Raw genomic sequence first — 144179 nt, 5'->3', positions numbered from 1 at the left:
TTCATTCTTTTTAACACCATACGATTCTTTTCATCTTAGAAAAAACAAAGGTCCGACATCCTCCGTGTATTCTGTGCAAATCCATCCTTGGGCATTTTTCGAATTCTGTAGGATGCCATAGATATTTTACGATATGGGTACCGCTAATGTTATACTTTGAACTTCATTATAATTAAAACTTGTAACCCTTGAGATGAAAATAGATTAGCTACCTCATCGAAACCCGTAACTTCAAGCTGTCTTGGTACATCGCCTCTAAACGCCTTACACAGCTGGACAGGAAAGCGGCGTGAATGTGTAGCTAGAGAGGTGCTGCATGCCTGCTCTAAACTGGAAGCAGAGATTTCGATAGGGGCAAGGACCATTTTGTGTGTCTGTGTCTGTGTAAGAGAGAGAGAGAGAGAGAGAGAGAGAGAGAGAGGGGGGGGGGAATGTCCAGCTGGGCCGTGTTTGTGTATATTTACTGCACCTAGCTGTAGTATATATGACGGCCAAGGCTTGTGCTGTCCTCTGTGTGTGTGTGTGTGTGTGTGTGTGTGTGTGTGTGTGTGTGTGTGTGTGTGTGTGTGTGTGTGTGTGTGTGTTTTGAAACTAAAGCCAAAGTCGAGGAAACATTTTTTCACTCCATCTCTTGTTTATGCTGCCAAGTCATGTTACTTCTCTCCTCAAGTCAGGTTTTATAACTGAGTAGTAAATAAGTTAAGGAGATATATACCTGAGTTAAGTTCATGCTGCCCACCTGTATCCCGCATGCATCAAGGGCCAGGCACAGTACTACACTATCTATCTGTTGCCAGACGCCATAATCCCATAGCCATTTGACTTTTTGAGTTATTTGTTATATGGAATGCGGCACTAACCCTCCACCAACCCACCTGTTGACACGTAGGGAGCACGTATGGTTTGATTATATGGTTACCACCCAGCGTTGTAAATGGTTTCTTGGCTTACAGGAAACCATTAGGCTTGTCACTCAATGTAAAGCCACCTGTAAAGGAAAGAAAAGCAATAAGAAGTGACAGGAACGATGGGAGAATAGGAAGAGAGGAGGACAGGCACAGAAAAAGAACGATAAAGGCTAAGGAAGAAGTAGGCAGCACTACATCAAGTAAGCGGATGATCGTCGCCACCACCTACCACTACACGATCCTGTACAGTATTTTCACTGCTAGGTTATATATACAGGGTGGTACATACATAGCGCTCCTCTTCCACTAGGGCGATTTCTCGGTATGTTGCGGGGAAGGCCTAGTCAGCGTTATCAGTGTCTATTCTTCATAATTTATTCATTTCCTACTGCCACTGCCACACCCACGTCCGCACCAGCACACTTAGCTGTCCCCCGTAACACACGAGAGAGAGAGAGAGAGAGAGAGAGAGAGAGAGAGAGAGAGAGAGAGAGAGAGAGAGAGAGAGAGAGAGAGGATATGGAAACAGAGTCTATTGCATGAATTTATTCCGACGTTTCTGTATTACTCCGAAACGTTGGAATAAATTCATGCATTGGACTGTGTTGCCTTATCCTCCACACTCTCTCTCTGTATATGTTTGTCTATCTATCTATCCATCTATCTATCTATCTCTATCTACACACACACACACACACACACACACACACACACACACACACACACATATTTGAAGTCAATTTTGGAACTGGCGAGAAACGTATAAATGCTAAGCAACCTTACCGGTGTATAATTTTTTTTTATCTGATAGTTAATTTTGTTCTTTTTAACATGTTGGTAAAAATCACTTATTTTTTTTTATTATTATGAAACAGTAGTAATATTATTTAGATGCCAATCAAAAATAAAATTTATGTGTAAGTTACGATGGATACCAGGCATGATAAGATTAGCATATATAAATAACCTTTCCAGTTTTATTTAGCACATGGAGTTTAGGCCAGAACCTGCATACCTTTTATAACAAAATTCATAAGGAACACACATTTACATATTGTGAGACTGCAGGTGCTGAGAACGTATGTGTAAGAAAAATGTCAGCTGCTTTGCATCGATAAAGGCATTTTGCACAAACTTCCGTATGGTGAGCCCAGTACAATCTACCAATACATTAAAATAATCATTGCAATGCACATATTAACAAAGAGTAACATGCAATAACATAAATGAGGAACAGGACTTTATGTTACAGAAAATATCAGTTTCCATGAATAAGCTCACCCCTGCTTCAGAAATGCACCTTTACTGGCCACACACACCCGTACTTTTCACCACATGAGGGACAGTGGAAACACTACATATCACTCTACGTTAGCGGAGAAGTGCGGGCTCGTCCTTATATTTTACCAACATCCGTGGTCTTAGTACAAGTCTGAACTCAATGCACCTCTTCCTTCAATCCATATCCCCTCTAGCCCTATTCCTCACATAAACCCAAGTGTCTCTCTCGACTGACTTATCCCAATACGGTTTTCTTGGTTGCCATCTCCTCACAAACTTTCATAACAACTGTGGCACAGGTTGCTACATAAAATCGTCTACTGATAATGATTACTCAAACTGTAAACTAAATTACTTTATTATGACCAAGTATATCAGTATAGTTATTTGCTCCCCCAAAGCCACATCAGAACCCGGCGTATTTGACTCCATATCCACACAGCCGACCAACTTTAACCTCACCCTTACTACTGAAATGACCGTGTTTGGTGATTTTAATGTCCATAATACAGAATGGTTATTGGCATTCTGACAGGACTGGTGATACTGGTCTAGAATGCAGGCTGTTTGCAGGATTGTTTTATCTCACGCAAATGGTAAAACAACCGACCTGAATACCAGATAATCCTGCCCACAGTGCCTGTCTCTTGGACCCATTCCTGACATAGAACCCAGATCAATACAGGATAGAGGGACTCTCACCACCTGTATCCTCTGACCACAGTCTAACCGAGGTCTCATTAGTCAGTTGCCTCAAACTACCTCGTTCTGAACCAGTCAGTGTGGCCAGATGGCACTTTGATAAAGCAGACTGGGATGGACTTAGAAATTATCTAGCTGATAATAACAGGTGTCCGGCGGCAGAAGGGCGACTTAACTAAAAGTGACTTTTGAGATCATTTGACCTTAAAGTCAATGCATCTGTACCACCCTCTATGTGTACAAAGCATAAGCATATTATTTTGGTATCATTTGATCTGTATGATCAAAGAGAATAATTTCCTAACTAGAGAAATGGTATATTCATTTTTTTAATTCGTTGCCTAGCAACCCCCAAAATTTTCAATGCGCAAAAAATATTATAGTGTTGCTGTTACTGCATGCAAGTGAGGTACTAATGTACTGAAGACACTGATCACCCTCCTCCCCCCCAAAAAAAAAATGTCATAACTCACTTCCATGAAATTTGGCAAATTTTTTAAAAATGGAAAATTAAAAAATCGAACAAAAAAACGCTACATGGCACCCTTTATTTTTTTTTTTGCAAAGATAATAAACACAATGAAAACTCAAGACATAATGAACATATTGATATCAAAACTTGGTTGTTAATCGTATTTCTGACTTTGGCAAATATTCGAAAAAAAAAAAATCCAAACTTATCATCTGACCAAAATCACTGTAGCGTCATCAAAACTCAGCTTTATGACCAGAAACACTACAATGTTTAGGTTATTACACAATGATCATATAATAATAATGAATAATAGGACAATCTTTTCAATCTGACACGTACCTTAACCCGTCACGTCCCGAGGTTTTCCGGACCTCCAACATCCCCCAATCTCGAGGTATTTTCAAAATTTTTTTTTTTGGCTAAAACCTCCGCTTTTGGTGAGAAACATCAAAAATTCATAGAGAAATCGCTCACCTGAGGTTTAAAATACTCGATCCAGGTAGGAGTTCTTCCTTACCTGATTGGGTTTTCTAACAAACTGGCATCAAAGAAAGCGAGTTCTATGGGAGGGTAACTATTTCACACAACTCATAAACGGTATTTATTTATCTACTTGGTACGAATTTATATGTAGTATGAGAGTATATTGGTTTTCAAGCAGTAATATAGGCATTATAAGCATTGTTTCACTCACTAACTAATCACCATACCTGACCTTTTTTTGCCACATTACCTGATCATTATTTCTGACTGTTTCTTCTTCTAATGCTATGTAAACTTTGTCCTCCACATTGTCATCGATTGGGGAATCACTCTGGCCCTGAATATCTTTACTGGCCAGGTCACTGGTAACAGGTGAATTGCCGAGACAATGGCGTGAGGGGGGGAGGGGGGAGGTTATGCGGTGTAAGGCATTGTCCCTGCTTGGCATCTTGTAGAGAATAGAGGAAGGTGTCCCGTGTATACATATGAAAAATCACGCGCGAAAATTGAAAATTGTGCAAATTAGGGACCTTGCAATTGCACGACGTACCAGTACGTCGCCGGGACTGTCAAATGCAATATGTTGCAACGTACCCATACGTCGACGGGACGGGGTGGGTTAAACTAATGCAGAGTTGGTCGCCAGTGGAAGTGTGAAGTGGTTCAATTTAAGTAAACGCTTTACTTGACTCGTGCACATGGCTCACTACGTATGCAGTCTGGGCATAATAGTCCTTTAATGCCAAGAACTGATGAAAAATGTCATTAAAGTTCTCCACACCAACACGGGTAAAGCACTTATCCAGGCACGTGCTGCACAGGGGGTCCCCACTCGTCGCGCTTGTATGTTCTTTGTCGACTTGCTCACCAGTCTTTTACGCTTAGCAGCCATGTTTCCACTCAGAATGGTGCTGTTGCGCTTTCTCGTGACCTTCCGACATTCACCCTCACTTTCAGTATCACTAGACGACACAACTGTGGATTAATCCACGTAAAAGTAGCAGAAATTGGGGAGGTTTAAGATGCTGTCTTTTTACTCACCTGTGCACGGGGGCTGACTGCCCAAGGCGTGTGCAACGGGCCTCAGGATTGGCAGAGCCAGCTCCTGTAAACACAGGAGGATGAATGTCACCACGCTATTGGCTCCTCAACTCTCCCTTCTGCCGCAGAGTTCCGGAGTTAATACTGTTTTTGCTGACAAAAACACCTGACCTTGAGCTTTGATATAGAGGGAAATAAGGGCCGATTTCGCTTGGCTTTTCACACCACATAAAGAGGATGGTCCTGGACAGGATGAACTTCAAGTAAGTCGAGTAACGGTTTCGGGATATACCTTTGATTCGGCTCCCTTTTTATTTATTTATTTATTTATTTATTTACTTTCACATTTGTGGAGTTTATGCTGGCTGTGCCTGTTCGATTGTTTTCTTTTTATCCCTAGTTGTTTTAGCATTCTTTTTCTAACCGATAAATCTCATTTTCGGTTCTTAGGCTAAGTCTCCTTCTTAATGCTGAGTTGTAACAGCAGTTTGAAACTAAATTTTGATGCTAATCATGAAGAAGTGTTTTGGAAAGGATGAAGTGCCACAGTACTGTATTTTTACGCCGCCGTTCTGCATGAAATAAGCTTTAAAAGAACGAATAATTATCTGGTCCAGGTAAAGGTGAAGAAGTTATACCGGTACACTCAGTAGCCACTGATTCTGCTCACCATTTACCCCAAACAAGACTTTACATGAAACCAAACTCCGTATTCTCAGTCGCATCGGAGACTTCCCAGCACATTCACCTAAGCGATTTGTTTTTATATTACACCTGAACATTCTCTAGCTTTTTTTTTTTCTTTTTTATGCGAGGAAGAAGGAACCAAAGGCCATGAGCCCGCAGTAACAGTTCCCTCCAAGAGAAAAACAAAATACAATAGAGAGCCAAATTCAAGATCCAATCATTTTGAGATGCCTGGACACACTGCATTTGAAAGACTGGAGATCATAGGCAGCAGGAAATACAGATAGAGGGAGACAGTTCCAGAGCTGACCTGTTGCATAAATGAAAGACTGGGAGTAACGGTTAACTCTTGCATTAGAGAGTTGGACAGAAAAGGGATGAGAGTTTGCTGCCAGACGGGTGCTACGCGCCCGTCGTAGAGGTGGAGGAATGCAAGCAGACAGTTCAGAGGAGCAGTGACCATTAAAGTAGCGATAGAAAAGAGATAAAGATGCAACAGTGCGGCGAAGAGACAGAGGTTGAAGGGAGTCAGTAAGAGGAGGAGAGTTAATGAGACGAAAAGCCTTTGACTCCACCCTATTGAGAAGAGCTGTATGTGGGGAGCCTCCCCACACATGAGAGTTGTACTCCACACAGGGGCGGATAAAACCCCTGTATAGAGTCAACAATTGTGCAGGGGTAAAGAAAGAGCGGAGTTGGCTTAGCACACCCAATCTCTTGGAAGCAGATTTTACAAGAGATGTAATATGATCTTTCCAAGATAAGTCCCGAGTAAATGAAACCCCAAGCATGTTCAAGGATGATGCAGGATTAAGCTGAATATTATTAAACATTAATGGGTATACCTGTGGAAGATTTTGTCGGGTTGATAGGTGTAAGAACTGAGTCTTAGATGCATTAAAGACAACCATATTATTTTTACCCCAGTCAGAGATACGAGCCAAGTCAGACATTAGGTGTGCCATAGCCTCATCCCTTGTTTGTTGAAGTAACTGTTGAGATGGGCGTTGCGGGAACCGAATGGAAAGGTGAAGGGTGGAGTCATCAGCGTATGAGTGGATAGGGTTAGATGTACAGCTTAGAAGATCATTGATGAATAAAAGGAAGAGAGTTGGTGATAGGACAGAGCCCTGAGGAACACCACTGTTGATAGATCTAGGAGAAGAATGATGGCCGTCTACAACAGCGGCTATAGAACGACCAGAAAGGAAGCTAGCGATGAAGGCACAGATAGAAGGATAGAAACCGTAGGAGGGCAGTTTGGAAATTAAAGATTTATGCCAGACTCAATTGAAAGCCTTTGAGATGTCAAGTGCAATGGCAAAGCTTTCGCCAAAGTCCCGAAAGGAGGATGACCAGGAGTCTGAAAGGTAGGTGAGAAGATCGCCAGAGGAGCGTCCCTGACGGAACCCATACTGACGATCGGAAAGAAGGTTGTGATAGGAAAGATGCCTTAAAATTTTTCTATTAAGAATTGACTCGAAAACTTTTGAAATACAGGACGTTAAAGCAATTGGACGATAGTTGGAGGGTTGGGAGTGGTCACCCTTCTTTGGGACTGGCTGAATGAGAGCAAACTTCCAGCAAGAAGGAAAGGTACAAGTTGACAAACAAAGGCGAAAGAGTTTGCCTAGGCAGGATGTAAGCACAGAAGCACAGTTCTTGAGAACAACAGGAGGGACCCCATCAGGCCCATATGCCTTGTTAGTACTGAGGCCAGTGATGGCAGAAAATACATCAACTGAAGAAATTTTAATGTCAGCCATGAGGAAGTCAGAGGGGAGAAGTGATGGAGGAACAGCACCTGAATTGTCTAAGGTGGAATTGGAGGAGAAAGTCTGTGCGAAGAGATCTGCTTTATCAGTAGAAGAAATAGCTACAGAACCATCAGAGTAGAAAAGAGGAGGGAAGGATGATGAGGTAAAGTTGTTAGAAAGATTTTTGGCAAGGTGCCAGAAGGAGCGGGAAGAATTCGAGTTGGAGAGTTGAGAGCATTTAGTATGGATGAAATTATTTTTAGTAGAGCGAAGAACAGACTTAGCACGATTCCGGGCAGAAACGTAAAGATTATGTGATTCAGGGGTGGGTTGGCTCCGGTACCCTTTGTAGGCCTTCTCCTTGTTGCGGACAGCATTAGAACAAGCGTGATTAAACCAAGGCTTTCTTGCGTTAGTCAAAGGATATGAGAAAGGAATGTATGCTTCCATGCTCGAGAGAATAACCTCCGTAATGCGCAAGGCACACTCAGATGGCTCACGGCCATGGAAATAATAATCATTCCAGGGAAAATCAAAGAAGTACTGCCTGAGGGCCTCCCAGTTCACGGCTCCAAAATGCCACAGACGACGTTTCCCTGGAGGGTCCACAGGCCGTACCAGAGTGATAGGACAGGTTAAGGTAATAAGGTTGTGATCGGAGGAGCCCAACGGAGAGAAAAGATTAACAGAGTAAGCAGAAGGATTAGTTGTGAGGAAGAGGTCAAGTATGTTGGAGCTCTCTCCAAGGCGGTCAGGGATACGGGTAGGGTGCTGTACAAGCTGCTCTAGGTCATTAAGGATAGAAAAGATGTAGGCTTGTTCACCAGGTGGATCCGTGAAAGGAGAGGAGAGCCAAAGGTGGTGGTGAACATTGAAATCTCCAAGAATGGAGATTTCAGAGAAAGGAGAAATGGATAGAATGTGTTCCATCGTAGAAGTAAGATAGTCGAAGAATTTTTGATAGTCAGTAGAATTAGGGGATAAGTAAACAGCACAGATATATTTAGTCAGAGAATGACAGGAAAGCCGAAGCCAGAGTGTGGAGAATTCAGAAGAATCAAGTTCAGGAACACGAGAGCAAGATAAGTCGTTGCGTATGTATACACAACAGCCACCTTTGGCTTTGAAATGAGTATAGAGAAAGTAGGAGGATACAGAAAAGGGTTTGCTGTCAGTTGCCTCAGACAGCTGAGTCTCCGTCAGAAAAAGAAGGTGAGGTTTAGAGGAGGAGAGGTGGTGCTCAACAGAGCGAAAGTGAGATGAAAGGCCGCGAATGTTGCAGAAATGAAGAAGAAGAGAGTCAGACAGTGGTTCCAGGCACCTCGAGTCGTCACCGGGAGAGGGGCAGATGGCGGGGGCATTTATGGTCCCCCCCCCCCCTGGGGACTCCGAGGCTTGATTAATCGACGCCATTTTTGTTGAATTTTGAATAGGAAGTGTAGTGTGTACTGTGCATGTAGTTTGGTGAAGATAGTTAGAGAAATTTGTACTGGAGAGCATGCTGGCCTACTCTCTGTGTAACTGAGACACTGAAAAAGTTCAGCAAAGGGGGATGGTCAGGAACTAGTCCTGAGGGCTGATGAAACGGGAGCTCCAGCACTCCCTGTCATCAGCTTTCCATCCACCTCGGGAGTACTGCCCTGCTCGACTGGTGCTGCAGTCTACTGTTTATGTAATTTTAATATCAAAATAGTGTGCATCAGTAAAGTACAATAGGATATTTAAGTGCACAGAATAAATCGCTTCGTAGCACCACTTTCTGATTGATTTATTTTGGGTATTGCACCTAAAAAGTTTATTCTGTGCTGTTTATATAGTTTTTCTGTTGACATGCTTTCCTTTAGTGACATAAAAAAGGACACTGAGGTGCAAGGTGCAGGACAAATCGCTGAGGAAAAGGTGCCACGAGCCTACAGTGCCACTTGGAATACAGCCATAAGACCGATAGTTCGGTGTTGTAGTTGGAAGCCTTAGTACACTACAGGAGAAACAGTGTCATCTTGTTATGTAGTCAAGGAAGGCTATGACCTCCTGCAGCCAGAGTTAGCGAGAGACAGTGGTGCAATAGTTACCACATACAGCTCGCCACCTGAAGAACTTTATCTCTCTACTCCGGCTGGTCTGACTGTTAGGCACAATTCGTTTTCCCATTGCCCTTCACTTAGCAGCACATCTGTGAACCCGGGGTAGGATACTGAAACATATTTACGATGGATTCGCTGTCGTAACTTGGACCTGTTTATTCAGGAGGGGGAAGGATAGGAGCAGGATAGAAGAGGGCCAGGTCTTCCCATGTCCCTTTTTCCTTCTTCAGAAAACAAATCACAGCTATGAGAGACGGATTATAGTAGGTTATTTCTGTACTGTGCTAGGTGAATAAGGAAAACAGAGTGCATAATATCCCCATGTCTTCAGTTCTTGCTGCAGACACAAGTTAAGGCAGGGATTCGATCGTATTTTTGCTCAACTATCCCACCCCTGGTCAGAATACTGATTTTTGTGCTGCAGGTCTTGTTGTAGGGGAAGGTTTGGACTCAGTATAATTTATTGCCTGCCTGATAGACCCAGTTGCAGTCAGCAGGCGTTCAGATAAACCATTTTCTTCTCCCAGTGTCAGGGGCTGAGGGTAAACGGAAACTGTAGGCCATAAGTGTTTATTTTGTTCCGTGAGAGGTGCGTCCCCGGCCAAAGTAAATATCGGGCCCCACGGGACTTCCTACGATTATTGAACGTTATTAGTCTAGTTTTTCCCGGACATCCCGTAACTTCAATACCACTACGATATCAATTTGTCTTTTAGGTCACACTGGAAAACGTAGCAATGATGAAAAGATACATGTAGCACAGAAGCCAGTACTTAGTAATGTCCACAATAAATCTGTAAGGAAGACCTGCCATGAATTGACCTATATCAGCAAGAAGTAAGGTCACTATGTCCCTCCCTGAATGGATTTGGCACAATGGTAAATCTTGCACCAGTGAATCACAAAAATGAGATTCATTAGTTATGCAAATTATGTTTGCGAGCCCTGCATGTGAGATTCAGTCCTTAATTGGTGTGAGCATAAATACATCAGCACAGAATTAATATACTTTTGAGTTATGCTGAGGTTATAACGATAAGTAACGGCAATCACTAGGCAGAGTAAATGAAATGGATGATATTAGCACTCAAAGAAACTACAATCACAACCACAACATTGATTATCATATTCATCAGTAACATAACTAACACTACAACACCAGCTCTTGCAAATATGACCTTACTAATATATTTACCATGAATGATAGTTTGATCAGGGAGATGTTAAAGCGTCATGCATAAGCGAGGAGATTCTTTTATCAGTCTAGGTTAAAAATATATTAATGGTCACTACCGCCGTGGCTAAGTGAAGCGGTCAACGTCGCTGACTATGAAGCTGACCGTCCGTTAGATCCAGGGTTCGAATCCTGGTGTGGACAGTTTTGTGTCATTTTATTCAGGTGTCCGTCCGTCTTTTGGGTTGTTAAGTAAAATAAAGACCCATTGTACCGCCTAGGGGAAGTAACTTTGATAACCTGGATGATGCAGTGGCCCTGTATCCCAGGATTTTGAATGAAAAACCCGCCACGGGTTCAAAGGCCTATGTTACTGAGAGAAGCATCATAGCTGGGCGGCTCATGGCTTCTGCCCTCACCTTTACTTTTACCTTTCATGGTCACTGATCTTATGAACTCTCTCTCTCTGTTTGTATCCTTTCTCATAACGGCGGACACACAACACCCGTCTAATCATACACACTCTTCCCTGCCCATCATTTTAATGTGAGTTAACGGATGTTCTAATTTACATATATATAGACAGCTAATTATTCTGGAACTAACCTTGTGTATCATTTCTGTTTCTTATGGACTCCAGTCTTTTAAAAGTCGTGTCTCCAGGCATCTAAAAATGAACAGACCTCGATTTTCACTTAATTATTGCTTACTATTCTTAGGAATGACTAATTCTGGATAATCTGCCGTTGGTCTGTCTGTCTGTCTCTGATGAATCCTCACAACACACCATGCATCCAAATAAAACACCACACACACACACACACACACACACACACACACACACACACACACACACACACACACACACACACACACACACACACACACACACACACACACACACACACACACACACACCATTCGCGAACAATACAACCCACACACCACTTCAGTCTCACCACTCACACCACACTCACACCACTCACGAACACTACAAACTATTCACGCATGACCCACATACAACCCATACGCACATACACACTATCCTATCAACACCATACCCCACCCCCTCACACCACACACTACCCGACTCGCACCACACACTACCACATTCACACCACATACCACCTCACTAACACCACAACTATCCACAATACACACTATCCCGTTCACACCACACGCCATGCCAATCACACCACACACTACCACATCCACACCATGCACCATCTCATTCACACCACACACTGCCACATTCACACCACCCTTTCACACCACAGACCGTCCCACACACACATCACACACCACACCACTTACACCACACACCACCACATTCACACCACACACATTACCATGACCCACACCACAAACCACCCCACTCACACCACACACCACCCCACTCACACCACACACCACCACCACATACCACATTCACCCTGCAAAATCTGAAACATGCCGTAATTAATTTTGTTTATGTACCGAGTTAGCGATTTAGTGATATTGTGGTAATTCCGCTTTACTGTAGCGCATTATTTGTCCAGGATCATTGTCTGTATTAAGTGTGTGTTTATAGGTACACCCGAGGGAAGTTCCGCCTCATACACCTGTCTGCCAGTTCGGACCTTTTTAAGCGTGAGACAACCACTAGTGAAGCAGTAGCCAGACACACAAACGTCTCAAGTACTACTGTGTGGGAGGGGAGAGGTTAAGGAAGGAGGGAGGCTGGGGGAGCTGATAGTTCCTACCCCTCCCTCTTCCATCCCCATCCTTCTCACACAGTTACCAGATAGCTGAATGTTGGCTACTGCTTCGGTATCACTTGTCTCACATTTACTATTTCGAAGTGGTGAGCGAGAGTATAACGCGGAGCTTTCCTCGGCTGTACTTATCATTGCACTTCACACTGATACAAAGCTATAATTAAGTTACTTGTTGGTCAAATCTCCCTACGACCTCCTGGTGCACGCTCGTTCTTTCATATGAAGCAATTATTTCGTATGTTTTGCAGCACTGAACTAATCTGGGTACATTATTATTAGCATTACGTTTCCCCCCTGGAGTCCTGCTTGGTCCCCCTCCTCCCTTCTGATCCTGTGCCAGGCCCCATAACATTCTGGGTGCCTCTCTTGTCAGTAATATGCAGTCAAAGTTCAGGCAAAGACAGCTGCACTACACAAGCTTCACTACAACTAGAACATGTAACTCTATCAGCGGCTATCTAGGCTGTTGTTGATACTTCTAACTGCGATGGACATGACAGTGGCGAGAATCCAGTGAAAGAAGTGTTGAAAGCACAGATTACATGCCGTGGCCTCTGAGCAAACACGGCAAACAAAGCGCACTCGTATGAAAAGCAACAGGAATGAAAAACGAGATGAAAGAATGTGGGACAATGAAAGCGGTTTAGGCATCACGGGTGAATGTGTGTGTGTGTGGCCTGAATGTGACAAAAGTGAAAGTATGTGCTTTTGTGTGTGTGTGTTTGTGTGTGTGTGTGAGAGAGAGAGAGAGAGAGAGAGAGAGAGAGAGAGAGAGAGAGAGAGAGAGAGAGAGAGAGAGATGGGAAAACAGTAAGAAAGTGGCAAGGAATGTAGATTGAGGCTGTATCTTACAAACTGGGGGGAGCGAACCGTGGTGAGTGTGGCTGCAGGAGGGGAAAAGATTTAAGAAGTAGATAAAAAGTTTGGATTTCTGCTGAGAAAAATCTGAAAGTAGCATTTTTACACGAATGAACCTTATTTTTTTTCTTTTCGATTCACAAATAAATCTATCTATCTATCTATCTATCTATTGCCAGACGCCTCAATCCCGTTTGGGGTGGCCACAAACAAATCGCCTCCAAGTCGTCCTGTCCCCTGTCATTTCACCGCCCTGCTCCCAACTCACACCCCCCTCTCTCATATACCTCTCCACCCCATCCCTCCATCTCATCCTCGGCCTCCCCCTCCCTCTTCCCCCCTCCACCTCACTCACGTACACTCTCTTCGTCAGTCTTTCACCTCCATCCCCTCCACATGGCCAAACCACCTCAGTGTGTTCCTCATAACGCTTCCTATCACATCCACATCCACACCACAACGCTCCTTTATATCCTCATTCGTCAGCCTGTCTCTCCATGTGACTCCACAGGCTCCCCTTAAATAACTCATTTCCACTGCTCTCACTCTTGACTTGTGTCCTTCCAACAACCTCCAAGCTTCACTTCCATACGTTAGAGTTGGTATCACAATACTGTCATGTAGTAACTTTTTCACTTCCATGCTCACTTCCCTGTTTCTTATCACTGCTTTCAGAGAACCAGCAACCTTTCTTCCCTGCTTACCCTTTCAAGCACTTCACCCTCCAAACCTCCATCCTTACTCATCACATTACCCAAGTACTTAAACGTACTCACATTTTCCAATTCCTCACCATCCAACCTCGCTGTACATTCACTGACTTCACCTCTCTCAAAGACCATCACTTTACTCTTCCCTACATTCACCTTTAGATTCCGTTTCTTACACACTCTCCCAAACTTATCCACCAAGCCTTGCAGCTCCCCTTCGTCTTCACTCAACAACACAGTATCATCTGCAAACAACAGTACAGGGACTTTCCAAACACTATCCTCTCTCACCAGGGCCACTCCAACATCCACTATCCTACCTTGTACCTCTTTTATTTCCCCATCCATGTACAGATTGAACAACCATGAAGACATGACACATCCCTGTTTTAACCCAACTTTCAAAGAGAAAAATTCACTTAGTTCACCATCCACACGCACTACAGTCTTCGCATCATCGTACATACTCTTCACAGCATTCAACAACTTCCCATCTACTCCATATATTCTTAATACTTTCCACAATCCTTGTCTATCCACCCTGTCATATGCTTTCTCCAAATCCATGAAAGCCGCATACAACTTCTTTCCCTTCTCTAGAAACTTTTCCACTAAAGATCTAAGAATGAATATCTGGTCTACACAACTTCTTCCCTTCCTAAAGCCTCCCTGTTCTTCTCCAACTAATTTCTCTGTTCTTTCTCTAACTCTGTCAATAAGTATCCTACCATACACTTTTCCTATTATACTAAGAAGACAAATGCCTCTATGATTACCGCACACTTCTTTTTCCCCTTTTCCTTTGTACAAGGGAATAATTATACCTGACTTCCAATCCTCCGGGACTCTACCTTCCTCCCAGGCCAATCTGCACATCTTCCACATCCATTCTACTACTATCTCTCCCCCATGCTTCAGCATTTCATCACACACTCCATCAATTCCTGGGGCTTTCCCCGATTTAACTTTCTTCATTGCTACCACAACTTCTATCCTACTGATTTCTTCCTGTCTTCTCACCTCCCTCCTTCTCCCAGCCATTCCCCAGCCACTTATACTCGCATTACTTCCATCATCTATGTTCAACAATTCCTTAAAGTGTTCTCTCCATCTGCTCACTTTTTCTCCCTTCTCCACTAGTAATCTACCATTTTTATCTTTCACTCCCCTGCTAACTTCACTTCCACCCTGTCTTACTCTTTTCACCTCTTTCCAGAACATTTTCTTACAGTCCCTCCACTTTACACTCAAATTCCTTCCAAATTCCTCATCCACTCTCTTCTTACTCTCTCTTACTAATCTTTTCACCTCTCTCTTTCTTTCTACATATAACTCTCTCTTCCGCCTCTCAACTTCTTCCACGCCCCTATTTCTCATCCATTCATTGTATGCTTTTTTCTTTTGTGCCACAGCCTGTCTCACCTCTTCAGTCCACCACAAATAAATCGATGAAGAATATTAAAGAACATGAATCTTTAGTTAACGATTCTACAGAACTTTCCAAGATGTGTGGCCGTCAGTACATAAGCATCAGGTGTACTCAGTTCAGTTGTGTCACCCTCGTCAGTAAGGGAGCTATTGTATTATTGTTCATCGACGCTGTGGCTGAGTGGTTAGCGTTGCAGACGGAGAAGCTGTCAGTCCGTTAGCGCCAGGGTTCGAATCCTGTTGCGGGCAGCTGGCATCACTCGACTTAGGCGTCAGTCCTCCCTTTGTAATTTGGTGGGGGTAACATTTAGGGGAGCTAACTATGGTAACCTGGATGATGCAGTGGCCTTGTATCCCAGGCAATTTGGTGAATAACTCGTCACAGGCTCAAAGATCTGTGTTACGGCGGTGAGAACAGCAGCTAAGCAACTCATGGCGTCTGCTCCTACCTTTACCTTTATTTGTCCTCACCGTTTTTGTGTTCTACTCCTGTTCAAGTAATTCACACAAAAATATTTAAGTGTGTTCACCTTACGTTCTCCAGACTTAATTTTGTGAAACGCACTGAACAAAATGGGGAAAAAGGAAATATTTATAAACCTCAAACGGAAAACCCTATCTGAAAGAGAATAGCTTTTGAAATCAATCGTTTTATCATTACGCAAGTGTTAAGTACACTAATAAAGTGAAACCTTTTAAAAACGTTATTCTTCTTATAACTTACCTCTCTCCTGTTACAAGCGAGCGATGGGGGAGGCGGTGGCTCAATCGGTAGAGTGTGGCCCACAGTCCTACCGGAACCAGGTTCAAATCCCCGCTGGGACTAGGAACAGTTTATGGATTTGAGTTTCATAAAATCAGACTTTACTTATCTATCAGAAGACCCGCCGACATATCATAAAAACACCCCCTCTAATACCAATACACCAACCCTGTATGAGACAGCCATAGCATGTACTGAACATGGACAGTGGGTGTTAGCACCCAAGTGGTGACATGTAGAGCTGTATGGTATGTAGGAGTACTACTGGGCCTTGGGAGCAGGCTGTGCAGCCTATGCCCAGAGTCGGACACACACACACTAAATGTTAAGTTTGGAAATGAGCGACCCGACCCGACCCGACTGTCATGTTATGCAGAAGCTAATAACTTTACTTCTATGTGAGGTGGAGTTGAAATTCTTTCTGCATGTGATACACTTATTCAGTAAATTTTGTTATCCACTATACACTCATCCATAAGGCATAGGAACCCCTTGGAATCTCGAATTTTCCAAGGGAGTGTTCGGCTCTAATCGGTCAACGCCTCAATTTCGAAATCAAATTAAAAAGGACTCTCCGTCTATTACTGTGTTTTCTGGCATCAGCTCTAGCAGCTAAATATCGGAGATTCCGCCTGTAATTTTATATCGGAGGAAAATTGTGATAACATGGCGCTCGCTCGCTCGTCACGCGTTCACAAAGCTCTACTGGTGAACAATGTGAAGGACGGGGGGAGGGGGCAGTCAAAATATCTGGGAGTGGGTCATCGTGGGTGAAAGTCTGGAATCCACTGTATCTGGGTGTTGTGAATGAAGCGCTCGGGAAAAGATGGTAGAGAGGGGACCAGGAGAAATGCAATTACAAAGTAGGTAGAAAAATACTTGACCAGGGGGCAGGGCGGGAAATATAAGAGGAGGGGACTGGTGCTGAACAGAGAGGAGGGAAAAATGTCAACAGAGGGAGAGAAAAGAGAAAATGCGAGGGCAGTGTGCTGGAAAATATAGAGAGGCTTTGCAAAGACGGAAAACTGGGTGTGTGTGTATAGGTAGAGGGGGGAGGAGAACACACACACACACACACACACACACACACACACACACACACACACACACACACACACACACACACACACACACACACACACAAGGAAATCATGGACGCTGCATACCCAGTCCTTCGATGTGCCGATCTGAAAGACTGACAAAATAAACACTGCGACATACAAGCTAATATCTCGATGCAAAAGCCACATTCTCGTAAGGCAAGTATATGTGAAGGGGTAATATTCCAGGATACACTTGGTGGGTCGTATTACTACTACCACTATTATTATTATTATTATTATTATATCCATGGGGTGGCTAGGGTTTATTGCTCACATAATGCCACTCAGGGATGGGTGAGGCTTGTCACTCTCATCTTAAATGTCAGGACCAACTTGCCTAGCCCCGGGCTCCTACGCTTCTCATGGGGCAACGTAGGATTAGATGAAAGAATGAATGGAAATAATAATAATAATAATAATAATAATAATAATTATTATTATTATTATTATTAAATAAAGTTGTGGTCATCGAAAGAAATGAAGTCACTGATTGCGTACTGAGGCTGGATAGTGAGGAAATGGAAAACGTGAGTGCATTTAAGTACTTAGGCAGCGTGATGAGTAAGGATGGAAGTTTGGAGGATGAAGTGCTTGAAAGGGTATAGCAGAGAAGAAAGGTTGCTGGTTCTTTGAAAGCATTGATAAGTAATAGAGACGTGAGCATGGAAATAAAAAAATTGTTGCATGACCGTATTGTGATCCCCACTCCAACGTATGGAAGTGAAGCTTGAATCTCGGTGGAAGGACACAAGCCAAGAGTGAAAGCAGTGGATATGAGTTATTTAGAGGATCATGTGTAGTTACGTGGAGAGACAGAATGACAAACGAGGAAGTGGAGGAAGGTTGTGGTGTGAATGTGGATATGATAGAAAGCGTTAGGAGAAATACATCGTGGTAGTTAGGTCATGTGTACAGGATGGAGAATGAGAGACAAACAAGAAGAGCGTGTGTGAGTGAGGTGGAAGGGGGAGAGGGAGGGAGAGACCGAGGATGAGATGGAGGGACATAGCAGAGAGGGGCATAAACTGGGGGGAAAGCAGCTAAATGGCAGGGGACAAGGCGACATGGAGGCGATTTGTTTGTGGCCACCCCTTACGAAATCGAGGGTTCTGGCTACAGATAGAACAAATGGACCTCAGCTGTTGCACGTATTCATAACTGCTAATGCAAGCTGATATAAGTCCATACACCAATTTTGTCAAACATAATCTCTTTGACAAATCTAGTGTTCAAGCAATCTGTGACATGTACTAAAACTGCAAACACCCAAAAGTAATTAAAGTCAACTAAAGCGAGTGCTGGTGACCCTGGCGTCTGGTGCAGGGGCTATAAAAGCACCGTAAAATTTAGCCTGGCTATAAAACTCGCCTCCTGACCTGGTTTATGTGTAAGTGAAACGAAATTAGCCAAAGAAGGGCCGTGTACTGAGTGGATGTTTCAAAAGTTGCCACAGATTAGAATTAACTATCCTATTCTGCATCAAGAAGTATAAAGGAAAACTCAAATTTTGTCTATCTAGTCTCTCTCTCTCTCTCTCTCTCTCTCTCTCTCTCTCTCTCTCTCTCTCCTTGCAAAGACTGGCAATGTCTTTTATTTGATTATGACTATGTTGCCTGAAAGTCCATGTCAGATCAGTTACTAAACACTACAATGTCATTACTTATTCGTCATCTAAGGGAGAAAACTGCTTCATCTAATATTACGAGAAGAAGTGAGCACCAGACGAATCACTCTTATAGTCACTAACTGGCATTCGGCTTCCCTAATGTGATTCTTCCCTCGTGTGGCTAGTAGAGTACAGTCACAACAACATTGCCTCTCTGCAGGAACGGAGATCAATATATGTTCTTTTGTTTTACCTGTCTCTTTTTGACTAATCTTTCTTCGGGTTAAAATGCTCCACCTCAGAGTCAGTATGTGGATGCTGGCAAGGTGGGCTAGTGCATGGACCTGTCAAGAAGTAAGGATGGGACTACGTGAATCCCGTTGTCTCATGAATTTATGGACGGAACTGCAGATGCAAGACAGATATCACGCCACTCAGTCCAGATAACACACACACACACACACACACACACACACACACACACACACACACACACACACAAACTGAAAATATCCCCTTCGGTAAATGTAAAAATTGCACGCTACTCAAAACAAATGCATCCTCAGCACACACGATTAACTGCCTCAACCCGGAGCTAATTTACATGTGAGATCCGTAATTCTGGTTCCATTTTTTAAACTGGAGTGGTCATGTATAGCACTCACCTCTCTCTCTCTCTCTCTCTCTCTCTCTCTCTCTCATAGGCAATGCAAGGTTGTTTGGCAGTAGAAGTCATCGTGCTGAACAGAGTAACAGAAAGGCAATTCTTCTGCTAAATGGTTGCAGCCTCTTGATACGCCACATCCAGGCAGAGCAGTATTGTGTTTGTTTGGCTACAGTAGTCGTGTTAGCTACATTGGCGCGTGTTAGTTACAGTGGCTCGAATTCTCCTTGACACAGGGACGTTTGTAACTCTATAGCACTGCGTATTGTGTGTAGTTTGGCCATTGCAGTCGTGTTAGTTACAGTGGCGCGTATTAGTTACAGTGGCGTGAATTCTGTTTGACACAGGGGACGTTTGTAACTCCACAGCGCTGCGATTTACGTTGTCTAACACTCGTTAACATCCTCTTGTATGTTATTAACGCAAACAGTGTCAATGTTGGAAATACTTAATAGCAGACAAGATAACATGCATGTATAAAATGTAAAATCAGTAGCTAATAACGAGATGCTATGAAACCTCTTTTGTGAACAGAAATGTAGCTCTTGAATTATTAATTTTTCAGATGAGAATTACAGTGTTCTACAGACTCATATTTTAATGCACTAACTTATCTTTTCTTCTTTTGCAGGTACCACTGAAGAAGTAACGAAAGAATAGAAAAATAAGAATCACATCTGGAAGTCGAAAAAAAAAATATTACGAAGTTTGTCAAGCCACTTATGTGATATGTTGTAGTATTTTTTTTTTTAATACCAACGTGCTCCTTGCGTGCCGAAAGTTTTTGTTCATCGTGTCTTGTCAAAATATTTTATAAAAGAATGCCTTAATTGCCATAAAGATTCTCTGTGTAGAAAATACAATTAACTAAACGAAGGAGACCCTACACTGAAAAGCGTAATAATTATTCAATAGCTAACATCTCTAAAATGATAATAGATAAAATAATATTACTTGTTGGAATTCAGATAAAGTGATGTGAAAAGTTGAGTAATGTGAAAAATGGCGATGAAAAGTTGACTGATATCTTGAGTTATATGACTGCGTTAATGGTACAGAATCCAAGATGAGATTTAATAACCGAGATTCTGAGTGATCCATTTGCAATAAGATGGTATGAAGAGTAATGTGAATGGTGATGAAGTCTTCTCCATCAGGGCAGCAATGGAGAAATACACTGGGGCGGAAACAAAATCCTAACAAAGAATAATTAAACAAGGAATCCAGTGAGAGACTGAGAAGTGCAATGAACCTCTGTGTGGGAATGAAGGTGCAGGATTTGTAGCAATCATGTAGGTGGTGCTGTAAATATGTTGATCTGATTTGAAGTCCCATCCTTCGTATCTGCTCCAGCTGCAATAACTGGTGGTAAGCTGAACCCAGGAGCATATGGCCTCGGGTGACGATCATCGAGTGACCGAGTGATTGTGACAATGACGAGTATTGGAGTTCAAATTTCCTCTCGGGTAGTCCGACCCCTGGTGGCAGGCCAGGACTTCCCCACCACTCCTCTCCTTCCCCAGGACTCCTCTGCAGGATCCCACGAGGAATATATCCCACAGGAGCTCCAGCAATCGTACCCCAAAGTGCGGTACGCCAGACCCGACGTTACGGACACCAGAGGGCGGCACAGGGATGACAGCAACCTGGAGTGGGATGAGGTAGAGATGGCCGCCCCATACTATGCCACGGCACCGGACTTGGCCAGGCGGGAACTGTCGGGGTTCGAGTTAGATGCGGACTGGACCTTGGATGCTCCACAACCCTACCACGACCAGATCCATCTATCCTCACACTACGACCCTCTCTGTCCGGTGAGTACCTTTATAATATCACTGTAATGAGATTCTTAAGTCACAGTAAGTCTGTAATACTTTAACTGTAACTGATGCCATAACGAATAATACGATTGTTCTGTTCCCACCAGCAGCACAGGCATTTCCATGATCATCTCCTTCACTCAGCACAATCGGATATTCTTATTTTTCTTCTTTTTCTGCCTGATTTTGCTGGTACTCTCTCTGTTGTCACCTGTCAGCCTACGATACTTCTACCTATTGCCTGTGTTTGGATGTCTGCCAGTGAGAACAGTCCGGGTTAATGATCGCGGCTCACCTGTTCCGTCTGGTATATGGCATGCACCTTTCCATCAGTAAGTCACTGTGATGTGGAAGACGGGATAGGTGGATGGATTTGTGAGGTAAAGTTGGCAGGCAGGGACACAGCAAAAATGGTTGGCAGGATCATAATACGTAATTTGGAGATAAAAATATTGAGATCGCCTTTACTTCACTTAAGGCCAAGGGTATGAAATTGACTCTGTTGGTACTGACACACATGGCAAGCTACTTCAGTTTTAGTTAGATGGTTGTAACTTGGAATGGATCATTTTTAGGATGCCAGCGTAACATATTCTGACCTAGACATTAATCGGTGTTTTAGCTTACGAGTGTAATTGGAATAAAACAATACATTTCTAGTTGACTGTGACTTACTATTATTCGTACAACGTCACTGAATGGTTACAATAGTGGAGTCATTGAGTATATGTGTGTGTGTGTGTACAGGGAAAGCTTACTGAGAGGGATGATGAGAGACACGGGGAAAGTTGGTGGAGGGATATAGAAAGACAAGGATGGGGTGTCCTTTCCTTAATCCTTTCCCTTACTATTCCTTTCACTACTGGGACCCTCCAGCCAACCCCAGTTGTTATAGAAGCTGGATATTAGTATTATCCGATAATTTACACACACACACACACACACACACACACACACACACACACACACACACACACACACACACACACACACACAATGTATTAAAAAAACATCTGATTTGGGAGACTGTTGTGCGTTCGAATTTAGTCTGAAGATGATTTTATATGGGTAATTGGGAGGACTTCAATACAGCGAATATTTTAACTTTGTCATTACTAAATATTGACAGATAGAAGTTACTGACGTCTTTAAGCTTCTTACCGTCAGTGACTGGCTAAAACAAAGTTAAAATACTCATTTGACTGAAGAAAGATCAAAACATCACTGTAACTATACTAGACAAGGGAAGGCGGGAGTCTTGAACAAGCATTTTATTATTATAATTGTTATTATTTTTCGGTAAAGTTGAAACACATTTTTCCGACAAGAGCAAGTTCCATGAACCACAGACTTACTTTCTAACATAATATAGCTAGAAGATAAACTTAACAGAGTGCTTAGGAGTGTGCAAAACTCAGTTGCACTTGAAACTTATAATTTCCTTTGCGCATCTGAATCTGTACCAGAACTCTTGGATGGATTAGCCTACCAAAATGCAATAACCAGATGTGCCAATACACTGCATGTAGTCTGTAATTTGAACCTATAATTAATGTTAATCGGCAAAAATCTTCGTTCTCATACTGAATAATCTTACGGCAAATTCCTTCACTGTCAAGATCTCCATCAGTTTTGTTCAAGTATTACCGCTATTGCATTTATCGCATCCTGTTGTCATGGCAAACTTTGATAGCAATAGCGTTTTATCCAATAGCCTTAAGAGAAATTGTAGGTATTTGCATATGTGGTGTACTGTATATATAGGAGAGAAACTAGTTAATAATTTGACACAGCAGCAACTCAAATACTTCCTTGAGTTAGCTTCAGTGAGTCTGTATTTATGGTCAATGACAGGTTGTATGAACAGATTGATGGAGTAGCAGTGGGGATTCTGGGTTCCACATTGGCTAGTATATTTCTGTGCTTTTACACACACACACACACACACACACACACACAAAACCTATGTTAGAACGTGTAGCCATGATTCAGACGGTTTGAATAATGTGTGAAGAATTACCCAGCTTATATCACTAGACTTGATATTTGATAGCTGCCCTATCATGTACATTATCTTTCTTTGTTTCTGGATCGTCTCTCCTCTTCATCTCTTCTGTAAGAATTAAGGTCGAGATGATAGAGATAATGACAGTAATTAAAGTTTAATCTTTGTGTCTTTCGCTGGACTTGTCGCTCTGAGGGGGAATTTTTTTTTTCATGTCAATATTAAACTAGGAAAGAATTTTTAAAGAATTGTTTCCCGTCATGTACTTTGTAAATGTAAACGTATTTCCAGGTTTTAACACATATGTCTTGTGACTTAATTTCCATGTTGTGGTTTGTTGAAACGGAGGGTCTAAATCAAAATACAGTTCAGTACTGCACCTGTGTTTATAGCAAATATACTTCCAAGTTGGATCGAAACCGATGCAGTGCACAAAAAGAATAATTTCAGTATATATGCTTTATTATGCCATTAAACATATACAGTATGGCTATGCGAGGTTTATAATGCTAGCCTTTTCTGCCTGACCATGCTGCTGTTTGGTGCCTCATCCTGCCATGTCAACTGGTTACCTGATGGTGGGACAGGTGTTGGCCAAGGAACTGGGTGAGGGTGCGGGCGTTGCGGGACAGAGGGCGTGGAGTGTGGGAGGAAGGCAACAGAGCAGGAGCCTCCAGGACCTCCCCGCTGACATACAGGACCATATACTTCGCTGTCAGTGCTCCTGCGACCACCTGGGATATGGCAACTTCTCGGTTAGTCAAATACTGGACTCTTTATTACAGCAACTTCTTGTTCAGTCACACACCACACTCGTTATTGCGCCAGTTTCTCAGTTAGTCTCTCTCTCTCTCTCTCTCTCTCACACACACACACACACACACACACACACACACACACACACACACACACACACACACACACACACCACGCCCTTTCATTATTATGGCAGTTCTTGGGCGACCACACCTCATACTGCCCTCCTCTTTCCTGTAGTATTTTGTTATCTGAAAAAGCCCCTTATTATATACTGGAGTTAGCGAATGAATTCCAAAGAAAAGCTTGCCCATTATAATTTCATAATTTTAATGATAAAAAACTGTCTTGGCAAATATGCTATCATGAAACTGCGATCTTGATTTTTATTTACTGGAGATCATACTTTCCACTAAAGCTGTCGGTTCAATCATCCACCAGTCTTATTATGCAAACTATCACTCATGCGGTACATTCAGCAGGTAAATTTTATGTTCTCATCGCGTCACAAAGAATTCATGCATTTCCACCAACACTACCACTGTCTGTACCATTTAACCTTCATTTGGTATCTCCACGTTGTTCTATGACTTGGCAGGTACAAGCTCCATCTAAACCCCCCAAACCTCCATCACAACGTGTTTCACCTTCCCAGTAAAGACTGCTGCAGGTAAGTTAGAGACGTAGGTGAGGGTGATAAGTACAAGTCAAGCATCGAATACTTAGGCAAGGCTGTGGTAAATATTGCTTCGAACGATATGGAGTTTTGCTGAATCATTCGTCACAGAACACAAACATTATTTCAGTTAGACAAAAGAGGTTTCAAACATAGAACTAGGCATATTAATTAGACAATGCTCAATTTATAAATTTTCAGCATTTGCAAGGTTATGTGGGGTTAACGATGTGGTCAGAAGTCAGTGGTGCCTCCAAAAGAATGTATTATGTTTGGAAAAGAAGTCGTCAGACCGCACGAAATAGATGCATCGAGTTAAGGTGAAAACAGGAATGCTAAAGTACAGTATATCTATCTATCAATCTATTACTTATCCTTGCTCAGCTTCCCATTTCATACGTTCGGTGTATAGGATCTATTATCTATCTATCTATCTATCTATCTGTCTATCTCTCTGTCTAATACTTATCCCTTCCCAGCTTCCCATTACATACGTTCGGTGTATAGGATCCAGTAATTAAGGAAGACAAAGGAAATAATCTATACTTAAACGGCGCTAGAAAAATGGACAGATACACAACATTTACCTCCATGCAGTCCTCAAAAAATTCTAAGTTCCATTTCACAGGATAAGCATAACGAGTCTGTCTTTACCTCGAGAATTCAGTCAAAGGTAAGTTCACAACATCCCTCTTGTGCATTCGTTCTGTAAACATCTTCACATCAAGTCTGGCATACATTATTTTTTTTTGTTTACTCGAGCCTGTATCTCATATTTATATCTCTGTCTATCATTCTGTCTACCTCTCTATATCTATCTGTCTGTCTATCTACCTTTCTATATATACAGAGAGAGAGAGAGAGAGAGAGAGAGAGAGAGAGAGAGAGAGAGAGAGAGAGAGAGATTTAAATCAGTATATGCAACAATCTTCACCTTAATCTACCGAATCACGTTTGACTTTCAAATGCACTTACATAAACCTTTGCCTTCCTCCCAGACATATTCTTTCCACAAAAATATTCAGTTTCACACCCTCTTTGCTACTCTGCTTACTTATATATATTTTTTTTTTACGCAAGGAAGAAGGAACCAAAGGCCAGGAGCCCACAAACCGTTCCTTCCAAGAAAAAACAAAAACTGTACAAAAGATAGCCAAAATCAAGATCCGTTCATTTCGAGTTGCCCGGACACACTGCGTTTGAAAGACTGGAGATCATAAAAAGTAGGAAATACAGACAGATGGAGACAGTTCCACATTACTCATCATTTACCACATATACTCTGGTATATATGATTTTATAGTATGGTTACTTATCCATTTCCTCTGCTCTCACTCTTGACTTTGATACATGTCATATCAGCACTCTTGAGCCTTCGACAAATGTTCTCTGTACAGTATAATCTAGCAATTCCACATGCAGTCCTTTTAATACGGCATTCAATCCAGTAATTTCATTTCTTACCTCGTTTACGCTGTTTTCCACTTTTATATAAACAACACTATCTGTCTATCTATCTATCTATAGCCCGACGCCCTAATCCCGCAAAGGGTGGCCGCAGACAAAACGCCTCCAAGTCGCTCTGTCACCCACCATTTGACTACCCTCCCCCCAACTCACTTCCCCCTCCCTCATATACCTCTCAACTCCATCCCTCCACCTCATCCTCGGTCTACCCCTCCCTCTCCCTCCCTCCACCTCACCTACATACACCCTCTTAGTCAGTCGTTCATTCTCCATTCTCTCCACATGGCCAAACCACCTCAGTGTATTTCTCCTAATCTTCTCAACCACATCCACATCCACCCCACAACGTTCCTTCACTTCTTCATTCGTCAACCTGTCCCTCCATGTCACTCCACATGCTCCTTTCAAGTAACTCATTTCCACTGCTCTCACTCTTGACTTGTTCCCCTCTTGCAAGGTCCACGCCTCGCTTCCATACGTCAGGGTAGGGATCACAATACCATCATGCAGTGACTTCTTAACTTCCATACTCACCTCCCTATTTCTTATTACTGCTTTCAGTGAACCAGCAACCTTCCTTCCCTGCTGTACCTTTTCATGCACTTCATCCCCCAAAGTTCCATCCTTACAAACAACACAAAACATATATAACAAAATAATTCATGGACTTTAGCAGAGAAATATGCTTAATTAAATACCTAGGTATGAGACTACTCCCCCACTTTAACAGTACTGTGCGTCAGAGTAAATTTCTCAACTTCAATCCATATATTCAATGATTTACTGTGAGAAATTGCACTAAACTGTAACATACCAACCATATTCTTGCTAATAAAAATCCCAAATTGCTTCTCACTAAATACAGCGTCTAAATGAAGTCTCCAAAACACTGCTTAATTTTTACTAACTCTTAAGTCTGAGTAATGTCGACCCTGAAAAAATATATGTGTTGACAACCAAAATAAACTCATCCTTATTTGTGCCATTATAATACCCGTGAGAGCATCAGCAATGACAACTCCCAGCATTTCGATGACCAGACGAACAATATCATCAGCCTCAATAACAACACAACAGCAACAATAGAAGCCGGACAATGGAATAGTTAAAGCCGCCTCGTTTACCGCTACCCAGCAACGCCATCATTACCACCACGGCCACTATCACAATTCTGACAATGCACATCACTGATTTCCGCCATACTCCTTTAAAAGCCTGAGTATACCATGTCTACGTATGCTAAATTCTATCTATCTATCTATCTATCTATCTGTCTGTCTGTCTCTGTTATACACTGAAATCCATAACCTACCTAGCAGACAATTCAGTACATCCGCCTTCGCGTAGACAGAGTGGTGGTTATGTTATGCTTGACGTGTGTGTGGTGTGTGTGTGTGTGTGTGTGTGTGAGAGAGAGAGAGAGAGAGAGAGAGAGAGAGAGAGAGAGAGAGAGAGAGAGAGAGAGAGAGAGAGAGAGAAACTGTTTTTTTTTTCTCTCTCATCCGATTTTAACCAAATTAGGTGAAGGGGTTGATGGACAGAAAAGATATTTGACTTAATGCTTTTATTATAACAGAAAAATGATCAAGCTCACAGGCTGGGTGAAAGTATGACCCTGCAAAGTCAATTCAGACAATTGTTATCCGATCTGAACCAAACATGGGTGAAGGGTTGAGGGTGCCGCAAGAAGGAAGAAGTTCGAGTTTGAGACGAATCAGTCAAAGGTCAAGGTCACAGCGCAAAGTCAAAGTTCTACCTGTGAGTTTTTACGTGAGCAAAATAAACAGACAGCCCTTTACACAAACCACAGGAACATTATAGAAGACACGTTTACCCATATCTAATCATTCCTTCAAATCCACCAAAAACGATTCAGGACAGAAGACATTACAGCCAAAGGAACACAGATAAGAAGAGATTTTATGTCAGCACTGAAGATTACGTAAATTTCTGATGATTTCCAACGTGGCAAAAATATCGTAAGTTTGTAAGAATTTTGAACAGCGAATTCATTGATGTTAAAGTCAGAAAAGATAGGTTCTAAAATTTCGCCAGTTTAGAGACAGTATCATGGACAGCCACAATAGGTCTAAGTGGCATTGTAGCTTTAAGAGCCTTTGTTAACCCACGGAGAGTTGCAGGGTTTAAATTACATGGTTTCAAAAGGTTTGCCTGATCCCTTTATAGTGCCCAGAGACACCAGTTCGTTAATGATCTATATTAGTTGTGTGAGCGTTCCATACTGACAAGTGGACTCTACTGGGAGGTTAGGAAAAACACAGGTGAGAAGCTGGAGTTTATTCTCTATAATAGTAAATAAACTCCAGCCTCTCACCTGTGTTTTTCTTAACCTCCCTATTCAATTTATTATATGCACGTTTAGCTGTCAAGTCTAAAATATCACAGTGCCTCGATTGTCAATATGCACTGTTCGTTCATGGATAACATCATTCTTTTTAATTGAATAGTCATTTATTTTCAGAAGTACTATATCGTTTTCATTCTCAGAGCTGCAAGCCATTAGATCACTGCTCTTCCCCAGAATCTTAAAAATTTCAAAGTCTGTTCTGGTGAAATATTGGGAAGGAAACTTTATGAGGTTTGAAGCCATAGTTTGTCATGGCTAGATCACGTACACAGAAAATAACACTGTCAGGCTTATAGCTCTGTGCTAATTGCGTGCTTTATGATAGGTCTCAAGGTTCTCGAAGTAATGGAAATATCTAAGGGATAACGACTTATAAACTGCAAGTTAAAAATCAAGACTAAAGCTTAATGGAAACAATGGTTAGGTAAAACTGTGTCCGATTAATCAGAATATCATCTTACTGAGTCACACGATTTCAGACGGCACTTAGCACCAAAATTATGTAGTTACCTATCATGAATCTTGGGTACAACTTCTGACAGAATATTGATTTACTGAAGTACAAATTTCCTAAGCACAAGTAATCTTCTTTAGTCACTCTTTTAACGAAAAAGGCTTTTCTCTTGGTTCGATTGTCCATAAAATAATGAGGTAAAAAGCTGAAAAACAGGGTGAGGTCCTTGTCATCGTCCTCTACATTCATTTTTCATCCACCCATTGTGATCAGTCCAATAATTTTGCCATCTTAGTTTCCATACCTCTTTGATTCACGCATTTACGTAGCATAGCGATTCTCCATTCCTGCCACCGTCGTATCTCTAACTCACATACATCCTCTTCACCACCCTGTTTTATCCAGTCGCTAAATATGATCATGCCATCTAAGGACACTGTTTTGTAGCGTTCACTTAACCGACTTCCGTACTCTACAACTTTTACAAGTCTCTATTCTTCTTTATTTCATCCAAACCACACACGAAACGTACAAATTCGTTGACATGCCTATGTCTACTGCCCTCATTCTTTAGTAACCGAAAGACATGGTATTCCAACGTCTCATATCCATACACTCATGTAACCACTCACACACTTCCATGCAGTCCTCTTGCAGCCTCTGTTCTCAGACATCTCTTCTGAATCAGATCATACATTAACAGCAGCCGCACTACTTCCTTGGAATAGACTGGTCTCCATTTTTTTTCTGTTTATATACGTAGGCACTTAAACTCTTCCAACACTTCTAGCTTCTGTTCATTCACTAACATATTACACTACGCGTCACCTAACATGGAAACAATAGAGTTGGGTTGCACTCACCTAATTGGTTGAACAGCGACTGCCATAACAAATATTCCACCAGGTAATCTGAGGTGAGGAACGCTACAGACTCAGAGATCTCCATATCTCTTATTAGCTCTTCATTTATGTCAGATTGCTCCTGTTACCTGTCTCTAGTGCTATCGGAAATAGATTGATGCCTGTCGACTTCTCATTGGTCATTATGGCACCATTATGGGTTTAAGGGTTTAGGAGCAAAGTTTTTATGACCTTATTTCCACCTGCTTCTTTCTACCGTGTGTGTGTGTTTTCTTCTTCTTCTTCTTCTTCCTCCTCCTCCTCCTCCTCCTCCTCTTCTTCTTCTTCTTAACAGATGTATGGCTATAGACCTCATTAACTGTTGAAATCCTGGTGACGTCCTTTTAAGTTTGCTCTTGCTGTATCAGGCTATTTTATTCAATTTAGGAGAAGCCTCTTGCACTAAGCAGGTTTGGTGAAGCAGTAGTTAACCCCTACAGTACGAAAAGCCTATTCAGAGCTAAACAAAACTGACGAGGTATGGTCAAAATATAACGATAAAGACATCCTCGGGCTCAGTGGTTGAGAGAGATGACCACTGTGGATTTAACATTGAGAAGGTGAGATTCTTTGACCACCATCCCCTTCTTCCCTTATTAGCTACCGTGAAAGCTGAGGATGTGTGCTGTTTCTCCCTCAGACGGCGTCGTTGTCCCGGCTAACCAAAGAATGCTCTGCCCACAAGAAAAATCTCTCGCCTCACTCCTGCCACCCTGACGCACTCGCCTCCTCATCCTCATCCACGACCACTGCCTCATCCAAGCTCAAAGGTAAGGCAGCCATGACGGCCAGACGAGGGGAAGGCGGAAGGAAAGAGGTGAAGTGCAAATTGGGAGAGAAGGGAGTACGTAAGGTAAGTCACAAGGGAAGGGGAAATATAGGTGGAGGAGAAGGTTGTATGCCGGATAGCCTAGAAGAGAAGGTGAAAGAGAAGAACGTATCCTGAGAGAACAAGTATCGGAATAGAATTTAACCAGACTTTTCTCTGTAGCTAAAGTTAGACGTGAAGTAGAAAGATGTGAGACCGGGTGAAAGGAGGGCAGATCAGGAAGGAGAGTGACTTACTATATATATATTTTTTTGACTAGCACACTACTCCCGTCCCTAACAGTGTCTGTTTTGCATTAACTCAGTATTGAGGTAGACATAAGTTTGAATTAGTAAAATGATAACATGGAGATGTAAAGTTACGTCTGTCTCTCTACTGCCGGACTCTAATTCATGAAATTCATTTAGAGTAGCTGATATATAATGCAGCTCATGAACATTTTTCCTGTTTATACTGGCCACTCTTTCCAGCTGATATAATTGCTCCTTCTCTTTCATCTTTCGTGCATTACCCTCTGCTGTCTACACACTCTCTGTAAACCTTTCGTTTCCCATGTTTTCCAAATTACTGAACCCCCTCAGTACATTCCCATAAACTACACACGTTACAGTTGCCTCCTCACTGTTGTCTACACTTTGTTACCGATGAACATATTTCCTCACGTGCATTTCCAGGCAATTCATCCCCCTCCAGTTGTAATTTCTGTCTTACTGATGATGTCCACTTCTCATTCTCATACGTAATAATAAGCGAAAGTGTGACTCTCATCAAGACGTCGTTGGTAGTGATACAAATTTTTATTATCCCCAATCCATCCCTTGTGAGAGGCAGACCGAAAAATACCTGGGACGAAGTCATAGATGTGACCTCAGGGATAAGGGTCTGAATAGGGAGGCTGCCAGAGATCGAGCAGCGTATAGAGTCGCCATTAGGTGACCAAGGCCGACGCATGCAAACACGTTAAAGCCTATACAGCAGAAGTGAATCCATCCCTTGGTGGCTAATACATAATACATAAGTTTACATATTATGAAATTACCATATTCAAATGCCCGTCATACCGAAGAAATAAGAAACAAATAACTGCACAAGGTCTAGTGCTTGAATTGTGAGAATAGGACAAGAATAGGAGAGAACGAGAAGTCTGAGCAGCCTAAACACTCTTCTGTCTTTTCTGTGTTGCATACTCAGGTCTTATATTTTGACTTCATCTTTCACTTCACTTCATCATGATTGCTGGACACCTGTTATCCTGCCCCCCTTCCGTCTAACCTGCGTGACAGGTCCACCCTAAAAGCTCATCCTATATTCTTAACAAATACCGTATGCGACAGAATTGGTTGAGGGGGCTTGTGGCAAGTGTTACAGATGTGTGAAGTGGGAGGGAAATTTACTCACAGGAGAGTTTTTAAAGTAAGTAGGTCATGTGTGTGTGAGGGAGAAGCAGAGTGATTGCTGTGAGATGCAGTTGTTGTGTCAGAAATGCTTGTTGTCAACATAGGTGTTCTTTCTGCTTCAAGGACGGTATTATGAGAGAGGTATATGCAAGGATATTAGGGTGAGCTGGAAAAAAAATGTCATGCAGGGAGAGGGGAAGATCAGGCAATACGTCACTTATTATTTAAGATGATATAGCATTCGCCACAGACTCAGAAGTTAAAATCTTAAAGTTGGAAAGCTTGTGAGTGGAGGAAATAAATAATAAAGGTGAGAAGAGGCAAGGTATTGAGATCTAGTAGGGAGCATGCAGAAAAATACAATAATCTAACTGGAGAGGAGGAAAACTCAATTGGTAGATGATACTCAGGGCTGTCTCTTTCGAACACAGTAAAAGGAAATGACGTGATAAACAGGAGGATGGCTGTCAGTGCCCGAAACAACCAAAATAAGTGACTGGGGGTTGCCTACAGTGATCATCGGGGTTCATTTGTGTATGGGTCAGACTTGTTTTGGTGTAGATCATTCACGGTTGCCTAGAGTTTGACTGCCAATGAATGAGGATGCTTTCGGCACTGATATTTAAAACAGAATATGAAAATACTCAGTTGTTCAATGGCTTATCTCATCTTTTTCAGACTACTCAATTGTCCTCAGTCTTTATTCATAACATTCAATATTCATAACATACGGTACTCAGACTTGGTGCAAATTTTGGAGTCCATCATTGAAATGCTTTCGATTTTATATATATTTCTTGTTTGAGAGAGAGAGAGAGAGAGAGAGAGAGAGAGAGAGAGAGAGAGAGAGAGAGAGAGAGAGAGAGAGAGAGAGAGAGAGAGAGAGAGAGAGAGAGAGAGAGAGAGAGAGAGAGAGAGAGAGAGAGAGAGAGAGAGAGAGAGAATGCATAGATATGAAGTAAAATATTATACTGTAGCTGTTTCCCCACTTTACATCAAGGCACGTGGATGAAAGAGGAAAGAAGTGGACAATAAACCTGATCTGATGCGAGAGGGAGAGGGAGACTAAATTATTAACAGAGAAGCAGCTTCCTCCTGTGGCTATGTGCATGACCATTAGCAAGAGTATCATTATAAGAGAGAGAGAGTGGAGGGAGTGATGTATACAGAGGGAGAGGTACAAAATAAGAGAAATAGGAAGACATGCAGGGAAGAGCGAAGGCAAGTAAGTAGTAGTGAGAAGTATAATATTACTTAAATAATAACTAAGACTGACATGGAATGTAAATAAGAGTGAGGCTAGGTGGAGAAGGAGAGGAAGGCCGAGAATTAGGTGGAATGGTCAGAGAGATTGGGGTGTCTTGGGTAAAGGATTGAATACTGAGTAGGGACAGACACACCTGCTGGTCCTCTCACAAGATGCGGCATCAGTCGGTAGATGGGCTGACAGACAGAAAAATAGATAAGGGGGCGATATTCAGACTTATGATACCAATGGATAAACAGTCAATGTACCTGACAGATGGGAATCCAGAGTTACCATAGTTGGTTAGCGTTGACACAGATGAGATAATCAGTGAGACCAAGGGCAGTGAAATGGCGGGGGACAGGGCGACGTGGAGGCGATTTGTTTGTGGCCACCCCGTACGGGATTGAGGCGTCTGGCAATAGATAGATAGATAGACCAAGACGACACTGATGGAAAAAAGAGTGAAGCTGATGAAGGATAGTGAGATATACATCGTACTCGTTATCAAATCTTGCGTTTGCTGGATGATGCTGAATTGTGAAAGTTTGTTGACAGCTCTTGATTTTCATTCTCCTAGGTCCTCTTATCTTCCAACACATCCCATTCCTACACATCACACTTGGTGCACACCCAGTCTCAGCAACTGGCCTGCTTTTGATTTTGTAACAGCAATACACACAGCCTGTTAATTTTAAACGTTGTATGTTCCCTTCTCTCTCCAGTACCATAGCTTGTTGGATGTTGAGCCACTTTTGAATATAAAGAACCCATACCCCATTTGCAGAAAGTACTTATACGAGTTTATCAGAAATGCATGAACACAGTGGTTTAGTCTGTACATGTGTTGCCCGCCACGCCCTGTACATCCTAACTTGTGAATGCCTTATACCTCAGCAACTGAGTCTCCCTTGGTTGTGTAACATTACGTACACAGCAGAGCTTTTGGTAAAGTTCAAACGTATTCATTATCAAGGTGGTAGTTCCTTACTTGTCTCCAGCACCCCTTCCACATACCACATCCTTTGGACACCTTATATTTTTAGTCAGACCACCTTTTTTTTTTTTTTTTTTTTTTTTATGAAACTTCACTCCTTCATGCCTACAGACAGAGCCCATCCTACTTATATCCAGAGGTCTAGGTGCACCCTCCATTTAACTTCGTAGCACCCACACATCACATGCTGCAGAGGCTAGATAAACAAATACATTAGTTGTTCATCTTTACCCACACAATAAGTATACGGCAAAGGCTAGACCTGCTGATTTGCGCGGCTCTTGGCCCTTCCCTCCATCACCCTGCCGCCATACCCTCAGTCATGCACACATCACAGTTTCTGAAGCTTCTGTCACAGTAACGTGGCCATGTTTAAATGTGCAGCTTCTCCACATAGATGTTGTCCCATGCACTTTGCCATTCATTTCGAAGGCTCTATATTTTCTCCCTCCTGCAAGCAACCCTCCCCCTTCCCTCCATACATCAATAGTTTGTGAATATTAAGCTGCTCTTGGAATTAAAGCTCTACACCGCCTTTTACCCAGTACCAAATAAGGGCAAAAACGGAGAGGCATGTCTCGAAGTGGTGTCCTGGACAAGAAAAGGCTGAAAATGATCCTCTCCCCTGCAAAATTATTGCTGAACCCTGCTAATGGCCGGGATCAGCCTACCATAACCTTTGTCTCTGAGTCACAAAGTTACAGAGACAACAGAGCTCTCGTTCAAACTAGAGTCCCCCAGGGCGACTCCAGCAATCTTTCTGTGTTTAACAGGATGTTGGGCGATGTTACATGACCATACCTCAGTTTGGGTTCCTTTTAAGAGCCAATTAAGGCCCTTTTTGGCCCCTTTAAGGCCCATTTTATGTCCTATATATGTATCGTGCGGCAGCCGGCCTGGTGGTCGTCAGACAGACCACGCCTATATTTGTAGGACTTGATCTTATTATATGAGTCATGTTCAGAGCCTCTAGAAATAAGACATATATTTTATCACCACCAGTGTTCACACCACCAGACCACCACACCACTAGACCCATACACCACCAAACCTCCACACCACCAGAGCCCCACACCACCAGACCCATACACCACCAGACCCATACACCACCAGACCCATACACCACCAGAACCCCATACCACCAGACCCCCACATCACCAGATCCTCTCACCAGCTGTTTATTGGGCAGCCAGATGCCACAGCACTAGGCCGTCACACCACAACAGCACTCCGTCAACGATTATTCCAGATGACAATAGGACACCACGAAGATACACCAGCAGATCATCACACCACAACACCACGACCTCGTCAACAAGGATCGCAGATGACAACAGGACACTAACAAGCTAATGCGACACGTTCTTCCATTCATTTAACACTGCAATAAGTAAAGAGACCAGCAGGTTAGACAGGAAAGAGTCAGGTTCAGAAATACGTGTGGCAGACAAGCTTAGGCGATTTTAGAAGTGGCTGGTAAAATAAAAAAATTCAGTGATGTTTCATTTGGTAATTATGGTGGTGGGGTTAAAGGTAGGATGAATGTGTAGGATGATGGTGGGAAGGGAGACGGTAAAACTTGAGGAGAGAGGGAGAGAGAGAGAGAGAGAGAGAGAGAGAGAGAGAGAGAGAGAGAGAGAGAGAGAGAGAGAGAGAGAGAGAGAGAGAGAGAGAGAGAGAGAGAGAGAGAATAATTAATTTGGCCATTGTTAGATTCTCCATTTTTTCAGGTAACTCTCAAAGGATCTCAGACCGTATCTTAATGAGGGTCGTGTTCTTAATCACCCATTCTTAGGCATATGTCTTTGCCTTCGTTGTACGGTTTTTTGATGATGGAAAGTTCTTAAGTTTTATTCCCATTATCATAAGTTCCTTTGTCCTTACTTTGCCTTCTGTTCTTCACCTGTTTCTTGCCGTTTTCACCTCGCTTAATTCATCCTTTGATTCTTCTTTCATATTTTGCAAGGAATTCATCCATACGCTTTCTTATTTTTATGGTTCCTAGTAATATAAGACCAGTTGCCTTCAGTCTAACCTTCACTCCGACTGGCCATACCCTCTCCATCTTTCTCAGTCTGTCACCCCTCACCTCCACCACCACCCTACCCAGTGCTCACTCTCCCTGCCTCGACTTACTGATACCTTACCCTCTGTGTTTACTTCGTCTCTCACTCTGCTTTCCTTGCTATTTATACTTCTGCTCTATTGATATTCTTTTTCCACGTAAACGATAGCGTTGTGGCTTCCCTACCCCGTATTGGCAATCTAACATCCATCTCCATATATTTTCCTGCTTATTCTTCCCAGGGTTGGTTAGCTGGGTCCTGGTGTGGAAGAGAGAGAGAGAGAGAGAGAGAGAGAGAGAGAGAGAGAGAGAGAGAGAGAGAGAGAGAGAGAGAGAGAATCACTGACATAATGATGAGACACGGACCATAGCAGCAGCATCGAGGAACATCACCGTGCAGCGCATCGACACATATAAATCCTTCGAGCTAGTTTCATTTCATCTTTGTTTATTTTTTTATCTACATGAAATTCCTCAGACGTGCTACCGTTCTTTGGGTACATTTGTCGATTACCTTCCTTGGAACAAAACTAACCTAATAGACTACGATACACTTGATAAACTACGATGAGAACAGTTTATATATCGTCATCCCTCCCTTCCTCCCCTCCCCCATTCGCACACTGTACCCCTTTTGAAAATCACCTCGGAAAATTACACGTTGCACTAAATCTGTACGCCATGAAGAAGGTGTTGGCATGCTTTGATTCAGTGGGCAAGACGTACCTAGTTTGATTTAGGTTGAGACAAAATTGGATTGCACCTCACCACCCGTGCAACAGTTCAATCATTCACTGCTTTGCTTGGTCTTAGATATGACAATACCACCAAAATTGTTCTGCAGAGAAAACCTAAACACTTTCCTTCCTTCCTCTTTTCTCCTCACTGTCCCTTACTTGAAACATCTCCCAAAGATAAAGTTTATTTGTGTGATCCCCAACTCAGGAATTTGTACTGTTGGTCTTGACAACACGTATCTGAATGTCTGTCTATCTATCTATCTATTGCCAGACGCCTTAATCCCATACGGCGTGGCCATAAACAAATCGCCTCCACGTCGCCCTGTCCCTCGCCATTTCACTGCCCTGATCCCAGCTTACACCCCCCTCTTTCATATACCTCTCCACTCCATCCCTTCATCTCATCCTTGGCCTCCCTCTCCCTCTCTCCCCCTCCACCTCACTCACATACACTCTCCTCGTCAGTCTCTCACTCTCCATCCTCTCCACATGGCCAAATCACCTCAGTGTGTTCCTCCTAACGCTTCCTATCACATCCACATCCACACCACAACGCTCCTTCACATCTGAATGTATAAGAATATATATTTTTCAGCCATTGCCCTACTCAAGTTCAATTATTCGTAACCTTATTGTGTTGCCAAATATCACAGAGATTTACCACCGATGTAAGACAGATTTTGTGACTGGATTTTAGGTGAGTATTATTCGTTTGGTTTTCTTTCTCTGCCCCAGCCAAACCTATGAAGACTAGATGTTTTAGTCTCTCTCTCTCTCTCTCTCTCTCTCTCTCTCTCTCTCTCGACGCAGCACCCTGTTAGAAATGACCTCAACAAAAGAACATCCAGGCGCGTTACTCCTCCTCAGAAGTATCGGGCACCCACCTCCTTCATACTCACACACTTCAACTCTCCATCTCTTTCTCAGTCTTCCTCTCCTCCTGTCCAACTCACCGCCTTACACTCGAGTGGATCTTTTGCCCTCCATTCGCCCCAGAACGTCTCATAGTGTTTCTTTATATTTTCCCCGCACCTTCAGCCTCTCCACCACATTCTTCACGGACCCTACCATTTGTCCATCTATCCCTTCATATCACATCACCGGCACTCTTCAGCAAACCCTCACCTGCACGTCCACCAAACTCAAACACGGGGCAGAAGGACAGGAAGATTACAGTTCTGCAGTTCGTGCCATAAGCCATCCTTTCTTTTCTTCACCTTGCAACACTTCAGTCCTTCAAAGAGAAAGCTTATTTGTACTGACTGATATTCAGCCATAGTACGAGCCGGAATGCCATTGTGTCATAAGTAGTTTACTGCGTGTCATAAGTAGTCGACCGCGTGTCATAAGTGGCCTACCGCGTGTCATAAGTAGTCTACCGCGTGTCATAAGTGGTCTACCGCGTGTCATAAGTAGTCTATCGCGTGTCATAAGTAGTCTACCGCGTGTCATAAGTAGTCTATCGCGTGTCATAAGTAGTCTACCGCGTGTCATAAGTAGTCAACCGCGTACTGTACCTGCGTCGTGCCTGAAGAACTGTAATTATGACACTAAATGAAAGGCATTGTACTGGGTTGTGTGTCGGAGGTGTAAGTGGTATGCATCTAGTCGACCGAGTGCCTGTGTCTCGCCTTAAATATGACACAGAGGGACAGGGAAGACCAATGGACAGTTATCTATGCTGGAACGATCAGTGAGCCAGAAGGGTGTCATAGAAGTGCTTGCCCAGTAAACAATTTATTTTCCCCTTTTGAGTATTGCAGAGATGTGGCTACCAGAGTCGTCCTTTGCCTTGTGTTCCTCATTAAAGCCATTATTATTTAGCTCTTGTAGCTGCTGTATGAAGTAGAATAATTGGGTCAGATCGTGAGTTAAATTTCAGCCTCTTGAAAGATGTTTAACCTGGAAAATTAAAGAAAGAAAAACAGTGGCTGGAATCTTATTTTCATAGACAGTTTTTATATATGCAAAATCTTATCCAAAAATGTCTTGGGTCATGATCAGCTTAACATTTCCAGTCTCAGCTGTTTCATGAAAGGTGAATTAATTTGCCGGATGGTATGAAAAATCTAATAATACGTCCATATGTCGAAAGAATTAGCTTCGTATACAAGTGGGACCTTCATTGTTCTAGTATCCCTCTACTACCCTACTTCTGTTGAGTCTTGCTTACTCGCTAGGTATCCTTATTGGCTTAGGAGGGTTCGTACTCCTTCCAAGGCGAATCATGTTGCACCCTCTACTTAAAAGCCTCTTCTAGCTTATCGAAAAGAGAATATGTGGAGGTTAGATATGTATAACTTAAAAAAAAAAGAGTGCAGTATATAAAACTATCGCCAAGGCAGAGGTGCTATTATGTAGGGCTGAGTGAGAATCGATCCTAGACTTGACTCATGTGATCCTGATAAGCCGCCTAGAAAATCGGTTCTCGAGCGTGGTAAGCAGTCCCCATATAACAAATGAGAGAGAGAGAGAGAGAGAGAGAGAGAGAGAGAGAGAGAGAGAGAGAGAGAGAGAGAGAGAGAGAGAGAGAGAGAGAGAGAGAGAGAGAGAGAGAGAGAGAGAGAATCGACTTCAGTGTTGAGATGTGGAAAGTTAGTCCCAAACGAAATGTAGCTGACAACCCGACACAGAGGTGCGACTGGAACTGCAAGTAGGAGTCGATGCTCTCTTCCTCGTACAAAGCTGGACAAAACAGATTCCGAAATCCTAAATATTATGATAACAGTCTGTCAGCTGTGAAGCTGTATATAATAACCAAGAATTATGCTCTATATATTACATTTACTTCCTATGCTCTCTCACAGTACAACACAGTTAAGCTATATACAATCAGGGAGGGGATTCACTGAGATGTTCTGTCTCACATAAACTTTTCTTTACTCCGGGAAATCGGTACCGGAACTGATTACAGCGATTCCACTGACATTGTGAATCGAAACCGTCAGTCCTGATCTTATCGATTCTTGTCCAGGTCTACTGCGAGGCCTCCCAGGCACTAAATATATGGCTCTACGTCTGGCCTGTGGACCTGACCCGCCTCCACTCAGCCAAGCCACTCAGCCATGAACCACTTTACAAACTGTCTTCAAGTATGGCCATTAATCTCACAACTCTTACCCCCCTCCGCTGCCACTTCCTTCACTCACCTCGTTTCATATTAACATGACTCGACTCATCCTGTATTTTTCTTGCTTGTAGACGTATTGTACAGCATACAAGGGTAAAGCCTGTAGTTATAATTGGATTCAGTGTCGAGGAGCTAATGTTCTCACGTGGCATATTTAATTTCACTTCATACTCTCTTCTTTCTTCTTAGTAGACATAGGAAATCCGTCGTACTACTGAATTATTCAATAGATAAACTTGCCTAGGACACTGAGGTGGCCATTTGCCTGTGGTAGATGCCATCCCCGTGGGCCTCATTTTAACCATTGGACCTATATTTCTTCATTACGTATTTAACATTTGATATATTCCTCATGGTCCTATTCCTCCCATGGACCAATTCGCCCTATGGACCCATTTTCCCACTAACTACTCATCCATCTTGCCCGACCAGCCCACTAACCCGCCCACCCACCTCCCCACGGACCTATTTTCCCACTACCCACCCACCCACCCTGTCGACCCACCTGCCCACCCACTTACCCACCCATCCTGCTCACCCACCCATCCTGTTCACCTACTCACCCTCCCACACTACCCTACACTGCCTCACCACAATAAACCATCCCCCTAACCCTGCCTCACCACACCTAACCATCCCCCTAACCCTGCCCCACCACATTAAACCATCCCCCTAACCCTGTCCCATCACGCTAAATTATCAACCTACCTTGTCCCACCACACCCAATCATCCACTCAACCCTGGCCACCCACTCCACCCACCCACCTCTTTCATTAGCCCAACCCCACTAATCCAGCAGTCTGCCCAGTCCTCTGTAATAATCATATGGTTCTAGGAGAAAGTGAATTAAAAAAAAAAACGCAGTAATTCCATGCTAGTGTGTGTGTGTGTGTGTGTGTGTGTATACATAATATATATATATATATATATATATATATATATATATATATATATATATATATATATATATATATATATATATACCGTATAGTTGATGAGCAGTTAGTTATTATTTATAAGAGTCATGTGCGCTCTCAGCTTGAATATTGCTCAGTCTTGTGGAATGGATGTGGAGAGGTTGCATTAAAACAACTAGACAAAATTCAGAACAAAGCTGTTAGAGTTATTAACAACCCTGCCATTACATATAAACTACCTCCCCTACAAGTAAGAAGGAATGTTGCCTCCCTTGCATTATTTTACAGATATTTTTATGGCAAATGCTCAGTCGAAGTTGCGTCCATGGTGCCACCTCTCCATGCCTTCCCTCGTGCTACACGGGCATTTGGTAGCGCTCATGACTGGAATGTCACTCAGCCATGTTGCAGAACTTCTGCCTATCAGAATTCTTTCATTCCCCGAACTGCATCTCTCTGGAACTCGCTTCCCCAGCGTTGTTTTCCTCCAAATTTCAACCCACAGCTGTTCAAGTCTAACTGTTACAGATATTCTATGAACAGAGGACACCAGTAATCTGGTGTATGGATTATTTTTTTTATTCATTTGTTTTCCTTCCTCCGTTCTGTTACTAATATATATATATATATATATATATATATATATATATATATATATATATATATATATATATATATATATATATATATATACTGTATATACAGTACAGATAGATAGATAGATATAGATATAGATATATATATATATTATCTATCTATCTATATATATGCGTGTGTGTGTGTGTGTAATGTATATACTGTCTACACACACACACACTCCGACAAAACTGACCTGCCTCGACGTCAGGCATTGCAGATTCGTTTTAGTTGGACTGAGGAGTAAGAGTGTGACTGATCTTTACATCAATAGCTTTTTATGTAAGAAAGAAGGAATCAAAAGCTACAAGCCAGCAAAATTGACCCCACCAAGAGAAAAATCAAGAAAAGAAAGCCAAATTCCTGATCCGTTTATTTCCAGATGCTTGGGTACATTAGGAGGAGTAGACTGTAGCACCAGTCGAGCAGGGCAGTACTCCCGAGGTGGATGGAAAACTGATGACAGGGAGTGCTGGAGCTCCCGTTTCATCAGCCCTCAGGACTAGTTCCTGACCATCCCCCTTTGCTGAACTTTTTCAGTGTCTCAGTGACACAGAGAGTAGGCCAGCAAGCTCTCCAGTACAAATTTCTCTAACCATCTGCACCAAACTACATGCACAGTACACACTACACTTCCTATTCAAAATTCACCAAAAATGGCGTCGTCTCATCAAGCCTCGGAGTCCCCAGGGGGGGGGGACCATAAATGCCCCCGCCATCCGCCCCTCTCCCGGTGACGACTCGAGGTGCCTGGAACCACTGTCTGACTCTCTTCTTCTTCATTTCTGCAACATTCGCGGCCTTTCCTCTAACTTTCGCTCTGTTGAGCACCACCTCTCCTCCTCTAAACCTCACCTTCTTTTTCTAACGGAGACTCAGCTGTCTGAGGCAACTGACAGCAAACCCTTTTCTGTATCCTCCTACTTTCTCTATACTCATTTCAAAGCCAAAGGTGGCTGTTGTGTATATATACGCAACGACTTATCTTGCTCTCGTGTTCCTGAACTTGATTCTTCTGAATTCTCCACACTCTGGCTTCGGCTTTCCTGTCATTCTCTGACTAAATATATCTGTGCTGTTTACTTATCCCTTAATTCTACTGACTATCAAAAATTCTTCGACTATCTTACTTCTACGATGGAACACATTCTATCCATTTCTCCTTTCTCTGAAATCTCCATTCTTGGAGATTTCAATGTTCACCACCACCTTTGGCTCTCCTCTCCTTTCACGGATCCACCTGGTGAACAAGCCTACATCTTTTCTATCCTTAATGACCTAGAGCAGCTTGTACAGCACCCTACCCGTATCCCTGACCGCCTTGGAGAGAGCTCCAACATACTTGACCTCTTCCTCACAACTAATCCTTCTGCTTACTCTGTTAATCTTTTCTCTCCGTTGGGCTCCTCCGATCACAACCTTATTACCTTAACCTGTCCTATCACTCCAGTACGGCCTGTGGACCCTCCAGGGAAACGTCGTCTGTGGCATTTGGAGCCGTGGACTGGGAGGCCCTCAGGCAGTACTTCTTTGATTTTCCCTGGAATGATTATTGCTTCCATGGCCAGGAGCCATCTGAGTGTGCCTTGCGCATTACGGAGGTTATTCTCTCGGGCATGGAAGCATACATTCCTTTCTCATATCCTTTGACCAACGCAAGAAAGCCTTGGTTTAATCACGCTTGTTCTAATGCTGTTCGCAACAAGGAGAGGGTTTACAAAAGGTACCGGAGCCAACCCATCCCTGAATCACATCATCTTTACGTTTCTGCCCGGAATCGTGCTAAGTCTGTTCTTCGCTCTACTAAAAATAATTTCATCCATACTAAATGCTCTCAACTCTCCAACTCGAATTCTTCCTGCTCCTTCTGGCACCTTGCCAGAAATCTTTCTAACAACTTTACCTCATCATCCTTCCCTCCTCTTTTCTACTCCGATGGTTCTGTAGCTATTTCTTCTACTGATAAAGCAGATCTCTTCGCACAGACTTTCTCCTCCAATTCCACCTTAGACGATTCCGGTGCTGTTCCTCCATCACTTCCCCCCTCTGACTTCCTCATGGCTGACATTAAAATTTCTTCAGTTGATTTATTTTCTGCCATCACTGGCCTCAGTACTAACAAGGCATATGGGCCTGATGGGGTCCCTCCTGTTGTTCTCAAGAACTGTGCTTCTGTGCTTGCACCCTGCCTAGGCAAACTCTTTCGCGTATGTCTGTCAACTTGTACCTTTCCTTCTTGCTGGAAGTTTACTCTCATTCAGCCAGTCCCAAAGAAGGGTGACCACTCCCAACCCTCCAACTATCGTCCAATTGCTTTAACGTCCTGTATTTCAAAAGTTTTCGAGTCAATTCTCAATAGAAAAATTTTAAGGCATCTTTCCTATCACAACCTTCTTTCCGATCGTCAGTATGGGTTCCATCAGGGACGCACCACTGGCGATCTTCTTACCTACCTGGTCATCCTCCTTTCGGGACTTTGGCGAAAGCTTTGCCATTGCACTTGACATCTCAAAGGCTTTCGATCGAGTCTGGCATAAATCTTTAATTTCCAAACTGCCCTCTTACGGTTTCTATCCTTCTATCTGTGCCTTCATCGCTGGCTTCCTTTCTGGTCGTTCTATAGCTGCTGTTGTAGACGGCCATTGTTCTTCTCCTAGATCTATCAACAGTGGTGTTCCTCAGGGCTCTGTCCTATCACCAACTCTCTTCCTTTTATTCATCAATGATCTTCTAAGCTGTACATCTAACCCTATCCACTCATACGCTGATGACTCCACCCTTCACCTTTCCATTCGGTTCCCGCAACGCCCATCTCAACAGTTACTTCAAGAAACAAGGGATGAGGATATGGCACACCTAATGTCTGACTTGGCTCGTATCTCTGACTGGGGTAAAAATAATCTTGTTGTTGTTAATGCATCTAAGACTCAGTTCTTACACCTATCAACCCGACAAAATCTTCCACAGGTATACCCACTAATGTTTAATAATATTCAGCTTAATCCTGCATCATCCTTGAACATGCCTGGGGTTTCATTTACTCGGGACTTATCTTGGAAAGATCATATTACATCTCTTGTAAAATCTGCTCCCAAGAGATTGGGTGTGCTAAGCCGACTCCGCTCTTTCTTTACCCCTGCACAATTGTTGACTCTATACAGGGGTTTTATCCGCCCCTGTGTGGAGTACAACTCTCAAGTGTGGGGAGGCTCCCCACATACAGCTCTTCTCAATAGGGTGGAGTCAAAGGCTTTTCGTCTTATTAACTCTCCTCCTCTTACTGACTCCCTTCAACCTCTGTCTTTTTGCCGCACTGTTGCATCTTTATCTCTTTTCTATTGCTACTTTAATGGTCACTGCTCCTCTGAACTGTCTGCTTGCATTCCTCCACCTCTACGACGGGCGCGTAGCACCCGTCTAGCAGCAAACTCTCATCCTTTTTCTGTCCAACTCTCTAATGCAAGAGTTAACCGTTACTCCCAGTCTTTCATTTATGCAACAGGTCAGCTCTGGAACTGTCTCCCTCTGTCTGTATTTCCTGCTGCCTATGATCTCCAGTCTTTCAAACGCAGTGTGTCCAGGCATCTCAAAATGATCGGATCTTGAATTTGGCTCTCTATTGTATTTCATTTTTCTCTTGGAGGGAACTGTTACTGAGGGCTCATGGCCTTTGGTTCCTTCTTCCTCGCATAAAAAAAAAAAAAAATGTGCTTAAGGGCCTGGGCACACTTGTCCTCGAACATGTGATCGTCAAGAGGAGACGAGGCTCAGGGATCCGTCCAACGTTCAGACTGAAATACTGAAGCAGCTCTAACTCGGTGCTTCGTTTCGTCTTGTCGATCACATGTTCGGGGGCAAGTGTGTCCGGGCCCTAAAAATGGAGGTTATAGGTTGAAGGAAATACAGACAAAGGAAGACAGGTTCAGAGATGACCTGTTGCAGACATAATGAACTAGGTGTCATAGTTCTCTTTCATCGGCGAGCTTAATCAAAAAGGGTTTAAATTTGTTGCTATACAGGTGTTAAGCGCCCACCTTAATGGAAAACGGATGCATGTAGACAGTTTAGAAGAGCAGTGGCCACTAAAGTAGCACTGAAGAAATGACAGAAAAGAGATAAAGATGCAACAGTGCAGTGGAGAGAGAGAGAGAGAGAGAGAGAGAGAGAGAGAGAGAGAGAGAGAGAGAGAGAGAGGGGGGGGGGATAATGGCCTGCTCCTATCTCTCTCTCTAGAAAAAGACTGTGTAGGCAGAATCTGAACTAGACCAAACCTTAGGTAAGGGAACTAGGTCACATACACCTTACTTAGAACACACTTACATATATACTACTGGTTTACAAGTGGTTACATCATTCTTGTCACCCTCGACCACCGTATGGACAGGTGGCACCATGGTCTTGACTGGGGCTACTCTTGTTGGTTCATGGGTGACCAGGTGTGGCAGATTGTAGAGGGAATGTTTGTGTGCGGCCTTCCTTGGCATATGTGCATAGTAGGCTAGGAGGCTGGGTGGTGTAGTGTGTTGTCGTTTGGTTGATCTGTGGGTTTGTCGTGGTGTTTAATTTGACAAGTTTATTTATACTCAAGTGACCATCGCTTGGGTATAAAGAGTGCAGTAATATTTAACAAATGATAATCTGCAGAAAGCAGAATTATTAGCAAAATCACATTTATTGCTGCATCTCAAAGTAATTCACTATATGGTTACAAACTTGGACAACTTTAACAGTGTATGACTATTTTTCTCATTAAACATTTCAAAAACTTTATGACATTAGTATACATGGGAAAATACCTCAAATAGTTATGAAATTTATTTCCCATGTCATAAGTATGTAACTTAAACGTATTGTACTGTTTGTGCACGTATTTGTTCCAACTCTGGTTATGTAAGCAATTTGTTCCTAGCTTAACTGCATTTAAAACCCTACTTTGTTTGCACCACCTTAGGCATTAAAGACGTGATGCATGCCATTATGGTCCAACAGACGTTTCGTCTTAAGCAAGAACGATGAATACGTATGTATATATATATATTCATATATATTTGTAAAGATCATTGCTACACAGAAATACAGGTAATAATATTTTCTCGTACATTTCTCCACAGATGTCCAGATGGTGTATATTTAAGTTAGTATACGAGTATTGTTCAGCAGACTATAAGCTGATCTTTTAACATAGATGTATTTACTTTTTGCATAATAAGATACACCATTATAACCAATAGTAGTATCAAGGTACATCAGTATCACAGAACCCAAATCTTAACAGTACAGTCACAGAAACAAATATATTCCCATTTCTGCCTGAAGAAATTGACAACTGATAAAACACGAAAATCCTGCCTCAAATAATGCCTATCTCAGTTGGTTCGACATTTCCGCTATCTGTTCGTCAAACTTCAGGAAGATATTTGTGTCTTTGACCGTACCTCTGGAGATTACAATAATTCTGATTATATGTGCATCGAAGTAAAACGACGATAAGTTACAAAATTCATATACAGTGTTCAGCACACTTTGAAGTTCGCCGTCTGATTCAGCAATAACATGCATCATCAGCATACAGCAAATAACACAGTTTTGAATTCAGTTTCGTCTCACCACCTAATACTGTTGTATCATCCGGAACAAAAATTTTAGGCCCCGAATATTTCCTACTTAATAGTTCCTTAAAAACCATCAAAAAATACAACAAACAGTAATGGGGATAAAGCCTCGCCTCGTTGCACACCAGTATTACAAGCAAAAAAATCTGACAGTACGTTATTTAGTATTACAGAAGATTTAGTTATATAAAAGAAACAGCCGAAAATCTTTCCATTATTATTACGATTTAGTACCCTGGACCATATATACAATTTTCCTGCAATCAGTATAGGCACAAAATATTTTCTATTCTTTAAGTAGTAATAGACCAATATGTGTGATGTAAATATATGATCCAAGGTACTGTACTTCGTGAAACTTATCTGTTCGTCCTCCGTTACTTAATAATAATTCAGATAACCGTACAATTTCCTGTAGAATTAAATACGGATGTAAAGAGCTTTCCAAGACAGCTGAGTAGAGTTATCCCTACATAATTATCTACGTCAGAGCTATCCCTATAATCATAAAGAGATCTGATCACAACAATTGCCAGTCTCTTGGAATTATACCTGTATTACGAATCACATTGAAGTTATATTAGTTTTCGAATTATGTCAATTAGATTATTTTTAAAGAATTCTGTTAAAATATTATCTACACAGTTTTATTTTATTTTTTTTTAATTTTTTGCCTGATTATTATACTATCAATACTCAGTTCGTTTTCATTATCGTTTACATTTTCTTCATTATGCTTGTAAGCCTTATTTGTTGACATTATCATCACTATACCCCATTTATCTTAACTTGGCCCAGATTGTCGTCCTTTTGCGGCTTATATCACACAGCTCCATAGCAGAAAAAGACAACACTACGGCTCTGTATCCTTTTCATAACACTTATTCCGTGACTAATGTCAAACTTCAGCGATAATTTATTGCTTCAACTCAACATTAAAGAGGGGGAGATGTCACTTTTAGGCCAAGTTAGAGTAAGAAGGATATAGTACCCAAATCCTTGAAATGTGATGTAAATAGCAAAGGGAATATCATGCTCCATATTTTTAACTCTCTCACAGCTATTAAAGATGGAAGTAGTCTGTAAAATTTTGACTCTTTAATAACCTCAACTTCTTGTGGATCGCCATACTGTTATTTTGTTGTCTTAATAATACATTTATTTTTGTGGCATTTTACAGTTTACTGCTTTTGATTTTAAATGTTTAAACTTCAACCTATTGTTTTTTTTTTTTTAATTTCTAGACACCGTACAGTCTCCAATAAACCAAGGTTTGCTCTCCTTTACGATCGTTCCAGCTGAGTTATATGATCCTTCTTTATACACAGTTGTGAATTTAGTGGGTCTGTGAAAATATGTCGTTAAACATTAGTCACATAATCAGTACCTGATTGCCTACAGTCATTCAGATTATCTAGTTTGTCATTTAAGAGCTAAATTGTATGTATCAAATACGTTGAAGTGTTTATCCATTTCTGTTATCTATTAATTTAACATACTTTCTGCTTTACTCCTCGTTACAGTTATTTTTCATATTTTTTCCCTATCATTTGGCGACCTTATAACAACAGTGACCTTCAATGCATAAGGCTTATCAGATAGTGACGTATCAAAGTTCTCTCCCGGAAAGTGAGTAGTGCCTGCAAAAATAACAGAAGAGACAACGTAATAAGGCTGACATCATCGCCATTACGTGCACCACTCAGGTGTTCGTATCCATTCTTCCTTTTACAGTTATCAGGTCTAGACACGGGCATAATTATATAAGCCTCTTTCCATCATTATAACTGTCTTATCTTGTTATATCTGCGGAATACCCTTCATATCAATATACTATTTAGGAATATGATCATCTTCGTTTAATATCAGTGACTTAAAGGAAGCCGAGTCATTTTCCGACGAGAGGTAGTCTAATGTGCCCGTTCCACTCTTAAAATCTCCAGTTAATATGGTTGTAAAGCTATAAGTTACATGCAGCTTATTTATGTCTGAAACCAAAGTGTCAACTATATCAATACAATAAAGTCTGGGTGATCCATGAGGAACGTATAACTAGTATAATAAAAAAATGGCATCCACAATGTTCCATAAAACCAACTCATAGAGAACGTCATCTTAAAACTAAAAAACAGATCACACACACACATACACACACACACACACACACACACACACACACACACATATATATATATATATATATATATATATATATATACAGTATATCTATCTATCTATCTATATATGACAATAACAAATGCCATGAATCCCTGGATAAGAGAAATTTCTATCATTATGACGTAATTTACAAAGCTTTCAAATAATCATATAAATATCAAAATGATCTGGATAATTACAAGTGTTCTGGTTGGGCACCTGTTGCTGACGGCTGCGTGTTTGCCATCACAGTTCAGCCATTTTAGTATTTCAGGAGAGCACTGATTGTGTCTGTGTCTCTTTTCACCGCATCTCTAGCATGGTGTCTGATTTTTGCAGTCTCTGGACAGGTGGTCAAATAAATAGCACTTATAACACTGCCTGATGTTGAGATACTTCGTGAAATCAATGTCGGTTGGGAGGATGATTAGGTTTCTGCATCTGATACCTTGAGCTTGGAGGGAAGTGGCGTGGTCAGGGGAGGCGGTCTGGATCATTATCATTTTGAATTTCCGTAGTTTCTTCAGTGAGCAGATGGATGTCTTATTCTTCGCTTTGATATCATCCATAAGTTCCTCCTCAGTAAGGGCGAGAAGGGAGTTGTCCAGTCGTTTGCATACTATGGTTGATTTTGATCTGTGCTCCTTTGATTTTATTACCGTAAATCCCTTTGCCTTCAGAGTTCGTACAATGTTTTCAGAATAGAACTGTGTCACGGCGTCATCGTCTTTCAGGATCATGATAAGCCCTTTATCTAGGAAAAAGAGCCTTACATAGGAAACGTTTGTTACAGAGAAGATGATAAATCCAGAATCAGAAGGTGGTTTACCATGATCGTATTTGAGCTGAACTCTGGGCATGGTGGCGGTAGGTTTAGGTGTCTGGGGTGAGACAATGGTGGGAGAAGGTGGTAAGTGAAGGGAGAAGGTGATAGAAGGATAGATGCAGGCTGTGTTGTGAAAATTACAAATAGTAGATCAGAAAGGAAAACAGTTGAAGAGATACGGATTGACGGATAGGCAGGCAGACAGCTGACTAAAGAGATCGATAAAAGCTAAAGAAATAACTAGGTAAAAGGATAAACAGATAGCTAGCTAGCTAGCCAGCTAGATAGACAGATGGACAGAAAATAGTGGAAAGACAAAACTTTGTGAAAAACTGGAAAATTACTTGCATTTGTGGTTTTGGCAGTAGTAGGAAAAGCTTCAAGCTCTCAGTTCCTAACTCAGCAAGAACACTATACTTGGCCGCTTACCCTGGACCTTCCTGAACAAAACCCCAGCTCAGACGTACTGTGGGTTCCCTCCCTTTAACGGGGTGATTACTGATGTTCAAGGAGGCGGCCGGGGTTTCGTGTGTCTGTCCAAGGAAAATGTTCGCTCTGGTGCTTCGTACAAATACCCTATAATGGGGCTTCCTCGTGAAATGGGTTCAGGACTCGGGCTTCTACTGGGCAAGCCTTCGGGACCGGCCGAGGGCTAGACTTTCATTAGTTACGGTACCACCAGTGCAGAGTGGAAGTAAGGAAGACTCTAAGATAGGCGTTAGTGCTTCCAGGAAATTTTTCTTCTGTTTATTTGTAAACCGAGTAAAACAGGTTGCAGGGTTGTGCTAAAAAAAAATACCACGGTATTGCAGATGCAGCGCAATGCTTTAACTGTAGCTGGAATGTAGTGGTTATTGTGAGTACCAATGTTTATCGTTTACTGACTTGTTTGTTTCCAGAATCCATCTGTTTTAAGAGCGGCTGGAAGCAGTGGTATGTGTGAACAGGGTGCGGTTGTTAGTTGAGAGACGTTGTTGACAAGCATTTAGTGCTCGTTATGCGGTTACGACGACGTGCGCGGAGACAACATCAATATTTTGTATGGCTGCTATGATCTGGCAGTGACTTCCCCCCTTGAGAAAGTTTAAATGTATACCAGCTTCTGCCAGGGACCTCTCCTTTAAAAAGGTGGTAGTGCGACAGCGAGTTCGCTCTCTGAACAACGATGTTGCTCCCTCAGACGCAGACCACAGAATAAGGCAGCTGCAGAGCGAGAGACGGTGCTTATAAGCTACCACACTTTATGACGTCACAGTATGCTTTAAGGTTATTGGTTACTTTGCTGTATACCGAGAAGTAACCCAGTTCCTGATTGGTCAACGTTTCGCAAAGGCGCAGATGATTCTTGTGTGTTATTATGCCAACTATCTACAGGCTGTTACTGAAATGGAGGGCAGCTGAATTTTATGATAAATTGATATATTCTTGACATATCGACATAGTCAAGTGGTATTTTAAGAATATACTGATCGAAACATTGCTACTTTTCCCTTAGTAGACAATACTCATAGTCAATACAACAAATGGTAGATAACTGTTACCCTTAGCTACGACCAGCAATAAAAAATGCATACAGTACATCCTAGGACTCACGTGGGAGGATAGAGTCCCTCACTCACAAATTCTCCAGCAGGCGAAGTGAACCAGCATAAAAACCAAGCTGGCTAAAAAGCAATTGAGATGGGTCAGACACGTGTTCTGCATGCCTGAGCACATCCTCCCCCGCCAGGTTCTGTATGGCCAACTCCCTGTGGCACGTTGCAACTCAGGGGAACAGTAGAAGAGATATAAAGATCATATAAGGACAACTCTGAAGAAGTGGAACATCACACCAAAAGATCTTGAAACCAATGCATCGGACAGAAAACAATGGTGAGCCCTCTTTAGCAAAGAAACCATTCATTTCGATGAAGCTTAGAACCTGGCGAAAGACGAGCGTAGACAACAGAGGCGCAACCAAAACAGTAATCCCAGTAAACCCGGATTTAACATGCTAACTTTATGGCAGAGTTTTCGGATCCAGGATTGGTCTGCACAGTCACACACATTGACACCAAAGACAATGAGAAACGCACCAACCTTGTGAGTATAGCATGGGTCTCCCTTTGTAGCAGAAGGACAGCTTTAAGTAAGAGAGAGAGAGAGAGAGAGAGAGAGAGAGAGAGAGAGAGAGAGAGAGAGAGAGAGAGAGAGAGAGAGAGAGAGAGAGAGAGAGTGTCAGACATGCATGCAGATACACACGATAACTGGCTGGAGACACTGGTGGTTGTTGAGCTTTATCATTTCTATAATCCCTTTTTTTTTTCCCTCAATTTGATGACTATTTTCAACTAGTATTTCTTTTTCATCTTTTTTTAGAGTCACTAGATTATTAAGTTAGCAAAATAAATCATTAAACCATTATATAAGCCACTAAAAATTTATTAAATGGTACAAAGTGGAAGAAAGTGGCTGGGAAATATATGTTCGAGCGAGTAAGAACTAAATATGACCATCAATGAGGTGGTAGGATGTGATAGGAAGCGTTAGGAGAAACACAGTGAGCTGGTTTGGCCATGTGGAAAGGATGGAGAGTGAGAGACTGACGAGGAGAGTGTATGTGAATGAGGTGGAGGGGGGGAGAGGGAGGGGGAGGCCAAGGATGAGATGGAGGGATGGAGTGGAGAGGTATATGAGAGAAGGGGGTGTGGGCTGGGAGCACGGCAATGAAATGGCCGGGGACAGGACGATATGGAGGCGATCTGTGTGTGGCCACCCCTTACGAGATTAAGGCGTCTGACAATAGATAGATAGATAGAACTAGGTGGTGCAGTACAACGCCACAACTGTGTTACTTTGGAGAATATTTAAGCTACTGCGGATTTAAAACATTGTCGGAAAGCTGTTTTGAATGTTACATAGAAGGCCTTTCTTCAAAATTCGTCACCATAATGCTGGCATATCTATACACATGGCCAAATTAAGCACCAAGACTCATTTATTCCGAAAACCATGACACCCACGACGGATCTATGCACATCGTTAGAAAACTTATAAAAAGGAACTCATATTAATTTTTGGTTTTTCTCAAAATTCGCTGCAATATTGCTTAAAAAAGGGCAAATCTAAGCAACACAACTAACTCATTTCGGATATTACTAAAGCTACAGAATACTTACGCACATCCTTGGAAAAGTTATGGAAAAGTAATAGTGTTATTTAAATGGCTTTTCTCAAAATTTAAAAGCGGACACGAATATCAAGCAATGGGTCAGGCGATTTGTTTGTGGCCACCCCAAACGGGATTGAGGCGTCTGGCAATAGATAGATAGACTACTGAACATTTCTTTTAGCTACAAGGTATCTCGCTGAAACAATGTTAAACTTTCGAGTGTGGACGTCTATCTTTTAGCAACTGCATGGCTCGTTGCAATCTGAAGTGAAGTCCTTGGTATTATGAAAACTCCTGCTGCATATTTTTAGCATCTTTTGCGAAACGTTCAGTATTGTATACATGACCACCTGAATGTTGGTGACTTTATCGGGTTGAACTGTTGGACATTATGCTACAGAAAAAACATGATGAAAGCATCGGTATATCTAAATATCATCTAAACTTTATCGCCTCATCAGGAGAATAGGAGCCCGTGGCAATGCAGCTTAGTCCTGACATTGGAAGTGAGTGACCAGTCGGCCTTCGCTTAGCGGCATTATGTGAGGCATGAACTCCTCCCAATTCGGATGTAATGTTTTATGGGTCACATCCGGTTGAGTTTATTATTTTCACCAGGCCACTAAGACGTGTTTTTGATTACATGGTTACGATCCAAAGTAATAAAAAGTTTCCTTGGCTGTAGGGAAAAAATAAGTGAATGGATGGTGGGCACCTTACCAACCACATACAAATGTTTAATGATTTCTCTCTCTCTCTCTCTCTCTCTCTTTCAACACACCATGCAACCCCCCACTCACCCGCCCACTATTGCTCTTCCACTAACGCCTAAACTCTCTTTGTACTTTGACAGATTCTATTTCTAACAGTATAAAAGTCTGAGGGATAGTACTCTCGAGGGGTGTTATCCAGATTCTGTGAGATACCCGGCTAGGATAGTCGTTAGTAGCTGTGATAGACATGTTAGGTAGAGCTGGCTTGGGTCAATTGGCAGTTTAGGTTTGCTCTGTTGAATCCGTGACGTGATGGCTGAGCTGTTCTTAAAGATAATATATCATCTAAACTACAGACAGAGTTTGGTCGTCAATACGTCAAGACAAATAGGTAGGGTTTAATATTAAATGATGCCGATTATAATGAAAAAAGCACAGAAATCATTACACTTAGTCTGGTATGCCACTATTTTCTTTTTTTATAGTGCTACATTGAATACTGAAAACATATATATGTTAACTGAAGCAGCAATAATAAAAAAAAATAACAAGCCTGTTAAAACTTGCGTTGAAGGGAACGCCAAGATCAGTGAATGGCGAGGCGCTGCGTGTTTGATGAAGCTTTAAAAAGAAACTATCATATGGCGACGTTAAACGCGTTTTGCATTGCGACATGAAATACCTCTATAAACTTTAAAAAACCTTTTCTTTTATACAAGATCTGGGAAATATTGTTAATTCCCGGTGTGTTCCCTGTAATCAATAATGAAATCTATTAATTTCCGTATCACACACACAGTAATGATAGTCCAAAGCTGTATGTAACATGGTTACGCTATATTTCTGACTAATTATAAGTTGTCGTAATAAACATAAGTCTTGTCTACCACGCATCACAGTATAGCTCCCCCATCCACCTACTTCTTGTTTCCCTGACACACCTGAGCGTACGTGAGCTTGTGCTCGTGTGTGACTGTGTGGTGCGTGCGTGTGTAACATCGTGTTTGATGATAAGACAGGACACGCATGCACATACAGACAATATCCGTGGCTTGGTTGGGTCATTGATGGTTGTTGACCTAAATCATTCCAAAACATTTTCTTCCTGAGTATGGTAACTATTTCCAACCTAGTAGTTTCCTTTTTTGGGCAGTCTCTAAATAATTTCCTATGTATTTGTTATGTATCAAGGTTTGAAGTATGTATTTCTGAAGGATATACCACTATGCTTCGAAATGACCTGCAAACAACCACACTGTAAGAGTGCGTGCGTTAGTGATTGTGTGTGTGTGTGTGTGTGTGTGTGTGTGTGTGTGTGTGTGTGTGTGTGTGTGTGTGTGTGTGTGTGTGTTATGAGGGAATGGGTCAGGTATAGGGTGGGGGTAGTGTGAAGGGTCTCAGCAAGTAGGCCAAGACGGTACAAGAGAAGCTTTGGTGCGGAAAGGTGGCTGAGGCGTGTTGGAGAGGGGCTTAACACAGGGTGGAGGGCGGAAGGAGTAGCGTGGCAAGGGCAAGATTTATGAAGAGGAAGAAGAATGAGGAGTGAAGACACGGAAAATGAAAGTTGTTATAGGAAACTGAATGTCGAAACGATAAGGCGATGTGATTGATATGCGGCAGAAAATGACAATATTGGAGACACTGCTCGAAAGTAAAATGAAAAGAACAGAAATGCCAAACATGAAAAGTGAAGAAATGGCAAAGAGAATCCAGTAAAAGTGACACAAGTGAGACGTAATTTGTTGATTGAAATGGAACAATTACTGCCATAGGTGACTTCTGTAATTCTGATGTAATAAGCTGCCCCTATTCGCCCAGCGTTTGACATGAACACAACAAAAGATGCTTGAACACACACACACACACACACACACACACACACACACACACACACACACACACACACATTTTTATAGCGGTATTACTATTAATATATTATCATACCGCTGTTAGTGCTATAATTTTTACCATATACTCTATATACTGTACACTTTCTTTCCGTATTATTCCTGGTATAGCATTATGTTTCCTTATTTTCACTGCCTAATATTTGTTCCAGCATTCCTCAAGGTGAAACTTCGGGACGGCAATCATATGCTGTATTTAGATGAACCACTGCTTACATGTCCAGAATACGTCAATTTTCACTTTGTTTTGATAGTATCTCCGACTGAGGTGGATATATGCGTATAAAATTTTAATATCTTGTGTGTGTGTGTGTGTGTGTGTGTGTGTGTGTGTGTGTGTGTGTGTGTGTGTGTGTGTGTGTGTGTGTGTGTGTGTGTGTGTGTGTAGTAGGTACAAATGTAACAGGGATGCATGAGCTCTGATCCCCATTGCTGAGGGTTTCACTGATCCTCCTCCTCCTCTTCCTCCTCCTCCTCCTCCTCCTCCTCATCATCATCATCATCATCATAACCCTTGCTTCAGGAAACTGCAATAGACAAGTACAGAAGCAGGAGAACTATGAACAGAACGCCCGTTGAAACTGAGCCACACATTCATACTCTCATCATTCAAGCCTTGAAGAGTTTCCGCTCCACCTCACACATTAAATAACTCACAGAGGATTATAATGTGTGTGGGACGGAGCTAATCTTCAGACTGCCGGGTTTAATAAAAAGTGCAACCCTCGCCATATGCATCTACGTACAAAGCCTGTTCATTGGCGTCTTTTACTAATTAATCCCCTCACTTCCCCAACTTAGCTTATTCACACATTCACTTATGTCGGCAAACCACCTTCTTGGTATTCCATGCCTCTTTCTACCGTCAGACTCATTCACTTATACCGCTTTCACTTGCTCTTTATATGCATTTGTTCTCTCTTCTCCATGATACCCGCTATTTCTACCCTCTTCAGCCCTTTCATCAATGGAATTCCTTATTTCGCATCTATTACGAACATCAACATTTCTTAATCTATCCACCCTGCACAGCCCATTACATTCCTGAACAATCCTATTTTCCTCCCCATATTACGCTTGATTCTGTATCAACCTACCATTCCAAAGTCACACCCATACCTTAATGTGGACACTACTACACCATCATGCTATACATTTGTCGCTAATTTACTCAGACCTCTAATTCATACCAGGGAATTTATAGCACCATCCACCTTGCTTCCGCTGTTTACACACATTTACCTCTTTTTCTTTTTTTTTTCCTCTCACTGCACTTCAGTCCATCTACTCCTTCAGTATGTCAGGTCTGTTTCTGTACAGCAGCACACCACCACGTGAGACACTGTCTTTCTGAGCAGCCAGCATTTTACTCATATATAAATATATATATATTTGTGTGTGTGTGTGTGTGTGTGTGTGTGTGTGTGTGTGTGTGTGTGTGTGTGTGTGTGTGTGTGTGTGTGTGACATCTTCCATAATTCTTTTCTGTCCACTCTGTCATAAATTATGCTTTTTCAGATCCTACAGTCCTTACAGACTTTCGTACCCACAGACTTTTGAACTATTTGATCCACACATCCCCTGCCACTCCTGAATTCATCCTGTTCCACACCTTCCAGATTTTCTTGCCTTCCCAATCTCTTCTTACATATAGCTTGCCTACAACACCAAACAGATTTATTCCACATAATTTTTTGCACTCATTTCGGCCACTTTTACCGCCTCATACAAGGTACACTTACGGCTAGTACAAGTTCATGCATCCATGCTTTTCGACGTGTTTCCCACAAATAATAATCACACTCCCCACTCTACTGTCTTGTCATTTCCACAGGTAATGAACATCTGCAGCTTTCCTATCGCTCAGCCTTTGCACAGCATTCTCTGAGTCTGCTATTGGTTCATTCTCAGGCATCAGATTCCTTTCCTGTGCATCATTAGCCCAGCCCTGTTCAACGCTGCTCTACTATCGTCATTCCCATCCATCAGGTTTTCAGAAGTCTTTTCATTAGCTCCCTTTTCTCGTATCCATGTGTCAGCATTTACCCTTCTTACCCTTTCGATGTAAACAAACTTTTTCCCATAGTTTTACACGTCTTCAGGATGATCTTATACAGTTTCCCATTTCCAGAAAACAATAACACGTTTTATTTTCTTCCTAATTCTCCATTTATCCCTTTCTTTCTTCTTACTGGCTTATAGGAAATCCCTGACAACGCTATTGTAAGAGTAACATGATAACTAAATTTTAAAAAATACAGTATGTAATTAAGTTTATAATGATAATTTTTTGTAATATAATGATGATAGCTATCCATATGCAGTAAGTGTGTGTGTGTGTGTGTGTGTGTGTGTGTGTGTGTGTGTGTGTGTGTTTTAGCTTGATGGTTATCACCTATTTAATTAAATTTGCATAGCTTCCATTGCATATAATTACAGAACGTAATTTTGTGGCAGGTACCTGTGTATAATCTAATACCCAGAACCAAATGGAAGATGTATTTTTATTATATTAATTATAAATAGTTAATGGTGATCGTGTTCACATATTTGCAAATAAAGCAGAGGTGTGCCTTTAGCTTACCGCATATAATTTACTAAGCGATATAAAAGGTCAATGTCTTTATATATTTCAATGTTAGAAGTAAATGAAAACAGCCAGGTTCATCAGATTCACTGCTGAGATTACGCTGTGCAGTAAAGTGGAGAACGCATGGTGTGTGCTTATTTCTACCCCTGGGAATTAAAAAGAAAAAGGAATATCAATAACAACGCCACTGTTTCAACGAATCTGTGCATTTTCCTGTGCAGCTGCCCATCACCTCTTCGGTATTATGATTTTGATTCTGTATTCTACACCTCATAACCCCTGTAACTTGAAACATTTATTTTTACCCAGACAAATAATGACCTCTCATTTATCAGATTCTAAATGTGTCTTTATTTATGCTCCTTTGTTAACACACTGGTTCACTCAAGGCTGCTGTGTCCTTTCCGACAAGCTTCAACTACAGTATTCCATTATCTTCTCCAGTTCCTCCCTAGTATTTTTTCCCCGCCAAGATTTTTTTTTTCTTTCATACAGCCCTAACTGTATTCAGTCATTACTACACCAAAATTTCTTCTCTTGCGTTTGCTGGTAGCTCACTGTTGAAATATATATAAAAAAACGACAGTCAATGCACCTCTTGGTCCCATCTTGCCCTCCAGCCCGTTTAAACTTGTCCATGCTTATTACTTTCGCATGATCGCGAATGAAGTAAGTGGTCATACAAACTTCAGTGGTGTAATCTTTCACAATTCTGCCATCTCACCTGCACATATGACACACTAATTCAATTTCATACCGGTGTCAACATATTTCCTCCATACTGAGAATTTGTAACTGTCCACACTGCCTCAATGACTGCCCTGGGCCTTCTCTCTGTTCATATTTCTCCAAGTACCAGTACTTTTCATACAACGCCTTTCACATACGTTTGATTAAAAACTTCCTTTTCTGTCTCCCTAATACGATGGCGTGTGTGCTTTATCACGCTTTGAATCACCAGTCTCCTATATACCTGCTGATATGCCAAAATATATCTTAGTCTCATAAAACATTCCCTCCTTTGTGTCCCTTTTGCCTCTGCACAGCGACACCATACGTGAATTCTACCAGTATGTCTGTTCAGAGCTTGCAACAGTGAAATGCTTTGCCAGTCACTTCAGTTTACTTCCCCCTCTCAGTTGTCCCATGAGGTAATTCGTTTCAGTCTCAACCATCACTTCTCGGTTACCACTCCCCAATTTTTAGATATCTCACATTCTTTCCTCCAACATAGGGTTACTCTCTACCGCTCTTATAACAGAAGCTCCCACGTCAACCAAAGGCGCTACCATTGCCATGTGTTTCTTCTGCTGCATTTAGGAACACTTCAAACACTTGCTAATTAGTGTTGTGCCTCGCCATGCTGACATATCCTATCTCCATTTGCTTTCTAATTACGTAACTCCTGTAATCTAGTCCTCATCAGTATCAGTGGTGGTGAAAAATACACATACAGTAAGTCCCACAAATATGATTACAGTAACATCCACTACTCAGAGAATTTCCACAACATCTGTTAGTGTGGTAAAGTGACTGGGTGGCAGAAGCAAGGTAACCAATGTCTGTGTACTGGCAGGTGAAGGTGGCGGGGCTGGCGGTGTGTCCGGAGTGAGGGGGCGAGTGTGGGTGTGCATGGCAGTAGTTCTGGCAGGCGTGGCTGGCGTGTCCTTGGGCGTACCGCTGGCCCTACGCGTTGATCCCGGGGCTTCCCTGCACCAGCGACTCTCCACTGCCAGGTCGTTGCTCAGGGACACTCCACTCATCGACGGGTAGGTGGTCTGGCTCTGTCTCAGCGGGAGTTTCGTTTCTTGCCCGGGACACAGAAAAGCTTAGTTGAGATCTTGACAAGAAATTCAAGCATTACGAAGTGTATTTCAATATTTCAGTCACGGTGCAAAGTTGATCTGTCAGTCTCCTCATTAAGGTAAATGTCTTACTTACTGTGTGCATGGTAGGTCTATTTAACCATTATTCCATGAGAATAATTATCCCAGCACTGGAAATTAGGGCATAATGGGAATGTGAGGCGACAAGACCAGGGACCGGCTGGAGGAGGAAGTGAAGTTGAGGTAAGGAGCTTCCACAAGTATGTTAAGTCCTGTCCCGACTTTGCGTGTGAGAATGTTTCAGTACCCTTGGCATCAGAGGTTCATTAACTGATATCTTCTAGTGTTTAGTAATATGAGTGGTTGCTAAAATCTAGGTTTGTTGCTGAAAGGGTTTTAATATTTTTTTTCTTTTCCAATTTTCTTCTAAGAGATGGAAAGACGCGATAAGTTTGTCATGGAATCTGTACCACCAGCATCAACATCAGCATACCTCTCTTCCCCTAAAATACATGATGTGATGCTGTTTTAAAACCAGGAGTAGGGAAAATAATAATATCCGAGGAACTATCAGAGAGAGCATCGAGTGAAAGAAGCCACACAACGATTCTACTGGGCGCCCTTTTGTAATATCGTGGAGTGTGAATGCTAAAACAGTCAAAATTTCTCTTATATATTCTAGAAAACCAAGAGAACAACCAAACCGTGTCACTGTTTTCTCTGACCATACTTAATAGCATTACATTCTTTTTAAAATTCATTATGTTAGCCGTAGTGACGTATAATCTTGTATGAGATATATCGCTTCAGAGTTTATGGTAACATATAAGCAGCATAGTACAGCCTTTTTTTTTTTTTTTTAAAGAATGATTATTGCCCCGTTGCCAGCAGTACAGGGGTTTATTGCTTTGCTCGATGTGTGTGTGTGTGTGTGTGTGTGTGTGTGTGTGTGTGTGTGTGTGTCAAAATGTTTTGATCAGATCTGGACTAGCGTGAGAGATCAGAGAATCAGCCATGGATGAAACTATTTGATGGTAAGAAGAAAAGGTCAAAGGTCAAGATCAAAAGGCAAAAACAACACCAACAGTTTTGATTCAGTTTAAACCAAACGTAGTAGAAGGTTAGAGGGTCAGGGTAGGATGAAGTTATTTTATTTTGAGAAGTATTGGTTAATGGTCGACGTTATAGTAAAAGATCAGAGTCTGCTCCGTAACTGGAACAGTGGATTCGATTTTGTCTAAACTTACTGGATGGGTTGAAGGTCAGCCCAGAATTAAGTAGTTCAGCTTTTAGAACAATACAGCAAAGGTCATGACCACAGGGCAACGTCAACTTAGATTTTATATGATTTCTAATAAACTTGGTGGAAGGGTTGAGGATCAGGCAAAGATCGGTTAACGTCATTAGAGAACAATCGTCGGAGGTCAAGGCCACAAGACAAGGTCAAAAGTTCTGCTCTCAGACTTACTGCATGACGTGGGTGTTACAGTCTCTAAATAAACCTTCTTGTTAAATATGTAGGAGTTAACAAATCTTATTTAAATAAAAGTAAGAGCAAACATCAGTGCAACATATGGAACTGCACACAGCTTAGAGGCACTTGAAGAAGTTGCCAAGGGTCAAGGCTCAGCTTCAGGATACTGGGCCATCACCACGCTGGAAGAGGAGAACCCTATTATCCAGCTGAATATACAGCCAAACCCGGAGGGGAAGTACGTAGTTACTCCCAGGAATGAGGAGTCTGCAGTTTGGTTACATGTGTTTTTTGAGGATTGGTATGCCTTCATCTGGCTGCAGTTTCTTGAGGGTGTATAATCATAAGCATTCAACAGCTGCCTTCCACCAATGCCCCTTCAGTTTTCCCATTAGACAGTGGAGGCCCACCTACAGGCAACATCAGCTAAACACCTTACGATGAAGAGGGATAATGCTGTGACCTGGCAGGTACTTGTGTACATTTGTGGAACCCTGCCAGAAAATGTGGACTTTAGGGTGCTGGGGAAGGTACCTCTATTTGGTGCTGCTGGTATCAGCAGTATGATCACTGTCAGAGTGACTGAACTATTCTGCTAAGTGTGGGAAATGCAATAGTGGGTAGATGGAGGAGTAGTACTTGAAAATCACTAAAATGATTAAGTAACCTCTGACAAGTGTTCCAAATGTGGTGGTAGTCACCTTGCATGGCATGTTGAGGTACCCTGAGCAGCTTACTCCACCACCCTCCTATTTGGCCTTTGACCAGTTTTACTGTAGTGGAAACCTTCCACCATTACTACCATTTGGGAAAGGGGAATTATCCAGCACCAGCCTCCTCATAAAAAGAGGAGTAACCCTCCCAAACCTTAGCATCAGTTTAAACCTTGGCAACTATGACGAGTCCCAGTTGCCATTAGCAGACTGTTTCCAAGGCCACAGTAGAAGTCTAAACTACTTCCACTGCCATGATCACCACTCAGAATACTGCTGCCGCCAGTAACTAGAATGCAGCAGCCACTACAGCCAGAACCTCTCACCCACTGGCCATCACACTCATTGCCGACCAGTTGCACACCCTGAAGGTATGCTTCTGTTGGCTGGTGATGCGCAGGGTGAATGGTGCAGTTTCCACTCAGGGCACTAACATCGACTTCAGTTTCATGTTAGTGACTGATAGTTGATAAATGATCTGGAGGATGAAGCGCTTGCTGGCATGGCTGTGGTGGTGGACAAAAACAACATGATTGACATCTCATCATGTCAGTATCATCTCAGTATGGCATGGTCCGTGGCTTCTCAGCTTTCATCCCTAGCCAGTTCAAGATCCTGCCTGGAGTCAGAGGCAAGAGACTGAATATCACAGAGGCCATCATCAAGCAGGAGATTAACATGGTGCATCTCCAGGGAACAAGTGCGATAGGATCAAGATCTGAGGGTAATTCCTTGCTGGTGTTTGCTGATGGAAATTGGTTCTCTATTTCCAACTAGTTTAAGTGTACACATACTGTAAAAATAATAACAACAAGGAGCACTCAGAGAGTGCAACATCCGGACCTGCTGTCTGGTTCGAGGGCCAAACATTTGGCTTTACCCTGTGACCTTGACCTTCAGCAGATTTATCTTCATTTTTGTGCAACCCATAACCTTTCCACCAATTTTGGTTCAGATCGTCAGAACTGTATTTGAACAGTGACTTTGATATTTTACCTTCCCCTGTGAGCTTGACTTTGACTGACTGTTCTCCAAATCGAATCTCATCCTTGTCATAACCTGAACTATGACACAAAGATCAAAACCATTTAGTCTGATCTTGTGATGTGACCTTTTAACCTATTGTTTCCAAAAGCAATAGATCATCCTCTAAACTCATGATAGTCACACAGTTGACGAACACGCTTAATTCACATTAGCACAGTATGACTAATTCAAAGTGAGAAAAGAGCTACACAGAATCATCCCTTGTCACTGTAATCACTGACTTTTATCATTAAGCCTTATAGTGTTCCTTGTTAACCTTCCATTTTAAGTAATCAACTGTTACAATATACTTTACAAATTTAAGAAGCACTGGTTCAGACATATACACAAGTACAGTTACGAAGAGTAGCGGCAAAACGCAAACATACAGTAAATGTATAATAAAAAAAAGTTCAATTATCAGTGTCAATAAAAATAATGTTGGCATTCATACCATTGCTCTACAGCCAAATTATCAGCCAAGAGTGAATCTCGTGTACTGGTATCGAGGGTAAACGATTATTTATGTCAAGCCAGCTGACTGTCAGTTCCTGAATGAAATTTGTTCGTTTAGTCTGGCCACCGACTTACATGAGTAGTCTACTCTCAACTCATTAATTCTTTACTTGAGTGGGTGTCTTACCAACATGTTCGATTATCTAATGGAAACACGATATAAACATTATGTCTTTGTTCTCTCTGGTAATTATTTCCCTATAATGAATGAGCTATTCTGGCAGCTGTTTGCACATTAGTAGTTACGAGGTGATTGTAGGCCTCCAAGAAATGTTTCTTTTAATCTCACTTTCTTAAAAAAAACACGATAACATATCCAAGTATGCCAGAGCATTGTGTATACTAACCTTTCTTTTCTAAGTATCTTGATCCTTCGACTTTCTACCTTGTATATCTTTCAGACATGGTTTATGATCCTGGCTCTCATTTACTAAGCCTTGGTAGTCGCGCCTCAAAACTTCTGATCCCTCGTCTCATGTTCTTGTCACTGAGAGTTCCTTTATTTCCCACCCAGATACATCGCTTTCTCACTCACTTTGTTTCCCTGCCAGAGAGAAGTACTGTATGCAGAGAAATGACTCCATATTAATTAACTTTTTGCCTCTGTAGGTTTCCGCAGTATTAACAGTGTAGGAAATATGACATTAACGTATGGCCCTTCTCTGCATATGGCGTTTATTATACATGCTGTTATACCATACTCTGATTCTTCTACTGATTGCTTCCATGTCGTTTGCCAATTTCACTGTAAACCCTTCAGCCCCAAGGCATCTTTCTTATTTTTTTTTTTTTAAATGTCAAGAGATATTATTCAGCTTAGAGAAGACTCTTTGAACCGAGGTATTTAGTTAAATCCATGAATAACATCTTCTCTGCTAGGGGTCATTCTTAAGTTGAAAAATTCACTTAGATAAAACAGGACTATAATATGAAAGATCCCTGTGCTATAGCAGTTCAGATATCATTCTTGGTGTTTCTTCACTGCTTCCATTAACCTGCTAATAATTACACTGTATAACAAGGTCTTTACCCCTCTTCTCCACAGCCACAATGACCTGCCGTGGAACATCCGCAAGTTCATGCACAATCGCCTTCACAGTTTCAACTTCACGGCTGAGCTCAAGAAACTTCGGCCGTGGTCCCGGTCCTCCTGGTCCCACACTGACCTCCCCAGGCTGAAGGAGGGCATGGTGGGGGCACAGGTGGGTTGGGCGGGGATAGGATGGGGCTGTGGAAGGACATGGCTGGAGTCCTAGTGGGTTGGGATGGGGATGGATGGAGCTGTGGGAGGGCATAGTTGAGGCCCTTGTGGATTGGGCTGGGGTTGAATGGGGCTACGGGAGGGCATGGTGGGGACATTGGCAAATTGGGGTGGGGTTGGGCGGGGCTGTGGGAGGGTATGGTTGGGGCCTTTATGAGTTAGGTTGGGGGGCGTACGGGGGCTGAGGGAGGGCATAGTGTGGACTCAGGTGGCTTGGGCTTTGTGGCAGACAGAGGTTGAAGAAGGAAGTGGTGAGGGCGAACGTGAGATAGGTTGTGGGTGTAAGAGGATCACACTGCAAATGGATGGATGAAGAACATATGGAAAAGAGTTTGGCGCCCATTTTTTATTTGGTTGTCAACAGGGTGACTAACAAGTGTATGTGAAATGCAGCAGTAGTGAAAAACAAGAACTTCGTGGCCCTATCAGGCTCCTCAGCACTTGTCCAAATTAGAGCTGTTTTTGAACTATGTTTCACTCTGGAGCAATTACCACCACTGCCATCATCATCACAGCTACCATTGCCACCACCACCACAGCTACCACCACAACTACAGCTACCAACGCCACCACAATATCATCACCACTACCATCACAGCTACTACCACCACCACCATCATCCCAGCTACCACCACCACCACCACCATAACAGCTGCCACCACCATCATCATCACAGCTACTACCATCACCACCACCATTACCATCATCATCACCACAGCTACCACTACCACCATCATCAAAACAATCATTACCACCACCACAGCTACCACCACCACCATCATCAAAACAATCACCACCACCACCACCACCACCACCGTCATCAATCCACCACCACCACAGCTACCACCACCACCACCACCACCACCACCACCGTCATCAATCCACCACCACTACAGCTACCACCACCACCACCATCAAAACAATCACCACCACCACCACCACCACCACCACCACCACCACCGTCATCAATCCACCACCACCACCACCACCACCACAGCTCCCACCACAAACACAGCTACCATCACCACCACCATCATCATCCCAGCTGCCACCACCACCTTAACAGATCACCATCACAACTACCTCCAAAACCGCCACCACCACCGCCACAGCTACCATCATTTTCTGCTGAATAATATCGTCTAATCGTAGCTTCAATGCAGTAACGAACATTGGACTGTAGATGTAAAACACCTTCTCTCTCTCTCTCTCTCTCTTCGAAGATGTATGAAACTCCATGGAAATGCCCCAACACCTCATCCACATGTGTGTATTGTAACACTGATGGGGACAGTTGTTAAGGTCCAAAACACCCCTTTAGAAAACATCAACTGTCATCAAATTAAAACTAACCTATGTGGACCCAATTCCAACCATCTTGCCAAGTTTCATCAAAATCTTTTTTTCTGGTTTTGGCTGTAACACACACACACACACACACACACACACACACACACACACACACACACACACACACACACACACACACACACACACACACACACACACACACACACACACACACACACACACACACACTGCTACTGGTGCTGCCTGCCATTAACCTGGACAATGAAGTGTCAAGTGACCATGTGACGTCCTGTCTCGGCTAGCCCTGGATCAAGTGTCCATCAGTGTTGACTCAGCTGAGACCCAGTTGGAGCACAGCATACCACCACTGATAAGGGTCAACCTGTACTGAATCACAAGGAGAGAAAGGAGGTGGAGCCTAACCCAACCAATGAGGACCACTCCCTATAGGATGCACCAGCCAGTATCAGCTGAATAACCTGTTGTATAACCTGTTGTGACCATCCCCTTGAAGAATGAACACAACAGATACGATGGTGCTGGTCAGATTGCTCAGTGGAGGAAAAAGAGGTTTGGCTACTGGGATATATGAGGAGTGGCTAGAGGTGGTCGAACAGTACTTCCCTATACTCTCCAGCCTCCTCTAAGTCACTCTCTTAGTTCAGTGATATAGTGTAAGACGTACTCCAAGACATCGAGTCGTAGGCTAAGAACATTTATTTAACTTGCACATAGCAGCCTAGTAATGTAACTGTTCCCCTTTAGTACTTTATTAACTGACGTGTTTGATCCTGTTTGAGTAGTTTGAATTTATGGAAGTGAAAATGTGATGATAAAGTTCACTATAGTCGCGGTGCACGACTCTGAGGTTGTCATTATCGTACCTTGGCGACCTATCTGTCAACAGTGCGTCCGATTTCATATCATATTATTATACACGAACATATACACGAATCACACGTGTATCATATTATACACGAAATCGGAAGCACCGTTGATGGGTAGGTTGCCAGGGTACGATAATAATAACCTCTGGGTCGTGTGCTGCTACTATAGATGCAATTGCCAGATTTCATTTTTCAAAAGGTACAGTGACTTATCCGTGACAGAGACAAGTAGCCTAAACACAACAGATTTGGTCACCCCTGTGGGTGTGGCAAACATATGTAACCTACTGAGTAAGTAATTTACCATTATATTGTATTACACGTACAATTTGAACTCAGTATTGGCATACCTTGAAGAAACACACACACACACACACACACACACACACACACACACACACATATATATATATATATATATATATATATATATATATATATATTAGCTGTTGCAGACATTTAATCGAAATGGAACCTATAGAATCAATTACCAGGCCTGCCATACCAGCACTACTCATTAGAGCATTTGTGGCTTGTAAGTGTTGCAGAAGGAGGACGAGAATACTAAGACATAAAGGTAACTGGTTACTTTGAATTGCTATAATTCAAGGCCATGACTGAACCCCGTACACGCAACTTTGTCAACGCAGGAAATCTTTCTACTGAGTACTCGTAAGTAGTTGGCAGAAGCCACGGGCTTGTGACCGCAGTGAAATTGCAGTAGCCTAGATGATTGCTCTGTTTTTTTTTTTTTTTTTTTTTTTTTAACCCTCTGTGGCGGTGACTATAGCTGGGTCACAGCAGTGAAAACTCATCCCATTGCTTGGGCTTATTATGGTAACAACTCATTGCAACAAAACAGATTAATGTCCTCGTATCTCTTATTTAAAATGAATATTGATTCAACTTCTCTACCATATGATTGGCTGGAAGTTAGTCAGTGACTGTGTTCTTTTCTTTCATTACTACTAGAAGTAAAGTGTGTGGCGTAAATAACCCATGCTCATTTGCTTGCAGTTCTGGGTGAGTTATGTGCCGTGTGAGAGTCAGCTGCTCAATGCGGTGCAGCTAACTATAGAACAGATTGACCTCATCAAGCGACTCATCGACCAGTATCCACAGCATCTTAAGCTCGTCACTTCGGCAGATGGTACGCTCAATTTTGATATATAAAGTTCTCGTTAATTAGGCATTAGTGATCAAGAAAAGCAATCTATATGATTACAAACAAGATGCAATACAGATTGCTTGACACTCATTGGCTCTTGTGATTCATTCTCATCTGAACCCAATCAGATGACTTTAGGTGAAATAGAATACTTGAGTTGTTCTGACCATAAGAGAGTTAATAGTGCCAGTATTAACACTCAGGCTGTCATGACTAACTACAAGCTGAAGAATATAATCTGAGTTTAGCTGGAATAGAGCACTGGAATTGTCCCCACCATGAGACGGTGAAAGGAATGGACATGGCTGCATGCCCCATATTTTGTTAATTTACATTACTGTCGGACACTCCCAACGGCCGGCCTAGAAAATGTTACTTAGTTGCTGACGTACCAAAAGACAACCATCTTACGTTTGGCATCCCAGTTCCCATCAGCCTGGCACCAGCCTGCAGCCTTGATTGTCATGGTGTGATACTGGTAGCCTCTTACGTGAACCTTGTGTGTTTAAAATAGCCCTTACCTGCCCAAGAACCTCCAGATATAATGAACATATAAAATATATATTGCATACATGTCAGTTAAAAGATGAAAAAAAAAATCAGTTAAAATAAATATGGCATAATGCTTAGCCATCACTAACAACTTGGGCTGCTGCAAGATGGGGCTTACCCTGACATAGGTTGGTCGGTGGGGCTGTAGTGCCCTGCCAGGTAGGATTGTTGCTTCTAATGACTCTTCCGTCTTTCCATCCCTATTCCCTCAACTTTAGTTACATTTATATAGTATATGTTTTCTTGGACTTTACTCGTACCTTTAACAGTGTCCGGCAGATTACAACGAACAGTTTTACTCTTAAGATATTATCGGATGTGGGTACATTTTCTTTATATCAATGTGAAATGTGATGTATAACTACTTTTACTAACTCCCCGTAAACGGACAGTGAAAAAGTTGCTTATTATCCTGTAATTAGTGTGTGCTTAACTAAGTGGTGTGCTTGTTAACCATGCGCACCTGATCAGCTGAAAAAAACGATAGGACACACCTGCCCCACAGAGCTATTTACCTGGTGCTCCTGTGCAAACACTCACTATACACAAACAAGTACACAGACTCGGGTGGGCAAAAGGGGAGGTGATCGTAACTTCCCTCAAGGGTCATTTCCCACCCCTGAGCCACTCCACCACCCCACGCCCTCTCTTCCCCCTCATTATTTTCCTCCTTCCCCTCCCTGTTGCATAGCTCACTCTTAGTCCTCTCTTTTTATGCCATATTCTTACTCTTCCTTAAATCATTCATTTATGTTTCTCTCTATATTTTCCTTTCCACTTTCTTCTTCTTATGCTTGCTTTATACTGTTAGGTACTTCTCCAAACAGTATCTGCCCTTCCTTCCCCTCCGTCCCTCCTTATCGTGATTTTATAACCGCATTTGCCTACGACCTCATTCTCCTCTTGTCCACCTTTTCACCTCACACACCTCACCCTTCCTCACTTCAGCCTTTCCCACATGATTATGTCTTTTAAACATACTTCACACTTCCTCACCTCACTCACCTTACCCTTCCTCACCTCACTCACCTTACCCTTCCTCACCTCACTCACCATACCCTTCCTCACCTCACTCACCGTACCCTTCCTCACCTCACTCACCGTACCCTTCCTAGCCTCACTCACCTTACCCTTCCTCACCTTACTCATTTTACATTCTCCCACTTCACATGTCACAGTTTCTTGTCATATATAGTACCATCAGGCATATCTCTCCGAATTTTCCTGGGATGACTAATTTCGTTGGCCAAGAGTCATTTGATTGTCCTGTGTATGTTATAAAAGTTATATTCTAGGTATAAAAACGAATCTTTTTGGTTTACCCTCTGAATAATGCCAAAAAAGTCCTGATGTAACCCTGCTTTCTGTGTCCAGATAAATGAGATGCCTTTCAAAAAATTCCATCTCCAGCTGACCTCTAAATGACGTAGACTGTTTCTCCCCGGAATCGTCTTAAATCACTGACTTAGCAACCTCTGGATAGTTCTAAGTTTCTGTTGTTTCTGTCTATTCTGTTTGGTACTCTTAGTCAGCTGAACGAGGGAGAGGCTGGTGCGGTAGATGTGGGTTTGCCTTTATAAATATTATTTGTTGTACTGAGTATATAATGTTAGCAAGAATATAATAATAAAGGTGTCATCATACTGAAGAGGTAACGATAATAAGATGACGTTCTTTGCTGGAGAACTTTTATTTAAACTATGAGGCCATAGATAAGAAAGGGTCATAGAATTAGGACACACACGTTCATTACGTTTTCGCCTTCTTAGGTCACATTAAGACATTTTACACAAACTACCGTAGTAAATAAATAAATATATGAACAAATAAATATATAAATAAGCTCAGCTGATTAACATTCTATAGTCGTAGGGTTAATGAGTTTAATATTAAACTTTCAAGATGAAATTTCCTCACTTTTATAAAAGAAATACCTAAGTGCATCCATGACAGCAAAAGAGTAAAGCCTGCTTTTCTGGTAACCGGGAAAGGAGTTACTGTAAAACAAATTGTAATAATTACCGTACGTCACTATTGTCCATCCTCATCCTACTTCCTTATGACTTTAGTTATATATATATATATATATATATATATATATATATATATATATATATATATATATATATATATATATAATGAAGACGAAAGTGTTGATTTACTCTTTGCTTTGGTGTTTAATTACGTAGCAGTGACGAAGATGCTAATGGAGTGCTTTTCTTACGTATTATAATAATTGACCACACATCAGGTGAAGCTTCACATAAGTCACCAATCCATGTGTCAGTCGTGAGGGAGGCCACATCCTATCCATCACCACTCTCCTTCTCTCTGGTAGGAGGGATAATGTGTAAGGAAAACATATAGTTAGAATCGTTGTCATTCCATTATGAAATGAATTTAAGAAGTTAAACACCAAAGCAAAGAGTAACAAAGGAGTTTCATGTTCATTAGTGTATTCGAACCTTTTGCCTGATAGTTGTAACCTGCGTAATTTTGTGTCCAAGCTAGAGTTGGGGACTTGCGTCGCTTGGTTTCTGTCCACAAACACAGGCTGGCTACGTGGAACCGAAAAATTACAGCCACTGATCAAAATGTAAACACAGGAGTCGCCTTAAAATGTAAACACAGGAGTCGCCTTAAAATGTAAACACAGGAGTCGCCTTAAAACGTCATCTGAGGAAAAGGTCATGGCCCAATTTTGTGCTGGACTGGCTGTATAGATCATTAGCCTCCTGCACCCTATATTTTATGCACTTTGTTCTAATATCGTGATATTTAGCACTCACTTGTCCCTGCTGCCCATTTTCAATCTCTCCAAACAAGAAGCCGCTATACCAAGAGTGTTCTGGACCTCGTCAGATTCGCATTACTTTGGCCGACAAAAACGGCGCACCTTAGTTTCACCGAAGACGGGTTCGAATCCGATTCGTCAGCTTGGACGACAGTAATGCGCCTCTGGGTTTGTAGGACGCCATCAACAACTAAATTTTCTCGTAATCAGCATCATTATGACAAGCCCAGTGGAGGCACGGACGTCCAAATTTTTTATTCCACTTTCTATACGATTGTAAAAAATAACAAATTAATTTTTTGTTTAATTTTATTCAAGTAAAAACATGCTTTTCCATATACACTAAATGGAAACCTATTATTTTTTGTTCAGTAATCAAATTAGTGCTCGCAATACACCATGAAATGCATTTCGTTCATAGGAATTTACGACTTACTATTGTAATTTCAAAGGCCAGAGATGCCAGGTATCTCTTAAGTTTTCAGGGAGTATGAACTCGACTGTACATTCTGTTCTCTTTGGCCTATATACTAAAGAGGCGTGCGGTCTTGATGTGGTCCTTCTTGTTATCAAGAATTATGCTCACATCTTATCTTCTTGGTGGGAAGTTTGTTGTCAGTCAGTCTGTCCTGATGAAGGATGATCTCTTCCAGCCCCAGATTATCGCCCAACTGCTTTAATCTCTTGTGTTTCTAAAGCTTTCTTGTAATGCTATCGTGTAATGGTATCTTTCTTTTTATAGCCATTCTGACTGCCAGTACAGTTTCTGTGTTGGGCTCTCTATGGTTATCTTCTTACTTTTCTCTTAAATTCGTCTGGCATCTTTTATTTTGGTTTTTCATTGAAGCCTTGGCTATTGTGATACACATCTGAAATGTCTTTGACTGAGTACAGCAAAAATCTTTAATATCCAAACAACCCTCCTAAGCTTCATACTTCCCTTTCTGTGTCCTTATATCGTTTCATCTCTGGTCTTTCTGCTGCGTAGACGGTCATTGTCCTTTGAAAACCTTCATTAGTGATGTTCCTCATGACTCATTTACCTCACCTACTGTCTTTACGGTGTTCATCAATAAACTTCTGAGCTGTACATGTAGCTCATACGCCAATAACTCAATACTTCGTTTTCCACTGTCTTCTCACCCCAGCCGTCACAAGTCACTACAGCAATCATGGGACGAGGCTGTGGAACACCAATATTCGACTTATCTCTTGTTTCTAAATGTGGAAAAAGAACCTAGTTACTTGTAATGCCTCAGTACTCAGTTCCTTCATCTCTTAGATTTACAAAATATTGCATATAAATATCCACTTACTCAAAACACACAGCTCGATCTTTCATCATCCCTTTATATTCTTTGTTTCTCTTTTTTCTTGTAATAAGTCTTGGAAAACACACACACACACACACACACACACACACCTCCCACAATAACAGTTCGCAGAGGTATACTGTACTGTACCAACTGCTTCTCTTTCTTAATCTCAGTCATTTGATAACTTTGTACAAGGGCCTATTCATCCTTCTCTTGAGTACTGTACAACTCTCAGGTGTGGGAAGCCTAACCACATACAGCACATCTAAACATGATGGGGTAAACTCTCCATCTCATCATCTCTCTTACTTACGATCTATAGTTCTGCCACGATGTAGCATCTCTCTGTCTTATCTATCGCTACATGTCGATGATTGATTTCTGAACTCAGTGACTGCATTCATTCCTCATTATAGCGGGCATGCAGCACCGTCTAACTATATACAACTATATTATACATCCATACGAGCACACAACCAAAATCTGGAACTGTCTTCCTCATTCTGCCATGAATATAATGTTATAACGTTATTTATTTTTATTTTTTTTTGCCTATCGACCATTGAGGCCGAAGCCTCTGGTCATTAAGGCAAATATATATATATATGTATATATATTGACACATATATACTTATATATACAAACATATATATATACATACATACATACATACACACATCCATGCATATGAACATACACACTTTCATGCACACGTACATATATATATAATAATTTTTATTTTATTATTTTTTTGTAGTTTTATTTTTATTATTTTTTATATTTTTAACCTTATATTACTTATAAACAAAATACCTAATTTAAAGACCCTAAAACTAACCACCTAACAGACAAATCGCTAACCTATACTAAATCCTAAGAGACAAATAACTAGGCCTACACTAATATTCAAAAAGCCTCGACCAAGAGAACACCATCGACTGCAGATATGTAATGCTTTTCTACATTACATACCTGCACTCATCACCTGATGACTGTCAGTCGAGGCACAACCTATATAACGTTAGGTAGTGCGGTGTGATTAATGGCATATGACTGAGGAAATGGCGTTGAAGAAGACGTTTATCCAGCCTCTGTGCGTTATAGCTCTTTTACACTAACTTGGTCCAGGTTTTCTTTGTTTTGCAGCTCATTTGTTGTAGCTCTCTGGCCAAAAAAAAAAAAAAAAAAATACTACGGCTCTACATTCTTTCCACAGCACTTCGTGTCTAGTACCATCTCTTAAGTGTTACAGTTTAGCATTCAAGACAGAGGGAGGGTAATTTTAGGTCAACTTAGAGTAGGTGGGTATAGTGCTGTATATTAGTGCTGGTGAATGTGTTGTGTGTTTGTGGATCAGAGGCGGTGGTAGCGTTAAGGTGTCTGAGAGGATGTCAGTGTTCATACTAACGCTGGTGAGTGAGATAAGCGATTGTGTTTCAGAGGTGGAGGAGGCGTTCAGGGAGGGTCGAATAGCCAGCCTGATCGGAGTGGAGGGCGGCCACGCTATACAAAACTCACTGGGCGTGCTGAGGGCGCTGAGGGAACTGGGTGTCCGGTACCTCACCCTGACACACACCTGCAGCACACCATGGTCAGTGTCATCATCACCACCATCATCCCTAGGCTTACAAAATTTTATGTTTTGCGTAGGTGCAAATGGAATCTACTCATTTTTAAGCTGTGCATATTGACTGAAATTATTTTTAAACTGCATAGGAAAATACCAATAAATTATAAAGCTTCATAATCCCTCTGTGTTAAGTTCCATACAACTAATAAGACTGTTCAGGTATATTATTTTTTGTTTTGTGCCCATGTTGTGCAAACTTGTATTCTTACCCATAACTGGACATAAACTTGCCCATAGCGGTGTAAGTTCAGTCTTCTTGATCCCCATCGGTACTGGTATGAAAAATGCTATCTTCTCTCCAACCAGTCACAACTCCAGTATATTTGACTCCTTAGGGCAGAGTGTGCGCGTGCCAGAGAGTCAGACAAGGAGGACCCCGACGCCCCGCGGGGACTCACACACTTCGGCAAGGTTAGTATTTTGTGTGTGTGTGTGTGTGTGTGGTGATGGCACAGGTACCGGAAAAGCCTAGTATTTGCTGGGGTGTTGTGGTGAGTGTGTGTTATATATCAATGGTTAGGCATTATGTTTTGTGGAAACTGTTGCTGTTAACTCTTCTGCTTCGGGTGGCACAGATGTACTCCAGCAAAAACCAGAGTTGATGCTTTAGTTGTAAACATAATGTGCTAGGTTTGGTGCCATATATTAAAACTGATGTGACAAGTTTGTAAAGTCTACCAAAGGCTCTCTTTTAGTTACCACTTCTCCTCAGCTGTCAGTCACTTCCAGACGTTCGAGGGTGGTAACATACTTGCATCGGCTTAAAGTGCTACGCTGATGTTTTGCGTAATTGATACAGTATATTAGAAGACAATGTAATACGAAATGTCAGAATTGAGTATTATCATCGGTATCATCATCATCCAGCCTCTTTTTTTTTTCTTTAACCTGAAAATGGGGTGAAGTAAAGTACTGAAATCCAGGCAAAGGAAAGTATGGAATAGTGTGGGAACTAATCAACAGCATGCCCAGTGAAGGAGGCCACACACCCGTTCATTCACCAATCAACCCTGAAATTCTTGGTCTACTGATAGGTACACTTGTCCACACGTAGCTTCATACTTATCTGTCAGATGGAGTGAATCCGACCACTGTCAAGTAAAATGAAAGAAAGAAAGAAAAAAAAAAAAGGATGCCAAGCCCCAGTCATACACTCTTCCATACAAAAAAATAAAATAAAAATAAAAGAAGTGTACAGTATAATATAGATTTATGAAAAAAAAACACTTTATATCCTTTCAACGTAGTTTGTGAACATAAATAACTCTTGTAATAGGATAGAGGATGATGCAGTACTTAGCTCACATAGATACATAGAAAGTACAGATAACAGCAGGCCTATTGACCCTTAAAAAATTTAGCTGTTGAGGCAACAGTTCTACGTTTTGGTGTTCACTTGATCAATCACCACTTGAAATTATTAAAATAAGATGTTTGTGGGGCTTTGATAATTACTACAAAATAATTAATAACAAATTTTGGTTATATAACAAAATTATCTAATATTACTAACTTGGCAAGACATGGTAAATACGCCGTCATGCCCAGGTAAACACCTGTAAAAGGTAACTATATGTGCATGGTCAGTGTGATAGGTTACCATTTCATTAAGTTATATCTGGGTATTGAAGCGGGTATATGATAAATAGTAATGGTCCAAGAACACTATCTTGAGGTACAGTATTCCTGATTGAACTGTATTACCCTTCCATGCAAACACAATGCTTACGACCCGTCAAAAACTGCGTCAGTATGGACAGAAATGGACCAACAATACAGCTGCTACGCAGTTTCCAAAGCAGACCTTCATGGTTTACACGATCAAATGCAAAAAAGAAATCCAGTCGTACGATCTTGGCCTCAGAGCCACGATCAAGGGCAGATCGCAGGATGTGAGAAATCGTACGAAATGCATTCATAGTGCTCAGATTCTTCTGATATGCAAAATGATTTTAAGCAAACCAGAACGTTCTAGAAACTTCAATAGTCAAGAAGAAAACAAAGGCTCGAAAACCATAGATAGAATGGACGTTAGGGAGAGTGGCCGATAATTCGCTGCATACGGAGAAGACGAACCCTTCGGAAAAACAGTGACGTAAGCAACTCACCAACAAGAAGGAAACGACCCAGAGCACACGAGAATACTGAATACTGCACTCAGTTTGGGAGCCAAGACTTTGGACATTTCCTTGAAGAAGAGAGAGAATATGTCTAAAGGGTCAGTTCTACCTTGATGGTCCAGCTCATTCAGCAGCCTCTCGACTTGCTTAAATCGAAAAGCAATCTCACAGAGCAATAGATCAGCTTCCTGCCAATCACCGATCTGCAGTGTAGAACGACTGAGCATCAACAAATCGGTCATACCTTTCAGGTCACTCACAAATAAGCCTCCAGAGTCAAGCACAGGAGGCAGGGATATTTGACACTACAAAGATGGCCGACTTCAAAGTGGACCACCATTTATGTGGTTCAGAAGAGTTAGGGAAAGTGTTCTGGACCGAACTGAAGAACTCTTTCTCTGAATCGCAATACGCGCATTCAGCAAGAGTGGACATGAGCACAGGCATCCCATGCATTACTTGTATGAAAATGAGACCATCGATGATATGCCTCCTGCTTAGCGTTCTGAGCAGCCTTGCACTCATCTGAAAACCATGTCTTGTCATTGGATCGAAAAGATTTTTTTTTCGGAGGTACTTTCGTCTTGATGATGGAGTCCATCTGCATATTTAATGCTGCAGCTGCGGCAGGAATGGTGAGAATGGGCCTCCAGAAAATATTTGATACTTCTTCCCTAACAGAATTCAGGTTTACATGGCTTTCCAGATACACTTCCTTGGAGACCGGGAAAGAAAGAACGCTCTGCCTAAGATTGAGTGAAACTCTGATGGTATAATGGTCAGAAAGGCCAAGGGGGGGCTTTGATTTTAGCACGAACATCAGGAATGTCAGTGACGACTAAGTCAAAACAGCTGTCAACACGATGGGTAGGGCCAGAAACAATCTGAGAGCACCTCCAAACAGTGGTAAGGTCCAGTGCTGTGCGACCATGAGCGTCGGTTGATGAAACAAAACAAAACCAGTCATGGTGATGCGGCTGAAATCACCAACGATAATCAAAGCTGCCATGTGACTGTCCTGCTGCACAACTGACAGTGCGGAAAGTAGACAATCATATATAGTCATCACAGTTAGAATTCCTCTATGTGCCAAACACATAGAAATTTTGTTGCTGCGAGCACACACGAATTATCACAGTCTCAGGACAGCTGCATGCAAACACAGTTTTCCTATGGGCAGAAAATTCATTTCGAGTATGAGCAAAATGCCACGTCTAAGATTGCCTTTGTCACGATGAATAAACAACGGCTGAACAAAACCAGGGATGTCAAGGTTGGAACTATGATGGAAATCTGAAACCAGAGTTTCTGCACAAAACCACCGCTAAATCTTTAAAGTTTGTCATTCCAATTAACCCCTGAGTTTAGGGGTTAATGTGAATGACTATTTTTTTTTTTTTTTTTAATTTGCCTGTTTTCTCATTATGGAGAAGAGAGATTGTAAAGTTGAATGGAAGCGCCCTGTAAGACTACACGTCAATATAATACTTTATTACTCATACTTTCAGGCTGGTATATACAGTGGCAGAAGACTTTTGTCTGACGAAGGGTTATAGATTTAATATCAAATGAGCCTTTGTTGGGCAAAAGGTCAAATAGTTATGGAAATGTAGGTACCGCCATATGATTGAATTCTACGTATAGAGTCACGCCAACAGTATATGAGGTTGTGCTAATGTGTGGATTGGTAGCAGCCTTACCTTCTCGATACTAGACAGCAAGACAAGGCAGAGGAATTAAATGTTTACTGTTTGCCAGTTTAGAGAGGTAAGGTTCCAATATACTCCCATTATCCTTTACCTTCAGTACATTATAATGTGACTATATATGTAATTGCTCAAGCATTTTTTTTGGTGTAAGTAACTGCACTCTTTATAGCTAATGGTATTAAAAAAAAAAAAAAAAAATTTCCTCATTCTAGTACCTCATCTCCTTCGCCATGCTGTAAATGCATTTCTCATGAGTACAATATATATATATTTTTTTAGTGGTTACCTTTAATTTTTTTTTATTCAGAAGATGAACAGAGGAAGGAAAACCAAATACAGAAAAAAGATAATTCATACACTAGACTACAGGTGTCCTCCATTCATGTAATACCTCTAACAGCCTGACCTGAACTACTGTGGGATGAAGTTTGGGGGAACACTAATATGGACAAGCGAATTCCAAAAAGACGCTAACTGGGGAGTGGAGGAATTTTGATAGGTAGAAGTTCTGCAATATGGCAGTGTGATGGTCAGGTCATGAGCACTACCAGATGCCCATGTAGCAAAGTGGGAAAGCATGGAAATGTGGCGCAATGGATTCAACATGGTCTGAGCCCTTATCGTAAAAGTATCTGAAGAGTAATGCAAGGAGAGCAACATTACTTTTCACTTGCAAGGGAGGTAGTTAATTTGTAAATGTTGGGTTATTTAATATCCATATAGCTTTGTTTTGAATTTTGTCCAGATGTTCTAATACAACCTCTCCACATCCACTCCACAAGGGTGAGCAATACTCCAGCTGAGAGCAAACATGGCTCTTGTAAATTATAGCTAACAGCGCGTTAGTGAAGAAGCTATGGATTCTGCACAACAATCTTAGTTTCTTTGAGACGATTTTAGCAAATGATCCAACGTGAGGTCCAACTGAGGGTACTGTTAAACAAAACAACACGAATTTTAATGTTAGAATTAGAAATGTTAGGTGCAGTGAAGGTAATATAGGAATCAGGCAATATCTGTTTATTTAGTACACTGGATATATTTAGTTTTCATAACATTAAGTGAGACAGTGTTATTTTGTCCACATTCAGTGATATCAGATAAAACTTAATTTATGGAACTTGTTGCCAAGAGCTGTGGGTTAGAGACATTAAACTTTGTGAATGAGTGTTTAAGAGTACAGGAACTCTGAAACTTTGTCATATGCATATGAGTGAATGGGATATGGGTGACAGACAAGAGATCATTAATATGAATGGGGAACAGGGTCGGAGCCACTGAACCTATATAGCGGCACACCGTCACCGACTGAATAGATATTTGAATATACATCATTAACCTTTACTCTTGTCTTCCTATTTCTGAGATACGAGGAGATCGGTGGAACAAAAGATAACAGGTCATAGCAAGGGAATTTGGGTACCTGAGAGCAATGCCACACTCTCAGGAGCTTTAAAAATATCAAGGGCTATTGTATGGATTTTCCATGTTGGTCAGTTGACTGATGGATTGTATGAGTAATGTGACTGAGTATATCAACAGTGGATCTTTCGTGGCAAAAACCACATTTTCTGGTCTGTTATTAAACTGCTGGATTCAAGATGTTTAACAATGTTCTTATTAATGACAGTCTCAAATTCTTTACTGAGAGAAGATGTGATAGCTATTAATCTGTAATCAGAGGGATCGGACGAACTCCCTTTCTTTTGAACTGGGTGAGTGTTGGTTTCTTTCCAAGGATCAGGGAATGAAAAAGTGCGTATCGGTATGCATAGTCTGAAAAATTTATCTAGAACAGGAGCAAGCTCTAGAGAACACATTTTCAGTACTACTGGAGGAATTCCATCCGGACCAGAAACTTTGTTGGTTGGTAAATTTTCTAAGACTGATTTTGTGTGTCTAATCTGTATCTTTAGTGGGGCAGTTTCGGGAGAGTTATGTTCTAGTACAGGATCGTTCTGACAGATTTCGTCTAAGGTAGAATTTCTGGCACTCCTGCTGGTAAGAATGTTAGGTTTTCCACGAGGGTCATTTATAGTGTTTCCGTCTGAAGATTTTAGTGGGGCAATTGGTGATGACTTAAGTTGCTGTTGAAAGAACGGAGAATTGACCAAAATATTCTATTGTCTTTTGGATGAAGAAAGTTTGATTTGGCGAAGTTGATTACTGATTTTGTGTGGTTTCAAGTAATTTTAAAGTTATCGAGGAATTCGGTAGCTTTTTCAAGAAAGAGTTAATGCCAGTGGTTGCTTTGGCACAGTTGCAGGCGAACCATTTTGAGGAGTCAGAACTCTTGCTCAAATTGTTGACCATGTATGAACAATTCCGTACCAACTTGTATTAAGTTATTAATGTGGGACTGGGTAGAACTGGTGTCAGTGGAGAAGAAAGACTGACATGGATTATCGGCTAGATAATTTCAAAACCCATCCCAGTTTGCCCTAGCAAAATGCCATCTGGTCATGCTGACTGGTTCAGAACGGGAAGGTTTGGGGTAACAAATTAATGAGGGATTGATAAGGCTGGAACAGATATACACTATTAATAGCGTTTCTCTCAAAACAATTATTCCGCGCTCATCGGAAATCTGCTGAAAATATAATTCGGGTCTGTGTCTTAAAAACACTTTGCAAAAGCAGTACTGAATTTAGGCTGACTGCTATAAATATTATGTCTTCAACGACTGAGGTAGTTCTTAGAGCGAACAGTTATATAAAGGACGTTGAAGTCATAAGAGACGTATTTAAAACCAAGACGATGCAGGTCTACAGCATTATTTTTCTACGATGTCATAAAACTAATTTTTCAATGATTAAGATATGACTAATACTGTTTATATAATGACAACAGTTTTTATACCCGTTCAAGCAGTGTTTTCTGGGTCCTGATGGAAACTGTTTTGTATGGCCTATGGACACCAGTTTCTGTCTCTTGGGAAATCAACTGTGCAGTGGGAAATGCTTGCTGAATTATGTTCCTCTGAAGAGTTGGCGTCTCTGAGTTGAGGAGATTTCATACATAATTAAGCGGACCCCATCAGGTTAATAGCACAACAGAACACTTGTTGGGCGTGGACTGAGCCCTGTGCTTGCCATTAGAAGTGTATGGAGGTGATTTTGACGTAATGAATGATAATGAGAAAAAGGTTAACAAGTAGAACTCATTAAAATTAAAGAGAAACTACTGGCAGAATCGATAGAGCTGGAGGAGAGTGGCATAAGACTGTGAGACGGGAGTGGCAGTGAGATGTTGGTAATGAGGCTTGTGATAGTTTAGTTATAGCCACCCAATATGCAGTGAGGGATTTTGTGTCCCGAAGTAGGTAAACTATAGGTTGTTCTTTGATTCCTCATTCCCAACCCCTGTGACGCCCTCAGATCGTGGTGAAGGAGATGAACCGGCTGGGCCTGCTGGTGGACCTGTCGCACGTGTCCCAGGCCACCATGAGGGAGGCACTGGCGGTGTCCCGGGCACCGGTCATCTTCAGCCACTCCTCAGTGTACGCCATCTGCAAGAACCCCAGGAATGTGCCCGACGACATCCTCACCAAGGTGGTGAGTGCACCACTGGTCATCAGGTTCACTTGGCAGGATGGCTAATGAAACGGTTAGCATGGCTTAGTAAACTGTCACAGATTTTAATTTACTGTGTGGATTTGGGAATAATAATGATAATTAAAAAAAAATCTTGCCAAGTTATTATAACAAGCATTTACTCACAAGTTAGTCCAGGATGATTCTCTACAAGAGGGTTTGCCTAGGTCTGGGCGAAGTCCTCTTCACAGTAACTGCTGTGGAGCAAAGTATATCAGTCTCTGACAAAGCTATATAAAACAGTACACAAATTTCTAGTTATCCCTTATAGCTTAGGTCATGAGTAGCTGTGCACTGGGATACTTACTATAGTGTAATGTCAAAAAGTGAAAGCTGAGAATGATTTTTTTTTTCTTTTTGAGGAACAGTTTGTCTGCTTCCCACCATAAATCTCCATCATCTCACCATTCAGGAGAGACTGAATACTCGAAAAAATGGCTGTACTGTGTGGTGATTGAGGTTAATCACGTCTCTATATATAAATGACTGCAACAGATCGTGTCATAATGAGTGATATATGGAAATATTAAGTGTGTGGTGCTTATGTGATGCTGACTCTGCTATGGTCTCCTTGGGTGGTGCTGTGCGATGGTGTGGTGTGTCAGGCCAGCAACGGGGGAGTGGTTATGATCAGCTTCTACAACTACTTTCTCACCTGCACCAAGGACGCAACCATCAGTGACGTCATTGGTCAGGCTACGTGTTATTTTTCACATTATAACAAAAAATATTTCCAAGTTATATTAAACAACACATTTTTCTTTCAAACCATATGTATGTAATTTTGAACACTGAAAAAAATAAAACTAATGAAATTTATGGTGTATAATCAGTACTAATGTTGGTTGTGTAGTCGATGTGGTGTTGTCCCTCCGCCAGAACACATCAACCACGTACGCAAGGTGGCTGGGGTGGACCACGTGGGTATTGGCGCAGACTTCGACGGCATCAACATGTGAGTCACCCCCAGCCTTCACTTGTCTTTTGTAACCTTCCACTGTTTGTAATGGTAATATCACGTATTTCGATTGTCTTCCAACTATCAGACTTCATAACACCAGTAAACACCAGCACTAATCTATGAATTTGTATGGTACTCTATGTCACCCTCTCCTCGCTGCTTTTTATAATTTGGCAGTAGTTATGCAAGCAGTCCATAACATTTATACCAGCTGACCCACTAGTATTATTACTAAGACAAATGAATCTGCATGAACTCTGTCTTCACAACTTGCCTAAAGAGAATGTACTTCTTTTTCGAATGAGCATCCAAATGCCTCAACCAGGAGACTTTATTCCTAGTGGCCTGGCCTCCTCTCCTACTTTTTTATAGTGCGCAAACAAAGGCGTCATCGCAGTGGTATTCCCCCGACTCACTGCCATTCTCTGTTACCATGACTCACCACTATGTTTTATACCAAATAATTGCAGATCTAAATACTAAAACAAAAAGAAGGTATTAAAGTGTCATGGGGTGGTGGGGTTGTCAGTGTCATGGGGTGGTGGGGTTGTCAGTGTCATGGGGTGGTGGGGTTGTCAGTGTCATGGGGTGGTGGGGTTGTCAGTGTCATGGGGTGGTGGGGTTGTCAGTGTCATGGGGTGGTGGGGTGGTCAGTGTCATGGGGTGGTGGGGTGGTCAGTGTCATGGGGTGGTGGGGTGGTCAGTGTCATGGGGTGGTGGGGTGGTCAGTGTCATGGGGTGGTGGGGTTGTCAGTGTCATGGGGTGGTGGGGTTGTCAGTGTCATGGGGTGGTGGGGTGGTCAGTGTCATGGGGTGGTGGGGTGGTCAGTGTCATGGGGTGGTGGGGTGGTCAGTGTCATGGGGTGGTGGGGTTGTCAGTGTCATGGGGTGCAGGGGTGGTCAGTGTCATGGGGTGGTGGGGTTGTCAGTGTCATGGGGTGGTGGGGTTGTCAGTGTCATGGGGTGGTGGGGTTGTCAGTGTCATGGGGTGGTGGGGTTGTCAGTGTCATGGGGTGGTGGGGTTGTCAGTGTCATGGGGTGGTGGGGTTGTCAGTGTCATGGGGTGGTGGGGTTGTCAGTGTCATGGGGTGGTGGGGTTGTCAGTGTCATGGGGTGGTGGGGTTGTCAGTGTCATGGGGTGGTGGGGTGGTCAGTGTCATGGGGTGGTGGGGTTGTCAGTGTCATGGGGTGGTGGGGTTGTCAGTGTCATGGGGTGGTGGGGTTGTCAGTGTCATGGGGTGGTGGGGTTGTCAGTGTCATGGGGTGGTGGGGTTGTCAGTGTCATGGGGTGGTGGGGTTGTCAGTGTCATGGGGTGGTGGGGTTGTCAGTGTCATGGGGTGGTGGGGTTGTCAGTGTCATGGGGTGGTGGGGTTGTCAGTGTCATGGGGTGGTGGGGTTGTCAGTGTCATGGGGTGGTGGGGTTGTCAGTGTCATGGGGTGGTGGGGTTGTCAGTGTCATGGGGTGGTGGCGTTGTCAGTGTTATGGGGTGGTGGGGTTGTCAGTGTCATGGGGTGCTGGAGTTGTCAGTGTTATGGGGTGCTGGGGTTGTCAGTGTCATGGGGTGCTGGGGTTGTCAGTATCATGGGGTTCCAGTGCTGCGTCTGCAATTTTAAGAGCTGCCTGTGCCCAATAGACTTATCTCAGTTTGAATTTGTTGGCAAGGACTCCCCATTTACTTGTTACAAGCGAGCAAGCGTAGCAAGCGAAGCAAGCAAGCGTAGCGAAGCGATGTCTACGTTCAGCTGAGAAATGAGCTGCCTGGCACGACACGGCTCGATCGCAATGGCTTTCAGAGGCCAATAACTTTTCAATTATATGAGATAGAACATAAGAACATAAGAAGAGAGGATAACTGAAGTAGGCCGGTTGGCCCATGCTAGGCAGCTCCTAGAAGAGTAACTGAACTACTAGAATGAGACAAGGATAGCAAAGAAGAAGGCTCTCCCCCGCCCTCCAAACCCTCCAGCCGAAGCTGGCAGGAAAAAGTCAGAAAGAACACCACGCCGTATAGAAAAACTGGCGTGGACATTTTACAGGAAAGTGTGAAAGGAGAATAGAGACCATCATAGTGTAACCTGAAAATAATTTTTTTTTTAATTAGTATTGGTTATAAGATTTTCTTTATTCTATATCCACCCCTTATTTGTCATATGCCTATCTAGCCTATGCTTGAAACTCTCAATGGAAGAGGCAGCAACTTCTTTACTAGGTAGCTTATTCCATTCGTCTACTACTCTGTTACCAAACCAATTTCTACCGATTTCCTTACTGAAACGGAATTTTTCTAGTTTGAAACCATTATTTCTAGTTCTATCCTGTATGCTCACTTTAAGTACCTTGCTAATATCTCCTTTATTTATACCATTCTTTCAGCAGGTAGCAGATACATTCAATAAATTTTTGTTTTTAGCTATATAAACGCTCATGGGACCAAAGAAACCCCTTGGAATTCTAGCTCTGTGAGGGGATGTACTGAGGGCTTCAATTGACATGCTCCAGTATGAAATCGATTTAAAGCACTATGAAAATGACACATACGAGGTGTGTGTGTGTGTGTGTGTGTGTGTGTGTGTGTGTGTGTGTGTGTGTGTGTGTGTGTGTGTGTGTGTGTGTGTGTGTGTGTGTGTGTGTGTGTGTGTGTGTGTGTGTGTGTGTGTGTGTGTGTGTGTGTGTGTGTGTGTGTGTGTGTGTGTGTGTGTGTGTGTGTGTGTGTGTGTGTGTGTGTGTGTGTGTGTGTGTGTGTGTGTGTGTGTGTGTGTGTGTGTGTGTGTGTGTGTGTGTGTGTGTGTGTGTGTGTGTGTGTGTGTGTGTGTGTGTGTGTGTGTGTGTGTGTGTGTGTGTGTGTGTGTGTGTGTGTGTGTGTGTGTGTGTGTGTGTGTGTGTGTGTGTGTGTGTGTGTGTGTGTGTGTGTGTGTGTGTGTGTGTGTGTGTGTGTGTGTGTGTGTGTGTGTGTGTGTGTGTGTGTGTATGTGTGTGTGTGTGTGTGTGTGTGTGTGTGTGTGTGTGTGTGTGTGTGTGTGTGTGTGTGTGTGTGTGTTTGTGTTTGTGTTTAAGGAGAAGGTGGTGCATTGGTTGGTGCGTTCATCTCACAAGTGAAAGAATCCAAGTTTGATTCTCAATGTAGACTGGTCACATTGGTGGCCTCAGGTGTGTGTCACTCCATTCCCACATCAGCCAGCATTTATATTTGATGTTAAATCGACGACAGCGTGTTGGGTTTTAGGAGAAGACTGAAATTTACCAAAAATGGATTGACTGCCTACCCTAAATACTCGAGTGTAGCCAGTAATAGTTAACCTAAGCCTTCTTTGTCTTCTTCGTGGTGTGTATGTGTGGCCAGGCTGCCGGAGGGGCTGAACGACGTGTCTGGGTACCCTCGCCTCTTTGCGGAGCTGCTCAGTGACCCCACGTGGTCCATGGATGATCTGGCCAAGTTGGCAGGCCACAACCTCCTTAGGGTCATGCGAGCTGCTGAACAGGTTAGTACTTGATAATAACTTGCTGGTTCAGAGGTGGCCTACCCAGTTCTCCACCCGCAAAGCAGAGCAAATGAGTACTTAGAAAAGAAGGACAAACAGAAATGTGTTTGTTAAGTCCCAATGATGATTGGAAACAGTTAATTTCTGTCAGATTAACACAGATTCAGAAACACTAAATTATTTGAATGCACGACTACATTGTCAGTAACCGGTATTTATGAAACCTTGTACACTCCGGTCAAATTAATCTTTTAATCATTATCTACATTTGTATTATATATTTTGATTCTATATAAAATCAAGTGTAGTAGCAGAGAGAAGTATTCCAGTGTGTGAATGGCCGTGTATCTTCTCGTATTTTCATTTTTCTTGTTATTGGAGTTTATCTCAGCCCAATATTTGATGAAAGTAAGAGCCAGGATAATGATGAATTACATCTCATTGTACACTGTGATATCCCTTTAACATAAATGAAGAATTAGCTTTACTCATGACGTGGAATAAAGGCAACATCATTCATTTTATACGCCACTCGGCCTGGGCCTTTTTCGAGCCTTCTTTTATCTTACTGTCTTTCTCAGCAAGAACTTCGCCTGACCATCTATAGTACATATTTCTCTTTGATATACTGTGTTGCAGGAGGAAAGGGCAAATTTTCACGATATTTTATGTGAGGGTATTCCAAGACAGAAATGTTTTGTAGTCGTAAGTTTGATGTATTATATTTACCGAGTATAAAGTTTAGCTTGGAAGCATGAAATACCTCTTTCCCTGCTGGCCAGCGACTGGAAGTTGAAAGGACGCGCACCTGTCCTCCTCCTCGCGCCTCTAATCCACTTGCACGAATACTAGTTGGAGTATAATTCTTTGTCCTGGTACTTTTTTCCATGTCCACTTTTGAGTCAAATGTCCTTCTAGGCCGAGTAAAATCACTAACCGCAGGTCTTGGTAAAACAGAACGGTTGCCTTGTACTCAAGGAGGTAAACGGAATGAACTCAGATAAACTAATCACGTAGATATTGCAACTATTATTATTGTTGTTATTGCTGTTATCAATACCTCCCACATCTCTGCGGGAAGTTTTGCTGTTGTTTCAATATAATAATAATAATAATAATAATAATAATAATAATAATAATAATAATTTGTTATTCTGCTTAATATTCTTATATTATTCTTTTATAACAACAACAATAATAATAATAATAATAACTGTATATTATTATTATTTCTTTAAATTTGCGATATTTCAAAGGCTATTTGACCAAGAGCCTTCAAACTTGGTAATATTAGTCGGAAAATTGTCAGCTTCTTCTGGCCAAATGTGGTGGCATTCCGTCAACTGGATCTCCAGATACTGTCTGAAACACAGAACAGCGAGTGAGTCAGCCACGCTGTCTCAAGGACTGGTTAAACTATGAAGCTGAAATTTTACCATAATATAATCTGAAGGTGGACACAGTGCGGAAAAGTGCATGGTTCCAGACGATTATTCTCTGAGCTCGCCTGGGGTAAAAAATTGACACTTTTCCGCCAAATATCCACAAGTGTTCGCAAGAAAGAAAGAAACGTGGCCAATAAAGGAGGAGGAAATGGGCTTGTCCTGAATCATCTCTTGAACGTGTATTTGTCGGCCAGCAGAGGAAGGAGTTGGCTTCTCTCCTCTTCACTAAACTTAAAAATGCCAGTATTCTGTAACTGGCGCGAAAGAGGCATATATTTGAAAAGACATTTAGTTTAATAAGACCCTCATCTGCTATATTCCATGATTATGTCCTTTCCTACCGAGACATCGTATATATGCTGTGCGTCTGTCTTATGTATTAACATTTGTCTCTCTAAGCCTAAGCCTCGCCTAAATTTTCATAAATGTCTCTTAAGCTTGAGTTTTGTGCCTCACGTCTCTGTTAGTGTACCTTGCATCACTATACACCTATGTCTGAGGCAGAGGTTGTCTGACTGGACTGTATGTACCCGCCTGGTCTGGCGTGGCGCGGTACTGTGCCCCAATAACAGGTACGGTTGGAGCTGCAGGAGGAGGGCGTTTTGCCGTACGAGGAAGAGGTGCCACTCACCACCGGGGACCATGAGGCCTGCTTCTACCGCTTCCTCAGACCGCCAGATGACGCCGAGTGATGGAAAACACCAAGAACTCACTTGTATGATGCCCTGTTCCTTCAAATATCACGGTCATGTATGTGTTTCATCTGTTCACTTTGAAGTATATTATGCGTGTGACCCACCCCTCCAACAAACGATTATCCCATCCGACTGCCTATGTTTCAGGTGTTTCTGTTTAAAAGGATTTCCAGCCAGTTACTTTGCCTTTCAGCTACACATTAGAGGTTAGTTTACACGAATGCGGTATTTGTATCATCGAAGTGGTTTAAAATCTAATGAAAAACAAAAAAAAAAAAAAAAAAAGGAGGAACAGTGAATTGAGATGTATTCATATGCTTGTTAAGTGATAATCATACACCCTGGTTCATTGTGCCCTGTATGATTTTGAAGACTTTATATTTCACCATAGCACATTAATATAAGGTTACTGTAAATAAGAAATGCCCAAGGAAAATGTTCACAATGACTTGAGAAAAGGGATTACTACTAGAGATTAAGGAGTGAAAAAGGAATATCAAGGTTAAAGTAAAAGAATGAGATGACCGCTGAAACGTAAGGAAGGTGGGTGTGTCTTTGCAGGGATAAACTAGAAGAACATTTCATTTGTTCATAGAGAGAAACCAAAAAGTGAGAAAATGCGAAAGTTATTCCAAACAGTGAGTAATGAGCAAAGGAAGACCAAATCAAGAACTGTTCATGACAAAATAAGATGAACGGAAAATCAGCGTGTTTATCTTTATTACTAAAAAGAAAATGTGAAAGACCAAAGTTGAAAAAACAAACTGAATAATGTTAAACTTAATGTGATTTGATGTCGACTAAATCACATGGAACACTACATGAAAATATCAGTGATTTTTATGGTTTCATTTTAACACGAAGTTTCATTTTCATACACATACATAGATAATCAATTAATGAAGTTAAAAAGCAGGACTCAAGTAAAATCGGACTGCATAAGATGATTTCACTAATTTTCAATACACCGTTCAAAGAGCATAGGACACGGTTGATCAAATGTTGTTATGAGTAGTATGTAATTATTTCCTTTGTTATTAGCATATTATTGTTGGAATAAAACAATCTGATAACACTGTCCGTTTGAGGAACTGAAGGATTATGTATATATGAGTTCTAGTGTGATTTTCTACAGGTGCTATTTAGTGGATAATGTCTGTACAGCACATTGTTTAGAGAACAGTAAATGTTTTTTGGGGGGAAATGTTGACTATAAGTGTAGTTAGAGGGTCAGTAATAAAATGGTACAAGATCACTGTTACAAAAGGAATAAGGACCTACAGTACAGTTTCTCACAAGTTCTCATATTTCAGGTGATGTAGAGTGAGGTGATGATGCTGTGCGAGGTAACTAGGAAGTAGCCAATTGTACACTAGGAATAATTACTAAGTGTCCCGGAAACACAACCTGTACAAACATACCGTATACTATCCTTTTGTTTTTTTTTACTGTTTTCAGCGACAATAGTAATTAAATATCCATGCATATAGAAAAAACACATATCATTCAGTGTTTAGTTGAGTTTTGTGATGCAAAGACGAGAGGACTGAGTATTACATAGTTTATTTTCCCATAATCTCTGTTCACCCAGCAATAAAACGGAGACCTGAATGTAACATCAGGTACTGCAGGTCATGATCTAGATTATGACTGAGGCTTAGAAAAAATGATCGTCTATCAGAACTACCTTCACGCAGTCGACAAGCATAAATCTAAGCTTTTTTTTCCGAGTCTCCCACCACAAGGAGTCTGGTGCAGAACAGCCAGTGCTGTGCCAGGCTCTCCAGTTACTACCTCCCCTTCACTGCTGGTACCACTTCCACCTGAGTTCATATTTATCAAGGGTTGGCACCGTTTCCGACGTTGCCAGGGAAACTGGGGTTCCCTTCTCTATGGGAAATGACTTCCGGGGTCCCATATTACTCCTTGGGCCCATTTTTCCAGGGATATATTCTTCATGGACTTATTCCTACCATGGAACTATTCATTCCATGGACCTATTTTCCCATTACCCACCTACCCTGACCGCCCACTCACACACCCATCCAGCCCACCCATTCACCTGCACTCACCCATTCACACCCCCATCCTGCCCACCCACCCATCCACCTATCCTCCAAACCCTGCCCACCTATCTTACTCCCCTTCTCACCCCACCCATCCGCCCCCACCTTACCCACCAGATCACCAAGCTCCACCATGTTGACTTGATAGGATGATTTTTAAGACATAATACTGATATGGCTGAAGGAGATGTTTAAAACTCTATGATGATCAGTTCTACTTTTGTTCATCAGGAGCACCACATCCACAACTTTTAGGCCATATCATTAACTTTCTCGCAAAAAATTACCCCTGTTAGCCTCGTTGAGCTCTCTAGATAGTTCCCCCATGGTTTCTATAATAAACAGACAGACAGATAGGAAGACAGACAGACAGCAACATTTTTGAAAATAAATATTAGAACAGCCAATTCAGTAATTTCAGTAATATCAGAAATAACTTTGGATTTTGAACTGTTGTTATTATTATTTCTACGTCTTAAGCCACTCAGATTGTTAACTCTGCCAAGGAAGCTGTGTGTTTGGCTCAGTTTGCATGTCATTCTGTCAACAACATTATTGAAAAACTTGTATGGAATCGAACTAAATTTAAAATAAAGACTGAGGTTTATGAAAGAAATATGTGCATTACCTTTTAGTCGAAAAAGTCAAATTTCAAGGTAACGAGAAAGCTTAAAACTACTGAATGGAACTCCACTAAATTTGGAGCAGTGTTTGAGGACCATCTGAGAAATAAGTTAATGTATTTTGAGTGAAAAAGATCCAAGATTAAGGCCAAGATCAAGAAAAACATTAAAATCGCTACGATATACTTATTTTACGAAGAGATAATTATGATAAATGACAAGATTAGCTGGATGTGAAGTGCGTCCTTGAATGCGAGGCCTGAAGGGGCTTGGTTTGCGGTGGAAGAGTTCAGAGGAAAGACGGGATTGGAGCGTATTGTTGTTGTGATGAGAAGGGGTAGATGGAGATGGTTGGGCGTGTGGAGAGGATGGGGGATGACGACTAGGTGCAGAAAGTGAGAAATGTGAACGTTGGGGCTGGGTTGCGAGAGGCAGACCGAAAAAGACATGGGACAAGGTGACTTCAGGGTTAAGGAACTGAATAGCGAGGCTGCCAGAGATCGAACAGCGTGGAGAGCCGCCATTAGGTGACCCAGGCCGACGCATGCAAGCATGTTGGAGTCTTTATAAACGAAAGGAAGCGACATGAGGCCAGAACATTTTTCATAGGAAGCCAATTCAATCTGTAATTTTACCCAACTGACCCTATTTGCCCTGCAACTCTGAAACCTTAGCTGAGGAATGCTTTCTCTGAGTGTTGTTCGTGAAGTGTATGACGACTGTATGAATTATTGCAAATTATAAAAAAAGCAGTTCTACACACTAATTATGGCCAAGAGAGTTTGTAAATACAGCTCCTGGAATACCGTCGTAGCTCCAAAGCTTTAGCATCGTGGACATGACTTTGATAAACATTAGTACTTATTGGCAGAGTCTGACTGCTCTTCATGCACCCCCCCTCACACACACACACACACACACACACACACACACACACACACAGCTGATGACTTCGTGCAGGATCACAAGCTATGCCACCACATCTTTCCTGCACCAACCGGGCTGCCTATGAGATCCTCTGAAGTAGAACGACTAATTAATCAGATGTGAGCTTTGAAAAAAAAAAAATATATATATATATATATATATATATATATATATATATATATATATATATATATATATATGCTCCTTATTAACATGTAAAATACTGCCCACCTGCATGAACTTTCTACAAACAAAAACTAGAAAAATCAGTTTCTAAAATACGTAGTACTGTGTATTATATACTTGTCCTATTTATTAGAATATTATTAATTTCTGCTATGAACATACTGAGTTGGTTAGAGCAAAATACATCCCCAGTTAGTATTCCAAGCGATTATCTAGGAGGAGAAAAAATTATTCGAAATTGTGGTTTTCGAATCCTGTCCGATTTGTAGCAGAATGTCAATCCCGAAAGAACTTTGTTACCATGAACATATCAAAATCACATAGATCTGTTCTGCGATAAGTTGACAAGAAGTTCAGCATTTTGTTACATTCATAACATACCACGAACTGTGGACACTGTAGGTTATTTACAGAGTTTGGCTGTTAAAAATAATAATGATACAAAAAATCTGGACTTTCCCAACTTTGTTTTCATTAAATAAAAAAAGTATAATTACTAAGAGGGTTGACGCCTTACTTTTCCCAAACACTTCTCATATTAGACCACAGGCTTAAAGATGATGATAATAGTAAAAACGCGCTGTCGATTATTCAGTGCATCACTTTTGCACAGTCTTTTCATCAACCACACATGCTCTGTCACACCTAGAGCATCCCAGCTACTTGTATAGCCCCTATCTTGTGCAGGTATCCTTTCCTCCAGACTGTGCTAAAATTCTTCCATGAATCTGCTAAAATTTGACCCATTCTGACCACAGACATCTGATCACAGCACGCTGATTATCAACGTTACATTTAGAAGCAGAGCCAACATGATCATACCTCTACTGTGAGAACCAAAGTGATAACTCGGCTGGTGCAATAATAATTATTTATAGGCATGATGGCCTTGATATCGGTTTCTGACATGTGGTTTTATTCTTGCACACAAACTGACTTTACCTTTTTATTTACCCTTTTTTTACTGTATAATACCATAAACAAAAGGGAAATTGGATGCCAGAATGATAGAACGGTGAAGGGTACGCAGCAATGCAGGACAGGATGTAACTGCCCATTAACTTTGGAATTCAGGGACTTTAGGCTGATTTACATTCCTCGGGACACCATCCACGCTGTACCAGCACAATACAACCCTCACCTCCTCCCACTAACACAGACACCAAACTCTATTATTACTGATGACTTGAACACTAATAACACTGTCTGGTACAAACACAATCAAAACAACTGCCTAGGCCTTGACATACCTTCATAACTCAACAACATTATATTCTCAATGACGCCTCACTATACACCCTCATCCCTCACTAGGCAAACCACATTCTCATCTCCCCAGACATCACACACTTACATTCAGCATTACTTGACGAATGGACCCAAAACTCATTACAAATCATGTCCCCATCATCACCATAGAAACACAGTCCAAACCAGAGGGATCGCGCCTCACGAACACAAGATAAAAACAAACAAACAGGACAACCTTTACTGAAGAAACAGGACAACACATCAGCACACTAAACAACACAAACGTCACCAACATTAGCTGGCATATTACAAAATTCGTTACCATCATACTCCATGTAGGTAAGTACCAGTAAAGCGCATTTTGTGAGTGCGTGGAGAGCGAGCGAGCGTTTGTGTATATGCTGATCATCATACTGTAATTTCATCTTAGTGTAAACTTTGAGCATTTCTGGTGAGGTAGTTGAACAATAACAACAGAATAATTGAGCTAAAATATTTACTTTCTCTCTCTCTCTCTCTCTCTCTCTCTCTCTCTCTCTCACACACACACACACACACACACACACACACACACACACACACACACACACACACACACACCTCGCTGGCTCAGCGGTAACGTTCTCGCTTGTCATCTGGTAGACGGGAGTTCGCGCCTCGCTCAGGTTGCAAAAAGTTTCACTAACGAAATGGGTGGTTGCTGTCCCCCTGGAGCAAGGGGACGGGTGTGTGCGTGTGTGAAGGTCACAGCCTTGCCCTTAGACCGGACTATATGAGCTCTCAGCTCCCTTCCGGGAGGGCAAAAGCTGACGATCACGACCATCAAGTGATCCTGACTGACCCGGTGAATTACGACCTGGTGAAACACACACACACACACACACACACACACACACACACACACACACGCTTGTGCACGCGATTGATATATGAAAGTGAAAAACAATTCATATCTCGTACGTGTCATTTTCATTGTGCTTTAAATCGATTTCATTGTGGTGTACGTCAATTGAAGCCCTCGGTACATTCCCTTAGAAAGCTGGGATACCAAGGAGTTTCTTTGGTCTCGTGAGTAAATATATAGCTAAAAACAAACTTTACTGAATGTATATACTACCTGCTGAAAGGATCTCTTCTCTATTTCAGGCAGTAGAAAAGTTATTAGCCTTTGAAAACCAGTGCAGTCGGGCCGTGCTGTGTCGGGTCGGGTCGCTTATTTCTCAGGTGAACGTAAACATCGCTTCGCTACGTTTGCTTGCTCTCTCATAACCACAAAAAACGAGGCAACAGAGTAGCCAGGACCCATATACATATATGGGTCCTGATAGTAGCTACATTACAACCCAGACCTTACATCGGATCTCGGCGGCATTTTAAGACAGTGCGACAGACTTAAACACAACTTCACCTCTCCATCACACACAGTAGCATGTCACAAGACCCCAAGAAAAAGAAATAAACAATGAGATCAGCAACATAATCAGTACAAAGAAAAAAGAAAACTAGAAGCTCTTTCTTACAAAAATTAATCACCCGACAGAGGCTTCTCAGCACCACAAATTACATGACAGTATCACAACAACACAAACAGACTTCCAAGACCGACGCCGCCATCACCTCCAACACCAAACACAGCCATTCCTACAAAGAACACGCAAACATTCTCGAGAACCACTAAGCAAAAGTAAGTTACTTAACACCAACACGCACTGCGTCTGAAAAACAATCCTCTCGACAAAAAGTCCTTTCCACTCGACCACAATGCAACCCCGTTCAGGCCAGAATAGACACGTAACATTATCAAGAAAACAAGAACCCAACAAACAGGCCAGATGCCATCAACAACATGCACCTGAATCATTCAGGACCACAGGACATCCAGGCCCTCACAAACATCAGGAACTACCCATATGCAGACTCTAGCATACCCAGTATTTGGAAACATGGAATAATCATCATTACACTTAAACCAAACAAAGATCCAACACTCCCTTCTTCGTACAGACCCATAAAATTCGAAATAACTGAACGCCTCATTCTCAACGAAGCAACACCCCATGCCCTTCTTGCTCATTCATAATGCAGGTTTAGAGCACTATACCAACACCTTACTGACTAATCTCACACAACAAGCATCTGACCGCATCAAATCTGTGACACCCACACAACGCACACTTCCCACAACAATCCTATATACCATAAGTGTGTGTGTGTGTGTGTGTGTGTGTGTGTGTGTGTGTGTGTGTGTGTGTGTGTGTGTGTGTGTGTGTGTGTGTGTGTGTGTGTGTGTGCAGCATAGCCAAAACCGGAAAAAGAATTTTTATGAAACTTGGCAGGATGGTTGCAACTGAGTCACAGATGGGCCCAGTTCAGTTTTATGTCGATTGGTGTAACTAAAGGGGTGTTTTGACCCCTACTTTTCCCGTTGGTTGCAGGAGCATATACTGAAGGGCCCTATCAGAACATTCAGCACTTGCTCTGTGTTGACACATAAATAATTGGTTTCGAGCAGTCCAAAACATGAACCAGAAGCCACTCTTATTAAGCAAATACTGAGTGGCCCGACACGGCCGCAAAACTCTTGTATAATAGTGTCCTTCCCCTGAGACAAACTAATCACCAAGACATACAACACAAGCATGGAAACAACATCAAATGCTGGTTTGCCAATTATTTGTATGGTAGACAAGTACAGGTTTCATGCCAGCGCAAGTATCATGAACACGACATTTCCCTACCGGAGTTCCACAGGGCTCCGTCCTCTGACCCACACTCTTCAATCTATACATATACGATGTTGCCACAGGCCAGAAACATTACCTCATACACAGAATACATCACCGTAACAACCACACACCACATTACAAAAACAGCCTGTACGCTGCAGTAGGACTACCTCAGCTCACTGCAGATCTGGGTCGCGGATAACAGCATGATGATCGCCCCAGCCTAATCCACGACCACATTCGCCATTTGCAGTAAACATGAACACAGGTACTCCCGTCAGTACTTGTGCCACACGCCCCCTCCACTAAGATCGTTGGAGTGACATATGACACTGACTAACATTGAAGGGCCATGCACAAGACATCAAGAGGTAGTTCATCCCCTGACTCAGTGTACTAACGGCTACTATGGTGCCAGATTTTTGACAACAAAAAGGAACAATCTTTTTGGAATACAAATAATACATTAGATCAGTGATATCCTATGCCTCCCCAGTATGAGCTCCCATCCTATCTAATACTCGCTGCAACACCTTGCAAACCACGCAAAACAACTCCCCGTGCATCACCAACGGCTGCACCAAAACTACTGCCACATCTCACACTCAGAAACTAAGGTCTTTCCTATCCTCGACTACCTTGATATGAGAGGCACAAAATTCTATGCAGCAGGATGTGCCAATACACAACACTGTTACACCCTTGTCATTATGGACTGGCACAAACAACACACCTAGGCACATAAAACAATCACCAAACAGACATTATTAAACCCCGTACAATAATATCCCATCTTCAGACATTCAAACACTAGTAGTGAAGAAAGCACCGATACATTCACTTTATGCGCAGGGCAAAACAACATCTCTATCAGAACACCATATTACAAGATTATAAGCCCCCCCCCCACTCCCCAGTCCTGGGATTCACCCATCAGAGGTATCATTACAAAGATATGGTCAAGTTCTGTTACCTAGGCTTGAATCAGGACGTCTCCCATCCCTCCTTGACTACCAGCCTTGATTTGAGTTGGGTGGAATCACGGATGACACAAGCTCTGCTTGTGGAACAGGCCTGCACAGCATAACTCACATACTCAGGCACTGCATAACACATGCCACACTAAGATGCAGACACAACATCAGTGGTGTAGAGAACCTATGGTACAACCGCATAGGGACAGTTGCTTATCTGTGATTGACGGGTTTGCTTGATCAGACGGACTGGGATAGAGCAACAGTGACAACTTAGGGAAAAAGTCCAGCTCAGAACAGGAGTTCAAGAAACGTCAATAATAGTCAACAACTGCCTGCTGCAGCCCGCATATGAAATGGGACAAAGGATCAGGGCATGTAGAATTCATCAGCGCTCCTTCTGTAGACAAGGCTTTATCTGACTGAGCAGGATCAATCACTCAAACCACCTGCTGACACCAGGTTTCATGCTGGACTTGTAAGAAGGAAAACCAACCTCTACCAACCTAAGAAATCACAGGAAGACAGCACATGGGAGGTCTTCCCCAACCTTTGTTTCGGCAGATAATATCTCGGTAAGTCATCCAGCAGCTTCCAAACATAAGGATTCTCTGTCTAACACCCTGTGGAAACCTCTAACAGATAATACTCTGGCATACCGTAAACAGGATCCCAGTGTCAGTCGAGGTATCCAGAGCATACCATCCAAGGTAGCTGTGTCATATAAGCAATGAGCCAAAGTGTACCTGCTAACATCCCTAAAGCTGCATCTTTGGTTCCTTTGAGCTGTCCAAAACACAGTCAACAGCAGACTTATCTCAACCCGCTCCTGCAAAGCAAGAGTGAGGTATTGATTTAATGTGCTTGTGTATGTGTGTGTGTGTGTGTGTGTGTGTGTGTGTGTGTGAACAAAGTAGCTTAAATACTTTTGATAAGATTTTAACATAACCTGTGGAACGGTTGAAGGTCGGTCAAGAGGTTCGATTACTATTTTTTAGAACAACAAAGTTCAAGGTCACATAATAAGGCAAAAAAAAATCTAATACAGACTAATCTCGAGTTTTGGGCTTAAAGTAAGGTAAGCATAAAAAAAAAATGATACTGAGAACAGTTAAAGGCCAAGATGACAGAGATAGGTCAAAGGTCAATGAGACAAGGCAAGGTGCATAAGCAGTTCTGACCTTATAGTCCAAATTTGATGGAAGGGTTAAGGGTAAGGCAAGGACAACGGAATTCGATTTTAAGAACACTCAGTCAACGGTCCACATCAAGGTGAGAGTCCAGCAGTCAAGGTATTATGGCAAGGTGACCACAAGGAATAATAAGCTGATTTAGGTCACATTTAAGGGTGAAAGATGAAGTGATTCTGTGTTAATAATTCGCAATGAACGGTCAGCATCACAGGGTAAGGACAAAGGGTATAGACATGAAAAGGTGAGCTTAAAAAGTTTAGATCCAATTTACACCTGACTTGATGAAAAGGTTACGGATAAGGTATTCCAGTTTAAACACAGTAAGTCAGTGGTCCAGGGATCAGGGCAAGGTCAGTGTTCGGTTAATGTGTCTGTGTGTATACAAAATGACGTACGGTTTTGATATGGTTCAGATCACACCCTACGAAGGTTGACTATCTTTGGGGGAGGGGAAGAATAGGTCGAAGATCTAAGTTACACGGCAAGATCAGCTTACTCAGTCGTTATCTAATTCACATCAGTCTTTCGAAATGGTTGAGGGCAAGGTTAGATCAAATACTTTTTTTGGGGTCAGATACAAATACAAATACTTCTGATGTTATGACAAAAATACAAATGCAATTACTTTTATTCCCAAATTCAAAAATACAGTTACAAATACAAATACCTACATATCAGAATTACATTTTATAATCATTTATGCACGGAAAATTTCACAAATTGCCTGTAAGTAACAACACATAAAACAATATGAAGAATACAAATATAAATACAAAATACTTTTTTCTGGGTGTCAAAATACAATTACAAATACAAATACTTTGAAAATGTATTTAAATATAGCTCAAATACAAATACTGTACAATTGTATTTGATCCACCCCTGGTTGCGGGTACATAAGACATCAACGGACGTGAGTGTCGTGCTCTCCAAGTGCTTCTTCTTGTTTGCAGTGTGTTGCCACTCTAAGGTGAATGAGAATACACTAACGTGCATCAAGAGCCCATGGTATAGAGAGACACCAGCAACATGTACTGTGTGTCTGTAGCAGCATACACTGCCTCAGAAGAAGCAGGGCCACCAGAGCCCACCACCTGCAGCTGAGTTGGGTTGGGTTTAACAAATCACACCACACACATTGCTTTCTTCTGTGGAATCGCCATAATTAACTCTTGTTCCCCTCGGTTGTGGATCTGAATACAACTCTAACTGGCCACCATAAGAAATTACTAAATACACAATGGTTACTATACAATTTAGTGGTTACAACATGATCATTTATACTTAGTTACTGGATAATAAATTTCTGAAAGTGTTTCTTTTTTACTCACCATGTATATATATGTATGTATGTATGCAACACACACACACACACACACACACACACACACACACACACACACACACACACACACACACACACACACACACACACACACACACACACGCGCGCGCGCGCGCGCGCACTCACGCACGCACACACGCGCACACACACACTTTTGTCTCTCTCTCTCTCTCTCTACAGTATATACATACACATACATGAACTGTATATGAGTGAACTACGCGTGAAATTAAGAAGTCAGTGATACTTTGGTAATTATTTCTACATAATTTTCCACTATATATTAAATGATAAATATAACCACTGAAAAGACACGGAACATGACCTACCCAAAGTAATCTTAAATGCTTCATGTTAGTTACTAGCACTTGAAATTATTATCAGTGCTTAGGTGATTATTACGATTTTCTCTACTGTCAGCACCAAACTATATACACATTTCACACCACACTTCCTACTCCAAATTCAGAAATAACTGGCGTCTCAAAATCCGGTCTCGGAGTCCCTAGGGTGAGGGTTGACCATAAACGCCCCCACCATCCGCTCCATTCCCGGTGGCGGCCAAATGAGAGGCATGGAACGATTGTCTGATTCACTTTTTATTGATTTCTGTAATTCCTGGCCTTTCTTCTAATTTCCTCTCTATCGAACACCATTTCTATTCCTCTAAACATCACACTCTCTTCCTCACTGAGACTTAGCTGTTCGAGGCAACTGAGAACAAACCCTTCTCTGTATCTTCCTACTTTCTTTATACACACTTCAAAGCCCAAGGCACTTGTTGTGTGTATGTACAAAACAACATATCTTACTCTCGTCTTCCTGAACATGACTCTTCTGCATTCTCTGCTCTCTGGCTTCGTCTGCCCAGTCATTAGCTGACTAAATATATTTGTGTTGTGTACTTATCCCTTAATTCTACTGACTATGAATGATTCTTTGAGCATCATACTCCTAAGATCCTATCGCTTCGTCCTTTCCCTAAAATCTCCATTCTAGATGATTTCACTGTTCACCACCACCCTTGGCTCTCCTCTCCATTCATTTATCCACCTCCCTGGGGACAGCTCCAACATACTTGACCGCTTCCTTACAAATAATCCTTCTGCTTACTCTGTTAGTCTTTTCTCTCTGTTGGGCTCCTCCGATTACAACCTTACCATCTTAACCTTTCCTGTCGTTCTAATAATGCCTGTGGACCATCCCAAGAAGCGGCAGCTGTGACACTTTGGAGCTGCTGATTGGGAGGCCCTCGGGCAGTACTTCGTTAATTTTTCTCTGGAATGAGTATATTGTATCCATGATCAAAAGCCATTTGAGTGTGCCTGGTGCATTATGGTGGTTAGTTTCTCGGGCATGGAAGCGTACATTCCTTTCTTTCATCCAGTGACTAATGAAAAAAGAAAGAAAGAAAGAAAAAAAAAACGGTTTAATCACGCTTGTCCTAATGTTGTCTACAGGAAGAAGGCCTACAAAAGGTACCAGAGTCAATGCATCTCCGAATCTCTAATCTTTTATGTCTCTGCCCAGAACTGTGCTAAGTCTGATCGCCGCTCGACTAAGAATAATTACATTTGTCCTAATGCTTTGAACTCTCCGACTCAGATTCGTCCTGCTCCATCTGGCACCTTACCAAAAGCCTCTCTAAGAATTTTACTTCATCATCCTTCCCTCACCTTTTCCGCTCTGATGGCGCTGCTGTTGTTTCCTCTACTAAAAAAAAATCTTTGCTTACACTTTCTCCTCCAATTCCACCTTTGATGATTCCGGTGCTACTCCTCCTTTACTCACCTCCTCTGACTTCCTCATGACTGACATTAAAATTTCTTCAATTGATGTACTTCCTGCTTTCTCTGGCCTGAACACAAACAAGGTAACAAGGCATGTGGGCCTCATGGGGCCCCTGCTGTTGTCCTAAAAAATTGTGCTTCTGTGATTACATCCTGCCAAGGAAAACTCTTTCATCTTTGTCTGTCGACTTATACCTTTCTTTCTTGCTGGAAGTTTGCTATCCTTCAGCTTGCCAAAAAGAAAGGTGACCATTCCCAGTCCTTTAGTTATCACCCAGTTGCTTTAACATCTTGTATTTCCAAAGTTATTGAATGTATTTTTTTTTTTAATTAAGGCACCTTTCCTATCAGAACCTTCTTTCGATCACCAGTATGGGTTCCGCCAGGGACGCTCCACTGGCGATTTTTTCACCTTCCATTCAGACTCCTGGTCATCCTCCTTTCCCGACTTTGGCGAAAACTTTGCCGCTTGACTTGACATCTCTAAGGCTATCGATCGAGTCTGGTATAAATCTTTAATTTCCAAACTGCCCTCTTACGGTTTCTGTCCTATCTGTGCCTTCATCTCTAGTTTCCTTTCTGGTCGGTCTATAGCTGCTGCTGTAGACGGGCACCATTTTTCTCCTAAAGCTATAAACAGTGGTCTTCCTCAGGGCTCTGTCCTATTACCAATTCTCTTACTTCTATTCATCAGCCACCTTCAAAGTTGTGGAATGTGCATCTAACTCTGTCCACTCATACGCTGATGACCCCATCCTTCACCTTTCCATTCGTTTCTTGCAGCATCAATCTCAGCAGTTACTTCCACAATCGAGGGTCGAGGCAATGGCACACCTAATGTCTAGCTTGGCTTATATCTCTGATTTGTGTAAAAGTAATTCTATTGCTTTTATTGCATCAAAAACTCAGTTCTTACATCTTCTGGCACACCAAAATCTACAGCAGGAGTATCTTCTAATTTTTAACAATATCCAACTCAATCCTGCATCGTCTTTGAACATACCTGGGGTTTCATTTTCTTGGGACTTATCTTGGAAAGATCATAGTGCCTCTCTTGTATATTCTGCTTCCAAGAGATTAGGTGTGCTAAGCCGATTACAAGTCTTCTTTACTCTTGCCCAGTTGTTGACTTTATACAGAAGCTTTATTCGCCCCTGTGTAGAGTTTACTATCGGTTGAAATGAGAGCAAAGATAAACTAAGTCAGCCCCATATGACCTTGACCTTTGACCCCTTGACCTTGACCTAATCAGCTCATTGTTCCTTCATTCTGAATCACAGACAAAAGTTTGATCGAAATACATCGAGGGGTTCAAGCGATATCGCCCCCACACCCATACGGCCTTGACCTTTGACCCCTTGACCTTGCTGACCTAATCGGTTTATCGTCCATTCATACTCTATCACTTAACAAAGTTTGGTCGAAATCCGTCGAGGGGTTCAGGAGATATCGCGCCCACAAGGATGATCAAAGTCGATCCCATATGACCTTGACCTTTGACCTCTTGACCTAGCTGACGTAATCAGTTCATCATCTCATCATATTGCATCACTGACAAAAGTTTGGTGGAAATCTGTCAAAGGGCTCAGGAGATATCGCGCCCACCAAAGTGTTACGGACGCACGGACCCACGTACGCACGAACGCATCCATGGACGGACAGACCAATCACTTCACACCTCCTCCATCATAGGTCGACGGAGGCATAACAATAATAATATGCGTAGGGGCCCGGGGCTAGTTTGTTCTGCCCCGACATTTAAAGCAAGGGTAACCAGGATTATTAAGAACCCATGAGTGAGAATTTTGATTACCGGTGGTGCAATGCTAGAACCTGTAGTGATGATGAGTGCGCTGATGGAGAGATGTTGGTCTGTTTGTCTGTCTGCCTATCCACCACCACAGCTGCTCCTCCACTCTATTTTCCTCGGCTAATCTCGCAGCCAATCATACCAGAAGGGAAACTCCAATCTTCAGTTCCGATTGACAATTTGGACGGTTTTATGGCCTTGTGGTGCTTCAATACAGAGCCCTGATGACGTCGCAGTGGGCAGCCAATGGTAACTCTATACTTTGGCCACTTAGAGTTACCATAATATTTCCATCTTTTCCTCTTGAATGCTGAATAAGAGATCAGTACCTGGACATCATGCTAGTCACAAAGAGGTGTTAAGGGTAGTGTGTAAAACCGTGGTAGTGTCATATTTTCCTACCGAGATCCAGGAAATATGCTACAGTAGGAATGAAAATTTTCAATATAAAGTGGACAGGCTGTAATGTATTCAAGGTTCAGCTGAAGTGGCGCAAACCAATGTTCCTTCCTTTAACACCTTCAATGAGATCACGTTCTTTCATTTATTTTGTTTTTGTTACATTCTGACGTCATTATTCATCTCAGGAAGCACCTCTTGCGTTAAAGGGGTTAATGATGGCTAAGTTTGCTTTTCCTTTTCGAACAGTGGGGAAAATCGTCTGGAAACTGCAAAAATAAAATATTAAAAACGCCGAACTAGTGATAAACATCTCTGAGCTAATTGTGCTATGTTTCAGCTCAGGGTGTTCTTTTACTGTTGGTAACATAAGATAAGGGTTCAGGCTTGAGTCAGGAATTAGTGCAAACAGTGTGAAAATTCTTGGGGAGGTGAAAATGTCAATTTTCTAAGATATATTTCTTCTCAGGTAAAAAAAAAAAAAAAAAATGGTGTGTAGTAGGGATGAAAATCTATGAGATCGAAATTGGTGAAAGTAGGCCAAGGTCTGTGTCAGTTACGTACCACAATAACTTCGCAACCGCTCAAGATATCATCACAAAATTTTACAGGTGTGTAGTAGGGATGAAAATCTCTTAAGAGTTCGAAAGTGGTGAAAGTAGACCAAGGTCAAGTTCATATGCCGAGCCGCGCTAGATATGTATCGGCTCGCGGCCGGTGTTATTTCCTCCTTGGGGGGCCTCTAGTTACACTAATTTTGAGGCAAATATGGTAAAAAATACAAAAAACTTATATATATATATATATATATATATATATATATATATATATATATATATATATATATAAGAAAGAAGTTTCCCTACTTAGAAGTCGAGCAACATCAAACCAGGAGAAGTCTGCCGTCAGGAAAGCTGGAAGTATTTGGAAGATCATAAATGTGGAAGTTGCTGTATTTTTCACTCATATTATATATATATATATATATATATATATATATATATATATATATATATATATATGTGTGTGTGTGTGTGTGTGTGTGTGTGTAATTTTTACAATATATAGACACACACAGTACTTGCCAACAGTAAACCTCTTCAGTTCTAATGATGCCTCCTCCGAGATAAATGCATATTCATTCCCACGTCATACAGGACCTTGTGCTGTGTCCGGTACGTGCCTTCTGTTGTGGCTACCAAGGTAAAGAGAAGAGTATACTGAGAGGTAAGTACAGCACCCCCAAGCCGCGCAGATTCTGTGACGTCAAAGTTAATAAGAGAGAGAGAGAGAGAGAGAGAGGTGGGGGTGGTGGAAGAAAACGGGAGCTTGACAGAAAACCATCTGTATGTATGGTATGCTTTTGTATTATGAATGTTCACACAGGTCGCTACTCAACACACTCACACAGTAATGGAACTTACTTGTTAAACTCGGTAGTTGAAGAGTAGGCACTGCTCCTTTCTTGAATTTCCTTTGTCCAGGAGGCACTGGTAAACCAAGCAATTCATACTTAATGTTGCGTTCAAAGGCAGTACTCTTAAAATGACGGCTGCATACAAAACCAGATGACCGATTTTTCTTTGTGTCACATAATTCAATCCATTTTTTTCTAAGTTCTTCATCTTTCGGCAGTGCATGAAAATGTATTCTCTTGTCACCTTTCACATGAATGGATTTGCATCCACGAACTATACAAATTGTTGGCATGTTCACAAAATTATCTGTATTGCCATAGCCACCCCTAAAAACAGAAAACAGAGTACCTATTCACAGGCATGTGTGTGTGTGACTGGCGTGTGTTGAGCAGGATGAGCTGCAGTCTGTATTAACTATGACGTCATGCGCAGACCAAGACGCATTTTGGCTCCCCCTCACCCCCCCATGAAACTACCTTTCATTCTCTTTACCTTGGTGGCTACGACCATCACTGTAGTATATAACGTCATAAATTTTCCATGAAAAGTGTATTAGTGGCATTTGGAAATTACAGCAAGTCGTTAATGCTCATTGTTATACACGAATTAGAATCTCTTTAAAAAGCACAACAAGTATGGGGTTAAAACAAAATTAACACTGAAACAAGACTATCAGTGATATGAACAATACTGTTACGGTAACAGTAATGACTGTAATAGCACGTAACTCCTTTTGTATCATTTTATTATGTTATTTTTCTAGTAAATGAATACAGAGACATCTATCACACAGTACTGGGCTGAGATTCAAAAACAGATTTACGACAAACTCTCTTTTTCATAATATTTTGACTTTACAGGAAAGGCAAGGACAGTGTAGGGTCTCCTAATGTTTCTTGTTTTCTTTGTAACATCTTTTTCAGGTACGATAAAAATTGTAAAATAAATTTATTACTGAATATGACTCCTAATCACTTAAAATTATTAATTAAAATCAAGTCGTTTATACCATACCATGATGAGATATTGACAGAAGGTGCTGTTGTATATACTGTTGCAGGTACAATAACATGTCTCGAAACCCAAACTTGTAGATTTGCAGTCACGCACCGCCACCCAAGAGCTGTCTTTGTGTTGGAACACGTCATGGAACAAAGCCTGCCAATGATGCCACACTCGTGTATCACCTACACCCACCCCTCCCAAGAGGTAAAAAAATACACCTTTGACATTTTTTTTCCCCCATTCAAATTCTACAGAACATATTTAACAGTACCTGTATTTAATCTAGTCAGATGTTCTTTTTATCAGGACCAGAGCACCACAACATACAGCAGTGACACGACTCATCTAGTGTTGAAATGTGTTAAGAAATTTTCCGATGCCGGGAGACAAAGCCTCCTGCTCAACTGTTCCCCTTTAGCAACGAAACAGTAAATTTTGTGGTCTCAAGTGAGATCTACATATTTTTTCTTTATCTTTTGACCCTAATTAAGATTCAACGACAAGTGAGGTTTACCAACACTTATGATTTTATCTACTCTAACTGTGTAATAATTCGTCACTCTGCTCCTGTGATAGGTATAAAAACATTAAAATAATTCTTGAGATAACATGTAGCACAGAAGATTCATTTCCCGGGTATTACCGTAAAGTAATATTATCGCCTCCTATTTCTTCTTCAGATTCTTTTAGTAATAATCCTTCAGCATGTCGAGGTCTTCAAGATATACACCAGTACTGTATATGGTCAGGAATATTGTATATGTCTCTACATTCTGTGACTCTGAACCCTGACGGCATGATTTTCGTTACTCATTATTATCACATACCATTCACTAGTATAGGAACACCCCTCAGCCACGAAGGTTGGTAAAAACATGCCCATTTTCAGCTCAGACTGGAATTTGAACAGAGCGAGAAGGGGCGAAATGTGAACGATAAATAATGCTTCAGGCAAAAAAGGGAGTGACAATAAACTGAGAGAGAGAGAGAGAGAGAGAGAGAGAGAGAGAGAGAGAGAGAGAGAGAGAGAGAGAGAGAGAGAGAGAGAGAGAGAGAAGGTTAAGAAATCATAAATGTACGAAGGAAACCCAGGGCAGACTCAAAAAAAAAGAAAAGACAAAAGCCAAAAATGAAGGAAAATAGAGAGAAGAAAGACAGACAAAAGTGACCAGAGAATGGACGCCGAGGAAGAATTGCAATGTAGAGAAGGTAAGTAGCAAGAGGAATGGAACGGGCGTATGAGAGTAAGAAAAAAAAAAGAAGGAAAAATGCAGAGAAAAAGAAAGTAAATGAAAGGAAGACAATAGGTAATGGAAATATATGCACGAAGGAAACAAGCAATAACGTCATCGCACGAATAGCTAAACAGAGGAAAAGAGTGGATAGGAGCGAACGGATTTAGAAAGAAGGAAGAACCAGGGAGAGAATGGACCTAGCCATGTCCAAGCTGCCCTCATCCCTCTTCCCGCTGTTGTCTCGTTACCGCCAAATTGACACTTTCATTCCCCTCCTCACGGCCACTTATCTGTGATTGGCCCTCATTTTCTCTTCCCTCGTTTTTCCATTAACCTTCATTTCACATCTGCCAGCTTGTGTTAGATTGTTTGTCGCTCCTGGTTCACTCTCCTCGTTGTGTTGAGCGTGCCTCGCAATATAATGTACGGCACACAATTATAGACGATGGAGGTGTTGAGACAGCTATAACAATGTTCACACACCCACACCCACCCCCACCCACCCACCCACCCACCCACCCACACACACACACACACACACACTCTCTCTCTCTCTCTCTCTCTCTCTCTCTCTCGTTTTAATTCTGGAAATAAGTACCACAAGAATAGAAAAAAAAAATGTTTCCTGCCAAGTTAGTGACAGTAAACGACAGGACTGACACACGATGAATAAACAAGCAATTAAATACTTGTGGTTGGTATGTTTTTACGTGGGCAAAGTTTCAGTTGTTAGATACTGTTTTACTTGAAGTGAGGACGCTGTTGTATAAATGTGTAACAGTTTCAGTGAATATGCACATATAAAACCTGCCGGTGTGATAATCTTCAGGTCTGAACATTCCATACGAGCTTCGCCGTGAAAACAAAGACAGTTCTAGTATGACATATTTCTGTGTGGCTGTCACTTCTATCCAACATTAAAGTCTGAACCTTCTATTTAAACTCGCCATTAAGACCATCACAATTTCAGTGTGTTTGACTTTCAGTCCAGTTGAACGGTCGTACCCTGCCAAGAAGTTTATATTCGTCATGTAGTTTTTATCTTCATTTGTTCGTACACTATATATGTTTTACTCTTAAAATACTCGTCTTCAACAGGAGTGCTATTGCCTTTTTAGGGTTACTTATTATCTTGTAGCTGCTACTGATCGTGGCGGCTGGAAGAGGACTGCATGAAGGAATATCAGTATCAACATGTGGGTGTGATATTTTGGTGTGGTAAGAAAAAGAAAGATGTTAGAATGTTTGAGATGGGGTTCTTGAGAAACGTGTGTGAAGTATGAAGAATAGTTAGAACAAAATGTATATAATATGATTTGTTACAGATTTGGAATAAGAAGGTCCCTTAACAAGAGAGCTGAAGAGCACGTGCTTAGATGATATGATTATGTGGAGAGAATGGGTATAAAAGGATACATGTTGGGGAGTTTGAAGGTGAAAGGAGGCGTGGGAGTCAATGAAGAATGTGGATATATGATAAGGGAATGCGTGAGACAGAGAGATGTGGAGACTGACGAGGTTGGGGAACTGACAACGGGTCGAGGTTGCTGAAAGAATTTTTATGGAAGAGTGCGTGATAAGGGTTTGGCACTTCCCCCCCCCCTCCTACCTTTTTTTTTTACTTGGCAATAGCCGTATTGACTGTTTGATTGGTAATTAAGAAAGGACGTGTGCAAAGAAGTACCTGAAGTGAAGCTATGATTCTGAGGGTTTACATGGTGAATGAATGAGTGTATGGCTACTTTCATTGGGATGCTGTTGATTAGATCTCCCTCTGTTATTTCCTCACCTTGTCCTTGCTCTCTGAGCCCTACAGAATCACACCTGCAGGTGGAAAAAAGGAAGGATAATTATGGTGAAACAACATCATTTGTGTAATATACTTATTAATCGATTTTTTTTTTTTCAAGTTTTACCTTGTTAAACTGTAGGTTCAGGAAATTCATGGGAATCAGGTTCATCTCTACAGTAACACATGTCAGTCTTTTTTATAACCTTCAGTATAAAGTACAATATATTTTGGTCCTGTAGTGAGTACGGTATACTGGGACGCGGTTTGCAAACTTTGTGGTATCGATCATTGTACTGTCTGTTACTCGCACATGTTGCCATTAGTTACTGCAGCTCAGGAACTTGTGCTTATCCACACTGCTTCCATGTTATGCTACATTATGCACATTTAGTGTTGCTGGTCGAGCTGTTACCGTAAATGCATACACATATATGTATGTATGTATGTATACATACCGGTATCTATCTATCTATCTATAGTCTATTCAGTATATGTGTGTGTGTGTGTGTGTGTGTGTGTGTGTGTGTGTGTGTGTGTGATGTACGTATATATTAGTCAAAACGGGACAGATAAGGAACTAGTAAAGAAATCTATGGCGCTGGTAGGACTGGGTGATATCCTAAGTCTTTTATGTTCTTACGTCCTGGGAAGGTTGCTATGCCTGCCTGTGTTGTCTGTACAGGAATAATGTATGGAGGTAATTTTTATTTGATTACCCATATTGTACGAATGCAAGCAATATGCAATAAACTATGTTGCAAAGTGATGTCCAAAAAGTTCTAAGCAAAAAGAAATGAAGTGCAAAAAGACATATACCACAATTCTTTAGTTACAGCAGAATAAGAACATACCAAAGCCAACAATATGCCCGATGGTTTCAACAAATGGAGAGCACAAAACTTCACAAACCAATACACTAATTCTGAGTGAGACAACCCCAGCTTGTATTAAAAAGAGGCGGAAGATATTAGCGCCGGAGTGGTGACGTGCGAAGGTCTGGCAGGTAAACGTATTAAAGCACCTAAGGGAACGGTCAGCCAAATTTTTAGCCAGTCAGACAGGTACATAAAATCGTACTTTAAAAATGAAGACAGTAATTGATTCTATAATATAAACTTGGATTAAATTTATGGAATGCAAGTGGCGGTAATAAGGCTACAGAGATTTCCACTTAGCCCACTTCCATTAAACTGACCCCCTCCCTCTTCTCTCTCTCTCTCTCTCTAAACTGACCCCTCCCCCCTTCTCTTTAAACTGACCCCCTCCTCCCCTTCTCTCTCGGACCCGAACCGTGCCTAATTAATTTTGGATCTCTCTCTCTCTCTCTTTCTCTCTCTCTCTCTCTCAAGCACTAGTTATGTATATGTGATGTCAAAACACGGTCCTTCACAAATATAACAATGTGAGGATTCTGCATAAGTAAATGTGGCCTTGGGCACATAACTAGCTTGATATAAATAATAAGGACGCATGTACATGAATTCGGTATATAATTTCAATCGATATCATCATTTTTAGGGAAGCCATGGTAGTGGAATTACTTTATCTTTTCCGATACTGATATACTTATTGAGGTAAAGAATCAACTTGCCACTGCACATAATTATTGAAAGGCACAGACTTCTAAGTTTGGGAACTAAAACGATGAATGTGTTAAAAGCTGCTTATTATTTATTTGAATTAGATGACTTAGTTATCAGTGGCAGCTACGCATGGAATGTGTTTTAAGTCATTTCTGCTTTTTGGCTGCTGCTTTGCAATAAAATAGTAAGTCTCACCATCCATACACATTCTGAATAACCGTAGTGACACAAAACAGATTTTCTACACTTCGGTAGTGATACTGCACCTGTCACTCTAAAATCCTTTTGTTCTTACCCAGTCATCATTACCGTCATAAAAAAACAAAACAAAAAAATAATTGTCCAACATTCCGCAATTTTCCTTTCATCCCATACATATGTAAAATCCTACATAATTATTCCTTCTCTGTTCACTCCATCACTGCCTTTCCAGATCCACAGATGTCATATAAAATCGTATTTTTTTTTTTACATTCTTTCTCCACTTAGTGCAAGAACTTAATCCTCAAATACCCTACCATTTCAGAAACCACCCTGTCCACCACTCACCTGATATTCCAACACTTATCTTCTCTACCATTTTTCTTCCAGATATATATATAAAGGCTTTTCATCTGCTTCTTATTTCACTCTCGCTTGATATCGTACTTTCTTTTTTATTCTTTGCATGAACACTTTTCTCTACATTAAATATTATCCTTTTGCACCTTATTCCAAAACGATTCTTTTATGTGAGAAAAATTATTCTTTGAATGCCTTCATTTATGCATCCTCCCCTCTCTCTCTCTCTCTCTCTCTCTCTCTCTCTCTCTCTCTCACACACACACACACACACACACACACACACACACACACACACACACACACACACACACACACAAATATATGCATCCTACAAAAATTAGGAAGTAAACCAGGATGACACGGTGAACTAGAAGTATTTCATTTCAGTTACATTCATTGGACAAACGCTACTGACAGCTGGTTCAGTCCCAAACTAGCACTTTCCACGCTAGCGGTTCTGCTCTGTTAACTACTCCCTAAATCTTTACGTGACTTTTGACCTGATAAGGCATTACCAGGTCATTTCTTACTCATACCACTGGCAGTGACACAGGGAGGCTACGACAACAAGGCACACAGACATCTCATCACCTAAAAAATTTACTTGAAGTCATAATGCATCCTTCTCCCTTCTAAATAAGTCAGAGTTCTTTGCATATGCAATTTCAAGATGTATATGGAAACGAAAATAAGTAAATAAATACACAGTTCTCTTGTCAGCCCCATTTTAACCTCTCCATATTTCCTTCTCCTCCTTCTCCTCTAGCGTCTGGTGCCCTCCATCCCGGGCTGCTTTCTTTTTTTTTATTTTACCTGGTACTTTTAGCTTGGTGTAGTTGGGGTAAGGGGGTGAAGTTCCGAAAAAGAGCAAAATAGAGCTGACCGACCTCAGCTGCACATCTACTATCTTTCTAGGACTTCCAATATCTAGTCTCTTAGTTAAATTATGAAATGTATCAGAGTCAAGAGCGTTCATAATTTATTGTCTTCTATGCTCTAAGCTTATTGGTGAAATATGATTATTCCCTGTACCACATAAAACTTTTATAATGATGGCTGTAGGCAGTGATATGTAGGACACTGTGACAAACGTTGGACCGATACCATTGCAATTTTAAGAAGCCATGTAGAGCCTATATTTATGTAAATTTTACCCAGAATTTTATGTACGATTACCGCTTAATTGGAATGCGAAACCTTTAAATTACTAGATATTATTATAAAAATTTTATTAACAGTTGCATTTGTTAGGTCACATGAAAAAAAATCATGTCATATATATATTGGTGGAAAAATAAGAAAAATTTCATCACTATCCAGTATACACAGTGGATCCAAAGCTGTGGGCGACTACCAGGAACCAGGCAGTGCACCTGACCGTACTTCCCGTCAGCCAGGGGGTCGCTAACATGCCGCAATGGGACAATCCATACGCTCACGCCCCTCAGCTGACTGGGTTAGCCCGGGGTGACAAGATTTACACAAGTTCGACCTACACACGTTAAAGCAGCTAAGATGAGCTGGATTCTTTCTTATCTTTATTGTCGTAGTTCTCTGTATACCTACTCCTCTTTCTATGCAAAATTAGTCATGACATTAGTAGTTTTAACACCCAAGCATGAGGGAGGTTCTAATGCAATGAATAGTATTATGATCAGAAGAAAATAAACTTTAAAGGATAACTGAAGACGATCACTTGGCTCACACGAAGCAGCACCTGTGAAGACGATGACTACACTATGTGAATATGATAAGGACGGCATAAATAGGAAACTTCTATTCCCCCACCTCTTCCCCACACGTCAAACCCTCCAGCTTAAACAGGCAGGTAAAACTGGGAAATACTGATCTTATTGACATGATACTTAAAGCATTAAAACTAAAAGCACGCTAGATATATCCTTGAACTATTTCTATTTCTATTTTCTTATTTACTGTCCTGGTTCTGACTGGAAGTACTAAGAGCAAGAGGAATCAGTTAATAATTCATTGATGTTAAGTGACTGATGTGGAGATCTTTCAGCTAATTTAACTTTTTACTTATTTATAATGTTTATACTAACTTCGCGTAATTAGCAATATATAAATAAATAAATAAATAAATAAATAAGCTGATAAACTGACTCATACATGTAATTTAATAATGTCACAACAGCTGGAGAGCAGAGATCAATACGAGAGTCGCTTACGATGCATGAATGTTGTATTGTGTATTTGTATTAGTGGTATTTTCATCCTCCTTATTATGAAAATTTTAAGGACACATACCCGCTCGAGACAGGTGAGATTAAAATGAAATTATATTAGTAAGCAACAGATTTAAAAGACTTAGAAAGGAAAGGAGTCAGGCCATTCTTATTTTGGCAGAAAATGCTGAACAACCGTGTGAAAATGACTGAAGAGAACTAGCCAAGGACATTATTTTAACTACACAACGCTGAAGAAATTGGATATACAGACATGACAGGACTTGGTGTTTTAAGGAGGAACTCATGTCATTCTACAGCCTTACTAGGTAAGGATGAACTCATGTCATTCTACGGCCCTAGATAGGTAATGTGGGGTCTGACAGACCCCAGAGGTTTTCTTTAGCATGTGGTGTTTATCTTTTTTAATCCAAAAAAATTTTCCTTCCCAGTGCCCTCCTGACTCTTGATGACCTTCACGGGAACAGTAGGGTCATTTCTGCATCTGGCTCTAATTTGGCCCTATAGGGCCACTGGGGTTTCTCAGACCGCAGATTACCTAACACGTAACTTGTTCGGGTCTGAGAGACCCCAGATTATCATTCATGTAATATTGTTACCACTTCCTCATATGCATACTTTTTTACATCCAGGGCTCCATTTTTAGTCTGTATATACTGCAAACATCTGTTAACATGACAGTCCATGAAAACAACTTTTACCTGCACTAGTATCTAACTGCAGTCACTGCAGATGAGAATGGAGTGCTCCTGCTGCCTCCACTGTCAGCGCCTGGTGAGTGCAATTAGATACTGGTGCAGGTATATAAAAGATTTTTTTTTTTCATGGATTGTCATGTTAACAGATGTTTGCAGTATATACAGACTAAAAATGGGGCCCTGGACGTAAAAAAATATGCATATGAGGAAGTGGTAATTGAAGGTAGCCAAAAATACATAGAAATTTGTACGTGATTTTGTACTTTCTCTATTTCCGGTGAAATATTAATTTGCTTCGTATCTCCATTTCTCAAAAGGAGTTCCCACCGTCGGTGATGTGTGGACCACCTACCGTTGGAAGAAGAAACCTCTCAGTTTTCATAGGGCAATTAAAAAAAAAAAGTTAAAAAATGGAAGTTTTTATTCAAAATTAAGTTTTAAAAAAGCATAGTGAAAAATGGACATTTCTTTTTAAATCAAAATAAAGAAATATGATCTAGTTTCATGTAGAAGTAGGGGTTTCCAAATAAATGCAGTGTGTTATTTTTTTAAATTTTTTAATGTCGGGGTCTGTCAGACCCCACATGACCTAAATATATTAAGTAAAAAACATTACCTATCTAGGGTTAACTGCAGCTGCATGCACTGACAACTGGAGAAATGTGGAAACTTAACTGGTGGATCAGCGCCCCCAAGAACCCCCACCCTGACGTTTATAATCCAACTCACATAGTGTTTATCATGGCTGGAGAAAACTGAATTTTAGAAACTCCATTGTTTCAAGGCCAAGCTTTGGGCGCCTGTGCATTTTAGAAATCAGGAGGCTACAGGTATGGGTTTTCCTTCATTGAAAGTTGTAACAGCTATTCACTTCACTTCAGTATTCCTCTTTAATCCTTATGCATCGATTCTTGCAATGAACTCTAACTGCCATGACATCAGCTGACACAGCACCACAGAAAACTGCATGATGTATTATATATCTATCTATCTATCTATCTATCTATCTATCTATATATATATATATATATATATATATATATATATGTAAGGTGCCTGCAGTAATTGTTCCCTCCAAGAAAAATAAATAACTGGTACCCAAATTCACAATTAAGTTCATTTCAAGATGCCTGAAAACATTGTTTAAAGGACTGAAGGTCATGGAAATGAGAAATACAGAGAGAGGAAGACAACTCCAGGACTGACCTATCATATCCATGAAGGACTGGAAGTATAGGTTACCAGAAAGTCTTGCGTTATAGAGCTGGACAGAAAAGTGATGAGAGTTTGCTGCCAGAAGGGTGCCGTAGTGGAGGAGAAATGCTAGCAGACGGTTACGAAGAGGTTTGACCATTGAAGCAGCGATAGAAAAGAGATAATGATGCAACAATGCTGGCAAAGAAAGAGGCCGAACACAGTCAGTAAGAGAGGGCGAAAAGCCATTGATTCAACCCTACTGAGAAGATCTGCAAGTAGGAAGTCCTCCCTCACATGTGAGAGTTGTACTTCAGACAGGGACAAATAAAACTCTTGTATAAAAATAGCAACTGTGCAGGGGTAAAAAAAAAAAAAAGCACAGAACTGGCTTAGCACACCTAACCTCTTGGGAGAAGATTGTACAGGAGAGGTCATGTCTTCCTTCCATGATAAATTCCGAGAGAATGAAACCCCAAGAATGATGAGAAATGAAGCAGGATTGAGTTGGATATCGATGGATACTGAAAGATTCTATTGTGAAAGTTTTTAGCAGGTCGAAAGGTGTAGGAAATGAGTTTTAAATGCATTAAATAAAAAAGCCTCCTTTTACCCCGAGCAGGGACATGAGGTAATTCCTGTGTTGGACGCTGCGAGAAGCGTATGTAAAGGTATATGATCAGTTCATCAGTGTATGAGTTGATAGGGCTTGATATTCAGCTTAGAAGGTCAATGATGAATAGAAGTAAGAGGGCTGATAGGAGGAAAGAACCATTAGGAACATCAGTGAGGATTAAGCTGAATATTATTAAACATTAGTGGGTACACCTGTGGAAGATTTTGTCCGGTTGATAGGTGTAAGTACTGAGTCTTTGATGCATTAAAAACAACAAGATTATTTTTACCCCACTCAGAGATACGAGCCAAGTCAGACATTAGTGTGCCATAGCCTCATCCCTTGTTTGTTGAAGTAACTGCTGAGATGGGCGTTGCGGGAACCGAATGGAAAGGTGAAGGGTGGAGTCATCAGCGTATGAGTGGACAGGGTTAGCTGTACAGCTTAGAAGGTCATTGATGAATAAAGGGAAGAGAGTTGGTGATAGGACAGAGCCCTGAGGAACACCACTATTGATAGATCTAGGAGAAGAACGATGGCCGTCTGCAACAGCGGCTATAGAACGACCAGAAAGGAAGCTAGAGATGAAGGCACAGAAAGAAGGAGAGAAACTGTAAATGGGCAGTTTGGCAATTAAAGACTTACGCTCGATTCGATCGAAAGCCTTTGAGATGCCTAGTACAATGGCGAAAATTTCGCCAATGTCCCGAAAGGAGGGTGACCAGGAGTCTAAATTGAAACTGAGACGATCGCCAGTGGAGCGTCCATGGCGGAACCCATACTGACGACTGGAAAGAAGGTTGTGATAGGAAAAGTGTATTACAGCTTTTAAGAGCGGATTCGAAAACATTAGAAATACTGGATGTTAAAGCAACTGGGGAATAGACAGAGAATTGGGAAAGGTCATCCTTCTTTGAAGACAAGCCGAGTGAGAGCAAATTTCTGGCAAGAAGGAAAGATACAAGTTGACAGACAAAAGTGAAATAATTTACTTAGGAAGTGTGTAAGCACAGAAACACAGTTTTTGAGGACAACAGGAGGGACCAAGCCAGGCCCGTACACCTTTTTTAGTAATGAGGCCAGTGAGGACAGTAAGTACATTAAATGAAAAAAATGTAATGTCACTCACAAGGAGGCCAGAGGAGGGAAAAATGGAATAAGAATACTGGAATCGCCCAGGGTATTTGATTGATAGTCTGTCAAGAGGTCTTGAGTTCTGTTATAGATTGTGCTTTTTTCCAACTATAAGAATGTTTTCTGTAAGCATACAGTAAGTACATGACTAGTATTAATAAAAGAACTCAGGAAGACAACCAAAAACCATTCGTCAAAGTCAGTGAAAAATATTGGTTCGTCACAATACTCCAGTGGAATTAGAGATTCGCACTGACACAGGAAACATTAAGATATTTTCACTTACCCTATTTCAAGCTCTACTTTGTTGTAATCAGCTGCTCTGTATGCCTTTCAGACTTAGTGCTATTCACCCCAGTGCCTTTCGATAGTACTAGGAATTTCCTTTGCTTACAATTTGATGCTAAAAACACCGTGGTCTCAGAACAGAATGACACATTAGTAAATAAACTCAGCAGGATCAGCTTCAAGACAGCTCGTTCTTTTTCCTGAATAACGTCACTATCTATATAAATCGTCCAGTCAAGTCATGTGAAGGACTTTATTACTGTTCTTATATACTGAGGAAGGTTTGTTGCTCTGCGAGGTAAAATTCTGAAATTCAACACCAGTGCGTCAAAAGCCTTTTGTTTGGATCGATCGAAGATGAATTTCATGAAGCTTTTATCAGTTTACTGAAACATATTTAAGACAATATGCGATTCTCCTAATTCTAATATATTACATTTATCGAATCAGTTGTAATAACAAATATCTGAAATCCACAAAAAACTGCTTTCTCTTCGTACAAAACTATCAGTTGCGTTCTTTTTCTTTCATAATACAACACTCTAAACCTACAGTATAGCTACCTGTCTCCTACTTCCTAATATTTTAATATTTTATGACTACAAAAATCAACTTCAGTCACATTTTATCTCAACTCCTTACCCTCATTAACCTCTCCTGTCCTATATCCTTCCGTTACTACACTTTCTTCCTTCCTTCTCTAATCGTACCTTTTGTCTTGACACAAAAAACAACCCTCACATTATATTTTTATCCATCTGTTTTCCTTTTAACAACGAACTTACTGGTAATGCTAAAGCTCTTTGTACCATTGCTTACATACCTGTGCTTCTCTCTCTCTCTCTCTCTCTCTCTCTCGTGCGTGTGTTCATACAGGTATATGTGGGTTTGTTGACGTGGTGGTGGGGAGGCGAATGAATATGTAGTTGCAGGTGGGTATACAAACGGTGTGTGTTTACTGAATACATACAGGACGCACACAACGAGCGATCGCCTGGTACATTTTTCTTGTCCTTCACGGGTTTCCTGAGGCGGTGGACCAATTACCAGCGTTTAGGTTTAATCGGGAGTATCGTTGCAACATATAGTGGAAGGCAGCTGCACTTCCGGGTAGGATGGAAATCTGGCCAGAGATGAAACTAGGGCAGCCATTTTACGCGGTATCGGCAGCACCTTTCCTGCTCATTCTCTTTTTCTGTTAGCGTTTCAGCAGTGACCTGTGTATACCAGCACGATCTCCGAATTTGTGTTATCTACTTTCACTAAACTACAAACACATCTCTCAAACATTTTCCAAGTCGATTTATACACTACATAACGTTATTTTTTTCTTTTTTTAATATATATTCTCGAAATCCAACCTCTAAGTCGCATGAGGAGGGCACCAAATTCCTGCTGTAAAATTTGTTTCTTTCCCATTGATGCCATTTTGTGAAGTCTTGGCTCATTTTATGACATATTATCTTTATTTTTCTGCACTACTTGAGGCCTTCTCTCACTGCCTCTGTGTTGAAAACCAGCTGTCTTCCTGCCTCACCTCTATTCCATCATCGAATACAGCTCATTAAAACTGCTGACACCGTACTCTCTTACTGTCCCTGTACTCTTTTCACAACAAATGTGGTTGTTTGTACGTGCTCAGATATCGAAACCTTTTCTGTTGTGTCCGATCTTTAAGCAATTAAATTGATTACACTCTTATCGGAGCCGTGTTTATCGTTAATGTATCTGTGCTGTTTACTTCTTCCCTAACTCTTCTCTCTCAGTTATAAAGGGGAACACACTCTTTCCATTTCTCCTCTCTCTGAAATCTGTAGTTAAATTTTAATATTCACCACAATCAGTGACACTAATCCTCATCACATGGTAAACAAGCCTACCTAGGCCAATGACCTAGAGCCAGATGTACTCGAAAATAATCTTACCTTTATCCCTATCCCTTTTAAAGCCTTTCATCATACCTGACCTTTTTCTTATAAGTAATCTATCTGCTGACGTTAGTAATCTTTCTTCGTCATTGAACTCCTGTATTCACAGTCTTCGCCTAGCAGCCAATCCTATCATATCGGTATGGACTGTGGATCCTCCGGGAATTGGTGCCTGTGCCACTCTGGTGCTGTGGCTGTGAAGCCCTCGAACAGCGTTTCCATAAATTATCCTGGGATGATTAATGTTTTCATGGCCTAAAAAACTTTACGGAAGTTGTCTTTTTAGACACAGAAGAATGCTTTCCATTGTTTTAACCTCTGACTAAGAAATAAATAAATAAATAAATACAAATGGTATAACGACGCGTGCTCGACTGCCCTCCATAGCGAGGGATATGGATTGTCGGACGGTACTCGTAGGCGTATATCATGATGAGGTCTTTACTGTTGTTCTCGAGAACTATGCTGGGATGCTGACACCCTACCAATGCAAGCTCATTTATCTGTGTCTTCCAATAAGTATCCACCCCTTCTTTCATGAGCTTTGCTCTAATTCAATCTTACCGAAAGAAAGACGAACGTTCTCAGCCATGTAATTATTATTCACTGCCTCATTGCCGAGATGACCGTTCCCAACGATGTGGCTATTACTCACTGTCTCGTTGCCGTAATCTCTTGATGTAATTCTTATATCTTTGAGTCTGTCCCTAATAAACACCATGCATATTTTGAAGCACCTTTCTTTATGTAATCTTCGTTCTGACCGGTAGTTTGGGATCGTTATTGGACACTGCACCGCTTAGCATTTTATATTCCATTTAGATTTCTGATTAGGCTTCTTTCGGGGTTTCACTGCAATCTTAGCCATCTCATGGGCCTTGATCGAGCCTGGCGCAAATTTTCAACTTCCAGTCTGGTCTCCTATGTTTCTTTCCCTTTTTTCAATACTCCCATCTCAATTTTCTTCTGCAGAAATATCGTTCAATAGCCCCTGTTGTAGACTGCCTCTGTTCTTCTTATAAACAATGAACAGTAGTGTTTGTCAGGCTCTGTCCTATCGATAACTTTCTCCTCATACTTCTTACCGACACTTTCGCCTTTTACTTCATACCGACACTTTCTTCTCTTACTTCTTACCGACCTTCCAAGCCTTTTTTTCACTCATACACTGATGACTCCACCCTTCACTTTTACAGATGCTTTCCACAGCGTCCATCACAATATGCATACAGAATGAAGCAAACTGTCTTATCTCGGAGAATGTGTGTTCAGTGCAGAGATGAAGTTTGAGGATTATCAGGTAGTCAGCTCCCTCGAAAGCAATGTAATACTAAATTCTCCTTGTGGAATATTACTCTCCTTTTACCCTTTTCCTGCTTGGTATGGTAATCCTTTCATGGTCGAAACAACATCAGTAATCCATTCCAGTTTGATTGTTAATACTGTCACCATTAATCTTCTCATGATCGGAACAATTCAAGTGTTTTTTACAGGGAATACCTAGATTTGTTTAGCTGAGAGGGATTGAAAGGAGTCTGCAGCAGCCTCATGTTCAGTCGTCATGCTCAGTTTACTCATTTACTATTTTGCGTCTCGTATCCTTTTTAAGTTCCTACTAATCTGATTTAACCCTCTTTTGTACTTATAAACCGCTACAGTCTATTCATCCTAAGCTGACCCGCAGTCCTTCCATCAGCTTTAGTTCAGTCTAAGATAGAACTGTTTAAGCTGTAGTGTCGCGCAGTATATCCTGTGACCTTTAACACTCAGATTGTTCTCAGAAATAAATCTTCACTCTTACATTACCTAAGATCCTTCCACAGTTACGGCCTAAATCAGATATGAACTTTTTAAAATTGATCTTGCGGCATGATCTTCACATTAAAACTATTTTTCTATTAAAAAGCCATTCTCACTGCAAATCCCCAACCCTTCCACCAAGTTGGGTTAAAGTATGACCAATACAGTTCTTTTCTTTAGACGCAGACACGCATGGGTAGAAATCTGACCTCATCCTGTGAACTTGGCTGTTGTCTAAATGTTGTTATAAATACTTTCGCCTTTGCTTTGCACTCAACACTCCCACCGTGTTAAGCTTGCTGAGATCCAAATTGTTTAAGCTAACCTTTCCATGTTACATTGAATTTTGATGTTTTCTTCTGGTTAATGGTTACCCTTGCTTAATGAGTGTTCTGAATACTGAATCTCATCATCCTTTTAATTCTTTGAACCTTTCCCCTAAGATTTGTCAAAATCGGATAAAAACGGGTTAAGTTGACTTTACCACTTTCACCTATTGTTCTAATAAAAGAGGGACCTCCCTTGGTTGACCTTCAAATCTTCCACCATCTTGATCGAAATCAAATCAAAGTATTTTAGTTATGTTGTTCCCGCACAGACACACACAAGTCAAACTTCAACTTGTTCTGTGATATAAACATTTGATTGTTATAAAGATTAAATATTTTCATTCTAAACTTATCATCGACCTTCCAACGCAGTATACTGTACACCGGATGAAGCTGTATTAGCAGGCTTGGACATGTGACCTTGAACTTGTCTATTGTTGTCAAAAGCTACGTTTAACTCCTTGGCTGACCCCTCAACTGTACAATTAAAACAGAATAAAACTTTTGAGTTATTTTGTTTATACAAGACATAGAGACACATGCAGGAAAACACACACACACACACACACACACACACACACACACACACACACACACACACACACACACACACACACACACACACACACACACACACACACACACACACACACACACATTCCTCTCTTTCGACCACTCTGGTGTAATAAATTTTATGTCCTTGGGCTGTTCAGGTTAAGGATGGCTACTCCTAACCCCGCCAGTTCGAAAAGTCACCAATATGCTGAGCTAAACTATTTGGTGGTGGTAAGAATGAAATTATTAAGTTTCATTTGCCTAACCATGGCCTGCTTCCCACACCCATAGCCAAGTGACTGATAATCACAGTCTTTCACGCGTTTACTGTTAACCCATTTAACCCGGATACTTCATTCGGTCTTTTATTTTTGCTGTTACCAATTTCATTCAACTGGGGAGACATTTTTCAAACTAGAAAGCTGAATGCAGCCGTAATCAGTCACTTGAGTTAAATACATCCTTCTGGGGAGAGAAAAAAATAAGAATAAATGATAAGTAATACTAGAAAGCGCTCAGAGAGCGCATACCTCCGCCAATGCCATTGCAATGAAAAAGGATCCGGATCAACATCAAAATCTATTCAGTTCTTTCTTGGTCCACGGCAAACCGTTCCACAAAATTTCATTGAAATTCATTGAGAACTTTTGGAGATATCGTGCTGGATAATCCGGATCCGGATCCGGATACTGCCCAAAATATAATTATTTTTTCATTGGCCCATGACCCATCCTTCCACAAAATTTCACCAAAATCCATCCATAACTTCTTAAAAGTAATCCTGTTAACAGACAAACGGACAGACAAATAAACAAACCAATGCGGGGTAAAACATAACCTCCTTAGCGGAGGTAATAAAAGTTATGGTACTCAGAGGGTCAGCTCAGAAACTGTTTTACTCAGTATATTCATCCCTTGTTCAGAAATGTCGAATCTCTCACATGAAGACTGTAAGACTGAACGGTAAAACTGTCCAAAACTGTATGAGATACGAAGAATGAAGCAGAAAATGCGTGCTTTGAAGTTGTTAAAAATACACAACAAAGCCTTAATAGTTTAAATTAATACACAGCAACCCTAGGGTGTCAGTTTTTACGACTCCACAGCGTGTGAGGGGAGTGGGACAAGGCACATCCTTCTGCCAGAGGGATGAGAATGAAGATGTCAGAGAGAAAGCACAACCAAGCTACGTTGAGCAACCCCTTACAGAAAACGGTCTTAGGGTTACCTGTGGTATTGTTACAGAGTATTGTTTCGGTTACCTGTAGTATTATTGGTATTTACTGTGAGATGTGGAATGGGACTGCACGGTATTGCTATCTTTTTTTAGTTTATTCTTAAGTCCATCAAACTATTTACTCTAACGGTGAAGGGGGGGTTACTGAACGCTTTAACTAAACCCTCCATTGATAAAGTTCTTTCCAAACCTAAATAAGAGGATGTCACAGGGTTCAGGAGGCTGAATTATTTACCTTAGTCTATGACCCCCGCCACTCTCACCCTTACACCATCCACCCTAATCGTTGTCACCTTTTGCACCCTCACCCTCATTTCTATAACCCTAACTCCTGTCATCTTTACCTCTGCCGCCTTCATCCTTGCCACCCGCACTGCTGCAACCTAACCATATTCAACCTCATCTTCACCCTACCACTGTCACCCCTGTCACCTCACCCACGCCCCTGCCACTCTTACCCTCACTTTCGCCACCCCTACCATGAGCCCTGCTATCGTACCCTACACTCCGTCAGGAATCATTTACCTGTTTCGCACTCATCTTTAATAAGCACGACATCTGATTGCTCTTTGTAAGGATTGGTAGCATAAGAACAGTAGCAGTAGTGAGTGCAGTGAAAGTCCAATGAGTATCTGTATTATTTAACTTAGGACAACAACACTGTGTATCCCTTTCTGTCCCAGTTCCCTTCTGGACTACAAGGAAAACCGTTCCACACACTGAGGTTCCAAAACACAGATACGTTTTCTGCCTTACTATCACTGACTTTGTACAAGACAGTTACCTTACTTTAGCAACACCAGTGGAAATAAGTCACTCAATACATGAAGATTTAACTAAATTACATGTATTTACAAACTCATTGAATGTAACACAATGGCTTACTTTTGAGTATTGTATGTTTATTTGAATTCTTACTTAATGCAAGAATAGCTACTATAATTATTCCCACGACCATGGACTAGCATTAATTATTGCGGGGTACTGGGTAGAAGGAATCGTCGGTCGCAGGAGAAAGCATATATATATATATATATATATATATATATATATATATATATATATATATATATATATATATAAACGAACAGAAAAGTATGGTGGCAGTACAGAATATTTTAAATTGCAGCGGCAATATACGAAAATAATTAGGAAAGTAAACGAGACTATTGAGCAAAAATTTCTTAGGCAAAATCAACCCCCCATTCTTGTTTTCATTATGTGAGGAGTAAAAAAGATGTAGAAGGTAGCATATGGCCTCTACTAATCTCAGGTGATCTCGTACATGATACCCGAGCAATAGAAACAGTACTGAGCGACTCCTTTCACAGCGTTTTCATTAAAAAAAAAAAAAAAAAAGCGTAAACATTCCCATCCCACAGTAATTTTTTTCTCAGGATCAGAAGATAATTGGTCATCAATCAACGACGTGACTCATCGAAGTGACAGGACAAGACGTGGTACAGTAAATTATCTTCAGAAAATCGATCCAAGTAAATCAAGTGGCCCACACCAAATATCCCCTCCTGTACTGCGTGAATGTTTCAGACAATTGGCCTTTGCTATAACTAAAGTATTCAGTAAACAAATGACTGAATGTAGAATACCTAATCAGCGGACGCTCGCAAATATATCACCTATTTTTAAATGGGGCGATAAAAAACGTATCACAAAGTACTGTCCATTAAACCTAACGTCAGTACTATGCAAAATTTTGGAATAGAAAAAATGTTAAGAGAAAAAATTACTATGCTTCTTAATAAGGATAATGTTGTAACAGATAATCAACACTGGTTTCATAATAATAGATCATGCCTTACAAATTTGCTTTTTTCTTTTACATATACGATAACTGGGACGCAAAAATATCGTCGGATGTCACCTACCTAGATTTTCAGAAAGCGCTTGGTGACGACTACTAGGAAAACTAAAAGCCCACGGCCTCTCTAATAAATTATGTTCATGGATTGGTGAGTAGTTTAAGAATCGCAAGCAGAGTGATAAACGGAGAATCATCGAAGTGGCGATAAGTAACAAGCGGAGTTCCCCAAGGGTTAGTTCCGATTCTAGGACCAGTTTTTTCCACTATTTACATCAATGATCTAAAAAAAAAAATTGACTCTTTCCTATGATAGTGAAATTTGCAGATGACATGAAAGTTGAAAGCAAAGTAATCATGAAAGTAGACTGTGAACCTATACAAGACGATCTGGATAAGTTAATAAACTGGAGTGAAAAAGAGATGAAAATTTTATGTAGATTAATGTAATACACTTAGGTGTCTTGAACACTAAATATAAACATTACATATTCGATACTCCACTCACGGAAGTAAAGGATGAGATTGATTTAGGAGTTATTATCGGTAACGGCCTCGGAAACCCAACACAGTGTACAGCACAGGACCATGGAAAACAGAATGCTCGGCTTCATCGCAACGAACTTTCATCTTAAAACGAGCGATGTAATATCTAAGCTTTATACGTCATTAGTTAGACCACATCTAGACTACTGTGTGCAGCAATGGTCTCTGAATATTATAATGGACGAAGACAGACTTGAGACAGTGCAACGCAGATCCACACAAATGATCCCATCACTGCAAAATTTACCCTACGAAGAGAGACCAAGTCATCTGGATACTTTTTTTAATGCAATGACTCAGAGATCTAATGTAAGTATTTCAAATTCCTGACACATTTGACGACGTTAGATAATTTATTCGAAATACAGAATGATACTATCTATCTATCTATCTATCTATAGCCCGACGCCCTAATCCCGCAAAGAGTGGCCGCAGACAAAGCGCCTCCAAGTCGCTCTGTCACCCACCATTTGACTACCCTCCCCCCAACTCACCCCCCACTCCCTCATATACCTCTCAGCTCCATCCCTCCACCTCATCCTCGGTCTACCTCTCCCTCTCCCTCCCTCCACCTCACCTACATACACTCTCTTAGTCAGTCTTTCATTCTCCATTCTCTTCCCATGTCCAAACCACCTCAGTGTATTTCTCCTAATCTTCTCAACCACATCCACATCCACCCCACAGCGTTCCTTCACTTCTTCATTCGTCAACCTGTCCCTCCAAGTCACTCCACATGCTCCTCTCAAGTAACTCATTTCCACTGCTCTCACTCTTGACTTGTTCCCCTCTTGCAAGGTCCATGCCTCGCTTCCATACGTCAGGGCAGGGATCACAATACTATCATGCAGTGACTTCTTAACTTCCATACTCACCTCCCTATTTCTCATCAATGCTTTCAGTGTACCAACGACCTTCCTTCCCTGCTGTACCCTTTCACGCACTTCATCCCCCAAAGTTCCATCCTTACTCATCACACTACCCAAGTACTTGAATGCACTCACATTCTCCATATCCTCACCATCCAACCTCACTGCACACTCTGTGACTTCATTCCTCTCAAACACCATAACTTTACTTTTGTTTACATTAACTTTCAGATTCCTCCTCCTACACACTGTCCCAAATTCATTCACCAAACCTTGCAACTCCCATTCATCTTCACTCAACAGTACTGTATCATCAGCAAACAGCAACACCGGAAGCTTCCAAATCTCACCCTCATTCATTAGAGCCAACCCCACATCCACTGCCCTACCCTGCACCTCCTTTACAACCCCATCCATATATATATTAAACAGCCATGGAGACATCACACAACCCTGTTTCAGTCCCACATTGAGATCAAAGAACTCACTCAGCTCACCATCCACTCGCACCGTAGCCCTAGCTCCCTCGTACATACTCTTCACAGCACTCAACAATTTTCCCTCCACTCCATATATTCTTAATACCTTCCACATACCTTGCCTATCTATTCTGTCATAAGCTTTCTCCAAGTCCATGAAGGCAGCATACACTTTCCTTCCCTTCTCTAGAAACTTCTCCACTAAACATCTGAGAACAAATATCTGATCTACACACCCTTTTCCTTTCCTAAATCCCCCTTGCTTTTCTTCAGGTAGCTCCTCTGTCATATGCCTAACGTAATCAATGAGTATTCTACCATATATTTTACCAGTCACACTAAGTAGGCAAATACCCCTATGGTTACCACATACTTCTCTCTCTCCTTTTCCTTTGTATAAAGGAACAATTATACCTGATTTCCAGTCCTCTGGAACCCTTCCCTCTTCCCAAGCCAATCTACACAACTTCCATATCCACTCCACAACAATCTCACCCCCATACCTAAGCATTTCACCACACACTCCATCAATTCCTGGGGCCTTTCCCAACTTAATATTCTTCATCACTTCCACTACTTCCGCCCTACTGATCTCTTCCTCCCTCCTCTCATCTCTTCTTCTCCCAGCCATTCCCCAACCACTTATACTCGCACTGCTCTCACTCTCCACATTCAACAAATCCTCAAAGTGCTCCTTCCATCTCCTCAGTTTCTCTCTCTTCTCCACCAACAATCTATTATTCCTATCTTTCACTCTCCTACTATTTCCTCTTTCACACTGCCTTACTTTCTTTACCTCCTTCCAAAACAATTTCTTGGTCTCCCTCCATTTCACACTCAGATTCCTCCCAAACTCCTCATCCACTTTCTTTTTACTCTCCTTCACCAGTCTCTTAACCTCCCTTCTACTGCTCACATATATCTCTCTCTTCTCTCTCTCTTCTTCTCCCCTACCTCTACTCGCTAACCATTCACTATATGCCTTCTTCTTTTGTTCCACAGCTCGTTTCACCTCATCATTCCACCATGCTGTCCCTTGCACACCCTTGCATCTCCTCCTCACTCCACAAACCGCCTCACATGCTGCGCCTATCTCTTCCGTGAATATCTTACATGCGTCTTCCACCCCTTCCATCTGCTCTAGCTCATACCTTCCCAGTCTTTCTTCCACTATGCTCTTACACTCAAATACAAATAATGGACTGAAACACAAAACCAAGAGATGCAACATTAATATAGGGAAAAATAACTTTAATGTTTGCGTAATGGAATAACAAAATAGGCTATCAGCAACAGGAGTTGGTGCAAAAACTACTCATGCGTTTCAAATTCGGCTAGATAAATAATTTGAGACTATAGGCTATAGCTATCTGAGTCTTGTTTATTTGCAGGTTAAAGTGTATGCTGACGACTGTGAGACGTTTGCTTAATAAGGAGAGCAGTCGGCGATTGTGTACGCTCTTTCTTGTACAGATGTGTAGGACAGAGATGACACGGTGCATAGTCGTTCCTCATCTGCCTCTCCTATAAAAATGTCCATATTTCTAACAAACATGGTGTCTTTCCAATTTTATTCCTGCCGTTTTTACCGTATTGTGTAGTGGCCGGGGGAAAACTTTCATTTTCTCTGTCATTTTCCCTTTACATGTTGTTTGGGTTAGCAGAATTAGTACAGGTATGCTTTTCCCATCAGGCCTTCTGGTATCTGTACTTCCCATGTACTCCTATGTACTCACCATCGTACCTGCCACCTTCACCCCTACCGTCCTCACCATCGCTCCTGCCGCCATCACCTTTGCCACCTTCACACCTGCCACCTTCACCATCACCCCTGCCATCACCACATTCACCCTCGCCACCTTCACTGTTGCCCTCACCCTTGCCACTTTCACTTTAACACCTGCCACCCTCAACATCACACTTCCTACCCCACTATATTCCTTGCCACCCTTCAACATCACTTCAGTCACGCTCACCCTTATCCCTGCCAACCTCACAATCACCCCTTTCATCTTCACCGTTGCTCCCGTCACTATTACCCTTGTCACTTTCGCGGTCTTCTTCGCCACCCTCACCTTCACCCCTGTCACCATAACCCCTGCCACCCTCACCCCTGCCACGCTCATCCTTATCATCCTTTTCCTCATCCCTGCCACGCAACCCTTGCCATCTATATCCTAACCTCTGCCATGCTAATCCCTGCCATTCTCACCGTCACACCTGCCACCCTCACCCCAGCCACCGTCACCCTCATTTCTGCCAACCTCACCCTCACCCTTGTCACCCTCATTCACACTCTCACCCTCACCTTTGCCACCCTCATTCCTGGCACCCTCATCCTCACCCTTGCCCCTCTCACCCGCACCTCAGCCACACTCACCCCTGACATTCTCAACTCAACTACTTCGTACTCTCACCCTCAAACTTGCCGATCTCAGCCCTACCAAATTCACCCTCAACCCACACAGTTACCCCTGCCACCCAACATCTGTCACCCTCACCACACCCTCACCCTCACCCTCACCCCGGCCACCCCCACTCCTGTCACCCTCACCCTGGGATCAATAACCACCTGGCCACCACCTGGACACTTGGACCGACCCTGCCCTGTTACCATAGATACCGTGTGTGTGTGTGTGTGTGTGTGTGTGTCCACTATTTCTCTCTTTACCTATCCTAACCTCACCTCTATGATAACGTATTTTCCCAATACATTCTCGTCAGCTTCACATTATCTTGCTTAGCCGGCATTGTTAGAACTGGAAGAGTTAATATTTATACTCGTAGTCTTCACCTCTATTACTAGGGCTTACTCCTTAGCAAAATACGCTCATATAATTTATGTACTAGCAGCAGTACCCGGCGTTGCCCGGGCCAAAAAAAAGAAAGGCGAACACTCAAAGCCTTTTTGTTCTAGTTCAGTCTTTCTACTCCAGAAAGACCATGTACCTCTTATGCTTTTGAAGAGGGAATATAAGAGGTCCAGGAAATTTCTATTTCAGCTTTCGCAGACTAACGCACAGTATTTGTGACCTCAAATGACATCCGGCCGCTGACTTCAAATTTCCTCGTAGGCCAACCTCACGTAGCCTACGTCCGAACAGGAGGTCAAGTGAGCCCCAGTGCCAAAAATTGGGCTGCTGGGTCTAGTCGTTCGAGCGTGGATTATCGGTGACCTCCAGTGATCTCGGAAGTCAACCCCACATAGCCTATGTCCGAACTGGAGGTCATGTGAGTCTCCATGCCAAAAATTCGGCTGCTGGGGTACCCGGCGTTCCCCCCCCCCCAAAAAAAAAAAGGCAAACACTCTACTGGTGACCTAGATCTGAATATTGACCTCCCTAAAACAATCCTTGGGTCACCCTGATTCAGAATATATATGGGTCTGGGGGTCTCTGGCCCTTGGTTTGGGCGTGATTGAAGGACAAACAAACAAACAAACAAACTACGAGGCTCTTTTATAGGTATGGATGTATGCATGTACGAGTATGTATGTATCTGTTCTCTTTCTACCTTTTTCTATCTAATTTCTAGCTATCTGTTTATCTATCTACGTATCAATCAATCTATCTATCGGTCTATCTGCACCGTACATGTTAATCCCTTATTAACCCATAAGTTACAAAAAGACCCAGGGCTGTGCAAATCATTTCTGAAATTTAAGGTGAGGGCAGCTAATCACTGTTAATTGAGTGACGCTACATGAGCAATAAACTTTAATCATCTGTTGGATGTAAACCCTCTGGCCACATCCGGTCAGAGCGCCTTAAACGTGACATGGCTGGTGAACGAGGTGTAACGTTTTGTCTGCTGAGTGGACGTGGGACATATCCTTGACGTGACTGCAAGTAGTGTGTGCTAAGCTAGTAACTGGTTGACCTGTATGTACTGTGTGGGTGGGTATAATACCGAGTTTCTGTTCAATCTGTCCAGCTAACATAGTAACGCCATCCCTTGGAGAAAACTGATCTAAACCTGCGATTTAAGAATATGAGATAACTAAATAACGTTGCTACATTATTTAGCGTTAAAGTGGTTTTTCCCTTATCATCAGTATCCTCCCATGAACTGTTTAGTAATGCCTCTGAGATCTCCGGTCCTGTTGCCGCTGACTCCGCTTCGCATCTAACAGCGTATTTTGTTCGGGATACTTTGCAATAATTTGTAAACGCTCATCAAGAATCCTGCTTTCGTGTGGTTACAAAAAAATCTACGAATCTGTTACAGCATTCATCAAAGGAAGTAAATTTCTCAAAAAACCTACAGCGCATGAGTGATCCGACTCGGGAGTATCCATTGCCTAATCGGCTCCAAAGAAAAGCGATTTTAGCACTGTCTGTTGTAAGTCCTTTGTTTGCAGCTGCAGACTGGACATCACTAACGAAATCATACACGCTAACTGCGGGACTCATTTAAGTAAATTTGGGATGCAATATTGTAAAAAGAAGAAGCGGAAGGTAACCAAGCAATGGGTGATGTACTCGGAGTATGATAAGAATGGAACTCAGCTGAATGAACTGTTTCTGGCAAATAAGTTTTTCCGTTTCTCGAACAAGTAAGACTGTCGTGGGAGGTGTCAGTCCTGGTCTGTTTGATTTCCTCCCTGGAAGTATGGGTATCATCATGAGATAAATTAATCTTCTTAAAGTAAGGAAATGTCATAAAGAAATGAATTGGCGAAAAAAAAATAAGTACGAGGAAAATATTAAGTAAGTGAATAAAAGTGCAGATATCTTAAACTACAACTATTATGTATGATGACAGTTAACAAAGGAGGATTTATATATATATATATATATATATATATATATATATATATATATATATATATATATATATATATATATATATATATATATATATATATATATATAATTTACAAATGAAGTGTTTATATGGATGATAATAGTAAAAAATAATGAGAGTATGAACGATCCTCTGGGGGAGTTGTTTTAAGTACAATAATTTAATCATGTACAAGAAGAGAAAAAACGTAATGTATTAAGATTATTGGTCTTGAGGTAATAGAAGGAACATTGTACTGAATGGTTCTAACTCACCACCTATTTATATAACTATGGTGCAGGGCATGGTGTGAGCTGGTATTGATAGCTGGTGCCAGGTGAAGAGGGCAAGTTGTAGGTCACCAGGTCACCGGAGATGACAGTCAACAGGATCGTGGTCGGGATGAAGACCTGGTGACAGACAGGCTTGGTGACGGGTAGGCTTGGTGATAGACAGGCTCGGTGACTGATGGGCTAGATGACAGACAGGTTCTATGACAGACTGGGCTGGCAACAGATGGAAGACAGTTGGTTTACAGGTTACTGGATTTGACGGTAGACGGAGTTGAAATAAGGCGTGTTCTTGACCCCACTGTCACCAAACTGTGAGATGTGGGCCCGTAGATTTACCACCAGGATTTCAGGTTGTTCGTAATGACTCTGTATTGCTACTGGATGCTTTATGGGGGGCTTAGATGTTACACACGTGGAGTGTAGTTGATCTCTCTCTCATACAAACTTTCAGCGGTACAGGTACAGAGTTTCCTTTGTGTGTGTTGCCCGATGTCAAACAGTCTCTTCAGCGTATATGCAAGAAGGCAGATGGCCTCTGCCGATTCTTCTTCTTCTTCTTTTTTTTTTTTTTTTGAATAACAGAACAGAGGAAAGAAAAAAAAGAATAAAAAGTAATCCATACACCACATTACAGGTGTCCAATATTCATAAAAAAATCTGTAACAGTTGGACTTCAACAGTAGTAGGTTGAAGTTTTGGGGGAAATCTCTCTGAGGAAGAGTGTTCCAAAGAGATGCACTTCTGGGAATAAAAAAATTCTGATAGGCAGAAGTTCTGCAGTATGGCAGTGTGACAGTCCAGTCATGAGCTCAACCAGATGCCCGTGTGGCGCGGGGGAAGGGATGGGGAGGTGGCACAATGGATGCAACTTCGTCTGAGCATTTGCCACAAAAGTATCTGCAAAATAATGCAAGGGAGGCAACATTCCTTTTTACTTGAAGGGGAGGTAGTTCATTTGCATTAGTAGGGATATTAATAATTCTAACAGCTTTGTTCTGAATTTCGTCTAGTCGATTTAGTGCTACCTCTCCACATCCATTCCACAAGGGTGAGCAATATTCCAGTTGAGAGCGCACAAGACTTATGAATTATAGCTCACTGCTCATCAGTGAAGAAGCTACGGACTCTGTACAATAATCCAAGTTTCTTTGCAGCGGTTTTAGCAACTGATCTAACATGAGGGATCAAGCTGAGGGTATTGTTAAGTGAAACACCGATTATTTCAATATCTTTAGAGATAGGATTATTAGTAGCACTGAAAGTAATATAAGAATCAGGCAATCTCTCTCTATTAGGAAATTGCATATATATATATATATATATATATATATATATTATGGGCATTAAATGAGACAATGTTATTTTGTCCCCATTCTGTAATCTTAGATAAGTCATGATTTATGGAGACTGCTGTACTGAGTTGTAAATTAGAGATATTGAATTTCGTGGATGGGTCTTTAAGTATGAATGAACTGTGAAGTGTTGAGTCTTTTGCATATGAATGGATGGGATTATGGGTGACGGATAAGAGATCATTAATATGAATTAGGAACAGAGCTGGGCCAGAACTGATCCTTGTGGCACGCCGGCATTAATCGAGTGGAAGTTGGAATATATATATTTTACTTTAACTCTTATCTTTCTGTCGCTGAGACATGAGGAAATCAGAGGAACAAAAGACGTCAGGCCATAACAAGGGAGTTTGGATAGCAGGGAACAGTGCCACACTCTTTCAAGAGCTTTAGAAATATCAAGGGCTATTGCATGAGTTTCTCCACGTTGGTCAATTGACTGATGGATGATATGAGTCAGGAGATTGAGTATATCAATGGTGGCTCTGTCGTGATGAAAACCATACCATCGCTAATTAAGTTGTTGGATTCAAGATGTTTAACTATGTGTTTATAAATTACAGCCTTAAATACCTTACCAAGAGAAGACGTGATAGCTATTGGTCTGCAATCAGAGGGGTCAGAGTAACTGCCTTTCTTCGGAATTGGGTGGATATTGACTTCTTTCCAAGAATCAGGGAATGAAGAAGTAGCCTACGTAGGCATAGTCTGAATAATTTAGCTAGAACAGAGGCAAGTTTAGGGGAACACTTTTTCAAAACAATTGGAGGAGTTCCATCTGGACCTGGAGCTTTGTTAGTTGGTAAAATATCTTGGATGGATTTCACGACGTTTGACTCATGATGAATAATTAACAAACGTCCGCTCGCTTACACTGATGCAAGAGATTAGGTGTGCTAAGCCGACTCTGTTCCTTCTTTACTCCTGCACAGGTGTTGACTTTATACAGGAGTTTTATTCTGCCTTGTGTAGAGGACAACTCTCACGAGTGGGGAGGCTCCCCACATACAGCTCTTCTCAACAATTTGGAGTCAAAGGCTTTTCATCTCATTAACTCTTTTCGTACTGGCTCCCTTCAACCTCTGTATCTTCACCGCACTGTTGCATCTTTATCTCTTTTCAATCGTTACATCAATGGTCACTGTTCCTTTGAAATGTCTGCTTGCATCCTTCCACTACTACAGCGGGCGCGTAGCACCTGTCTAGCAACAAACTCTCGTCTCCTATCTGTCCAACTCTCTAATGCAAGAATTAACCATTACTCACAGTCCTTCATGTATGCAATAGGTCAACTCTGCAAACTGTCTTCCTCTGTCTGTATTTCCTACTGCCTACAACCTCCAGTCTTTCAAACGCAGTGTGTCCAGGCCTCTCAAAAGGAACGGATCTTAAATTTGGCTCTCTGTTATTCCCTGAGAGAACAATCTTGCGGGCTTCTGGTCTTTTGTTCCTTTTTCCTTGCATAAAAAAAAGGGGTAATACTCCCTGTACAGATGGTGGTGGGCGTTGAGGCCGGTCAAGGGCAATACACCCTGTAAAGATTGGTGGTTGCAGATATGCCGGTATGAGCATGGGGATGGCTTAACATACGTTTCTTGCAGAAGGAAACCAACAAAAATAAAATTAACATGATCTGACTTTATATAGGCCTACAATTTATCTTACCATACAGGCCAAAAATGAAATGTATTAGTAATCTATACGCCACAGTGAGAAGTAAGAATGGAAAAAATCGAAGGAGCAGGGAGAAGAGCACAGCTTAAAATAAAAGGGAATGAGGTAATAAGTAGGAAGGATCCACTAAGACTTGCCCTAACTGAGCTGTAAATTTCGTGCTGTCCTGATAAGAAAGCCCGGCGGCCCAGACACAGTGGAGCTTTGAGGCTGGGGAATCAGGAGAGGCAGGGGGGACGGGGATCATGAGGGACATGTGACTCTTTTCCCCCTAAATTTCCCCGATATTACTATCTTTCCATCATGAATGATGTGTTATAACAATAGTTTAAGATTAGAGTATGGTGCAAGTCACGAATTACAATGGAAAGGTTATACAGCCGTAGCAATGTCTTTTCCTGCTACTGAGCTACGTAAAACAAGATGTAAAAAACGAAAATCTGAGCCAAATTAGTGTGGAAAAAAAAAAAAACAGCAATATTGGACAGGGAACCAATACATAGCTGCCCATACTAACACAATCAAAAGTTCCCCGACGCTACTTTGCCAATTGTGCCAATGAAAAAGGGAACATACAGCAATTTCAGGTGACAGCATTATCAGGCATACCACAAACCAGTAAGACAAAGGACACTTTCATCTGCCCTCCGGGAAGGACACTATGCTGACGGGTGATTGTTGGCGATCTTCTACTAGTAATATTACGCTGAATATACCATTTTCTTTAAGGCGATGAGTGGTTAACATTGTTTATTTTTGGGTGAGTGTATTTGTGGTAAAGTGTCTATTATTCCTATTTATAATATATGTATAAAGTATGCTTTACTGCCAGGAAATAACTATAACTATATATATATATATATATATATATATATATATATATATATATATATATATATATATATATATATATATATATATATATATATATTTGTCAATTAGTTCGTATTTGCTCATTCAGGAATATACAGACCCAGGGGTAGGAAACTCAGTTCAGACATTTAAGAGGGGCAGACGCCAAATATTTTCGAATTTTTGGCTGAAACATCAATAAATATGTACATAAAAAAATGCCACAGCGTTCCTCAGTAACTGCATTTTTGGAGAAAGTCCTCAAGTCCAATGCCATTTGTTTCCTTTCCGTATAAGTTATTATGCTCAGTCAGTTTTTTTATGTCCTTGTCTGGAAAATCTCCATATTATTTAGAAGTCTTTCTTACATGTGAGGATGCTATGTTTTTGCTTATTTTGCTTATTCTTTTTAGTGGGTTTGCATGAAAAAAGTTCCAGCATACGTTAGGAAGCTTATGGGAAGTGTCTGGTCATTTTGTTGGCTGGTTTTTGGTATGTGAAGCTACACTGAATATACATCACACGTTCAGAGCTGGATAGGTTCTTTAACAAGCTGACCTGCACAGCGATGCCCCAGTACACACTCTCTTCTTACCCCTACAAGCGCTTTTTGCTGGTTAGGGATCAATACTACATAAGATGATAAGATGCTCAAACAAAGTGTTAATTTACCGAAACATAACGAGAAACCTGTGAACCTGCAAGAGTGAATCTGGTCTGAGATTAAGAATGTGTAGAAACTTAACGAACACTACTTTTAACCCTAAACAGATGTATTACCAGCTAAGGCTGTGTAAAAACCTTCAATTAATATTACAGAGCATGGCATTACATCATACTATCACACACACACACACACACACACACACACACACACACACACACACACACACACACACACACACACACACACACACGCTGGCAAAAACATTATCTTTTCGCCTTGGTAGTCGGGTGATGATTAGGCAGGGTTCGGATCAAGAGAGAGAGAGAGAGAGAGAGAGAGAGAGAGAGAGAGAGAGAGAGAGAGAGAGAGAGAGAATCCCTGAATAAATGGCCAGGGATCGTGTTGAACGTTTGATCTCGTTCTGGAGATTTATTATGAATGAGTAAGGGATGAAAGTTCTTTTAAATTTGATTATTAGACATAAAAGCATGATGACATGAGTTTTAAATATAGGTAGTTATACTTGGCGAATTTTGCTTCCCTAGTTAATTCCTTTTCATTTTCTTTTGTTATTCGTTGCGTTCGTCGTTGACACGCACACACACACACACACACACACATTCTCGAAGCAATGAACTCTCAACGCCAGTGCCCAACCCATTCACCCCCCTCCCCTCCTCACTCACGCCTCTTCAACTTCCTGGTTCCCCCCTGCTCTCTCAGCAACGATTAGCACCATCTGTGGCTGAAAATAGTACTAAGTTGATCTCGAGAGCATAAGTTCTGTGGTGTCGATAAACTGGCTCACACCCTATGTTAGGCAGTAATCCAGTGTTCTGTTTCCAAACTCTGAAAGGAAAGGACATTTTCAAAATATATGTTTTTCGAAATATATGCATTCCTGGGTCCATTTGCTAATTGTTGCTCTGATTACAAATGCTTCATCTCTTTATCATATTTTTGCGTGAGTTAACCTTGGTGAGATCACGTGATACACGTCTTCATCACATTCACCATATGTACTTATGATGATCTCATTATCGTTACGCATGCTTTATTTATTGTTTTACGTGTCTGACTTCAGGAATAGACTTGATGTTTCGTTCCCTGAGGTCCAGTAGTCTTCCTATGTGTCAAACAACTTTACATATCATCATTCAAGTGCTATTATTCATTGTCCATACTCAGTACATGCTAGGACTGTCTCATTCAGGATTGGTGTGTATGTATTAGCGTCGGTATTGTTTGTGCCATGGCGGCGGGACTTGTGAAAGGTCAGTAAAGCTTCTTCACACAGAAATCAAATACTCAAACTATTTCTAACTCAGCCAGTGATAAAAATCGTGTCCTTCCAAACAGCAAACCACTCCTCTCAGCAAAAGATAGCCTTAACCTTTGCTCCATGCTATCATTTCATATCATCATAGAGACATTTGAATTATGATGTCTTCTAATTTATTTTTCCACAGTCAGTTTGTTGTTATAAAGCCTTTACAAAGTCCCATTTTTGTTGTTGTTTTGCACATAGCATGAAACTAAATTCGCCCATTGGAGCTTTTATAGCAAGTTAAATGACAAATTGGCTGGTAATTTATAAAGTCCAGCAAGCTTCTGTTCCTGACAAGTATTTTAATTTACGCATTTTCCCCGCACTCCTCCGATTAGCAGGAATTGTTAAAATCTACTGAAATGGCACCCTTTTTTGAGATCGCAGTCGCACCATACTTATTCCAAGGTTTAGACCATCTACATATACGAAAAAAAATGTGAAGGATATAGAGACATGTTTACGACACTCAAAAGATCTGAAGATGGTGAACCTATAGTTGCTTTTTTATATGTATCCAAAACATTAATATTTTCTGGAGGCCATTCCCTGAGACTGGGCAATTGTGTCACTTTCCAGTAGACAGCGCCACACACTCTCATTGTTGCCACTTAGGCTCTGATGCATTATCTTCTGCCTTCAAACATGCTTGTACTGTTTCATCGTTGCATGCCTATAACCTGCAAGACAAGGATTACAGAAAGCGATTATGAATGTATTGTGGGCAAAGTTACCACAGAGCCAATGTGCAGCTTGAACAGAGTGACAATAAAAAGCTTTAGTGTTTGCTAGCAGAAGTACCTGGCATTGCTTGGGTAAAACCCTTTGATCGTGCATACCGGCATTGCCTGTGACCCTTGATGGTACTTAACCTGTGAGAGATTCCAAGAGTGCCGGTGTACCCACTGGACTTATGTTCTTCCTTGGGCAGGGATAGATCTCCCATGGATATCTTCCAACCATGGAAGCGTTATTATATTCCCACGACCCACCCACACACCAACCCTTCCCACACACTCTCCTCACCCACCCTCCCACCTAGCCTACCCACCCACCCTAACCACCCACTCACCAAAACTTACCCGTTCATCCTGCCCACCCACTCACCCACCCACGCCGCCACACTGCACCCATGCAGCCCTGCCCACCCTCCCTGCCCAGCCACAACTACCCTCCCACCCTTCATATCCACCCGTCCATTCAACAGTGCCCACCCAGGCCACCCACCCTGCCCACCTCACCAATCCGTCGACCCATTTGAACCGTTGTAGCTAAAAATTATGCGGTTGTAGAAAAAAAAATCTACGGTGCCTCGCTACCATGTTTCCACCACATTGACTCCTATCTAATTAGTCCTAACCTTGGCCATCAGCGGTGCCACCTCAGCAACTGTAACGTACACTCACATCAAAAATTATCGGTGCACACTTGACGCAAAGTAATTTGAGACACGGACGATGGCTACTGGAAACTGAACAACGATTTTTTCCAATGCTGATAAACTTGCTCTCTCAAGGATGCAATATATGGGTTGTTTATGACATTTCCTAGTCCGAATTGTTGTTATATGTAGAGCAAAGTAGTTACAAATAAATCTCACCGAGAATGCATGAGCTATAATGGTCATTTTGGATATCATCGTGCCTTACCTGTGCGATACTTTTTGGTGTGACTGTACAGATCTAAATTTGCCGTAAAAAGTTATCTTTGTTGGAGCTGTTTAGAGAGTTGTATATGCATGTACATTCATTTCAATAAATGACAGACAGGTAGACAGACATTCTCATTATATATATATATATATATATATATATATATATATATATATATATATATATATATATATATATATATATATATATATATCACACACACACACACACGGATATTCATTGTATAAGGGATATATTCATACACATGTCCAATATGAACTAAGGGATATTGTATGAACATACAAAATCTTCACACCACATGTATTAAGCCGTCAGTCACTTTCTCACTAGGCTGAATGCCGAAGGCTTGGGCTTATACCGGTATGTAAAAATAAAGGAAGTAAACAAATAAATGCATAATTCACAAATATGTAACACAGTTTAAGCAAGAATCTCTTAAAAAGTAAACAAGCAGACATGAAATTTAATTTAGTTCCTGGAAACATTTTCAACTAGGGACGACTGGTGTCTGGTGCACCCAGCCTGGCAGCACACCTGAAGTAAGTACCATAAGCCCCGGAAACATCCCTGATAACGATGCTCTTTTTCTCTTCGTATGTTCAAGTATCGGGAGGCAAGATTCACTGTGTGTGTGTGTGTGTGTGTGTGTGTGTGTTTTGAGTTAGGTACCTGGGTATGTACATTGCCAAAGCCTACTAATATCATCCTAACTTATTTCGTCGTTGCAAGTTAAAACAGATGAAGCTTTGAAAATATATTCCAATACCGCCTTATTAATGTCCGCTCCAGCTCATTCGATTATTGCGGGATAAAGCTGGAACTTCCCGTATCGTAGAAAGTACAAAATACAGTCTAATATTTCACCTCTTTTACTTCTTGCATTTCTTCTCCTGGCGTATGTCCCCAAGTTGACAGAGGCCTAATCTGTTTCTCTGGGTACGGATTATTATTATTATCATCATTATTATTATTATTACTATTATTACTTTTAATATGTTGCGTCAGGGAAAAAGTTACACGCATGCTCTAAGTGTTAAAAGACATATCGGAACAGTAGACGAGTGAAACGGTGGGTGAATATTTGTCCTCGATTCATCATTCAGAAATACTTGGCATAATGAAAGCAATGCGAGCAACAACAGCACACATGGTGAAGCTGTCGATCTGCATAAGGCTATTTTTTGCAGACACTGTACATACACTCCATGCATATGCGTGGCAGGGGATTCACTGTGTGATTGGGAAGGGGGAATATGTTTAAGCGGTAGGGAAGAAAGTACAATTTTATTCCTTTCAACGAAGAAAAGAGTAACTGGATTTTAACAAAGAAATATAAATAACTCTTCGAAATTCCCTAACTTTGTGCCTGATTTCATTTGGTAGAATTACAGCGAAGGAAATCAAACTGAAATCATGCTGCTGGCAAACGTTTCCATTAGCCTGCGGAAAAACATTTTAAAAACGGAACCGGATATGGATATTTGTTTTTTCCATGAAAGTCAGTAAAAGAATGGAAAAAGTGACTACCAATTATCTTTTTTTTTTTTTTTTTTTTTTTTCCCAGCAAACAGTATTTCAATATTTCCAGCAATTTTCTTGTATCAGATGTTCCAGACATAGATTTAAAAAGTTTTTTTTATAGTATTTTTACTTTACCTGGGTCTCAAATTGTCATCCCTCCATCTTGAATGCCAAGTGAGAACTACAGATTAACACTAGAAAATGACGCTAATCACGATGAAATCTACAGAAAGTATGTACAGCCACAGTATTGTCTTTTTCCGCCACAGAGCTACGTGAAATAAGCCTTCAAAGACAAAAAATTAGGCCAAGGTAAAGTGGATGAACTATAGACTATGTGATTTTATGCTAAAGTTACTCTCTTAGCACATAAACCATTAACTTGCACTTCTCGTCACTTTTTGCTACATACTTACCCTTTCTACCTCCCGTCACTCTCTGCTTATTTACCTACCTCCCTGCCTGCCTACCTACCTACCAAGCTCCCCTCCTGCATACTTACCTACCAGCCTACCTTTCTACCTATATCATTATCTACCTCCCTGTCGTCCTACCTACGTACCTCACTCGCTGCCTACATACTCCCTACATACCTCACTCCATATCTACTTGCCAGCCTACCTACCTACCTACCTACTTACCTACCTCCTTGGTGACCAACCTCCCTACCTACAACCTTACCTCCCTCTCTTCCTACCTTCCTGCTTAACTATTTTCTTACTTGCCTTTCAACCTACCTCCTTACTTATCGACCATCCTCCCTACCTCCTTGTCCACCTTCTTACTTACCTCCCTTACTACCTCCAAGAGCTAATGAGGTAGCGACACAGGTGTATAGTTATATATTTTTGCTGTTTACCAATTTTCACGGAGTTGTATCAAAATGTAATTGGTGGCATAAATTATTGCATTTTGAACGCCCTTGTTATTTATATAATTTTAGGCCTAGTCTCCTGTAAATAATGAAATTTGCTCTATGGCCATGAAAGTTTCTTGGTCACTGTGGCCTTGGAGTTGACTTTTGCGAGTGACCACTAAGACAAGGGCGCACCGTTGCCTTAAGATTCATCTGCCATCTTAATCGTTAAAACTACTTCAAATCTGCAGCCTGTAGAGCATGAACGCACACACGGACGGACGAACGGACAGACGGACGGAAAGCTAGCAACTATGTCAGCTGAGTAAAGTCCTTGTCTTCATATTTGGGAACATTCAAATCTTACCTTGTCCCACATACCCTGAAATATCGTAACTTACACTACTCTTGTATATCTTGAAATTTCTTTTGCTCGTCACTTATAATTATTATTGCATACCCTGCTTTATGCTACTGTTCCATATCCTCACATCGTAACTTCACTGCTCCTCCTTATCGAAACATATCATACCTTGTCCTACCTTTCAGTATCCTGACATATCCTGCCGTTTACCACTCCATATCCTAACATACACTACTTTATCCTACTCATTTATATCCTGGCATATCCTATCACCACTCCTTCGTATCCTGACATATCCGGCCCCTTACTGCACCTCCATATTGTACTCCCTCATATCCTAACACATCCCATCACCATTCCTTCATATCCTGACTTATCTCACCACTGAATCATCGGTGAAGTGATGGCTATAGACATTCTTCGGGGCGACCTTTATGTTATATTTTGGACGCAGAAATCATGAACCAAAGCGTCTTACCGTTACTGGTTGCTGAAACAGTCGTGTATTTGCCCTACTTTGAACCTTTCTACCCGGTGACGTAATTTGTGCTCTCATTTTGCTACGCTCGAAGATTTTATTCAACGCGTGTTAGACTTCGTGCGGTAAAGGAGTTAATGAAGATTGTACCTAGGCCCATTAGTTCGAAAAGTCTATTCTAGTGCGAATTTAATCGTCCGCAGACGGCAAGAATATAATTATAAAAAATCGTCGGAGTGAAGGGGGTAAATTTGCAATGAAACTGGTGACTGACTAGACAATATCAGAATACGAACCACAGACTTACGTGTAAGTTATGGAGATATAATTTAACGATGTATAAAGGGACCTTAACCAAAGCATTGACCTAAAAACATACATGTGGTTTAATCTATCGAGCACTGTGCCTGCAGTCAGAATTGCTAAAGCT

General features: G+C 41.5%; 1 protein-coding gene across 1 annotated transcript; it reads left to right on the top strand.

Moving 5' to 3' along the window:
- The first annotated feature begins 23863 nt into the window (after nt 1-23863).
- On the top strand, nt 23864-89318 carry LOC145411726 (dipeptidase 1-like). Its single transcript, XM_080281740.1, has 15 exons — nt 23864-24061; nt 30570-30625; nt 38043-38079; nt 49341-49356; nt 59514-59537; nt 60420-60612; nt 65444-65600; nt 68875-69007; nt 75128-75278; nt 75653-75728; nt 82524-82700; nt 83345-83429; nt 83619-83694; nt 87043-87181; nt 89199-89318. Exons 1-15 carry the CDS (start codon nt 23864-23866, stop codon nt 89316-89318), a joined length of 1638 nt encoding a protein of 545 aa, XP_080137866.1.
- Nucleotides 89319-144179: the final 54861 nt, after the last annotated feature.

This window comes from Coenobita brevimanus, chromosome 1, assembly GCF_032717465.1.
Source record: "Coenobita brevimanus isolate Jiangsu-jjx chromosome 1, ASM3271746v2, whole genome shotgun sequence".
Classification (NCBI taxonomy): domain Eukaryota; kingdom Metazoa; phylum Arthropoda; class Malacostraca; order Decapoda; family Coenobitidae; genus Coenobita; species Coenobita brevimanus.
This window is presented reverse-complemented; position numbering and strand designations above follow the sequence as displayed.

Excerpts from the sequence above, each read along its gene's own strand:
- LOC145411726 (XM_080281740.1), top strand. The coding sequence starts at position 23,864 with ATGTCAACTGGTTACCTGATGGTGGGACAGGTGTTGGCCAAGGAACTG. Across the intron at positions 59,538-60,419 it reads TGGTCATACAAACTTCAGTG|GTGAAGGTGGCGGGGCTGGC; the intron begins GTGTAATCTTTC and ends GTGTACTGGCAG. Across the intron at positions 69,008-75,127 it reads GCTCGTCACTTCGGCAGATG|AGGTGGAGGAGGCGTTCAGG; the intron begins GTACGCTCAATT and ends ATTGTGTTTCAG.